The sequence below is a fragment of the Hemicordylus capensis genome, chromosome 7 (assembly GCF_027244095.1).
Source record: "Hemicordylus capensis ecotype Gifberg chromosome 7, rHemCap1.1.pri, whole genome shotgun sequence".
NCBI lineage: Eukaryota > Metazoa > Chordata > Lepidosauria > Squamata > Cordylidae > Hemicordylus > Hemicordylus capensis.
This window is the reverse complement of record NC_069663.1, coordinates 28,278,515-28,386,629: the sequence shown is the minus strand read 5'-3', so window position 1 is coordinate 28,386,629 and position 108,115 is coordinate 28,278,515. Positions and strand designations below refer to the sequence as shown.

Below are 108,115 nucleotides of genomic sequence, written 5' to 3'. Positions count from 1 at the left end.
TCCAGGTGCATTGAAGAACAGCCCTGCTGGCTCAGGCCCAGGGAGGAGGCCTACCCTAACCCTACCTGTTTCGCACAGAGGCCCACCCGATGCCCAGGGAAGAATCTGCCTTCAGCTCCCCCCCACCCCCTGCATTGCCCCCCCAGCCCTGCCATTCAGATCTACCCCACTTCATTTCCCCTTCAAAACTATTGGCCCCAATCCTGCCTTGGAGCAAGTGTGGGTGGGCTGGCCAAACATCTCTTCCTTCAGCTTAAAAAAAACAAGAAGTCAGAATGATTGATCACTTCCCAACCTTTATTTGTTTTTCCTGGCAAATAAATTTTAATGGCATTTTTGTACTCAATAAGAATTTTGGCATCAATAGCTTCTCATCTGTCCGTTATTCATATGTCAATGTGATCTGTTGCGGCTGAAAGGAAAAAGGGGGAGCGTCAATAGACCCTGGGGCCGATACATTTACTGGTAGAGCTTGGGTGGGTTTTTTTGCGCTTGCAGAGAAATTTACAGCTGTTCTCTTCTTCCGCTGTACTGGAAGTCTGTAGATTTACTGGAGGCTGGGCAGGTAGCAGACAGAGTGATGTCCTACTCCTGGAAGGGAAGCAGATGGGTGGGTGGGAAGGAGGGAGGGAGCGAAGGCATCAAGGGGCACAATCCACCAATCTCCTCCTTGGGCCCTCTTGAAATGCAGGGGAGCAGCTCCTCAAGGGTGCATAGCAGGCGTTCCTTGTGGGGTGAGCTTTGTGGCTCTGGACGCCACAAAGAGGTATCAACGCCCTGATTCATTGTGCCCAAACCCCCACAGGTACGGAGACTTCTCTGTGTGTCTTGAGCTCGGACATCTGGCAGCAGGTCTCTGGGGTCTTCTCTCCTGCACCATCATGATGGGCCCTTAGAAGCCAGGCAGGTCAGCCCCCAGCCCCCATGAAGCAAGGGCGCCCTCTAGGGGCAAAGCTGGGCCAGGCACTGTCAGCTGACCCCTTCGTCCAATGAGGAGGCATCACACCCTATAAAAACCCTCCTCCAAGCCCTCTGTTCCTATTTGCCTGAGCTGGGACCTAGCTCTGGTCCATCCTTAGCTGCATCTCCAGTCCGCTGCTCCTTCTCATCTGCCCAGATTGGACCGCCCCACTGCAGCCTTGGCCAAGGTAGGACATCTGCTTATCCTGACCCCAAAGCCATGTGGAGAGGATGGTGCTGATTGCCTTCCTGGTCCTCCACCGATTCAGCAAGCAGACCAGGGGCTCTGAATGGGTGGCCTGGTCCAAACCAGGATTCCTGAGGGATTTGAGAAATTTCCCCAAAGCAGAAATCCTTGCTGAATTTCAGGGTTCCTCCGAAGGAGAAGTTTTGGAGATGGTTTCTCCGGGTTCTGTTAATCGCCAGAGTGTGGCCAAGTTAAGTGTGTTGCTGGGAGCAAAAACAAAGAAAGAAGTCCCAGGACACCTTAAAGGCTAGCTAATTTATGGGCTACTGGCCCATTGACCACAATTCTGCCTGTCCCCTTCTCTGCTGAGGCCCTTCCTACCAGCAGCTCTCTGTCCCTTGGCCTTGTGTCCTAACCGTGTGTGTGTATAATGAGGTCATTCACACAATCACAAACTGTGTTCCTGGGTAGCTTTTCCTTCCACACAATCTCTTCTAAACTGGTTTTCCTCCAGCCTTGCTTCCACACAACTGAAAATTGGGAGCACACACAGCTCTCAATTTGGTCTGATCTGGAGGGACACTTCGGATGTGGCCAGGCAAGACGGCCACTGAGGCATGGCTGCTTCCTCCGCCCACACCTCTCACCTGTGCGTGTAGGTTCCATCAGCCTGTTCAGAGTCTGCCATGGCGGCGGGGTGGGGGTGGGGGGCCTTTTGCCAAAGCTAACACCACACACATCGCACACGCGGCATCTCTCCACCAGGACCTGAAAAGTGCCCAGAAACCAGAGCAGATGACGGAAGGCCTCACTTGGGGGCTGCCCGGCCTGCCATTAGCGCAGCCCCCCGGGGGGCTCTCTGTTGGGGCGGCTGGCCACGCTCCGCTGCTCCCACCTCCTCTCGCCTTCTGAGTGGAGCTTTCAAGTCTGAGGGGAACCGTACAGCGGCCTGAATAATTGTGGCAGCAGCCACGTTAAGCGGCTTTTTCTGTTCTGAAGAATGCCTCCCCTGATGGGGAAAGACGGAGCAGGCCAGCAGCTGCAGCAGCGTGGCGTACACAGCACAGCTCCTCGCTTGCAGCGTTGACCTCGCTTGGTCCCCAGGCCCAGAGCTGCAGACTCCCCCCCTACCACCAGAGAATCTATGCTTATGCACCCCCACAGCCCTTGTTTCACAAGTGTTGGTTTATTTATAAAAGGCGTATAAGTTTGAACCAGTGTGCATCCAGGCAGAGACCTACAAACTAGAAAAACAGGCCCAATGCATCTCGCTGTATCTGTTTGCAAAGTCACAACATCTGCTTGGGGTAATAAAAGCTTCCAAAGAGCCCGGCTGAGTCAGATCAAAGATCCGTCTAGCTCAGGGCTTCTCAGCCTTGGTCCTCAGGTGTTGTTAACCACAACTCCCATCATCCATAGCTTTGGGCACAGTGGCTAGGTATGATGGGAGTTGTAGTCCTACAACAGCTGGTCTTGTGGTAGCAGGGAAACCTGTCCCCTTATCTAAGTAGGGTCCACCCTGGTTGCATATGAATGGGAGACTTGATGTGTGAGCACATCCCTCCCTGGCAGCATCTCCAAGAGAGGGCTGAGAGAGACTCCTGCCTGCCACCTTGGAGACGCCGCTGCCAGTCTGTGAAGACAATACTGAGCTAGATGGACCAAGGGTCTGACTCAGTATCTGGCAGCTTCCTATGCTCCTAATGCTGGGCCTCCAATTGACCCCTGGCTGGCCTTTCTTTCTCTGATTTTCCCACCCCCAGCCCTCCAACTCTGTTAGATGCCCCTCACCCCCCCCCCCAAAAAAAAAACAAAGAGAGAGAGGGAGGGAGGGAGAGAAAGCGCAATGTCATAGAAGATGTGAGCCATGGTTGCCATGGAGATCCTGATAAAAATATCTATTAAGTTGGCTGACACACTCGCGGCTTGCGAAGAGGAAATGTGCCTGGCTGCTGGATCCAGCCCACAACATGGTTCCTGGCCTGGGAAAGCTCAGCCTTGCTCTGATTCCTGGGGGGAAAGGCACTCTGTACATGCTCACAGGCACTGGCTCCCTTTCCAAGGATCGTTTCCCCTTATTCTGGGGCTGGCCCTGGAAATGGATTGCAAATGGACCATCGTCTTGGCCAATACAAAGGGCTGCTCAGTTGGGGTGCAGTAGCAATTTTCTAAAGGGGGTGGGGGTGGGGAGGGCCACCGCCTGCCTGCCTGCCTGGAAAGCCAGTCCTCCTAACCTGGGATGTGAGTGCTCATGGGTGGGCTGGGAAGCAGGGGACGGAAAAGGCACTCTGCATATGCCCAGAGGCCCAATGTCCATGTTTGCCCCCTTGAGGGTGGCCGTTCTGCAGGGGGGCGGCCAAAGAAGCCCCAAAGGGAGCTGGCTCATTCCTGAAGTCCTCTGCCTGCCCAACAGTGGGCTGGCCCCACCCTGGCAGCAGCAGCAGCAGCAGCAGCAGGCAGCCCTCCCGTGATTCCCTCCGCCTCGGGGTTTGGGGTGTTGCAAGCACAGAGGCGTGGGCTGGGCCCCGTCCCCGTCTTTGCACCTCAAACTTGGGTGGACTTGTGTGGAGAGGGAGAGCAGACACCAGGCGCCCAGCGGCCTTGGGGAGCAGGGAGACGGCAGGTTCGCCAGCCTTCTCTCCGCTGGGACTGCAAGGTGAGGGAAAGGGGCTGGAGCGCATGACCGGGGTGGGGGGCGCGGGGGGGCCTCCGCTTTGCCATCGCCGCCTGATGTCCCAGGCCGGCCGTCTCTTTTGGCCAGACGACGCCCCGCTGGCCAGGGGCTGTTAGCCGAGGGATCTGTGGTGGTGTGGCAGGTGCCGGCCGATGGAGATGGAGGATGAAGCATCTTCATTAGGCCGCTATCGATCGCAGGCTGAGCGGAGCGGCTGGCACTCGGGAGAGCTGCACGCCGACCGGACCGCTGATTGATGGGTGTCCATCAGAAACTCCACGTCCCGGGGGCCTCAGGGCTGCCTCGTTTCATTGGGGTCCGGCCGTGAATGGCAGCCACGTGTGAGGGGGATCTGCCAGCCAGCCAGCCACCCTGGACGATGCCTTTTAGTGCCTGCTGTCTCCGCTTCGTGAATGAGGAGTGAGCACTGAGGCCTAGAGACTTGAATGGCATTGGCACCACCGAGCACGGCCAGCTGGAACCGCTGCCCTGAAGCCGTGGCCTGCTGGAGTTGCCCATCTGGCAGCAGGCGGGGCTCATCCTAAGGAGCTGGGTGGGGGGAGCGGGCGCAAATGAGCAACTCTGGTTGCTCATCCCTCTCTCATACCCCCCCCCCCCGCTTTAAGGAGAGCTGTGCTGGCTGCAGCAGGCTGGCCATTTGTCAGGTAGAGCTGCAGAGGAGGCGCTTGCCTTCACGCCCCCACCTGGAAGCATCCGGCTGCTGATGAATTCCTTGCTCTGATCCAGCAGGAGAGCTTTTCCGGCCTCGCAGCGACTGGGTAATATTTCTCTGGCCGCCGTGGGGCTGGAGCTGGCCTTGGGGTTTGCTGCCACTGGCTGCGACATGCCTTGGGCCGCGCGCCTCCCTCCCTCCCCCTCTCTAGGTGGAGATGCCTGGCTGGAACATGGCGTGTGGCTCTGGCGACGGGGTGCCAGGAAGCAGATCTGAAATCTCTTCCGTGGTGGCTGGTCCTAAGGAACTGAGTGGGGGCCAGCGGAGGAGGCACAGAACGGCCTCTGCTTCCAGGCAGTTCAGGTGGCTCCTCCCTTCCCTCTCTCTCTCAGCCACACTGCCTGCCATTCGTCAGGTAGAGCTTCGTGGTGAACCGCGCAGCTCTACCTGACAAATGGGCAGGCAACGCAGCTCTTGGGTGGAGGGGGTGGGGAGCGGCTTCCTTTGACAGCCCCCTGGATCCTTAGGAGAAGCTGCTACTGAATCTATTCTGCTGTCCAGTCACTGTAGCTCTTTGGTTGTTTTTATACTTACCTCTATTTATAAAAAGTGTGTAGTTCTTTCATTCACTGACTTGTGAAACTTAGCATAAAAAATGGAGCACCAAATTATATGTCCAGTGCACAAAATGCCAAACCAGATTTAGATGTCTGATCCTGGGTGTGTCTGTGTCTGTGTGTGGGGGGGTATGTGTATGTGATTGTGGGCACCCAGTGGTGAGGGGAGAGCACTCTGCACATGCTCAAAGGCCCTGTCTCCCTTACACTTTGCCAAGAGTGGTGCAAACAAAATCCTTTCCATAGCTGGCCCTGATTAGTTATAGCTCCAGATTTTTCTCAGGGTTACCATCCTGGCTTGGTGGGGGGGGAAATTCAGGGTGGAGAGAAATAAGATGAATGGGGCTTGGTAGCCCAAATGGCTATCAAGTTCTGACTTGGTTTTACAAAACTGTCTTCTAATTTGTCAAGTGTGCAAAAATTGTGCAAAATGGAATTCTACATGAGGAAACACTGCCCTCTAGTGGAGAAGGGAGGGGAAAGAGTTGATGATGTATGTGCAACTACAGGTTTTTTTTTAAAAAAGGAACACGCAGAGAGCATTGGGGCCAAATTTGCTGCCGTGGCCCTCAACCTCTCTCTGCATTCATGTTTGCACAGGAGCGCATATGCACTTGAGCATGCATGTGAGACATATCCTGAAAGAGCAGAGCGCATGGATTGTGCATATGACTTTGCATGCAGCAAGGAGGTTGAGAGCAGTGCCAGCAGGGGCAAGTTCGACCGTGCAGCCATTCTGAGTACCTCAACGGGAGTTGATTACATGGGCCAAGCCATAGGACAGGGCTTTCCTGGGGATGCTAAATTCCCGCCCTCCCCCACCCCCAGCCCTGCACGTGTGCCTGTAATAGACGCCTGGTGCACAAAAAACAAACCTATGAAACCTTCCACATCACTTTGTCTCCATGCAGAAGCCTTGTAAGCTTCTCTGTGTCAGGCTTCTGTTCAAGTCCGAGGAGCAGAGCAAGGGAAAATGTGGCAACCCTCAGGGCCGGCCCCCTCCTGTAGTTTAACACCCTTTGCAGAAAGACAGATATGTTTGAAAACTTTTCTCTTTGATTTGAGCTGGAATGCCTAAGGAGATGTTTTAATATTTCTGAAGTTATTCCTTTTCTGAAGAGGCAATAATTCTTTATTGAATGAGCTCATAAATTTCTCTCTCTGATTTAAGAGGGAGTTGGCAAAAAGCGCCTCGTTGAGACAGCAGATTTTTTTTTTTTTTTTAAAAAACAATGTACATAAACCCCTGGAGGAAAACATAACTCTCTCCTTTCCTATTTATTCTCTTCTCTTTTCTCTCTTTTATCTTCTCTCTAGGGTCCTATAGGGAGTTTGGGGGAAAGGTTAAAAAATTGTTGAAAATTGCCCACTTGCCCATTTCTTTTGTGGGTTCGGTGATAGGTAGTACCCAACATGCCCTACCACACAACCCACTTTGGTGCCCATAAGAGCTACCCATGGGGAACAATGGGGTGTTTTGAGTTTCCCCATTGTTCCCTTATGGCTGGAACAAGCTGCACTCACAGAGTGCACACAATTTGCAATGCATTTTGCAACTCTGCCTTGAAAAACACAGTAAAAGCACACAATATAACACAGATTTCAAACATTTTATACTGTAGCTGCTTCCCTCATAGACACAAGGGAATCTTAAGCAGATTTAACTAAAGGTTTATTCAGCTACAACTCCATTTTTTCCTCCTTTTCCTCCCTTTTTCTTTTTGACTTGTTCCCCACACTCTCTACAGGACCCTCCTTGGGACAAATGTACAGACAAACTGCAAAAGATTACTGAATAGAATACAACAAAACAGTCCAAAAACAACCCAAAAAGAATCACTGACCCAGAATCCACTGCCAGTCACAGTGTCTGTGCTGTAGTAACATCATTGGCACAAGTTGCTCTCTCACACACAATTATGACTTACTTCCTAGCATTGCAACAGCTGCTACAGCAGCACCCTTAGCAGCAAGCAGAGCCATACGCTCAACTAGAGGAACTTCAGCCACATTTTGACTGAGTACGCCTTGCAATGCAGATTGCAGAGCAGGCCAGAGCAGTGAGTGAAGCATAAGTTAGTCTCAAGGCCTGACATGGAGATCATCACAGCAATCACCAAGAAATATCACACACACACCCCCTCTCTACCTGCCACTGTCCATTTCTCTCCACAACACTATCTCACAAACAAAACAAACCACAATTCAAGGAAGGCAGGCAGGCACCCAAGTTTTGCCTTAGTCAGTCTGAGATCCAACAAAACCAGATAGTTATAGCAGCGATTGCACAGCATACTCAGAGCTGAGAAAACAACAACAAAAAACCCAAGCCTTCCTTGATTCCTTTCTCCTGATGTATCCTCTTCTTCAAGAGAGGTACACAAGGGCTCTCTCTTCCTCCCAGTCCCTTTGAATACATTTGGAACCCCTCTACTTTTGTGTCCCCCTCCCTCCCCCCCAGCTAATGGGGGCACAGTTGCTCAGGTCAACACTTAATTTGTATTTATTTGTTTGTTTGTTTGTTTGTTTGTTTGATTTATATACCACCTGACTCCAGAGGCTCCAGGCAGTTCACAAAGATAAACAAGACCAGCTATTAAAAAAACTAACACATTCAGAAATTACAGCAATTAAAAAATCTAAACAGCAATAAAAAAATTAAAACTCAGAAATTACTAAAAGCCTGGCTTTAAAAAAATGTGTCTTAAGGGCTCTTTTAAAGGCTGGTAAAGATGTTAAACCATGGACGTCTATAGGGAGCTCATTCCATAGCCTAGGAGCGACTACAGAAAAGGCCCGGCTCTCCTGAATTTGTATCATATTTGAATGATAACAAGCCAATAATTAAACAAGAGGTTCGTAAGCCAGTCAGAAACCAGTGCCAGAAAACCAATCAGCTAGGGGAAGACAGGCCTCCAAAATGGTGCTCAGAACCTTTTGAATTGACAAGGGGTTGTTTTGTTCCAAGCTCCAAACAGCCCTTTATGTAAAGGGTATTTTGTTTTTGAGCCCTACTCCTGACACACTTGAAACAGCCCGTTTCAAGTCGAAACATTATGCACATTCCTACTTCTCTCTTTTTTTGTCCACCTAGCCTGTTAGATATTACAGTAAGAAAATGTAGGCGGACCACAGGAAACACTCCAAAGCGCAACAGAGATCCTAACGGCAGAAACTTAGGCATGCCTACTCAGAAACAAGCCCTGCTGAGTTCAGTGAGGCTTAATCCCAGGACCGTGTACATGGGATTGCAGCTTAGTTATAGTCCTACTCACACATTATATTCAACATCTTTTGCAGGGGGTAATTCAGGGTGAGATTCCAGTGCTTGACACCAGAGGGCACTGTGGGCTAAGATTTCACCCGGCCAATTTTATTTTGGGGATGTGGGGGAGCAGTGGGGCAGGAGGCCCTACCTGCCTTCTCCATTTCTCTGCATCTGTAATTAAAATATTAATGCTGACTTGCTGAAAATGCATTCTGCTTCTAAAAAACCTCCTTTCCCCTTCAAGTCTTCTCATGAATAATGTGCACTGTCGATTATTAATAATCTCTTGACCCTGATTCAGGACTCAACCCTGGAATTCTTGGTGCAGAAAGAGGTCCCTTGAGCATGAGCAGAGTGCCGACAGCCTACACACACGAGATTTAAGGATCGAAACTTCCCAGACAGAAGGGAAGACCTCCCAGTGATTTAGGTCTCAGCAGCTTTGTTCTAGAAATCAAAGTCTTTGCGCAACTCTTCTGCTTGGCCCTGCACATTACAAGCCCCCACTCCACACACACCCCCGCCCACCATCCTGCCCTTTCAAGCCTTCCCTTCCAGGATCTTAAAGAAAGCCTTCCTTCAAATTAAACCAAGCCCCATATGAATTTCTCCCTCCATTAATGTCACGGGTTAATTAATTTTTTTTTTTTTTTTTTAATTACAAATTATGGCTTTTAATTCTGAAGCGTTGGTTCCTCCCGAGTTGCTAGCCATCCTCTGCATGGTCCAGGGCTGCGAGAGAAATGGGCTAGTTTAGAAAGCTGGAGTCTTTCTAATAAGCAGCTGGGCTCCAGGGAGAACTGCAGATAACAAAGCTCTCAGCAGGGCCCAGTCAGAAAGGCAGGAGAAAATTGCCTTGGATATTATTTCGTGGTTGAAGTTGAGTAGAAATCAGTTCAGCTCCTGGGGAGTTCTCTCTGCTGAACACGGGGAGGAAAATAGAGGCTAGTGGTTAGTGTGGAAGGGGCAACAGAGAGGAAGATCCTGGCTCCCTTTCTTTTCTTCCGCTCAGGAAAGTATTTTGAAGTGAAGAGTTTGGGGGAAAGCAAGTTTAAGGACTGGGCATTCGGCATTACCGAATGTTGAGGGATCTGGGTGAAAGTTGGTGGGTGGAACACAGGAGGCTGCTGTATACTGAGTCAGGCCATTGGTCCATCTAGCTCAGTCTTGTCTTCACAAACTGGCAGCGGCTTCTCCAAGGTGGCAGGCAGGAATCTCTCTCAGCCCTCTCTTGGAGATGCTGCCAGGGAGGGGACTTGGGACCTTTTTCTGCTCTTCCCAGAGTGGCCCCATCATCCCCTGAGGGGAATATCTTCCAGTGCTGCTCACACTTCTAGTCTCCCCTTCATTTGCAACCAGGGTGGACCCTGCTTAGCTCAGGGAACAAGTCCTGCTTGCTACCACAAGGCCAGTGAGAGAACGGGAGAGAGCGCGAGCACTTTTTGCTCACATTTGGGCAATTCTAGCCCATGGCTTCCCAGCCTCTGTCCCCAGATGTTGTTGGACTACAACTCCCATCATCCCCGGCCACAGTGGCCTTTGGCCATCATGCTTGCGGATGATGGGAGTTGTAGTCCCACAACATCTGGGGAGCCCAACAATAGGCTCCCAAGGGGAAGTTTCCCTTGCTCCATCATTGCTGCATTTTCAGCATTCATTGGCGACAATTAATGGGCATTTTCTTGGGGCCTCTTGCAAATATTTTAACATGGCTGCTGCAGGTTTTTGTTTCACCACATTAAAAAGTGCTTCTTTGCCCAGTGAGCTGCAGGGGTACTTATGGAGAGCAAGGCCGGATAATGCTCTCCATATAAATCAGTGAGACACAGGAAGCATCGGCCACACCCCACACATGGCCAGTTTCAGAATCAGGATGTTTCCAGCGTTCTGTGTTTCTCAAAGGTTGGGTTTAAGCCAGACTTGGCAGTGAGTTTCCTGCAGCAAAGTCATCCTGGCTGAGGTGAGATCGGAGTCCAGGCCTTTCCCAGCCACTTGTCCTCATGCTGGTTCACACCTGCAGCACGTAGGATTAGGGCACATCCTCTGAATGGTCCTTATTTTAGGAAATTGTAGGCCACGGTCCGGTCTGTGCCCTGTGCATGGTGATGTGGGCCCCAGTCTTGTGTGACCCTCGCCCTGGTGAGGGGAGTGGGCTTGGCATAGGAGGTGCAAAGAGGAACTTGGGAGGCTGCCATATACCGAGTCAGACCCTTGGTCCCTCTAGCTCAGTACTGTCTACACTGACCGGCAGCGGCTTCTCCAACGCTGCAGGCAGGAGTCTCTCCCAGCCCTGCCTGGAGAAGTTGCTAGATGAGAATAATTGAGTGAGAAAATCCCGAGTTTGCATCTAAGCTCGGCCATGAATTTGCTGGGTGGCCCTAGAGAAGCTGCTGCCCCCCCCCCATGTTGATCTATAGGAGGGGGAGAGTAATAGATCTTGCAGGGCTGTTGTAAGAATTATGGAGGTGATGTATGCGACGCACCTAGTGCCCTGTGTAAATACTGCTATTAATTAATGCTCTTAACTGCCACCTCGGGAGGTGGGGGGGGGGCGGCGGCGGCGGCTGTTGAATTAAATCCAGAGAGGCCCGTGGTGGGAATGCGGAGACACGGAGCTAAGGGAGCCCGGCGGATCCTGGAGATGGGCGATTAACCCGCCCCCTTGCACAAAGCAGACAGAGTGGGTCTGATTTTCCTTGTTATTTTTGTAACACCTTGGCCAGAGAGAGAGAAGGAAAAGGAAGTTTAAATCCTTTGATTTCCCTCTTCTCACTCAATCGATCTGCCGGCTATTTTAGCTGGAACAAATCAATAATTAATTAGCCCCAGTGATGGTGATGATTGGAGGAGGGCGCTGTTAGCTGGGCGGGGGAGAGAATGCGGCAGGGAGGCTGTTTCGCATTTGTGGTGCTGTCCGGAGAAAGCCCGGCCTGCTGCCACCCTCCAATGGATGAGAATATGAGCCCCAGGAGGCGTCGGAGGTCTGAGGAGGTCATGCCACGTCAAGATCACTTTGTGCCCAGGCGGGGCTACAGAGGGCACTCTGCACATGCTCAGATGCACTCTCGTCTTCTGACCATGCAGGTCCCAAGACTCATTAAGATGCAATGAGCCTGCTGGGCACAGCGAGTGATTGCTCTGGGAGTCGCCGGCAGGGGAAGGCTGGTTGGAAACGGCACCCTTGTTTGCGGCCTCCACTTGGGCAGCGATTATCCTGCAGGAAGGCAGCCCCCGTGGCTGGGAGGCAGAAGGGTCCCCAGAGGTTGTTGCTGGACGACCACCTCTCCCATGGTCCTCAGTAGCTGGGGATGATGGGAGTTGTAGTCCCGCAAGATCTGGGGTCCCGGACCGAGGGCCCTGCCCTGCCTTGGGGGTCCCAGCTTCTCTTGGGGAGCAGTGGTGTGCAGCCCCGCCTCTGCCTTGGGCGCTCAGCTGCCTGCGCAGGGCTTGCCTGTTGGGCTGCAGCCCCGGCAGCGGCGGCGCCTGGGGACAGAGGCCCTGCCTGCGTGCCTTGCCTGCCTGTGGCGTGACCGGCCGCCTGGCCCAGCTGGGCGGGGGAAACTGGAAGGGATGAGGCGCCAGAGACCTCCTCCTCCTCCTCCTCCTCCGTGTGCTGAGCAAACGCCCGCACGCAGAAGGAGCTGCGGCGGGAGCGCGCCAGCCTCTGCGGCGGAGCAGTGGAGCAGAGCCGGCCGGGAGGCTGCCAAAGCAAACACCGGCTCCTCAGCGCAGCCGGCGCCATCCGTCAGGCGAGAGGTGACAGCCGCGGCGGCTCCCAAGCTCCGCATTAAGCGCCTGGGGGGGAGAAGAGGGGCTCCCCGACCCCCTGCGCTGGGCTCCGATTCCAGCTCCCAGGCACTTGCAAGGCAATCGGATTGTGGGGAAGGAACCCAAGAGGCCCTCTAGTCTGACCCCCATTCCTTAGGCCTGAACTCTCTGTCTCATGCCCGTGGCTGGCCTTCCACTGGTGGGTCGTGAGGAACAGTCAGGCTGTGTCCAGGACGAAACGGTGTCGCTCCGTTTTTTGGTTTTGGAGGAGGGAGACGCGGAGAGAGAAATGCACAGGAAACAAAGGAATCAATGGGACGCGTGAACTCCGTGTGGCAGAGTCATTGCATTTGACCCCCCCCGCCCCCCCCCGTCTGAGGCTGTTGTAGGGCCAAGCGCAGCGCCCATCGCAACAGAGGAAATCGGGATGTCGGGAAGAAGAAGAAGCGCGCCTCTGGTCCTGCCCTTCTCTCAGATAAATATCCCCCCACCCTCCGACCTCTGGCCCAGGGTCTGAGAGCTGATCCTACTTGGTGTGAGACAGGCTTTTCCTCTCCAGGCAAGACTGGCTAGGCACCCCGCCCTCCCCCCTTCCTTTGCTGGCTCACCTTCCCACCTGATGCTTTAGCATTTCCTCCCATCTGTGCTGCTTTTTAAAAAAGAACCTCCGGATCAAGCCCACAGACTGGCCACAGCAGGCCCCTCTGAAGCCCACTCAGGGACAAGTTGGAGAGCTGGTCTGGTGGAAGCAAGCATGACTTAGCTAAGCAGGGTCCGCCCTGGTTGCATTTGAAGGGGAGACTCAAAGTGTGAGCATTGCAGGAGATTCCCCTCAGGGGAGGGAGCCACTTTGGGAAGAACATGGACGTTCCATGTTCCCTCCCTGGCAGCAGCATCTCCAGGACAGGGCTGAGAGAGATTCCTGCCGGCAACCTTGGAGAAGCCGCTGCCAGTCTGTGAAGATTATACTGACCAAGGGTCTGACTCAGTCTATGGCAGCTGCCTATGTTCCTAAGGCGGACTGGCAGTTTTGTGGGCCTTTTTAAAAAAGAAGCAGAAGAAAAGGCCAGGTCTGTGTGTGGCGCTAGGGCAGGCAGAGCTGGAAGAGTTGCTGGGAGTGTCCTGTCCTTCCAGATGCACCAGTCCCGGCTATGAGCAGAAGACAGTTTTCCTGCCCAGGCCCGGGCACTGGGATGGCTGGCAACCCTGTAGAGACTCTGGCTTCCACATTTGCTGCTCTTCCGGAAGCCCCCTCCCAATGAGTGTTTGCTCTTCTCTTGCATTGGCAATTCACAGGGAGGGAACTCACCTCTTTGTATTAGCCGGGAGGCGAGGTCCCAAACGTGCAGTAATTGAGTAGCTGAGCGTGCTGGAGAGGCAATTCTGGATCCCCCCGGGAAGGAGCAAGCAGGAGCTGTCAGACTGCGCCAGGCTGTTCCCCAGGAGCTGCTGGTGGTGTTCGGAGGTGGGGGCCCCCTCCCTGCTCCCCGCCAGGCCCACTTCTGTGGCTCCCCCCAGTCCCCCCCCCGGAGCGAGCCCCTTTCCCTCCCCATAATTCCCGGTGCCCTGGGAATGGTTCAGGGTTCGGAGTGTGTTGACACTGGAGTAATTTTTAAATAGAGTGTTAAGAGACACGGAGTGATTCAGCCGTCCCTGGAGCTCCGTGCTGGGAGGAAGCTTGTTGGAATTAATGAGAGGAAAAGAGAAAGAGAGAGTGAGTGGTGGTGGGAGGTGGGTTGCTTTGAGGGGAGGCCTACACACCGCAGCATAGCAGCAGCAGATCTCCGGCGGCCTCCCGTTCACGCATCAGGTTCTTTAGATCCGGGACAAACATTTTTGCGAGGGGAGAATCTAGTTAAACCCAATTCTACTTTTTGAAATGTATATCCTCCTTAGTTGGCACAAAGAATATCTTTACTGCTCTTCTCTTTTGTGCACACAGTGCTTAACAAAGAATGTGCCACATTCCATGCATTATGGGATGCTGCCGTTTGTTTATAGGTTTTAGGGAAAGAAGAGGTGAGGTCTTCAAGCAGGCAGATTCATACCAAACCTTCTTGCCTTACCAGAGGGAGGTGCTGGCTGTGGGATGCCAGCCTGCCAGCACTGATAGCCCACACTGCTGGAACTCTCCCGGCACGCAGGCCGAAGTGAGCAGGCAAAGTGCCTCTGAAGGAGAGAACTCTGCCCAGGCCTCGACTGCTGCTCCCGGGATGGACAGAGCCCTTTGCCCGCCTTTGGGCTGGCAGTTTCCCCCGGCTGAAGGGCCAGTTTGGATCCTGGGACCGTTCACCTTAGACCTGGTGTCTTGGTCTCTCCAAAATCCAGGGCTGCAAAGGTGTGTCCATGTCTAAAGTACGGGCCCCAGCTCAGCATGCCCTGGCTAAATGGCCTCTGAATATGCCGTTTCCATTTGGCTGTTGTGGTGGGTAATTTTCACAATAGCCAGCAACAACAAATACTTGTATATACTGGTTTCCAACAAAAGTTTCTAAAGTGGTTCACATGGAGAAATAATAAATAAATACATAAATAAGATGGCTCCCTGTCCCCAAAGGGTTCACAGTCTAAAAAGCAACCTAAGATAGACACCAGCAATAGTCACTGCAGGGGTGCTGTGCTGGGTTCGGGTTCGGGGGGAGAGGGGGCCAGTTGCTCTCTCCCTACTTACTCACTCAAGAGAATCCCCACTTTCAAAAGGTGCCTCTTGGCCCAGTTAGCAGGATGGGTTAATCTTCCTCCCCTTGAATGTCTCTAACCCTCTTTTAATAAGAGCATAAGAAAAGGATTCCTCTGGTTCAGCTTCCTGCTCCCCAGGTGGCCACCCTAGTATCCCCCAGATACTCCCAAAGGGGGATGAAGGGGGATGGCCTTCCCGTGCTCTATATCCCAACCATCCGGGATCTACAGGTAGACTGCTTCTGTCCTTGGTGCTTTCATGGCCAACAGCCATGGCAAGACCTGCTGGGAATGATCGAATCCTTTTTTGAAGCCCACCCCTGGAGTGGCTCCTTTCCTGGATTCGACTAAGGAGGGAGAATCTGGGGAGGAGAAATCCCATCTTGTGGTACAAATATATACCATATATGTACCAGCAGCAACTGTGAAAATGGCCAATTCCATGCTAGGGATCATTAGGAAGGGGATTGAAAATAAGAATGCTAATATTATTATGCCCTTAAACAAATCTATGGTGTGGCCACATTTTGGAGTACTGGGTACAGTTCTGGTCACCATATCTGAAGAAGGACAACACTGTAACTGGAGAAGGTGCAGAAGAGGGCAGCCGAGATGATCAGGGGGCAGGAGCACCTACCTTACGAGGCAAGGCTGCAAGCCCTGGGGCTCTTTAGAAAAGAGGCGACTATCGGGAGACATGATCGAGGTGTCTAAAATTATGCATGGAGTAGAGAGAGTGGACAGGGAGAAATTTCTCTCCCTCTCTCACAAGACTAGAACCAGGGGTCATCCCATGAAACTGAAGGTTGGGAAATTTAGGACCGACAAGAGGAAGTACTTTAAAGACCCTCTTTGCTTGATTTCCCTTGGCAGCTGCTGAAAGGTGACCTCTTTTTTTCAGAAAAAGAAAGTGGGGGATTAAAAAAACCCACCCCCACCCCACCCCCAAGCATCCATCTCACCCTGAGAATATTATTCAGATGGCATGGGGCAAATGACCTGCGTTCCGCAACATGCTCCATTGCTTTGATTTCCAGCACACTCCGTGAGGCGCCACGGACGTCTCTTTCCTGGTGCCTCCCTTTGGAAGCCCACTTCTGCCTCCCCCTTGCCGGCTGCTGCCTCTCTTCCAGGGTGCCCGGCATCTCCCCCCCTTGCAGCCCCCTCTGATCCTGATCTGACTGGATGGCTCCTCTTCTCCAGGGACGCGGAGGTGGCCCAGCTCCACCCCACAGGGCAAGCGAGGCTCCTGCCAGCGCGGAGTCCCTTGGTCTGGGCTGCCTCTGCTAAGATCTGATTCGATCACATTCACTGGAGCCAGTTCCTTAAAGAGCCCCCAGTCTGAGCTGCGAGGCGCTGCGGGGTCTCCCGGGCAAATGGGTGTCACTTCCCATTAGGGCGGAGTGGGGCTGGAGTCGTCCGAGTGTGTGATTGATTCTGCCAGGGGCTTTCTCCGTGGCTGCTCTGGGACAGAAGCTTCGTCAAGAACAATTACAGATGATGGTTGTTGCGGGAGAAGTGCGGGGAGGATCTGAGGGTGTCTCCGTCCAGACCCGGGAGACTGTGGGGTGGTGGTGGTGGTGGTGGAGAGAACCTACAAAGGGCCCTGTGGGTCAGCCCCAAGGTCCATCTAGACCAGCATCCTGTGTCCAACAGGGGTCAGCCAGAGGTCTCTGGGGAGCCCACAAGCAAGACATGAAGGGAATACTCTCCTACACGCTAGATGGGCCCATCTTGAGCAGGTCCCCTCTTTGTTGTCCCTCTTGAACATGTTCACATTCATTTCCTGCCACTGCAGGAACACACCAGGCGCAGAATAGCTTTGGAAAGTATCTCCAGGGCACCTGCAGCTCGCAACTTCAGCGATTTTTAACTTCCGGTTAAAAGGGATCCCTGCCAGGTAATCGGAACATCTCCTTGGATCTATTGACAGTTGGACCAAAGAGAGTGAGGGGGAGGGGCTCCCCTCTCCACGCCACAGACGGGTTGCAGGTGTGGACACCGACTTTCGGGGCAGCCCCAGGAACCGAGCGCCTGAGGTGAGGTGTCCAATGCAGTCTTGCTCCCAAGCCCTGGTGGGGCCAGCCCCCTTTAGAAGGAGTGCCGGGTCACGCAGCCTCCTCTGCTCTCCTGGTGCTTCTTGCACATTCTGGGGAGAGTGTGAGGAGACGGGCTGCTTCCGGCCAAGCCTGCCAGGGTCAGGCCAGGCCCAAAGAGCTGCTCCAATGGGGAGGGGGGGAGGCATCTTGCCACCCGGTTGCCCCCCCCCGCAATCTGCTGCCTGAGGCAATGGCCTCACCTGGCCTCATGGAAGGGCCACCCTGCTGGCTTCCCCAGGTGGGGGGACACCAACAAGGATTGTGTCCAGTGCTGGCCCGTGGTCTTTGCTTGCCTGAAGGGCAGGACTACCTGCCTCCCCACCCTACAGGCAGATTCCTCCTTGGGTTCTGTTAGGGAACCCATTTCCAAGAATCGGCACCAGTCAGTGCCAGATTCCTCAGCCAGGCCTACCTGGAGATGCTGCCCAGGATCGAACTTGGGACCTTCTGCATGCAAAGCAGATGCTCTGACCCTGGAAGCCTCATCCCAAGAGGAAAGACAGGAGATGCCCACTGAAATAATTCATCATGGCGAGGAGAATGGCTGATAAACTAATAAATAAACTTTATTTGTTAGCCGCTCCATAACAAATGGTTCTCTGGGCAGCTCACAACACAACATTAAAACAAAACAACACACACAAAAATTAAAGATATTTTTTTTAAAAAATAAAAACCCATTTTAAAAAGCCGGGGTGAACAGAAAGGGCTTCACCTGGCATCTAAAAGGGCAAAGTGATGGTGCCAGGCGGGTCTCACTGGAGAGGCTGCTCCCTAAAATGCACTGGTGGTTCCTCCCCAGTGGCCATCGGAAGGCACGGAATTTCTGAATGGCCACCGGCCATTAGCTTCAGCTCGGTCAGTCTTGGCTGCACTGACCTGCAGCGGCTTCTCCAAGATTCCAGGCAGGGGTCTTTCCCAGCCCTGCCTGCAGAGGCTCCTCCACTGAGCCAGCCCCTTGCTTGGTCTCTGGAATCCTCCTGCCGAACCCAAAGGGGATTTGTGCTCACTGAGCCCTGTCCCTTGATGCACGGCTGGCAGAGGAGGGGTGAACACAAATCCCCTTTGGGTTCGGCAGGAGGATTCCAGAGACCAAGCAAGGGGTTGGCACAGTCATGGGCCAGAAAACCTGGCGTGCCTTCATTTGTGTCTGACAGATAATACCAATTTACCCCTGCTCACTGGGCAAAGAGGCACCTTTTTAACGTGGCGATCCTCTTTACTTAGAATGGCCCCATCCACCCCTCCAGTGGCTGTTGCTGGGGTCTATCTTATATTTCTTTTTAGAATGTGAGCCCTTCGGGGGCAGGGATCCATCTTATTTATTTATTATTTCTCTCTGTCAACTGCTGTGGAAACCTTTGTTGAAAAGCGGTATATAAATATTTGATGTTGTTGTTTTGTAAAACAGAAACCTATTTTGCAAATCTCTGGAACGATTGTGTTTACTGAGATTTGATTCAGTGTCAATGCACACAGTTGTTTCCAAGTTTTGTAATATTATAAGGCTATGCCCATGACCGCCGTGCGGGCGGTGGGAGGGAGCCTGTGCCAAACGTACCTTTCCCCCGCCCCCAGACGATCCATCCTTGATGGTGGGAAGCGCGGATTGTGCTCCCACACAATCTGCTTGGGTCTGCGCATTGCCCCGGCCTCTGGATATCCCACCATGCTCTGCATGAGGAGTGCAGGGCATTGGGGGAATCCCCAGGAGTCAGGCACTAGGCAGCCAGAGAATTGCAGACTGAGCACCCACACGGCCCCGGGGTGGGAAGGAGGGTGGGGCAGGTGGGCAGCGCCGGGAGCCGTGTGGATCGGGCGCTGCTGCACACGAGCAGCCTAGCTCAGCCTGGGCTGCCCCCCTAGCTGGGAATAGGCTGCTCGTGTGAAGAGCCCTCATCATTTATTCTCAGGTTGGTTTGTGTGTGTTTGCGTAACAAAGATGAATGTTTGTTCTCTGTGTTCAGTTTTAATAGCATTATATATTTCTAAGATTTAAAAAAGTGGGTGGTGGTGGTGAGGGGCCTGTAGGAAGTGCTGGAGTGATCTTTTCTGGCAGAATATTTCCTTTCTAGGAGTACATTGGAGCTTAAGCATCATCCCCCCCCCCCCCGCCGGCTCCTTTTATAATGAAAAGCTGTTGGAGGTTTCCTGGCGGGAGAGAGGGCTGTGCAGAGTCCAGAGTTTGGGGCTGGAAAACGGAGACGTTCTGCTTAACCCATTCTGGTGCAAGGGTGGCCCACCTGGTGTTGGACTACAACTCCCATCACCCCCATGTCTGGGCATGATGGGAGTTGTAGTCCAAGAGCTGGCGAGCCTCAGGTTGGTCACTCTTGCCTGGGATCTCTGAAGCTTGTGGGCCTCGCTGCAGGAAAGGGTTGGACAAGGAGCCTGTGGTGCTGAAACGCCAAAGGACCGCCCGGGGGGCTGGGGGCGGGGCGGGGGTGGGGGGGTCTCCATGATCACAGGGGGCTCATGCGGCAATCCCCGTCCTCACAGGATGTTCTCTGTGTGAATCTAGCCTCTGGCAGGCAGAGCGCAATCAGGGATCTTGCCTCTCTTGCTCAGCCTTTTTGTATGCTAATTTTGACAGGCCATTGTATCTCTTCTGTGGGTTTATGAATGGAAATGCCGATAGGATGATGCTATAAATCCTCCCTGCTTTCCTTTGCTTCCTTCCTTTGAAATCAGGGCGGCAGCTCTGGAGGCAGCAGGAGATCCTGACTGGAGGGGACCTTCGCCCGACTTTGACCCCGAGGTCAAATCAGCCAGACGTTGACCCTTCACGTCAAGCAGGGGTTCTCGACCTGCCCCCCCCCCAGATTTGCTGGACTACAACTCCCATCATTCCCAGCCACAATAGCCAAAGGCCATTGCATCTGGGGATGACGGGAGTTGTCGTCCAACCGCAGCTGGGGCCCCCAGGCCAAGAACACCTGGCCGAACGATGGAGTGATGCTGTTCTGTTTTGCCAAGGGTCTCTCTCTGGGGGCTGCCCTGATCGGTGGCCATGGCCATTTCAGATCACCTTGGTACAAAGAGCATGCTTCTGACAGGGAACCAGCTGCCTTTTCCGCTACTCCCTCCCTTGTGGCTGCGTTTCGGGATCAGGGCCTAACGACCTGGTTGACTTCAAAACCACCGTGTGCCCGATCTGCCCCAAACCTCAACCATTTTGCCCAGGGCTGTCTGGAGGGAATCTCTGCCTTTTCCTCCACCCTGCCCCTGCGTCGCCCTGCCAGCACATGATATAGATGTGGAGTGACTCCGTCAGAGCTGGCAGCTTGGCTGTGCTTTTGCAGTGCCCTGTCTGCCTGCCTGCCTGCCAGTGGTGCGCCTAAATCCACCCCGTTTCACTCCCAGCAACGGTGGCTTTTCTCGACACCTGCGGCGCCACTGCTTCTCTCTCTGTCTCTGCTTAGACTGTTACCTTCAAGGTATTTACACCCTGGCTCCACATCCCCCAGGAGATTCCTTCCTCTGCCTCCATCTGGCAGGCTGAGCATCTCCTCCTCCTCGCCACTCATCCCAGTCTCCATAATGCCTGCTGGTTCCCGCCCCACCCCCTTCTCCGTGTGTTCTCCGTCGTGGGTTGCACCGAGCCCTTCTCAAGGCCAGCAGCTCAGCCTGGGACATTTTAGCTCAGAATGGAGGGGGTGCGTTTGCAGCACAGCAGCTGGATTCGTGAGGTGTTGGGGAGCAGGGCGCACAGGATTTGGGCCTTTCAGTACACATTCGAGCCTAGCCTGATTTATGTCTGGGGTAAACAGATCCACTTTTTGTGTTGGGTGTTTTGGACAAATTCGAACTCTCAGTCAAGCCATGCAGTAAACCCGTGGCATCGCCTGCTGTCTGGGAAAGCGGGTGCATGGAGACAAAAAGCCACATCCGGCACATTGGGTGGAGTTTGGGTGTGAAGGGCACGGAAGCCTCCAGGTCTTGGGTTTGGTTCAGGTCAGCATTTGTTAACTTCCCAGTTCAGACACCAGTTTCGAAAAATGGTCCGGTAACTGGTTCAGAGAGGACACTTTGAAAGGGTTCCAAAGTGCTTGGGATACATTTAATGCCGGCTGGTGGTGATATAAATGTGAATTTGCATATGCCAAGAAGTACCTGAAGTGGCGCAGCGGGGAAATGCTGGACTAAAGGCATCCTCTCATACTGCGTGGGAGGAGGCAATGGCAAACCCCTCCTGTATTCTACCAAAGATAACCACAAGGCTCTGTGGGCACCAGGAGTCGGAATCGACTTGACGGCACACACACACCATGCCACTTGTAGAGAAACAGACAGCAGCACTCAGATAGGAATGGAAAGGATTCCAAGAAGGTTTAACATAACAGTAGCTTTCGTGGGTGACAACCCATTTCAGGAGAGGCTGAGATGCTACTGGAGAAACCCAGGAAAGGGGGCAGCTGAAATCAGCATGGAAACAGTCTACGAGTCTTACAGGGAAAGGGGTTAAAATACATTGCGTGTGACCGGAAACCATAGCCTCTTTTTAATCCCTGTCCAATACAACCAAACTTCCTGATAAATTCTTGCTCTGCTCTTTCCCGGAAGTGTCAGTTGGTCCAGAATACGGCAGCCCCCCTGCTTATGGGCACTAGGAGATGTGATCGTGTGACACCTCTCTTGCGGCTGCTGCATTGACTATATAGCACTTTTCAACAAAGGTCCCCAAAGCGGTTTACATAGATATCAATCAATAAACGAAATGACTCCCTGGCCCCAAAGGGCACACAGTCTAAAAAAGAAATGTAAGATAGACACCAGCAATAGCCACTGGAGGGATGCTGTGCTGGGGACGGATAGGGCCAGTTGCTCTCCCCCTGCTAAATAAAGAGAATCTCCACTTTTAAAGGGGGGCCTTTTTGCTCAGTTAGCATTCTGGACCATGAGGCTTTTGAGGAACGAGGGGCTGTGACCTTCCAGGTGGTTGTTGAGACTGCTGAGTGAATCTCTGCAAAGTGGCTTGAGGCGGGAGAGAAGAGCAAAGAGTATCACCAGAGAGGATCACGCTCGGCAGCCTTGAGCCCCAGGACCTTCCTTTTCCGAGTTCATCCCTGCTCTCCTGGCCTCCCTGCTCGGGCAGGGACCCCTGGCTAGTCCTGTGAGCCCTCCAGTCAGGCTGCTGCTTGCCATCCTGCTGAGTGAGCGAGAGAGAGAAGCAAGCGGGTGGAGGCAGGAATGCCGTCTTTCCAGGGCGAATCTGTGACTACTCCTTCAGGGTTCTCTGTTGCCTTTTGGATAATGCAAACAGGACAGGGAGAGGGATGCAGACTCTACTGATCATCGCCAAAGCCTTAGCTGGGGAAGCAAAAAGATTTCTCGTTTTCACCTGACCCGGCTAATAACTGTATTTAAGAAAGCTGACAGTGAGCACAAGGACTCAATGAGACAGGAAAATGAGCTGTAATAATTTCGAAATTATAGGCTTTCAGGGTCCGTGCCAAAAAAGGCTCCTTGGATTCTTGTAATGTGCTCCCTGCATAAATACCATGACTTGGCACACCTGTCGGCATCGGCGGAGGGTGGATTTCAGCAGGGGAAGGTGGTGGGCTGTCTGTCTGGGCTGGTGGTATCCTCAAAAGAAGAGCCCTTATTCGAAAGCGAGAGGAAGCGCGCAGGACCGCGCCTTTGCTGAGCAGCAGCCGGCGAGGGAGGAGCCGAGGGGAGGGGGCAGCAGCCGGCCCGCCGGACCCAAAGGCTGCCTGGAGGGCTGCAGGTGGTGCCCCCGGCCAAATGGCCCTGGGGGCGCTTGGGCGAAAGACACGTCAGAGGACAAGGCTGTGCACTGAACGTTGGTGGGGAATCCTGGAGAAATGCTGGGCCCGGCAGAACCCAGACAACCTCTCCCAGCAGCTTCACGTACATAAGAACCTACGAACAGCCCTGCTGGGTCAGGCCCAAGGAGGCTCATCTAGTCCAGCCTCCTGTTTCGCACGGTGGCCCACCAGGGTCAGCTTGGTCAGACCACCACCTATCTAGACCAGCCTCCTGTTTCCAAAGCTGGCTAGCCAGTTGCTTCCAGGAAGGTTCTACACAGCTACCTTGCAGAGCAGGCACAGCAACAGCCCCAAATCCTTCCCAGGCATCCATGCGGAATCACGGAGCCTATTTGCAGTCTCTGACACTCAGGAAAGGAGCCCGTCCGCCAGTGGTAAATTTAATCCACATGCTTTGTTTGGATTCTCTCTCTCTCTCTCTCTCTCTCTCTCTCTCTCTCTCTCTCTCTCTCTTTTCTGCAGAACAAGCTTGGGAACTCCCTTGAGGGATGGTGATTGGGTTTTTTTTTTTAAATGTTAGTTTTTAAAATTAAAGTCAGGATGCATTTTTATTTTATTTTATTTTCCAGATCACCTTCCCCTCCTCCCCACGCCCTCCCCTGGGCTGCCTTCCTGAGCAGCTCCGAAAAGCTGTTTCCAAATACGCCCTCATAGATGATTAAGGAAGCCTAAGAAATTAATCTCGTGAAAAAGAGCCATTTGCTGGATTCCAAAGGCCACCGCTTGTATATATAATTCTTCTCCCCACAATGTCTCCCCTTCCCCCACCCCATCCTCAGCTGCATTTTTAAAATCCTGAAACGAAGATCTTTATTGAATAAGTGTGTGGGGGCGGGGGCAAGGCAGGAGACAAGGAAGATTAATTATTTTGCCAGGCCGTTAAGAAGCAGGAGTCATCTGCAGGCCTCTTGTTTTATGGCTGATGCTCTTATGGTGTCCCCGTTGGGAACGTCCTCAATGGCCCTCTGCCGGGGCCAGGAGTGGGATGGAGCTTGAAGAAGCACTTGCTGAAGAAAGGAGCAGAGGAGAGGACTGAATGGGGACGTTTGTGTATTCACCAGTTGCATTTATAGATGGCTTGGTCTACGTGGGGTGGCGCTCTCTCTAGGAACAGAAGAACAGCCCTGCTGGATCAGGCCCAAGAAGGCCCATCTAGTCCAGCCTCTCGCGTCCCACAGTGGCCCACCAGATGCCCCTAAGAAGCCCACAGGCATGCCCTCTCTCCGGCTGTGGCTCCCCTGCCGCTGGTATTTAGCAGTATCTGGCCTCTGAGGCTGGAGGTGGCCAATAGCCCTCGGACTAGCAGCAGCCATGGAGAGCCATTGTCCTCCGTGAATTTGTCTAAGCCCCTTTAAAGCCTTCCGAGCTAGTGGCCATCCCCACAGCCCATGGCAAAGATTTCCATAGATGAGTTTCGCGCGGTGTGAAGAAGTACTTCCTTTTGCCGGTCCTAAATCTCCTGGTCTTCAGTTCAGGCGTGGAGCCTGACCCCCAGCTGCCCATGTGTGGCGGTGGGAACAGCTCTGCTCACCCTGCCCCCTGCATCTGACATCAGATGCGGGGGGACTCAGTTGGAGTCCGGCCAGCGCTGCGTTCCCAGCACTGGCCATTTAACTCCCGAAGGGGCCGTGCAGCCACTTCAGGAGCTAGATTTGGGTTGGTGCTGCATTCAAAGCGTGGCCAGAAGCAGCTTTCCCCTGCCTTAAAGGTAGGGAAGAGCTGCTCCTGGCCACGCCGTGAAAGTAGCAGCCATTTAACTCCTGGAAGGGGGCCGCGCGGCCCCCGCTTGGGAGCTAAACCAGCACCCCAGTGTCTGACAGTGTTGGGGCTGTGAGGTGCGGCCCCTGATTGAGCGCGGCCTGGGTTCTTTGAACCCGTTGGCCCAATGGTGGCTCCGCCCCTGCTTCAGTTTCATGGGATGACCCCTTGTCCTAGTGTTGTGAGAGCAGGGAAAAAAGAGCGGGGGGGGGGCAAAGGGGGCACCAGCTGCCTCTGCTTCCTGGAACTCCCTTTGCTCCTCTCTGTCCCTCCCTGCACTGCCCACAGGCTGGCCATTCGTCCGGTAGAGCTGTGTGGTTAACCGTACAGCTCTACCTGATGGATGGCCAGCCTGCAGGCAGCACGTGGGCTGGGGAGGAGAGGAGCAGTCAGCGGTCTGGGAAACAGAGGCAGCTGGGCACCCGGCCCGCTCCCAGCTCATTAGGAGGAGCCACTCCTGCATCTTCATGGTGAAAATGAGTCTGGGAATCTGGCCAATCTAAGTGTGACATGAGCAGCTGTGTAGAGTGCCTGGCATCTTTTTCTTCCGTGTCAAGGCATACAGCAAATGGATGGAACCACAGTGCAGGGCAGGGTGGGGGTGGGTTTTTTTCCTAACATGCACCCCCCCATGCCATGGCTCCAATCCAAATCATCCCCTGAAGTTGTGATTTTCTGTGGAGGATAAAACTGTCCTGGGCACTGTTGTACCTTCACGTTGTCTTCTCTGCAGCCAAGAGGAGTTTCCAGGGAGGGGGAGATTTAAGGTGGGGAATGGGGTGGGGGCGGCAAAGGGTCAAGCCCCCTGCCTGAGCACAGTCTCCCCCTCCCACCCCAGTGCTTGCTCTGTGTGAAAGAAAAAGTCACCGGGAGCAACTGCTCTGCATTCCTGGAAGCTTTTCACTCCCGGCTTTTAGCACTTCACACACAATTCGGGGTTTTCCACTGTGCGCTCGAATGTAGTTCAATTTATATCCGGGGTTTTAAAAAGTCCACTTTTGTGTCGGTTTTCTGGGGCAACTTTGAACTCGCGGTGAAGCCTTGCAGAAAACCCTTGGTAAAGCCAGCTGTCTGAGAAAGCTCCCGGTCCTCTCCCACCTGGCCTTCCCCCAAGAACAGAAACCTGGTTCCACTGCCTCCAAGGAAGGAAGAATTTATGGGAGAAGCAGGGTGGGGTGCTCTTTGAAAGCCCTTCCCCCTTTCCAACAGCCTCCTTCTCTTCCTCGCCCTTTTTGCTCTGAATACCCAACCAGGACCCTCCGCCCTCCGGATTCCTCCTCTCCCCCTGCGGCCCGACTCCGTGTTGAGTGTGGCTGTAAATTTATTGACTTAGTTCTTCATAAGTGCTTCTCTCCCCCGCCCCACCCGCCCCCTGCACACCCTGCTTCTTGTTTTTCTTCCTCTTCCCTGACACCATCCGCTGAGTCAAAATTGAAATCCGTTCAAGCCTAGGATAATTTGCAATAAATCCTCCAACTCCTGCAAGGTTCCAGGGAGGAGGCATTGGGGGGACGGGATTTGAAGTGGGGGGAGCTCTGCATTTTAATTGTGTCTTGGCCCAGCCAACACCTCCCCTGGGCCAGCTCCAGACCTTTTGCTGCCTGAGGCGGATCATCTGAACGGCCACCTCCTCTACTGCTTACAGACATGGGGCATGGTCCACCAGGACTCGCCAGTGTGAGCCCCACTGAGCCCCACCGGAGCTGATCTACCCATTTCCTGCTCTGCCGTGCTCAGAAATTGCCAGCTGAGGAGGCGGCCCCACTCTGGGCCCCACAGCAAGGCTGCTTCAGTGCCGCCCATGGAGTCATCCACCTCTTCAGACCGCCATAGCATCAAGCTTTTACCCCCACCCCCAAAGTAGAATGCAGCTGGAGAGAATGGACCTGACCCCCAACTCCTGCCTCAGGGGTGGGGGGTGGGGGTTAGGCGCAAGGGAGCTGCAGCTCCACCTTCTTAAATACCAGTCTGAGGCTTGTGGGCGGGAGGAGTGAAGGTCCTATTTGTGGCAGGGATCATGGTTCAGGACCCACAGAAAGGGGTGGCGGTTTCAGGAGGGGACACACACACTACCTTTCTTCTTTCCCACCCTGTTGCAACGTCCTCCTGCTGTGCTATCTAGTGCCAAACAGCCCACTTGTGGGGCTGGCTGCCAACCCTGAGTCGGAACCTGCCCATAGCCCAGTTCAGACATTGTGCTGCTGCAGAGTGTACTGACGTCTGTACACCGGCATTCCCTCTAATCCCCCCCCCCACACACACACACACCCCGCCACCATCTGTGTGCAGAATGAGTTTTGTTCTGGGCAGCAGTATCAAGGCGGTGATACAATCCTCCAGAGTGGGGACTTCCTGATTCAACATGAGCGGAATCTAAAATTAACTGCAGATCAAAATCCTTGTGGGCACATGCGCACGCCTTAGAGGAAACAGTGCTGTACACTCATACACATGTTTGTGCGGATGACTGCACCTGTGTTTGTGTATTAACAGTGAACCTCGATACAGGGCCTTAAACTGCATAGTACAGATAGGAAGTGTACTTCTGTACCTGCATTCAGCATAACATGTGCATGGCCAGACCTGTGTATTCTGTGCACTCGTCGTATGAGTGCTGAAGATGATATGTGTGAATGATGGGCCTCTAGTTGAGCTGCATTTGGGGTTTTTATTTAATCTACAGACTTCTGTTTTCCTGCATACCTAGAGGTATGCTTGAGTCCCCCAAGTGTGGAAACCCACATTATTTTAGGGTCCTATTTTGGTTTCCAAACTGATAGGCATGGGACCACCCAAGTCTCTTATTAGAGGGGCTTGTTTTATATGTATAATTTTCAAAATCTGTTTCCTCCCATCACACAACAAAGACACAAACTATTTCCTAGGGGAAACTGAGGCCTTGAACAACCGGATCAATTTGACCACAATACTATACTAGGAGCATATGTGATGTCACTGCCTGTGAAAGTTCCCACTCACCTCCTTCACCACACTGGTCCTTCCTTGCAACCATGCTCCTTTGAACCCAAAGCACGACCTGGAAATAGTACACAGGCAGCTGCCTTTTAACCGAGACCACTGGCCCATCTCGCTCAGTCTGGTCTATCCAAACTGGCAGCAGCTTCTCCAAGCTTACAGGCAGGAGTCTCTCTCAGCCCTCCCTGGAGATGCTGCCAGGGATTGAACCTGAGAGACCTCCTGAATGCAAGCATGCAGATCGTCTTCCAATGAGCTATGGCCCCATCCCCTCAGGGGAATATCTTGCAGCGCACACAGGCAGTTTCCCATTTAAATGCAAACCAGGACAGACCGTGCTTAGCAAAGAGAACAATTCATGCTCGCTACTGCAAGACCAGCTCTCCTCTGCTAGGCTCAGCTAATCCATTTAGGGGCAAACTTGCACAAGCCATCCTGACCCAACCCAAAGGCAGGCCCCTTCGTAGGGTGGCGTTCTACTTTGCCATCTGGACCCATGGCAAGATAAGTTTGGAATAATCTAAGAAGTATGTCAACATGGTCCATCCGGCAGTCAGATCCACTTCTGATGGAGCACCCACAGATTCTTTTTCTGCCTAGTGGGCATCAAGCCAACCAAGGTCCCCGTTGTCTTGGGCTGGGCTCTCTGCCTCCCAGGGCACATCAGAGGACTCATCCCTTCAGCAGCCTGGAGAAGACTCAATGGGGGGGGGGCCTTGGGGCATGATGGCATATGGGGGGGTAGGGATTGGGGACAGAGACTTCGGGGGCGTGGGTGTCTGAGTGAGCGCCCTTCCCCCGGCTGTGCCACTCCAGTATTAGTGGTGCGTCTGCCCCCCCCCCCGCTATGGCCTTTTCCAGAAAGAAGAAAACGGGGAGGGGGTGAGGGCTGGAATGGGAAAGCCGACAGTTGCTAAGGAGACGACTTTCATGCTGTGTGTGCACCCCCAGCCCTGAAACCAGAGTATGTTGGAGGACAGAGCGGAGAGATGTTGGGAAGGACAAGTGGTGGTGGGGCGGGGGGGGGGCTGAAGGAGCTGGGAGGAGAGATGGCCAGCCCCAGGGGTGCCGTCAGAACCCCCCTTTACCACCACCACGACCCCCTACGCTAGGAAGAGGGGGGGGGAAGGCAGCCCAGGAAGAGGAATAATTGTCCTTGTTTGCAAAAAAATAGGTCTGCTTGTGAGAAGAGTTGCCACCTTTTCTCCCCTGTCAGGGCTCCTATGCACTTAACAGCTGCAGGACAGACTAAAAATGATAGGCACAGTGATAGAGAAGAGCTGTGCCTGTTGAATTGTCACCAGGAAGGTGCTTGTTAAGAAGCACAGGAGTCTTGCCAGAAAAGAGGTGGCGACGACCCTATGTATGGGCACACACACACAAGCCTTGTGTTACAAGAGCATATGAACCTTAACCCACAATTGGTGGTTACTTTCTAAAGGGAAATCTAAAGATGCTGGGACTCAAAGATGACCAGAAGCCCTCCCCGCTAGCCCTGTGAGATGAGCCAATGCTTATGCAGTGGTGTTGCACAGAAGGCACTCTGCCCATGTTCAGAAACTCTAGTTACACCATAGATTCTCCTGGGGCTCAGGTCGATCTTCTTTTATCCCCCCCACTGAAGCTGCCGCACCCAGATTAATTTATGAGCTTCCCAATGGTGGGGGTGGGGTAGGGGGTGGGAAATGGGGTATAATTAGTAATAATAATAGACATAATAAAAAGCTTGTTAGCATAATGAGTTAATTACCACACTGCATCATTAGCATAATAACGAGCCTCTTGCCACAACAAGCTAATTGCCATAACAAGGGACTCCTTTTTGCCTGCTCATTAGCATAACAATAAGTAAATTGCCACCACAATGAGCTCATTATGAGGCCTCATTAGCATACCAATTAGCTAATTTGCATGCCAAAGTGCAAGTTGATCCTCACTGTCTTCTCACCCAAAATTTTAATTTTTCTTTTGACAAAGATTGCCACCCTCTTTGAACTCCAAGATCTGGGATGAGAAGCAGAGCCGCCCCCCCCCCCCGCCATTATGCCTGTCTTGTGACTTCATATTCCTACTGGGAAAAGGGTTTTCTTAAGAACACCATTTTCCTGCTGTGTTCCCCTTTCTTGGCACTTCTTAATATTTCTTTTTGCAGCATCAGAGGGAGGGAGGGAGGGAGGGAGCTGCTAGAGATACTATTTCCTGTGGACAGCTGCCAGGATTTCTCTGGCCAAGTTCTGAAAATGAGAGGAAACAATCTCATAATTATGAAATTTCTCAGCCCAGCCCCATTCCTCCCCACCCCCAACATCAAAGAAGACCCAGTCCGAGCCTCAACTCTGCCGCCGGCCTGCCATAGGGCCCATGGGAAGGCCATTCACTCTGTGCCTCAGTTCTCCCATCTGTAAAATGGGAAGAATGCTGACCCCAATACTAGGGCCACATACTACTGGGTTGACAGCCCTAAAAGGATCAGCCCGGAGCTGTCTTCAGAGACATATGGAGCTGCCCTAGACTGGGCCATCTCCCGCATAGCCCCGGTCACTCCTTTCGTTGCCAGCTCTGTCTGGAGCTATTCCAGGAGATCTCTCTCCCCTCAGCCCCACGCAATAGCCAGCCATTCAGATCTGCAGGTTTGCTTGCATGTGAAGATGGAGGCAGCTGACCCTGCCGCCTTCTGCATGCAAAGCAGGCCCCCTGCTGCCCCCCATGCTCTGGGGAAGGAACCAGCACGGATCAGGTGAGCTCGTGAGCTGGACTGCAGATGGCAGGTCATTATCCGACCCAGCGAAATCCTGCTCTGGGTATGTGGTTTACAGAAGCATTGCACAGAACCAGGAGACAGGAGACAGGAGAGGAAAATGGTCAGCGGCGGGAGGGACATCCGATTACTGCTCGCTCCGCTCTGCCTGATCTGGATTGGCTTCTGAATGGGGCACAAGTGCTCTGGAGAGAGAGAGAGAGAGAGAGAGCACGATTGGCAAAAGGTCAGGTCAGTGTGTGAACATCCGCTCAGTACGCGTTGAGGATCAGAAAGGGCAAAGAGGATGTTGGGAACTATTCTGAAGGAGATTGAAAATAAGAATAACATCACTTTAGAAGATGAGAACGGTCTCGCTGTATCCAGCCAAGACACCTGGTCCACTTTTCTTTGCAAGAACCCCATCAACCATCAGGTCCTAGGCGGCCCCCTATAAATTGGTCTCATCCTGCTTCCCACAGTAGCAATAGCGAACAGACAACAAGATGCCCCTGAGAAGCAGATCTCGGAGGCAATGGCAACTGATATTCAGAGGCAGACTGCCTCTGGCCATGGAGGCTCCACATGGCCCTCTTGTTTAATATCTACTGATAGGCCTGTTTTGCAAATGCTGGGAAGATGGTCTTGGGACCTGGCTAGTTCTTCCAGAGTCTTTGTTGTGAAGGAGGGCCACCATATCTCACCCCTCGCCATGCAACTCTAAGCTGCCCAGAGGTGGGCCTGGCTGATGAAAGGGGAGCTAAGAGGTGAGCCTAAATTAAGCAAGCAGTTCTAGAAGGCCAGGACTATTTAGTCTGTTCTTTAAAATCATCATCATCAGGATCAGGATTTGGCTAGGGGACAACACTTCTCTGACTGGTCACTTGGAGGCTGCCATTATTCGCCATAGGCGAACAAGGGAGCCATGACTGTAAACGGGGCTCTCAAGCCTGCTTCTCCTGATGGCTGAAGAGGCACACAAGCTTGGCTTTCCCTTGGACTCCTTTGCTGGCCATGGTTCGCCTGTCTGTCGCCCGCTTCTGCCTTTGCAGTCGCACAAAATGTGGCCCTTCCTCTCAGCCCCCCCCCCGGGCAGAAACCGCCTTCATGCCCTGCTAGCATCTTGCCTTGACTGCGGCAGCTTCTCCTCTTGGGGCTTCCATTGCCTCCCCTCATCTCGCTCTGGCTGCAAACACCATCCGCTCCTCTCACCTCGCAGTTCACGCCGCCACAGCCTCCTTCCATCCCTGTCCTGCCTTCCCGGCCAGTCCCAGAGACAGCACAAGCCTCTTGCCCTGACCTTCAGAGCCCTCTGTGGCCTGGCCTGGCCTGGCCTCTCCTCCTTCCTTCGTGTGCAGATCCTCATATATGTCTCCAGCTCTGCCACCCTCAGCTGTCTGTCCCAAGGTCTCTTGCCTTCTTTCTCAGAAGACTCTGTCCTGGAACCACCTCCCAGAGCCCCAAAGGTCCATCTCAAATGACCCTGTCCTTTCTCCACTGTTGTCCCTTAAGTCTGAAACCCCCTCCCAGAGCCACACAGACCCCCCACTCCTTCAGATGACCACACCCTTCCTCCCTTGCTGCCCCTTATGCCTGGAGCCCCCTCCTGGAGTCCTGTAACTCTTGCCCTCTCTCAGAAGACTCTGTCCTTCCTCCCTTGCTGCCCCTCATACCTGCAGCCCCCTCCCAGAGCCCCACAGATCTCCCATCCCTCCCACTCCTTTAAAAGACCAGGCTCTTTCTCCCTTGCTGCCCTTCTTGTGCCTGGGAGATTCCCTCCCATAACACCTGCGTGAAGCCTCCTCTCTTCCTGCCAGGCCCTTTCCTGCAAACCCTTTTAGTCTCCAGCTCCTTCTGTGACCCAGCCATAAGGGGAACGGATGCTTCTCCCCTCCCCTTTCTTGCCTGGGAGCCAGAGCTTAGCTCCGAAGCTCCTCGAGGCAGGGACATCATCTCCACTCCTACCTGGACATCGGTGGCGCTAGTCAGACCGGGCCAGTTCCGGGAGCGCAGAGCCCGGCGGTAACCTCGAGCCCTCCGCTCTCTTTCTGAAGAACAAAATCTACGGCTGGCCATGGCTCCAGAGGGGCACGAACTCACCCGCTCGCTCCTCTCGACTCCTGCGGCTGATGCTTCAGACCTTAGTGGTCCTCTACGTGCGTCCAGACTGCGCCTTCCCTTGAACTCGGAGTGAGCTAAAACCAGAAAGCAGACCCGGCCCACCCAGCGACACCCACAGAACAAGGACCCCGCCAGCCGCTGCTGCCCACAACACTCCTTTCCGAGGACGGATGCGCTCTCAGCAGCTGGCCCTTCTTCTGGTAATGCACCAACCCCTTTGGAAGGGAAATGGCCGATCATTAGCCGCTTACATGCCAGCGATGGCCAGCAGCTGCTCTGTGCAAGGAGGGGGCGCTGCAGCAAGAGGGTGGGCCCCTGGGCTGGGGGGAGGCAGGGAGGGGCCCGCCTCTCCCCTCGCAGATCACTTTTGGTAGCTGCCCTCATGCCGCACACAGACTTCCCAGCAGGCCTGGACTGGCTTCTCCCCTTTCAGGCAGCCCCCCTGCCCTGCTCCCATTTCACAGACACAGAGAACTGAGGCCCCAAGAGGGCAGTGCTCCTGCTAAGGACACGTGGCGATCCTTTTTGCCTGCCGCCCCATCAGTTTTTTTCTTTCTGTTTCTTAAATAGTTCGAAGCCACCTTGATCCAATTTTGAGATGGGATAGAAATAGATGAAATGAGTCAACGGACAAAGCTGACCTCCTAGCCTGTGTTTCCTGTGACAGGGATTCCCAGCTGTGGCTGACGGCAACGCCCATAAACCCCCAGGCAAAAGTCACTGCAGCTGGGGATGATGGCAGTTGTAGTCAGCAATAGCGGGGAATGCCGCGAACAGGGAACACCGCTCCCCTCTTGTCAACCCCTGCTAAGAAATATCCCCACAACTGTCCTCCCACCAAAACAGAGAATGAAAGCTCTCCCCCGTGGAATGCCTCCTCCTCTGGTGGAATGCCTCCCCGTGGAATGCCTCCTCCTCCTCCTCCTCCCTTTCACTTCCGCACACCCTGCCCTCAAATTTACCGGATTAACCAGGGGCACCTTTTTAGTTGGAATTTTTAAATAAAAAGTTAATTTGAGCCAGTGTGGTGTAGTGATTAGAGAGCAGCTTTGTACCATACAAGAGCCTGTTTTTCTGAGTGAATTCTCCAGAAGTCGTAGGGGTGGTTGCTGGCGGAAAGACTGGACTCTTGAGGAACATGCGGAGTGGTAGCATTTTGCAAAGACCGTTCTCCACTTGGAAAAAGACCTACAGCGAAATGGAGGCCAGCAGGTCACCCTTGCGGATGTCTGGACTCATTTGTTGTGTATCACATCACGCTCCACACTATGGACTTTCCCGGCCTTCCAGTGCAACTGATTTAGTTTCATTGATATGTTTTCCAAACAGTTCTGTTTGGGCTTATCTTCGACTGTAAATATTTTGAATTGGAGCACGACACCAGATCAAGTAGTCGGTTACTTTTCATTACATGGTTATTGTGCAGTTTGGTGGGGATCTTACTGATTCTTGCTGGATAAAAAGGGCTCAGCCAGGGGTCCTCAAATGTGGATGCCCAGATGTTGTTGGACTACAACACCCATCATCCCCGGCCACAATGGCCTTCGGCCTTTATATACAACATCTCAGAGCAGAAATCCCACCCTCCAAAAGGTTAAAGGCCATGAATTGGATTTGGCCATTGTGGCTGGGGATAATGGGCATCGTAGTCTAACAACATCTGGGGACCCAAGTTTGAGAACCCCTGGTAAGCAAGTCCAAGACGAAAGACGAATGCTCAGGAAATGAGTCGCCTTCAGCTTACTTTCCTTCCTCTCCTCCTGCTGCTGCGACTATGGCGTTTTTTCCTCCAGCAAAGCCCTCCCTGCAGTCCAGGGCTGTGTCATTGATTACTAGCAATGCTCACAGCATCCGTCTTTGCTGGAGTCCAACCCGGATTTCAAGGTTCCGCTATATCAGGCTTCCCAAGGCAGAACTCAAAATGTCGGAATCCATTACTGTGCCAGAAGCACACATCTGGATTATTATTATTATTGCAGACAGTGTATGTGTGTGTGTGTGGCTTCCTTTTCCATCTTTTTTTGCTATGAAAACACACCAACAGTAAAATATGAAATGAACTCCCCCTCCTTTAAGAATATTTTAATTTGCACAATTGTGTAATGGTGCAGTGATTATTTCCCCCCAATGTACTTTTAAAATCTGGGAGAGATATTTCCTTCATCCCCCCCCCCCTTTTTTTGCATTTCTTCATTTCACCCTGGTTAAGGATGCATGCACAAAACCTATTTTGACTTTCTGAAATCTTGAAGTCCTGCCAGAACTCAGTTGGCATGTGTAGTGATCAGCCATGTTCCCCCTAAAGAGTTAACCGGACGTGAACCCTGTCCTGACTGACAGGCTGATGAACTCCATGGCTCAGCTATTCAGCACACCAGGTGGGTGGGACCTAGACAGCAGGCTGGGAATGCAGAGAGGAGGACATGTGGCCATGAGAACTGGCTGCAGGAGAATGTCGCTTCTGCAGGTCCTGGGAAGCCAGGAGGGCAGGTAGTTTGAATTCTCATCCAGGATTTGGTGAGTTCAAGACAAAGGAAGCCAGGATTTTGGCTTCAGGAAGTTTAGTACAGGGAAAGTTGTATAAGTCAGATTTTGCATTAGACTTTCTGTTTCTTTTGTGTGCCCTTTATACATTCCTGATACTGGTCTATTATTGTTTATCTGCAACGTAATGTAGCTAATAAAGATTAACCTATGCCTATCCAGCCAGGGCGTTGCGAAAGACTCTGCAAGCTTCTAAAGGTGCTTTTGTATTTTCCTACATACCTGTTCCATGCAACTGGGTAACCATGATTTTAAAAGTGTGCCACCCCAACATCATTTGTGGTGCTTTTGAAGTATTCTTGTAACCTACTGAACATTTTTACCTGTAACTAAAAGCTGAGAGAGCCTCAGTCGGAAGCAGTCTGTAGCATTTGAATAAAACTGTTTTTGTTCTTTTCTTTTACAAGCCTCTCTGAGTGGGCCTTTTAACTCAGGAGAAGTGGGGGGGCTGGAAGGGGGGGTCTTACTCTGGTGCAAGCACAGCAACTACCAGTTTTCTCACCACGTGTAGGCTTGCATGTGGAGGATTTTCGTGTACTTTTCCAATAGCAAAAGAGAATTTCCACTGGGAATTCCACCCTAAGCCTAGGGAGATTGAAGCTCTGTAATAGAGAGTGGGGGTGGCAGGAGCCATTTTTGAACCTACCAGAAATTAGGAGAGCCTTTCCAAGAAAGCTCAGCAGGGATGATTCAGCATTTCCCCTTCCCCTCACATGAGCTTGCTCTAAGACAAAGGCTATAATCCCCTACAGAGTGGAATCAAAGTGCTGTCAGAATCTTGGAACAATTGCAGAATGAAACCAAGGGGCCCCTCTCAAAACCACCAGAAATCAGTACAAAGGAGTTACCTTTCATCAGTAGATTGACTAAAACTTTTGTCGATTTAGCAATGGGGAGGACCAGTTTTAATCAAAGGTGCTGCAGCTTAAGGGCATGGGAGGCTATTTTAGGTTCTCTGATGTGTGAAGAGGAAATGAAATCTATCTTACACATGGCCTTAGCATGAGCACTTATTTTTACTAACTACAATGTGAGCTTTCTCACGCTTCCTCCTGCATCCTTTCAAAAGGCACCAGCACTGTGGTTCTTCTGGTAGTATGCGAATTTATTTAAATTGATGAATCCGTTAAAAGGCAGAGGATTAAGCCACTGAAATCATCTGATTGACAGACACTCTTCAATATTTATTATTAATCATCATCATCCTCCTCCTCCTCCTTCAAAATGGTGTGTAGCTTTTTTGGGGGGTGGGATTTCTGCTGTGAAATTTTGTACGTAACTTTGATCCTCAGATGGCACTGAAGATAGGGCTTGTAGTATCTGATAAATATACCAATTACTTCTAATAAAACAAAAGGCGAATGAAGGATTCCCCCTGCGTCCTTGGCAGCTCTGTGGGCACCTCCCATGTGCCAGGCCTGCTTACAGCCCCTCCGCCCACCCCCAGCATCAGCTCTCCCTCCACACGCATGGAATTCTCCCCCTTCCTGAAATCCACCTCGGCTCCCCACCAGCCCCACCTGTAAAGAAAAACATAAGCCAGACCTGGCTGCGATTCACACACAAAAGATTTAATCACCTCCTGAAAGCAGCCGCACCCTGTTATGGAGGAAGAGGATCTGGGTGGGACTGGTAAGAACTGGGAGAGAAACGGGTGATGGGGAGATGCTAGAGCAATGGGTGGGCGCGGCAGGCACAGGTTTTTAATGTAAAAACTTGTGTTCAACACTCAAACATTGGGGTGGGGGTGGGGGCTGACCTGGAAAATGTCATGACTGAGACATGAAACTGGAAGTGCAGTGTTGGCGGGGAGAAATCGGGGTAAAGCCAGGGCAGGGTGGAAGGAGGAGAGGGAAGGAAGAGCAGGTGTGGGGGGAGAGAGCGGGGCTCTATAGGGCCGTTTGGGGGCTATGGGGAAAAGAAGAGGCAGGGAATGAGCATGTATCCCATCTGTTCATGGAGAGGTCTGGTGCTGTCAGTGTGGGGAGGCACTGACTGCTGAGAAGGTATGGCTGGGAGAGAAAGGGGTGGGGTGGGTGGGCAGCACAAAGGGAAATGGGGGGGGGATCCAGGGGTTCAAATGACTTTTCTGATAATGAACACACCAAACACAGAAATCTTTTTATCTAGACCAGCCAGATACAATAAATATAGTCACCAAATAGTCTTCTTGGGTCCCAGGGTGGGGTGGGAAAGGCGCAAGGAGGGGGCCCTTTCGCCCACTGGGCCCCCCACCCCAGTTCCACCTGGCATTCTTGCTCAGTTTCGCTCCGGAAATAAATGCACACCCATCTCCTTGTTTATTGGAACAGTTATTAATGCATAAAGAGAAAAAGGATCTTTTGTTTAATTTTGTCATCTGTGCATATGTCTCTCTTCTCGGCCGCCCCACCCTCCGTCCACTCCCCCGCCCGCAATGCCAGTGCCATGGGGCACGGCCTCCCTACCCCCTCCCCTTGTCAGTGTCCCACCCCCACCCTCGTTGGAGAAGCCAGTTTTCTGTCTGCTTCCAGAAAACCGATCCATCCTCTCTCTCACTCTCTTTGTGTGGGGTTTTCTTTTGTTTTGTTGTGGCTTGGCTAAGGCACCGCTGCAGACATTTCTGGAAACAAGCGGTTGTTTTGGGAAGAGAGTCGGGGACGTGCTGGATCCATCCCCGTCCTCTCGGACATTTTGCACAGCACACAGCCCGTTTCCTCTCCTTTCTCCCTTCCTTCCTTCCCTGGTTGCTGTGGTTGGTTGTGCACCCGGCAGTCCCTTGGTCCTCCGCGACCCCCCCTCCCCGCCCCCCGCCCCTCACACTGTGCTTTCCAGCATCCATTCTGTGCTGCTAAACGTGACCCGCCTCTCACTCAAGGGGCACTCTTCCGAGTTCAACTGGGAGGTGGACATGTGTCTTTTTGTCCGTGCCCGGCGGGGATAGCTATGACTCTGGAAGAGGGAGTAATCCCCGTCGAAGGAGTGGCGGTGGTGGTGAGTCCTTGACAGCTCACGGGGTAAGACCCCCGCCCCACTGCTGCCCAACTTGGTGCGGAGCTGCGGCCCCACGCCGGTGTCCTTGGTGAGGCACAAGGAAACCGATGAGCCGGTCATGCTGTTCTCCAAGGGCCCTTCCTCAGCAGACAAGATGGCCACAGTCTGGAGGTCCACAGCCATCCTGACTGCTCTCTTGTCCACCTCAGTCAAGGCCATGTCTTGGCAGGTGGGGCTGTCCTCCTTGATGTCTCCGCTGAGCAGGGCCTCCTTGGGGGCCACCTCCTGGAGAGTTTCATATTTGTCCTCCCCAAGCTTGGAGGCTGAGTGGGGCAGGGCGGTGGCGGCAGGGGCGGGCGGCTGGCTCCCGTTGGTCTGCGAGTAGACGTTGCTGACTTTGGCTTTCTTGTGCTCCTCTTGGCCACTGTAGACCTTGTAGCGGATCATGAGGATGATGATGAAGACGAGGACGGAGGCCACGATGATGCCCCCGATGATGATGATCATGGTGCCCCCCAGGAACTGGGTGTGGAGCGAATGGCACTGGGCGCCCTCCCCCTCGGTGGTGAACTGCACGCAGCCCACCACCCGGGTGGCTGTGAGGGACGTCACCCCGTCGTCGTAGACCGCCAAGACGCACAGGTCGTAGTCTCGGCCTGCCGCTAAGTCATTCACTAGGAAGGTCTTGCTGGAGGATGGGATCATTCTAGCAGGGAGGAGGGAAACGGGAATCAAATGAAACACTGGTTTGAAAATGCACACACGCACCATCGGATAGTGCGGCTTCTCCCTCTCTTTCGGGGACCATGGCCACATGACTTTTGACCCAATAAAACTGGCCCCTCCCTCTTGCATTTTTTTAAACAGGCTCCCTCTAGTGGCAACTGCTAGTATCAACCCCATCAAAAGCCTGGCAGTTTGTCCTGCCTTTCTCCTGATGTGCCAGATACCTGCTGCTGCCACTGGGGGGTGCTCTTGGTAGAAAGGCACCCTGCGTGAAATAAAGGGGGTGAACAATCCTCTTGGGGTCAGCTACAACAGCAGCCACACCGGGGCAGCTCATAGAATGACTGACCTAATAACCTTGCTGCTCCATAGAACTACCCTGATAACTGTGGGAAGGGCAGCTACAGCTTGACAGCCCAGCCGGATCAGCTGATCCGAGGAGACGCGAGAGACCCTGTGGCCAAATGACGGGCAGGACGGGAGCTGTAGTCCGTCCAACCACTAGCTGGGGGACCCCTGAACGAGAGAGGCTATGCACAGAGCTGGTCTGGGGGCCTTTTGCCCTCCTTCTTAGAGGAGCTGCGGTGAGGACACGCTCCGGCGGCGGCTCTTGAGGCTGTGCAGCACGCAGCGAGGAGGACGCCCGAGTGGCGGTATTGAAGGAGCTGAGGAGGGCCCATCTCAACTGGGGCCCGGGGGGGGGGGACAGCTGCCAGCAGCCGAGGCTTGAAGGAGGATGCCCCCCCCCTCCCAGGGCAACCAGGGCAGCTGCCCGAGGGAGCCCGGCCGGCCTGCTGCCTTCTCTGCTCCGCGGCCCATTGGAGCAGCTCCCCGAGCGCCTTCCTTCCTCACCCCGCCCCGCCTCTGCTGCTCAGCAGGCACCTTCCGCCCTCTTCCTGCCTTCAAGCCGCTTCTCCTGCAACCTGGGAGGACACAGCTCAGCTTTTGCACCCAGAGCCAGGCGCCAGCTGCTGCCATCCTCTCTGGCCACGCCAGTCTGGAGCATATTGGCAGCTCTACCTGATGAATAGCCAGCCTGCAGGCAGCGTGGCTCTTGGGTGCGGCAGGAGAGAGGCGCCCCCCAGCTGCTGCCAGGAAGAAAGGGCAGCGGTGCCTACTTTGCACCCCCCCCCCCGGCCCAGGCTCATTAGGACAAGCCCCTGCTGGTCACCAGTAGGGGCCAAGGGGCCGATTCAGAATCTGAGGAAGGGTCACAGAGGAATGTTTTTATGGTATGATTTTAAATGTGTGTAGTTGTTCTATGTCGAACTTGTAAATTATATTAATATACCCATTTTCAGGTACATTCTGAATTTTGGGCAGCCGTTATTACATTAGTTTCTTGTTCTGGGTTTTTGGTTGGGTTTTTTGGGGGAGGGGGCAACTACATTATTTTTTTGGAGCAGCAATACACCCTATTTTGTGTTGTGCGGATTCTGAATGGACCATGCGCCAGAGGGACCAAGGGGGTTGATTCAGCAGAAGGCATCTTCCTTCCTCTGTTCTTGTATGCTCCCCACCAGCCGTAATGATGGATTTATTTTAAAGTTGTTGTGCTGCCTTTTCATCACAACCAGTGCCCAAGGCAGTACACTACAATGTTAAAGATGATCAACAGCCAACATAATTATTATTAAGACAACCTAGCTGCTCCCTCCTGCTAAATATTAGAGAATCCACACTTTAAAAGATGCTTCTTGGCCTAGTTAGCAGGGGCAACCAGGCTTAGAGGTCCTAACCAGTGCCTTGACTCCTGCTCAGAAACCCACCAGCAACTGCCTGGTGGAAGAAATATGCTTTCTGCACCTTGTTCCTTAAGCCAGGGATTCCCAACCTCAGGTCCTCAGATGTGGTTAGATTACAGATGTCCCAACATCCCCAGCCACAATAGCCTTTGGCCTGCCCTTTGAGAGAGGTGATAACTTTCCAATAAGACCTGGAAAGTTGTTTCCGCATGCTCAGAGACACCACTGATGCCTCACACAGTGTGGGGCATCTCTGCCCTCAAGTCTGAGATGCCCTGACATAACCAAGCCTATTCTCTGGAGCGGCACCATCCTGGATACACACAGCACAACACAGCATAGCAAGCACACCTGTGCCAAGAATCCCAACCCACTGCGCTCACCTGTAAACCAGGGAGTCGTCGAGGGAACTGTTGTACTGGATCTGGTACATCCGGATGCCGGGGATGTGTCTCTCAGAGGGCCAGTGGATGATCACCGAGGTGGACGTCAGATCGGCTGCCACGATCTTCTTGTCCAGGTGGTTTTTGGTGTCATTGGCACCGGATTTGGTGGAGGTGGTGATGTCGGAGGACCCAGGATCGGGTTCTTTCATGTGGCCAGTGTTGTTGACGAGTAAGGGGAGGGGCACAATGCAGATCTCCACGGGGGCGGTGTCCTCTCCAGCGGCATTGGAGGCAATACAGGTGAAGATGCCATTGTCCTTCAAGGTGGTGATGAGGACCTCCAGGGTGCCATTGTCATAGATGGTCGTGCGGGTCGTGTTATGGATCAGCTTGCCGTCGGGTGCAATCCAATGAATGGAAGGTTCCGGGTCACCCACTGCTTTGCACTTGAGGACGACCCCTTGGCCCTCCATGATGAATGCCTTGGTAGAATATTGGCGAGTGATAAGGGGAGGTTCGCAGATGAACTCCTCCTCGGGGATTGACCAGAAATACTTATCCATCAAGTGCTCCGGGGAGGCACAAGTCTCCAGGTCATCCTCTCTCGTGAGCCTCCGGAGCCAGAGAAGCTCACAATTGCAGTGCAAGGGGTTGCCTCCAAAGCTGATCGTCAAGGTGGAAGGGTGAGTCCCTCGGACGTTGGCCAACACTTGCGCCCTCAAGAAGAGGTTGTCCGGGGGCAGCTTCTGTAGCCGGTTGGACGTCATGTCCAACCTCACCAGCTTGTGGAGCTGGGAGAAGGTGCCCTCGGCGATGTTGTCAATGAGGTTGTGATCCAGGGTAAGGGTGTTGAGGCTCACCATCTGGCCGATGGCCTCCCACGGCAGCGTCTCCAGGTTGTTGTAGGAGAGGTCGAGGTCTTCCACCGTGGAGAGGAACTCGTCAAAGGAGGAAGGCTCGATGTGGCTGATCTGGTTGTTCCCCAGGATGAGGTGCCGGAGGTTGCCCACCCCTCGAAAGTGCTCGTTCTTCAGGATGGCCAAGCGGTTGCTGTTCATGTGCAAGGCCCGTAAGGCACGCAGGTCGGCAAAGGCGAAGGGCAGGATCTGGCTGATGGTGTTGCGGGAGAGGGTGAGGTGCACCAGGTTGGTCATGTTGGAGAAGTCCTTCCGGCGGATGACGGTGATGAAGTTGTCGGTCAGGCGCAGCTCCACCGTGCGCCGGTCGATGGAGGGCGGCACGAAGAGGAGGCCCGTCTTGGCGCACAGCATGGTCAGCGTCGGGGAGATGTTCTGGCAGATGCAGCGGCCAGGGCAATGTTGAGCCTCCGCCATGGTGCCAAGCATCAGGAGGGGCAGGAAGAGCTTTTCCATGGTATTGGCACACACTGTGCCCGCCGAGGCCCTGCAGCAAGAAGGGGAGGGGGCGGTGAGCAACGTGTCCGCCAAGCAGGCCCTCTGCCCACCCCACCACCTCTAGTGCACCGTCTGAGAACCTCTCCACATTTCCCTCCTCTTCGTGTTTGATTAGTGACTATTCATGGGGTTCTTCTTGCAGACTTGTTTGTCTGGTTTCCTAAAACAAAGAGGAGAGGTTGGAACTGGAAAAGGAACTGAGTTCTCTAAAGTGGCTTCCCAGAGGACATTCGACTACAACTCCCATCACTGCCAGCCACCGGGGGGTGATGGGAGTTGTAGTCCAACAACATCTGGAGCTCCACATTTAAGAACCCCTCCTGTAAGGTAAGCACACTTCTTTTATCTCCACAAAGCCCCCTAAGAAGTTCACAGCCGAGGTGAGTTCCAGCCCAGCCCAGAGAAGTCCTGGTTTGCAGCTTGGTCTCTCTGAACCGGCTCTCACATCGAAACATCCTCTCCTGAAACAAGGGAACTTAGAAGGCTCTCCTGCATTTACCAGTACCCCAATTATGGTAATATCAGAGGGCCAGTGTTCCCTGCAATGGGGATCCCCAGATGTTACTGACACCTCCATAAATCCCCAACCAAAGGCCAGAGCAGCAGGGGGTGCTGAGAGTTGTAGTCAACAACTTCTGGGAATCCCGGTTGCATGGAGCACTGCAGGGAAGCTCCACACCTCTGACTCTATTGGCGAGAGCAGGTCAGCCGGTCCCGCCTGACCCTTCTCAGTGCTCGGGGGTGAGGTTTGCTCCACCTTCATCTTCCCTGCTCACATGGGCAGCCTCAGGCCACATGGCTAGGGTGCTCCAACTAGCCAGCACAGATTCCGTTGGTTTGCTTTGCTTCTGCCTTTCTGTGCCATACAAAGGAGGCCCCCCAGTAGGAAACGGGCTTGAAAGAGTGAATCAACAACCCAAAATGGAAACAGCCAGCCACACCAAGGAGCCCAACAGTATGAGATGTATTATGCATGCTATTTATTCTTCTAAAAAACACCTATAGACAGCTATTCATCAAAGATAGCACTGTGGGTTTAATTTAATTTAAAGCCAACAAAGAGCCACATAAATACGATAAGGTGGGGGGGGGCGGATGAAACTATAGTGCAAATAAGAAATGGAAAGCAGAAACACAAGATCTACTCCAGGGATTCTCAAACATGAGTCCCCAGATGTTGTTGGACTACAACTCCCATCATCATCAAGCCACTGGGACTGGGAATGGTGGGAGTTGTAGTCCAAGACCACCTGGGGACCCAAGTTTGAGAACCCCTGTCATACCCCAGATCTCTGGAAAACTTCCCATAGAAGTTTCATGCAGATGTTGGACAACAAGTGCAGCCAGAGGGTACGCTGAAGGACCCATAAGCCAATAGCCAGGGAGGAGAGCTGGTCTAGTGGCCGCAAGCAGGAGTTGTCCCCTTTGCTAAGCAGGGTCCACCCTGGTTTGCATTTGAAGGGGTGGCTACATGCTTGAGCACTGTAAGATATCCCCCTTAGGGGATGTGGCCACTCTGGGAAGAGCATCTCGGTTCCAAGTCCCCTCCCTGGCAGCATCTCCAAGACAGGGCTGAGACTGAGAGAGATTCCTGCCTGCCACCTTGGAGAAGCCGCTGCCAGTCTGGGTAGACAATGCAGAGCTAGATGGACCAAGGGTCTGACTCTGTCTAAGGCAGCTTCCTATGTTCCTTGACCCCCCGCCACCTGCCTGCAAAGCAGTCCCCCAAAGCTTTGCCAACCTTGAGTTCCCAGACAGCTCAGCTCCAAGGACTGCAGCCTGCATTGTGGCCTCCGAGCGGAAGAAAAGTCCCCTTCTCCGCCTGGGCAGACGCTCGGCTTTGTCTGCCTCCTTGAGAGGGTGCCGTGAGAAGCAGCGCTGGTGGCAGAGGCGTCGCCAGAGAGCCCAGACAAGGCAGGCGCGGCCTCTTTGCCTCCTACCACCCTGGCTATTCATAGGCCTCCTATTGTGCCTGTGGACGGCGGCGTTGCCTCTTGGTGCCGAGGGAGCCGCAGCGGCTGCCTCTGCAACAATGCCAGCTTGCCTTGAGCGCCATCAAGAGCCCTTCACTCACCCGCCATTACCTTGGGTGCCTTGCACAGTGCGCAGGAGGGAGCATCGTGAGGCAGGAGCTGGCGGGGGGGGCAATACAGGGGGAGGGAGGACAGCAGCCTCAGTCGCACCCAGCACCCTCCCTTGCCGCTCGGCTCCGGTCCGGGGCCCAACCAAGGCGCCCGCTTCCCAGGCTGGGCAGCTTTGTGGGCATTTCTCGGAACCACCGGGACCGTCCTGCCCCTTATGCCGGGAACCTGCTCCCAGGACACCTCCCAAAAGACCAGCTCTCCCGTCCTCCGGTTCCTAGGAAAAGAGGACGCTGCTTTCTACGGAGCTAGACGGGCCAATGGCCTGACTCGGTGGATCTCCTCGTCTTCCAAAGGGAGCAGGTGGCTGGGGTATGAGCCCGTTGGCTGGGCACCTTTCTGCCCTCTGCTTTTGAAAAGAAAGCACATGAAGAAGAGGGTGAGGATGCACATGGCGGTGCGGTGGGGGGGGCAGCATTTGGCCCCCGGGGGCCTTGAGACACCAATGCTCCTGCCTGCAGAGCAGGGGCTGTGCCACTGAGCGTGGGCCCCTCCCCACTTCTGCACCCAGCGGCTCAGAAGAACAGATGAAATGCTCACACTCTGGCTGCTGCAGAGGATGCACACGGGCTTCCACCGCACACACCCCATTTTCTGGGCACAGCCATTGCCTTGCAAAGCACCGAGGAGAATTATCCTCTGCGGAGCCATGAAAGCGAGGGAAAGCAGAGGCCAGGATTCCCCACTTGGGGCACAAAGGCAGGCCCTGCTGCGGATGAAGCGCCTCTGGGCAGAGTTGCAGCGCCAGGATTGCTGACGCAGCTGCCGTTCCAGCAGCGAGGCCTGGACGGAGCCCAGCGCCTGCCAAGACCTCCGTCCATGCTTGCGCCAGCTAGAGAGAACGCCTACCAAGCCCACCTTGAGGCTGGCGTGGGCAGCTCCGTTCTGCAGATGGCGTGCTTTAGGTAAATATCCTGATCAATCCACTGCTGGTTCTCAACCGTGGGCCCCCAGATGTTGCTGGACTACAACTCCCATTATCCCCTTTGCCCATCGGGGCAGGGGGTGATGGGAGTTGTAGTCCAACAACACCTAATCAGTGCCATGCTTTCTGGAGTGATTTGACCCTCCTGACTTTCCCTTTCAGCTTCCTTTTAACCAGTCCCCTCATTTTTGAGAAATTTCCTCTTCTGAAGTCCAACGCATCTGTCTCGGACTTCCTTGGCAGTGCTCCACTCACATGTAAGCTGTATTGGATCACACTACGGTCACTGTTCCCCAATGGTGGTTTTACAACTCTGACATTTCACACCAGAACTGGGGATCACTCAGGAGTAAGTCCAAGGCCGCCTTCTCGCTGGTTGGTTCTGTGACTAACTGTTCTAAGGCACAGTCATTTAGCATGTCTAGAAATCTGATTTCTCTTTCAGTACCTGAAGGCGAATTTACCCAGTCGATGTGTGAGTAGCTGAAGTCACCCATTATTACTGCCCTGTCTCTCTTTGACGCCTCTCTTAGTTGTTTCTCCAACTCCAGGTCTCTCTCAGCGCTTTGATCCGGCGGGCGATAGCATGTCCCTAGTAACACATTTCCTTTCAGTCCTCGCATTGTTACCCATAATGGTTCTGTGGAGGATTCTGGTCCACTTAGGTTTTCTCGCTTGTTGGATTCTATCCCTTCTTTGATATAAAGTGCTATCCCTCCCCCAACCCTCTCCTCCTTGTCCCTGCTGTAGAGTTTATATCCCGGAATAGTAGTGCCCCACTGGTTCTCACCGTTCCACCAGGTTTCTGTTATGCCCACTATATCTATGTTTTCATTAGTAACCAAGCACTCCAGCTCACCCATCTCTGCTCAGAGGCTTCTGGCACTGGTATACACTGAATCCTGGTGTGGGCATATATCATACCATACCTTTACTATAATCTGACCTTTGGGGCCAGCTGACCTGTGTTTCCTTCTGCCCAGCTCTTGGTTCTCCCCTGCCTCCTTCTGGTTTATCCGAAACGTGTGCACCCTCACACCTTAGGGGATTTTGCTTGCCGAACCAGATACCACCCAGTTCCCGTCGTCGACCCCCCAGGCATCATTTTAAAAGCTGCTCTGCGACCTTCTTGATTTTAAGTGCCAGCAGTCTGGTTCCATCTTGGTCCAGGTCCAGGTACCACTGTCTCATCCACACATTGAAACCACTCAGCTCCGCTCTGCCGCACTGGCCCTGCACATAGAAAAGGTAGCACTTCCGAGAACGCTACCCTGGGGGTCCAAAACTTCACTAGGCTACCTAGCAGCCAGCAACTGGCTCCCAGGACCTCGCAATTGCATCTCCCCACATCCTTGGTGCCGACGTGCACCACAACTGCTGACTCCTCCCAGCACCTTCCTATCTAAATGCCACGTGAAGTCTGCAACCCTCGCACCAGACAGGCGCGCGATCTACACATGGGTCACCGACCCACCTCTCTTTGCCCCAAATAGGAGGAAGGAGGCCAGGTGGTCTGCATTTCATACCATGCTCCAAAGCCGGGGCAAAGGTAGCTCGTAGCTCAGCAGTAGAGTCTGTAGTTGGCACTCAGGGTCACCCCCTGGCGGCATCTCCAGGGAGGGCCGGGAAAGACTCCTGCCTGGAACTTTGGAGAGCTGCTGCCAGTCAGTGCAGACAATACTAAGCCAGGCAGACCAAGGGCCTGACTCAGCCGAAGGCAGCTTTCTGTGTTCACCAGCCAAATATCTCAGTGATGTGTTTTATCCCTGAAAGGGAGCGGGGTGCAGAAATGAAGGAAAAGACAATGACTGCAACCCCCCCCAACATCCTTTTGCTCCCAGACTCTGTCGCAAACAAGGGCTCCGTGAGCTGACCTTCAAGTGGCCGCCAGAAATCGCGCCCCTCCCACGGCTATTGCGAGTGGCAGCCTTCTGAATGCGGATTCAGCTCTCTGGGGAGGCCGAGAGACGGAGCTGCAGGAGGGAGCAGCAGTTCGCCTCTTAGCCGCCTCCCCCCACCCAACACACAGTGGTGGTGGTGGTGGGGCATTTGGCAAAGGGGGGACTGGCCGAAGCCACCGGGGGTGGGGGGGGCACGCCAAGCCTGCATGCCGGGCCCATGGCTGGCAGGGCATGGCCAGGCACCCACCCGGGAAGTGGCAGAGGGCTTCCTCCTGGAGCCAAGAAGTGGGCTTAGCTGTCACCACGCATGAGAGGGTCTCGGAAGATCCACCGCTGAAGGGAATAAGGGTGACAGCTGTGAGGCGACTTTTCTCCCATGCAGCGGAGTGTGACATTATTTTGACCATGTCTGGGCCACTGGGTGGCAGGAGAGGAAGGGCTGGCTCTCACGCACACTCCCTGCACGCGCCCCCCCCCGCGCGCACACACACACACACACACACACACACACACGGCAGCGCTCCCCTTCTTAGCGCCAAGGCTCTAGTCCCTGAGGCAAAGGTTGGTCTGCTTGCTCTCTCCCTTTACTCTGCATAAGGAGGAGAGGTGGTCTAGCAGCAGCAAGCATGAATTGTCCCCTTTGCCAAGCAGGCTCTGCCCTGGTGTGCTTTTGAATGGGAGACTACATCTGTGAGCTGTAAGACGTGTGCTGTTCTGGGAAGAGCATCTGCCTACTTGCATGCCAAAGGTCCCAAGTTCCCTCCCTGGCAGCGTCTCCAAGATAGGGCTGAGAGAGACTCCTGCCTGCAACCTGGGAGAAGCCGCTGCCAGTCTGGGTAGACAACACTGAGCTAGATGGACCCAGCGTCTGACTCAGTATATGGCAGCTGCCTCTGTCCCTGTGCATCCCTCCCTCACCGCTCTTCCATTCTTGCAGGGGGGGGTAATCGGCAGGTTGGGTGTGCGAGAAGATTTCAAGCAACCCCCTTGCTCGGTTCTGCTTGCAGCAGCTTGCATTTCTCTCCTTGCAGCAGGCCTTTCCACAACGTCCCCCAGTCGGGATGATGGAGAAGGCAGGAGTGGGAGGGGGCCACGATTGTCTGGAACCCTGGCGAGAGGCTGCCGGTCAGAGTCCTGCGCTGGAGGGACCAAGGGGCTGACTCAGTAGGAGGCAGCTTCCTATGTACCCTAACAGGTGCTCTGCCAGTGAGCCCTGCCCCAAATCTCCAGGCGGGCAGCGGAACCTCTTGGCACCAGTGGCCAAGATCCCGCTCTGTGACCCCCTGTCCACAAAGGTGGAAGAGTGACTGGTCCTCTGATGAGTGACTATTTACGAGTCTAGGATCAAGTCCTGAATCTGCAGGATTCATCCTGAACAAAGCTGCCTCCTGGTTTATCCAAAGGACTGAAGACAGAGTTTGCTGAAGAAGCAGCCATCAAACGGGTCCAGCTGGAATCTGGAGTCGGCCTTTTGAGATGGTCCGACAGTTGTCCACAGTCCAGTGGCCCACAGAGAATGACCCACAACTGCCGGCATGGAGACCCCCCCACTCCACTTTGCCCTGACACAGGAACCAGCCACTGGGTGGTTGTGCCTCCCAGACAAGGGTGGGATGCTGCATTCTTCTTCGCAACTGGTTGGAGATCTGTGGTGCAATTACGCCCTTCCTGAAGCCGGCAGGGGAAAAGAACCTGGGAGAATTCCTTGCACTCCTTTTAAAAAGCTCACAAAACCTTGCAAGGAGGTCGTGTTTGCAGGGGTTGTGAATCAGCGGTGCTTGCTGCCACGGCCTTGCACGGAGGGGAAAAAGGGGGTTTTATGAAGATCTCTCTCTTTTCATAGCGGATCATTAGCAGCAGCTGCTTGAGTGAGTGACAGCAATTACCGGGCAGAAGGGGTTTTTTTTGGGGGGGGGGATAACAACAACAACAATAAAAAACCCACAGTGGGGAGGAAGCAAAAGAGCAGGAGTTAAACATGGCAACGGGCTCCAAACAGAAACGACATCAGGAGTGAAACCTGTGGAGGGAAACGGGCATTGCAGCACTGAGGGCCTCCCCCAGCCTTGAAGGGCTTGCAGCCCCCCCACCCCCACCCCCACCCCCACCCCCACCCCACCCCGGGCGGATTGGTGCAGTCAAGGCAGACAGCAGCAATGCCTCTCGGTCGGCTCCCCTAAAAGAGCCGCAGGAACTCACAGCAGCCTCCCAGATCAGGAGTCCCAAACTCACCTCCCCCCACATTGCTGGACGAAAACACCCATCAACCCCCTGCTACAGTGGCCTTCGGGGTGATGGGAGCTGTAGTCCAAAATCATCTGGAGACCCATCTGCGGGATCTCTCGACACACACACACACAAATACAGACACACCCATTTCCGTAGCACGAATATCATCACCATTGTAAAGACAACATTGATAATGGCTCCTCGGCCAAGGGCAGGCGGCCTGGCCTCGTCAGGAGGAAAGCTGGTCTTGTGGCGGCAAGCATGCACAACCCCCTTTGCTAAGCAGGGTCTGCCTTGGCTTGCTTTTGAATGGGAGCACGGTCAGAGATTCTCCTGGAGCGGCTCTGGGAAGAGCACCTGCCGACCGGCATGCAGAGGGTTCCAAGTTCCCTCCTTGGGAGAGACTCCTGCCTGCACCCTTGGAGAAGCTGCTGCCAGTCTGGGTAGACAATAATGAGTTAGATGGGCCAAGGGTCTGACTCAGTCTATGGCCGCTGCCTCGGTTCAACTACAACCCCCACCATGCTCGGGCACAATTTATGCTCTGCATTCAGGAACACATAAGGCTTTGGGATGCTCTCCCTGGTGAAGTGAGAGCTTCTCCATCTCTCATAACATTTAAAAAGGCGGTTAAGACACATTTGTCCACCTAGGCTTTTAATTAGATCCATGAAATTTAACATTGTTTTAAATATTAAATCATTTTAGTGTTTTAAGTTTGTTTTAAATTGTGTTGTTTCATTGCAAGCTGCCCAGAGGTGTGAGTTTTGGCCGGTATATAAATAAGTTAAATAAATAAACGAGTGCCAGATTCAAGCCCCGGCAGCAGCGTCTCCAAGCAGAACTGGGGAAGCCGCTGCCAGTCAGTGCACATTAATACTGAGCTAGCTGGACCAAGGGTCAGACTCAGCAGGAAGCAGCTTCCTGTGTTCACGTGAAGAGTGGGAGACATGAAAGAGGTCTATGCCATCATACATGGTGTGGAGAGAGTGAAGAGAGAGAAGGTTTTCTCTCTCCGCATAACGCTAGAACCAGGGGTCATCCCGTGAAACTGATTGCCAAGAAATTTAGGACTGACTAAAGGAAGTATTTTTTCACACAATGCATAATTAACCTGTGGAATTCTCTGTCACAAGATGTGATGATGGCCACCAGCTTGGTTGGCTTTAAGAGGGGCTGAGACAGATTCAAGCAGGACGGGTCTATCCATGATTACTCGTCTGGTGGCTATAGGCCACCTCCAGCCTCAGAGGAAAGGGGAGCCACAGCAGGAGAGAGGGCATGCACACACCTCTTCCCTGTGGGCTTCTCAGGGGCGTCTGGTGGGCCACTGTGGGAAACAGGATGCTGGACTAGACAGGCTTCCTTGGGCCCGATCCAGCACTGCAGGACTGTTCTTGTGACCCGAAAATATCCCGAGGCCAGAGGTAGCAATGATTCTCTGCAAGGAATCCACACAAAGCAAGGATTCGAACACAGGGCTTCCAAGCCTCTATGTTCTGGACAAAGCTGCCCACCACAATAATAAAAGGGCACTGTAAATATGCCCAGAGTGAATAAAGGGGAGGGGGATAATTCTACCCCTTTTGTGACAAATTTCTGCTTTTGATCACCGGTTTAATGGTTGATGGGATTCCAACCAAGCCATTCAAAACAGCAAGTTTCTTATTCTTTTATTCTTTTCTCTCGTTAAGCAATGGGAAAAAAATCAAAAGAGAAGAGGTTTAAGAGGTTTATTAACTGGGAAAAATCAAAATTGCCTGAAGGCAGCCACGGTTGCCATTAATTGCAAACGTGCACTGTAGTCAAATGCAGGAGATGGACCAGCGTCCCTAGAGCTTAACAAAGTGGGCGGGGTAGGGGTGGGGAGCACTGGTGCATTATTCGTGCAAATGGCAGGAACTGCGTGAGAATCGTGCCATGCCATGCCGTGCTGTGCTGTGCATCCTTTGAAAAGTATAGATCCTGCATTGCATTATGTGCTGCGGACCAGACAAGTTCATGGAGCACTCACTGGACAACTTACAAAGGGTTGTTAGCCATGAGAGCTCCCTGTACACAGGCAGTCTACCAGAAACTGAGGACTAGCAACTGGGGAAGCCGTCACACCTTGCTGACTGGCTGCTGTTAAAAAGCAAAGGACAGACATTTGGGCTGCTGCAGCAATTCTTATATTTGGAAATCAATAGCAGATGACGTGAAGGTTCGGGCTACGATGGGGATTTCTCAAACTGGGGCCCTCAGATGTTACTGGACAAAGCTGGGAAGCCTTGTTCTACAGGAGCAGCGCATCCTAACGAGATTGCGGAGGGCGGGGGTGGGGTGGGGGCAGGACTAAAGGAGGCCCAGCTGCCTCTGCTTCCCGGAACTCCATTTGCTCCTCTGCATGCTGTCTGCAGGCTGGCCATTTGTCAGGCAGAGCTGTGCCTGATGCTCTACCTGATGAATGGCCAGCCTGCAGGCAGCATGGCTTTTGTTAAGGGGGTAGGATGGGAGAGAGCAGCAAACTGAGCTTCCTCTCCCTGTCTGTTGCTATGGCAGAGAACACACAGCTCAAATTAAAAAGTGGCACCTTGCTTGGCTGTGAGGGGCGTTTGCTCCCAGAAGGCCCCAGTTGCTGAATCAGGATCCATAACGCTAGAGACACGGAGGGGGTGACAGACGGGCCCCAGACTAGACTTGTGGCAGAACAGCAGCCAGGAAAACTCATCAGGGTTCATTTGCACATTTAGAATCTATTTATATTGAACCTTCAAGGGCTCTGTAGGGCTGTTCTTGGGAAACCTGGCATCAGCCTTGCAAGGCAGGCAGGCAGGCGTTATCCACGCCACGGTGGGGAAGTAGAAGGCTAAGAAAACTACTGACCCAGTGCAGATGCAACAACGCCCCACCAGGGTCTGGTGCTACATGAGCAAGCAAGGATTTGCAGGCCGCTGTGGCAGGGGCTGATGGGAGTCGTAGTCCAGCAACATCTGGGGATGCAAAGTGACAACCCCTGCCCCACACCACACTAGTTCTCACCGCTGTTCAGATTGGAAGCATCCCTACCCCAATACCAGCATGAGTGCAAATATTAAAATATCCATCCCATATTAAATTCTGAAGTTAAGGGTGTAAGGATACATTTATTTATTTATCATATTTTAATACTGCCTGATATGTAAATCTCCCAACATTAAAATCACAGGTTAAAATGCACAAAACATGATAAAAACAATATAAAACAAATGATTAAAATTATTAAAATTCTAATTAAAAGCTTGCAAGAACAGGAAAGTCTTGAGGGTCTTCCTGAAAACAAACAGAGAAGGAGATGGTGCGTGTGCATGCATGTGTGGCCTAGTGCTTAGGACCTCGAACTAGCACTGGGGAGACCCGAGTCCAAATCCCCATTCAGCCACAAAACTCACTGGGTGACTCGGGGCCAGCCACATCTCTCTCAGCCTAAACTACCTCACAGAGTTGTTGTGAGGACAACCATGACCCTGTACACTGCTCTGGGCTCCCTGGAGGAAGAGCAGGGCATTAATGCACAAACAAACAAACAATGCCAAAAGCAAAACACAGAGACAAATTGTCTAATAGGTTTGCATTAATATTGTTTAAGTTATTCAGTCATTTGAATGGTAAAAGAATTCAGTTGAAACAACATTTAATAAGAAGCATCCAAGTGCTTGTCAATCCATTCGGGGATTTGCACTCACTGGACAAGATGCCGGAAGGTGGGAGGCGTTGCCTACCTGCGCATGTGAAGCTCTGAGCATTCTAAAGCCCCCCACCACCACACCCCCCTGCCCCAGAGGCTTATTCCTACACTGAGCCAGGAACATTTTTACATTTCTATAAGTGGCGCAGCAGGGAAATGCTTGACGAACAAGCAGAAGGTGGCCGGTTCGAATCCCCACTGGTACTGTATGGGGCAGCAGTGATATAGGAAGATGCTGAAAGGCATCATCTCATACTGTGCGGGAGGAGGCAATGGAAAACCCCTCCTGGATTCTACCAAAGAAAACCACAGGGCTCTGTGTGCGCCAGGAGTCGAAATCGACCTGACGGCACACTTTACCTTTATCCTGCTCTTCCTCCGAGGAGTCCAGAGCAGTGTAGATGTTTATTTTTATCCTCACAACAACCCTGTGAGGTAGGTTAGGCTGAGAGTTAAATGACTGGCCCAGAGTCACCCAATGAGTTTCAGGGGCCTGAATGGGGACTTGAACTCTGGTCTCTCCGGTCCTAGTCTGGCACTCTCTAACCACTACACCACCACACTGGCCCTCCCCGCACTAACATGCTTGGATTCTGTCGGCTGTATTCCTTACTGAGCAGCTGGGCAAAATGCTGCGGGCAGATTTTTCCATTTGCCTCCATACCTTCAAAGACTAGAGACTTAAAAAACCCCAAAATCCCAGAAGCTGAACCTTCAAGGGAGAGGTCTGGAATATACCTAAAGGGAGCAGCAATGTGGCCTGCAACAGCCTCCCCCTCAGGACGGCAGCCGTGACCACCCTAGAAATGCAGCCCTGCCAAGCCCCCATGGTGTGGGGGGGACCCCACTCTCCGTTTTGGTGGGTGGGACCCTTCACTTGCAGGCTGGAGTGAATGCAGGTGGCCCACGAAGGGGACAGGCTCCCGGTCAGGGAAGAGGGCAAGTCAGGGTCTTCCGGAGCTTCTTTGGGGACCCGGCAGGTGCTGGGACCGAGCAGCCCACGTCAGCCTCATCCAGATGGGTGGGTGGTCTTCCAGAAGGGGCTGCTGTTTCTCCCCATTAGCTTCTCATTTAGCTGCGGGGAGATTGGTTCAGCCTCTCCGGTTCCCCCACAAAAGCAGCAGCAACGATCAACACAGCTTCTCTCTCTCTCTCCTCGTCTGAGACGGATCTGTGTCTTTTTGGAGGGAGGAGAAGGAGGGGTGGAGGGAGAGCAAGCGAGCGAGCTGGAAATCAGCAGAAATTGATGCTAAATTCCTCCAATTGTGAATCTGCCCAGCAACGGGCTCAGGAAGAGAGGAGAGAAAATGCCTTTCTAGCTCACAGAGGCCGCGTTATTTAACAGAACGGAGGAGAGGGCTGGAGACAGGACTCCTGGGTGCTCTTGAAAGGCTGCCTGAAGAAGGCTGGGTAGAGGGCATGCCCAGAGGGGCACCGAGGTCATTTTGGAGCCTGGACCGAAAGGCCTTTGGAGCCCCCCGGCTGCAAGTTAAGCCTCATCTCTTAACATGTCGGTTCTGGAGGGCACCAACCCCCAGGACAGACTGAAGGGCAGGGGTGTGGAGGCCCTGGACTTTGGCCCCGAAGCCCAGGGGTAAGAGTGCCTCTGGGCATACCACGCTTCTATTGTTGAGACTGGGTTTAAAAATATTATCGTGGCTTGGATTTGGCGAAGGGACCGGAAGATGGGAAGAATCTGGCAGGCTCTACAGGGGATGACAGATATTCATTCAGGGGGAGCGGCTGATCAATGGCCGTGAGCCACAGAGTGGAAGCTCCACGTCCAGAAGCCGGGTGCCAGGGGAATAGCCCGCGCTGGCAAATGTCAGCAGCAGCAGCAGCAGAGGGAGAAGGGCTGTTCCTTCCTGCCCTGCTTGCAGACTTTCTTCAGGCAACTGCCTGGCCGTTTTGTGAGGCAGGATGCTGGGCTAGAACAGGGTGGGGGGTCCCCAGATGCTGTTGGACTACAACTCCCAACATCCACAGCCACAACGGCCAGAGGCACACTGTGTTGTGGTCCAACAAGAGCAGGGAACCCAGTCTTGGGAATGCCTGGCCTAGCTGAGCCGGGAGTAGACTCAGCAGAGCTCTCCTTCGGTTCTTGATGAAGGCTGGGATTCCTCTCCTTTTGCTAAGCAGGGTCCACCCTGGTTTGCATTCCAATGGGAGATTACATGTGAGCACGGCAGGACATTCCCCTTAGGGGATGAGGCTGCTCTGGGAAGAGCATCTGCTTGTTTGCATGTAGAAGGTCCCAAGTTCCCTCCCTGGCAGCATCTCCAGGATATGGCTGAGAGAGATTCCTGCCTGCCACCTTGCAGAAGCCGCTGCCAGTCTGGGTAGACAACACTGAGCTAGATGGACCCAGCGTCTGACTCAGTATATGGCAGCTGCCTCTGTCCCTGTGCATCCCTCCCTCACCGCTCTTCCATTCTTGCAGGGGGGTAATCGGCAGGTTGGGTGTGCGAGAAGACTTCAAGCAACCCCCTTGCTCGGTTCTGCTTGCAGCAGCTTGCATTTCTCTCCTTGCAGCAGGCCTTTCCACAACGTCCCCAGTCGGGATGATGGAGAAGGCAGGAGTGGGAGGGGGGCCACGATTGTCTGGAACCCTGGCGAGAGGCTGCCGGTCAGAGTCCTGCACTGGAGGGACCAAGGGGCTGACTCAGTAGGAGGCAGCTTCCTATGTACCCTAACAGGTGCTCTGCCAGTGAGCCCTGCCCCAAATCTCCAGGCGGGCAGCGGAACCTCTTGGCACCAGTTGAAGCCGCTTCCTCTGTTAATGTGTCCCTGGATGGAGCTCATTATCCAGTTTGGGCTGCAAACAGGACTCTGTTGGGGTGCAGAAGTGCAGAGGCCGGGCCAGAGGTCAGTGGGGATCAAGCAGTTTCTTGGGCCCAGTCTAATGATGGGGCCTCCATGCCCTGAGCTCTCCTGCTGCTTTCTCAACCAGGCTGAAAGCCTTTCTCAGCATCCTGACTCTGCCACGTCTCCGCCCCGCCTCCCTGAGGGGCAGTCACCCCCTTCCAGCCCAGTTATCTCAGGTCAAAGCTGCGACTGGACGGGACGGAAGCAGGAGGAGGCCTGGAGCAGGACTCCTGGGTTCTCTTGGCAGGGGGCTGGGGCAGGGGAGAGGAGGCAGCAGCAGCCGCCGCCGCCTCGGAAACAGGCCGCTGCGAGGTTTCTGAGCATCAGAGGGGCTTTTCATCCGCTGTGCTGCAAGAGAGGGAGGTTTTTGTATGCCGGTACTTTTCTCCACACACAATGGTTTGGAATCCAAAGTATCTTCTCCTTTTTTCTGAGCAGGGCTGAAATCCAGCCTGTTTTGACGGCGTAATAAGAGTTGCCGGGATCAGCCATCCATCGCTTTCTGTCTCTCTTTCAAAGACGTTTATTGCTTTCCTTTCTGTTAGGTGGAAGGTGGTGGTGGTGGCGGCGGGGGGGGGGGGGGAGAACCCATCTCTTCTATTCCACTTCTCCAGAACTGCTGCTCCACCACCTGCCTATTTTCCATGTCAATCTTGCCGCCAAAGCGCCGAACGGCGACGGCCCAAGATGGCTCCTTAATTGCGTGGTTCAAGGAATCGGCATCCGGGTGGGGGCTCCCACCCCCCTCCCCCCGGCTTCCGCCTGCTGTGCTTTGGCCTCCCCCTCCCTGGCATGCCGAGCACACACGGCCCACCCTTTCCCGAAAGGATTTCTGCCCCTTCCCTCCCAGCCCGAGAGCAAAGTGCCTCCAGTTTTGTCGACCTGTCAATAAGATGCTCTTGGGAAATGGAGAGAGTCATAAATATGCTCCCAGAGAAAGTGGGGCATCTGGCCGGGAAGGTGGCCCACGGCTCGCAGGGGCACACCAGGCTGGCTCGTCCGAGGGAGTCCACGGCAGGGCACGGCTGCCTCTGCTTTCCGGAGCTCCGCTTCTTCGGCCCTTTCTCCTCTCTCTCCCATTCTGCCCTGCCACACTGCCTGCAGGCTGGCCATTCATCAGGTAGAGCTGCATGGTTCACCGCCCAGCTCTACCTGACGAATGGCTGACCTGCAGGCAGCACAGCTCTCATTAATACTGGGCTGAGGCAGGGCGGGATGGGAGAGGAGCCAACGGAGCTCCGGGAAACAGAGGCAGCTGTGCCTCCCACCCCGCGCGCCCCCCCCCCCCCCGGCTCCTTAGGGCTAGGGCACGGATCTGCAGGGCCACAGCCCCGCCCTCCCTTGAGCCACACCTCTCGGAGCACCACACGGAGCCAAAACAAGTGGCAGAACCACACAGGGACAGCGCAGGGTGGCCACCCCGAGGCTCTGCAGCTGCTGCTGGATTACAACTTTCCACACACACACACACACACACACACCTCGCCACAATTTATTCAGCACACAATGCAGAATCTGCCGGTGAGACTGACTGCCACAAGACGTGGCGACGGCCACTAGCTTAGATCGCTTTAAAAGGAGCACAGATAAATTAATGGAAGCAGGCAACGTCTAGTTGTGGCTACGAATCACGATCTAACTATGCGGAGCCTCCATGTTCAGAGGCAGCCTACCCTTCCATTTGCATGCACGGGCCAAATCAGAGTCCAAATTCCCAGCGGGGTCCTCGCACCCCTCAGCAGACCCTGCCAAGGTGGTGCCCCCCCCGGAGAGGCCACAAGGGGCTCAGAGGGTGGCACTCCGGCCTGGGCACACCCCGGGGCAGCAGCACCACTCCTGGATGCCCCTTCTGTGCTCTCCAAGGGGGAACTGGAGGGAAGCCAGCCGCTCTGGGGGTGGCTTGCTTCAGACTCCCCCTCACACAAAAGCTCTGCCTCCTCACGCCTGCCCCGAATGCCACATCTAGGACAATTAATTTTTCATCAGGGCCTAACAAGATGGGAATGGGTTGGCGGTTCTCCTCCGCAGAGCCGACACTAATCCTGTAAGCCACTTAAAGCCATAATTTAAAATGCCAGCCAGTGCTGGGATGACATCAGGGTGGTGGTGGGCACAGGAGAGGGAGCAGGAGCTGGGCCGGGGCGAGACAGACACCGTGGCCTGCACGGCCCCCATCACAACACAGACGCCGCCGCCGTGCTGCAGTATCTCTTCCATACTCGCGGGATTTGGGATGCGGCGCTTTAAAAAGCTGCCCCTAGTGGCGGCCACTGGACAGAGCGTTTTGGAGTCCCCGGCCCCATCGGAAGCCCCACACTTGCACCCCTTCTGCGGAGCAGGCTTAGCACCTCAGGCTTAACAGAGGCCTTCAGAATTGCTGTCCGGTTTGCCCCCCGCCCCCGGGTAGGAAAGAGACCCAGCCAAGTTCTCGGGAAGGCAGCCGGGCCCGCAGGAGGAGCGCTCTCCAGGGGCAGCAGAGCGCAGCGGGGTCTTGCTCCAGCAACGGTCAGCAGGGGCTGAGCAGATCCATGGGGGCCCTGCAGCCCTGCCCCCTTTGAGGAGCCTCGGCAGGGTTCCGACCCAGCAGAAGGGGCTCGCCTGGCCTTCCTCCTCCTCCTCCTCCTCCTCCCAGGCAGGGCTCCAGGTGAGGCTGCAGCACAGATTTGGGAAGAGTGTCCTGATCTCTCTCAAGCGGAGACTCTGGCATGGCCCCCTTTGCTAAGCAGGGTCTGCCTTGGTCTGCGTTTGAATGGGAAATGACCTGCGGACATACTGTCAGAGATTCCCCTCAGGGGGTGGGGCCATAGCTCTGGGAGGAGCAGAAGGTTCCCAGTCCCCTCCCTGGCAGCATCTCCAGGTTGGGCTCGGAGAGAGACTCCTGCTGCCTGCAACCTGGGAGAAGCCGCTGCCGGTCTGGGTAGACGATGCTGAGCTAGAATCTGACTCAGTAGAAGGCAGCTGCCTCCGTCCCACAATAAACTGCAGCTGGGGGTGATGGGAGTTGTAGTCCAACCAGAGCTGGGGAGCCTCAGCTGGGCTACAGACAGCTCTGCCCCTGGGCCCTGCCCCGCTGCCCGCGTTTCCTGTTCAAGGCCAGCTCCAGAGAGGCCCCTCGCAGCAGCCCTGAGGACGGCTCCATCCCTTGAGCTTGCAGAAAGGAGGGAGCGAAGCAAGCGCTGCTGCTGCCCCGCTCTCCGCTGGCCTCCCTCTGCCCTTTGAGACTCACTCCGTATTTTTAGCTCTCTCCCTCCCCTCACTGTCCGCCCCGGTTGCTTTCACACCTTCACACGGAGCCAAGAGACAGAGACTCCATGGAGATGGGGGGCACAGCGGTGGCAGGCAGCAGGCGGGAGGGCGGGCGGTGCCTTGTGCTCGGGGAGGAGCGGGGAGGAGGGGACGAGCTTGGTCTACAGGACCCCCCCCCCCGTTGTTAGCTTGGGTCCTCGGCCCCTGCAGTGGGTGCACCAGCTGGGGGATACGCTGCTGAGTAGGGAGGGGGCTACAGAACTGCAATGGGTACCTTGAAACCCAATGAATGCTGGGCCACACCACAGCTGGCCTTGCCACTAGGAGGCGCACTTGGCAGCGGACAGCTCCTTAGCTGTACCTGAAAGGGGACAAGGCTGGAATCCTGACGGGCTAGCTTTCCGTGTGCAGGGAGTCTGTACCGTACTCACCCAAACCGAAGAGGACTCAGAATTTAGGAGGATCGCCTTAAAAACTGAGGTTAACGGCAGGTTATACCTGTAATTAATACCTGTAATTACACCTGTAATTAATAAGGGAATGGGATGCTGAATTTAAGATGACACCCCCCCCCCTCATTTCTTAAATCAAATAACTTGGGGAAAGCCTAGTCTTGGATTCCAGTAAATACAGTGCAGTATTTAATCTGGGAAAGCATCATGCGGAGGTTTGAAGGATCAGGATGTCTTTTTACCCATGAAAGGCCCTGACGGGTTCTCTCCCTCACTCAAGAGCATCTAGACTGTTTGATGAAGCCTGGGAACTAAGCATTTAAGCAAGGAGGGAAACACGGAGCGGTTAGAGCACCACCATCTTCCCACCTGAGCAATCTGTCCTACATGTCTGAGAATCTGTCTGCTTTCTCAAGTCACATGGGCAGCAAGCTGTGAAAAGCTGAGGGGGAGGTAGCAGACAACGCTTGAGGAAACAGGGCTGCATCGGAAAAAGGGCAGTTTAGCCCTCCCCTCCTCTCAGCCCTATTTGCATTTGCTTGTATTCCAGCAACTAACACACCATGACAAGAAGGAAAGGAGCAAAACTTGGCAGGCCTGGCAACGACAGATGAAGCAACAGAAAAGAGACAAGGGTCCCAAGGAACTAGGAGAGAGGGGAACGAGTGGGAAAAGGGAGTCGGGGCGGGAGGAGAGGCTGGACAAAGCCGTCTGGGAGGGGAAGACTGAGCTGGCACCCACCCCCACCCTATCTTTCTGGCCACATTTCCACATATATTCCCACCATCTGGTGGGCATTTCACTAGTCAGTCATAAAAGCCAACCACATTACATTTCTTATTAAAGCACATCGATGTCCTGGCATTACACACTTCATCCAGTTCCAGGGAGAAAAGATTTCAGCTGTGCGTAGTGTCTGAATGAGTTCGTCACAAAAGCAAAATACTAATATGACAAATATTATTTATATACCACTTTCCGGCAAACATTCCCAAAGCAGTTTACATAGATATAGATAAACAAACAAACAAAATGGCTCCCGGTCACCAAGGGGCTCACAATCTAAAAAAGAAACACAAGAGAGACACACCAGCCACAGCCACTGGAGGGATGCTGTGCTGGGGATGGGCAGGGCCAGTTGCTCTCCCCCTGCTACAGAACGAGAACCACCACTTTAAAAAGGCGCCTCTGCTCAGTTAGCAAAACAAGCCCCCCCCCCCGCCATGGTCTCTGTGTTTCCTCAGGGAGAGGAGAACAAAACCTTCAGCATCCCAACGGGGCAAGCGCTCAGCAGAACGCCCCACATGCCAAACAGCAGTCAGTCGGGACTCCCCAGATCTCTCCCTTGAGACAAAGAACATTCCGGAATGGCCCAGCCTCCCACGGTAGAAGGACCGAGGCACACCCAACAGAACAAGGCTGCAGAATGGACTCCAACCCTGCAAGCCGCAGGTGGAAGGGGAGGAAAATTGCAGCCCTGAATGCTCCAGTACATGAGCAACTCCCTGCAAAAGCTTTAAAAAGACCCCAACAACAAACCAAGAAGCAGCCCCAAAGGCTGCTTTGGCCCCAAAGGCTGCTTTGGGTGACTGATCTGCTAGCCTTCTCTGTGCAGGGAGGTCCCCCCCACTTCCCGCCCATGGGGAGAAGGAACCCAAAGTGGCATGCCCCTCCCAGCGTCTGGAGTGGTATTGTCTGTTCTACCACCGCATTCTGCAGCTGCATATTTAGACCCAGCCTAAGGCTACACAGGCAAGATGAGAAAATCCCCTTCACCTGTTGCCGCCTGGGGTGCTGCCTTCTCCTTCCCTTGGCCTTTCCGTTGTCTGTAGGATCGGAGCACCTCAGCCAATGGTAATGGGGGAATCCTCTGATGGCTCCATCCCTCCGCCAATCAGAAGCCAAATCCTTGTCACCCCCCCACCCCCACCCCACAATTCCTTTAGTTAGTGCATTATGAGCCAAGGACCACCTTTATTGCACTTTACAGCTTCTCCACAAGAGGGAGACAAAGTGCTATTGTCTTTCTACCCACCACATTCCAACCAGCACAATCCCTAAATAATCTGCAGGATCTCTTCCCTCCCCACTAAAAAGGGTTTCTTTTTAAAGGAAGAAAAAAAATTGTAAACACACACACACACACACACACACGCAAAACCAAGAAGATTTTTTCACCTCTTAAAAAAACCCACCAAAAAGAGCTGTTAAAAACAGCTATATATAGCTCTTCCCCTCTGAGATATGCAAGATGGGAACGGAGCCATGCTGGAAATCTCCGAACGGGAACTAGCAGTAAAACAAACGCCACAAGTGGTGCTGGGACCAGGAAGAGTGGCACCATCTGCTCACTTGCAGAAGATTCCTGCTCGCCACAAATGGTCAGGCAGGTTTCCTAGGGCTGGGGGAAGTCTAGAAATCAGTCCTCCGATCCAAATCTTTTCAGAGGGACAGTTCTGTGGGCGACTGACCTCGGGTTTCTTCGAGTAAGTCTTTGCTCTGCACTCCAAATGTTGAGCTTAAATAATCCTATAGCACTAACCCTGTGAGGTAGGCCACGGCTACTCCCCTTTTACACTGATTCGTCCCAGGCTTGCCAGGGAGTCTGGAGTACTGGCAGGGTGTGAAAAGCGACCTCCAAGTTCGTAAGCAACACACTCTCCTCTGTTCTGCACCACCCAGTGGTTCAGTCCTGAGAGGGCCCTGGTGGCAAACTCCCAACAACAGCACACAAGGGACTGCAGGGTGCTGCCAACTCACTCTCTTGCTATGCGTTGTAAACCTGTAGGAGGAGGATCCCGAGGCTCCTCTGCATGGCAAACAGAAAGGAAGTGCGGGGAGGGAACTCCACTCCACTTCCAATGAAGGCTGCTGCCCGCTTTCCACCAAAGGTCCTTGGTCGCAATGGATCAGCATTCATTGAGAGGAGAGCTGGTCTGGTGGTCGCAAGCATGACATGTCCCCTGAGCTAAGCAGGGTCTGCCCTGGTTGCATCTGAATGGGAGACTAGAAGTGTGAGCTCTGGAAGATCTTCCCCTCTTAGGGGATGGAGCCGCTCTGGGAAGAGCAGAAAGAAGGTTCCAAGTCCCCTCCCTGGTGGCATCTCCAAGATGGGGCTGAGAGAGACTCCTGCCTGCAACCTGGGAGGAGAAGCCGCTGCCAGTCTGTGCAGACAATATTGAGCTAGTTGGACCAAGGGTCTGACTCAGCATATGGCAGCTTTCTATGGTCCTATGTTCCCCGGGCACCAGGAAGGTTCCCCCTCTGCCTCCCGCCAGCCCTCCCTCCCCCCCCCCGCTGCCTGCCTGGATGGCAAGTCTAACAGGGACCGGGGCGTGCTATCGATCGCGGCTTTGCTCCATCGGCTCCTGGATGAAGCTGCTGCTGCTGCAGGCGCTGAGCCAAGGAACAGGCCGTGATAATGCGGGTGTCTGGCGGGCGCACCCATCCCCCACCTTGCTGCACGCAGTCTGGGCAAGGAGATCGCAGAGCAGGAGGCGGGGGGGAGGGGAGCAGGCAGGCGGCGCGAGGTGGGTCCTGGCTAGGGCCTACAAGTGCAGGCCCCACAGAAAGAGTCCAGTGCACACAGGCCCCACAGGCAGTGCCCACCTAAGCCAGTAACAGGAAAGGCGGAGGAAGGCGAGCAAAGCACCCAAAGCCCACCGGGAACCCAAGAGCGGGTGTCGGATCTCCTCTACCGTCAAGGCACGCCAAGGCCCGGAACACCCCGCAGAGGGTCAAGTGCTGTCAGAGAGCAAGGCGCGGACGGCAACTCCCATCAAACCCTGCCAACGGCCAAGGAATGGGCACCCAACACAAGACGGTTCCAAGTGTCAAAATGTCAGCATTGGAAGCCGCCTTCGGCAGAGTCTGACCCTTGGTCCATCTAGCTCAGTTTGTTCTACCCAGACTCGCAGCAGCTTCTCCCAGGTTGCAGGCAGGAGTCTCTCTCAGCCCTCTCTTGGAGATGCCGCCAGGGAGGGGACTGGGAACCTTCCGTAGGCAAATGCTCTTCCCAGAGCGGCCTCATCCCCTAAGAGGAATATCTTACAGTGCTCACACATGGAGTCTCCCATTCAAATGCAAACCTGCTAAGCGGACCCTGCTTAGCAAAGGGGATAGTTCATGCTTGCTGCCACAAGACCAGCTCTCCTCCCATATTCCTAGGCATTCAACAGTCAGATCTGCAGAAGGCATTCCCAAGGAAGATTTAGCTGTTTAAAGTAGTCTACAACCCAGCATCTCTGCAAACGCAAGCAAAGCAGGTAGGAGAAATCTTGGCCAATTCCCATTTTTGTGTCGCTTTGTAAAGGGTTAGCTAAGCCAGTGGGAGAATACAGGTCTGTCAACAGCTATTAACCGTGATTGTGTAGTGAAACCTCCAGGTCCAGAGGCAGTCTATCTTTGTGCAACAGATGCTGGGAAGCAGAAGTACAGGAGGGCCTATGTGCCCTGCTTTTAAACTGCTCATGGGCATCTCAGTGGCCATGGGGGGGAAGCAGGAGCCTGGATCAGGCAGACGTTTGGTCTCTTCCAGAAGGGCAGTTTCTTAGGTTCTTGCTGGGCCTATTACCTAAATGGAACCTCAGCATTCAAAGGCAGTGTACCTTTGAATATGAATTGCTCGAGGCCAAGCGGGAGAGGGCTGTTGCCTTCAAGTCCTGCTCAAGGCCTCCCCAGAAGCATCTGGGTGGCCACTGTGAGAAGCAGGAGGCCCGACTCAACCAATCATCTGTCCATCCAGCAGGACTCTTCTAAGGTACTTTTGCATGCAAAGCAACCACTGAGCAGAGGTTCTCCTCCTCCTTCCAAGGGGGAAGCAGGACACCCACGCAGTGGTCCCTCTAATTTTCTTCATCTCTGTGCGGAATGAGTTTTGTTCTGGGCGGGACTATCAAGGCAGTGTGTGCGCACCTGCAACCAGAGTGGGGCCTTCCTGATTCAACCTGAGCGGGATCGAAAATGAACTGAGCAGACATCAGAAAACTTGTGAGCATGTGCACGCCTTAGAGGGAACAGTGCACCCCAGTCTACTCCAACCTCAACACTTTGGGCCAAGAGTGAGAGGGGCAGGCTACAAGTCCCGGGTTCAAACCTTGCCTCTACCACAAGCTCAGAGTTGGAGGCTTTATGCAAAACAGCCCAAAAGTGCCAATGCTGGTTTAAACACCCATTTTTAGTAGTTTAATAGCACCCTGGCTATGCAACGACCTTTCTGATTGTACTTGAAGAATAGTAGTTCAGTGCAACTTGAAAGCTTGCACACACACACACACACACACAGGTTATTATCATTTGCTCGGTGGGATGGACGCAGCTGCTAAGGGACACTTTAAACACAAGATCTCTCTTGTATGAAAAATACTCCTGTGCCAGAAACTGCACACCACCTCAGGCATATTGAAAGGAGAGTCTGCCTGCCGCAGACGCGATTCATTTTCTGCGGGTACACAGTGTCCATGCACAAAACCACAGGAGCAGATTGCAGGTGTGTGCAGCTCGACAGAGCTACAGTTGGTGCCTCGATGCTGCCTGTGTGTGTGTGTGTGCAGAGGAGAGACGTGCCTGCCAGCCTGCCCCATGCGGACAGCCACACTTGGGCGGCAGCTTACAAGGATGGGCTTCCCGGGGGCGAGAACAGCCCCCTCTGGCCACTTGTCCTTAATGCTGCTTTGCAGCCCGAGCAACGGCTGCCGTCTCAGGGTCCAGGCCGGGCCGCCTTTCTCCTGCTCAGCTCCCGTTTGCACTGCCTCCCCCTCCTTGCCCAAACCGCAGCTATCTTGCTGCCCGCAGGACTCCTGGCCCAGGAGGGGCTCTTGCCTGCCAGCGCCCCGAAGATGGATGGGGGGGCCTGTCGCTTGGCGGCTGCCTTATCAGCACCGCTCACTCCCCGGCTGTGTCACGCTGGAGTGGAGATTTACTCAGTTGCCACTTGGCCCGAGACGAGACACAGGGCTTGGAGCCGGGGAGGGGTCCAAAGGGCCCCTTCCCACACTCGGCTGCCCTGCTCACAGGCTGCAAAGAGGCCCCCCACCCACTTCAGGAGGGCCTGCAGGCAGGAGCCAAGGGTCCATCCATCTCACCCGTACCAGCCGCAGCAGTAGGGATAACTCTGGGTCCCTTTCCGGTGCTGCTCAGCCCCAGTTGGCTGCACGACACCCTGATGTGGATAGGAAACGCTGCCCTCCTCACCCTGGTTTGCCTTCCTGACTACATCGCAAGGGGAGAGAGCTGGTCTTGTGGCAGCATGCATTGTCCCCCTCTGCTAAGCAGGGTCCCCCCTGGTTTGCATTTGAATGGGAGACTACATGTGTGAGCATGGCAAGATATCCCCCTCAGGGGATGGGGCCGCTCTGGGAAGAGCACCTGCCTGCTTGCATGTAGAAGGTTCCAGGTTCCCTCCCTGGCATCTCCAGCATAGGGCTGAGAGAGGCTCCTGCCGGCAGCCACTGCCAGTCTGTGTAGACAATACTGAGCTAGATGGACCAGTGGGCTGACTCAGTATACGGCAGCTTCCTATGTTCCACACAGGCAATCAGATTTAGCTAGGTTACATCACCAAGCCAATTCAGAGTGAGGGCAGGAAATATCATCTGTGCTCGGCCCATCCAAAATAGCTCAGACCTGAACAAACAGGAAGTTAGATCGGCTTCCAGAGCTAGAGGGAAGATGAGGAGTGGGCCTTTGTTTTGGAGCAGGTGAAACACGGACCCAACAGGGGCCCTTTTAGCTCAGAGTTCCCTAATTCCGAAAGGCATGTCCACGCAGGAGGGGCGTGAGAAATGAGCCCCAAGGAGGCTTGCTCATCACCTCTGTTTGCTTTTGTAACCAGTACCTCTGTGTGTGTGTGTGGGGGGGGTCTTACCTTCCAGCACAGCAGAATTTTTTTGCTTTTTCAACACCCATCCCCAAAACAGAAAGCAAGAGGCTGAGGCACCATTTCCCCGCCCCACAATGCCCTGGACTGATGCAATGGCCAGGAAAAGGAGGGAAGCCAGGGAGAGCAGGAAGGATCGCCTTCTCTCTGAGCCAGCTTTGTGATGCCATCACGTAGCCAAATCTGATGGCTCCGCTGTGTTACCACAAAGCACGAATTGGGCGTTCGTCCCTTCCATCCTTATTTCCTAGCAAGGTCATTCCAACAACCTGCCGAAGACCAAAGTAGAATGTGTGAAAGCTTGGAAACTTATTTGCAAGTGAAGTAGGAGAAATTCACTCCAAAATCAGAGGCATGAGATAGCTCAGATCTAAGGTCTTGCTAATGGATCTCCCAAGACCTTAGAACTGAGCTATTTAGCTGCTCAGGTTTTGCATTCTTCAAACTCCCTAGTTAGAAGCTCTGCTAGCAAGTTATGCAGGACATCCCTAAATTAGAGTTGACAAGTGGAGCAGGAGGATGCTGGAGTTAGCTGCTCAGCCTTAAAATGAGACAGTACAAAGAATCAGGGAATCTGGGACGGGAAGATAAAAAGAGTGATGGTGACAATGGCAGTGGCAGCAAGAGCCAAGGAAATCTGGAGGCAGGGACAGCGGCCTGCTGGTAGTTCACAGGATTTATTCATGACCCACCAGTTGCCAAGGCCTAAGGCACCTCAGCACTCTCCTGGATTCCTGCACTGCACCCCAATGAGGCACCAAACACTTGCCCCATTAAACAGGGAAAATGGGTTGAATTTGGTTCTAGAAAAGGACAAAACACACACACTCCCGCCCGGGAATGAGAGGAGAGCTGGTCTTGTGGTAGCTAAGCAGGGTCTGCCCTGGTTGCATTTGAATGGGAGACTTGATGTGTGAGCACTGTAAGATACTCCCCCTCTCAGGGGATGGAGCTGCTCTGGGAAGAGCAGAAGAAGGTTCCCAGTTCCCTCCCTGGCAGCATCTCCAAGAGAGGGCTGGGAGAGATTCCTGCCTGCATCCTTGGAAAAGCCGCTGCCAGTCGGTGTAGACAGTACTGAGCTAGATGGACCAAGGGTCTGATTCAGTCTATGGCAGCTTCCTCTGTTGCGAATGTCCCCTTCCTACCCCCTCTGTCAGTCTCTCTCCCTGCCCCACCACCATCCTCAGTCAGTGCCCCTCCCACCGCCTGCCTCTCCTCCCCATGCCCGGTGATTCTTCTCCCTCCCTCCTTACTACCACACACTCATTGCCAGAACCTCCCTGGGTACCAGCCCCCCCCCCATCCCCGCCATCGCTTCCCTGGCTCAGCTCTGTCCATCTCCATCAGATCGGAGTGACAGGCTAGAAATGAGTCCAGGGCAGAGATAATAAGATGGTGTGTCTTGGCCAGACAGGTGTCAGCAGAAGGACTTCCTCCCAAGCACTGTGCGGCAGGAGCAGGCAGGAGGAGTCCCACAGCTTCCTGACACGCATGCCCCCTCGAGTTCCCCAAACAGAGCCCTTTAGCCCCAATGACAACTTTGCACATGCCCCGAGGCACTCTAGCCAAGTGCCTCCCCTTCAGCTCGGTGGCACCACCTCAGCCAGCAGCCACACATCTGGGAGGAAGGGCAGGACTACAACTCCAGAGGAACAGAGGAAGCTGCCATATACTGAGTCAGACCCTTGGTCCATCTAGCTCAGTATTGTCTACACAGACTGGCAGTGGCTTCTCCAAGGTGGCAGGCAGGAGTCTCTCTCTCAGCCCTCTCTTGGAGATGCCGCCAGGGAGGAGGGAACTTGGGACCTGGATGCTCTTCCCAGAGCGGCTCCATTATCCCCTGAGGGGAATCTCTTCCAGTGCTGCTCACACTTCTGGTCTCCCCTTCATATGCAACCAGGGCAGACCCTGCTTAGCTAAGGGACAAGTCATGCTGGCTGCCACAAGCCCACCTCTCCTCCCACCGTCTTCAACCACAACGGCCAATTGTCAGGGGTGAGGGGAGCTGAGAAGGGCTCCCAGTCTTGAGATCACGGCGGTGTCGTCCTGGGCTCCAGCGCCTCTCTCGCTTCCGCAGTGGGGCCCTGGCCACCCAGCCACTGGAAACAGCCTGCCATCGGCCAGGGCAGCCCAGCTCATGTCTATGGGGGGTGGGGGGAGAGGCCACACTTCCTCCCCAGCACCCAGGCTCAGCTCCCAAGGGGAAGAAGCAGATTAACCCAGTGGGAGGCAGCCTGCAAGAAGGGACTACAAAGGGGCTTCCAGCCCCATGCCCGCCCCCCCCAGCCCATAGATGGCAGTGAGGCTGGGGGCCGGGAGGAGGAGGCTGCCACTCCAGAGGCCAGCTAGCCCCTGCCCTGCCAAAAGGCACAGTGGCCATTCATCACCCCCTGGCACCGATCGAGACAACGCAGACCATGCTGTGCCCCCAAAGGGCAGCAGAACCACCAGAGGCATTTGCAGAGCAGACTTCAAGGGCAGCTTGCTGCCTGCCCCTCTCCCCCAGGCTTTGCTCCCAAGCCTTGGACAGTGGTTACTTATCACTGAACCGGTGGTGGGGGTGGGAGCTCAGTCCAGAGAACAAGGCATCCTGGGAGATTGAGGCTGCTGACCTTTGCCCCTCACCAGGCTTCCCATGGCTCCATGCAAAGCTTGACCAGCGACTCAAAGGTGAAAGCAGACGCCAGTTCTAAGTTGCAGGTGACCTCTGACAAAGCTCATCTTGCTCACTGCAAGTTCCCTCCTCCTCTCCTCCCCTTGTGTTTACACTTCTTTTGTGATGCCACCGGAAGCAAACGCTGCCGCTCTTTCTCCCAGATCTATCCTGACTCTGTCACACTGCCCCAACGGCAGAACTCCCTGTAATCTAAGGGGTGTGCTTCATTTGCTCTGACTACTAAATGCTCTAACCACTAAACTGCATTCCCCACTCAGAGGTGAAAGAAGAACCCAACACATTCCAATTCCTGTCATTAATTTGTTCTGCCATTTGTCTGGAGGCTCTAGTCTTAACTTGCAGGTGACCTCTGGTGAAGTTTATCCTGCTGACAGTAACCTGTCACTTGCTGTCTGGCTCACACACTTTCAGCCAGGCTTACAGCCCACATACATATACACTCTTCTGCCTTCCCAGGGCTGGGGAGGTCAGGCGTTCTATTTTGCCACAGCCTCTAGCTAGAACTTCCTCCTGGGAGCTGAAAAGAGACCCCGGGTCCCCCCTCCACATTAGCGGAAGACAGGAGAACCCAGCCCCCCTGCCCCCCTCCCTTTCTATCCCTGGCCAATCTGTCTTCCTTTTCTCACCTAGGGACAAAACAGAAAAATACCGAGCATTCTCCCTGCCTTTTGGAGAGAAACTCCCCCTCCCTTTGCCCTGGTTCTGAGTGCCTTTGAAGATTTCCCCCATCGGTGGATGATGCTTGTCTTTTCCCCAGGCGGCTGGTTGCTCCAGATGCATGCTCTATCCATGTCTTGGGCAGGATCAGGGCCCTAGGCCCTCAAGCACATACCTGCTCCCCACAAAAACCTGCTTTTCAAGTGCGAAAAGCTGTTGGGAGAAGGCACAGTCTGCTTGAAGGCCCCGGCAGCGATGACCTTGACAGAGCCACCGGAACAAAATGCTCTTTCTAGAATGCTGCTGCACAAGCCGGGCCCCACACAAAAGCCCCACGGACCTTCCCCGGCCTGGCCACCCTGGGACAAGGTGATTGGGGTGCCTCCTCCATCCCAGAATTCCCAGCTCCTTGGCACACATCCTTCTCCCCCATCACACTGACAAACCAAGAAAACTGACACAGTCAAGCATTTGCATACCTTTTCCATTCCTCCCCAATGCACATTAAAAGCAGAAACGTGACATTAAAAACACAACTGTTTCATAATGCAGCCTTATTCCCCACCCCCAGCTGCAAAGGTTTGAAGGTGACCCCTTGCAGAGTTTCATCTCGCTTCCTGCAGCTCACGGGAAGGGAAAGAGCTGCTGCAGAGGGCCGCTCTGGCCAGACCGGGCAGCTCAGCTCTTGCAAAGCCTGTCTTGCTTAGCCAACGATCACGCTGCTTTGCTCCCCTTCAGATCAGGAAAGGCACTCTGCACATGCTCAAAAACATCACCGGACGAATAAATCCTGAAGCTGAGCAGGCTCTCAGAGGGAGCCCAGGTTTGTGCCAAGCCCTGCAGAAGCCAGAGGCCCTCAAGCCCATCCCACCCACCCCTCTCACAACAAAGAAAGCCCCTCTCCTCAATCTCTGCTGCACTATGTGTGTCCTTGCGTCGATGCCTGTGGAACTGGGCAGGGGCGGGCTGCCAACCATGGTTTTGTGGTTAGGTCAGGTTTTGGCTCGACGACAACCATGTTCCTCTTGCTGTCGGGCAAGGAGCCACCCTGGCATCAAGGGCCAAAAGCCCCAAAGAATCAAGATGCCCTCTGCAAAAGGCCCCTTTGGCCCAGGAAGCGGGGAAGGGGGTGGGTGCTGAATCTCCTCCCTCCCTCCCCGTAGAGCAGGGGGTCTCAACCATGAGTCCCCAGAGATTTCTGGACTACAACACCCATCACCCCCAACTACAGTGGCCTACGGTGGGGAGTGATGGGAATTGTAGTCCAGCAACATCTGGGGACTCCCGGTGGGGAACTCCTGGTTCAAAGGAATGCCAGGTTTGTCCTGCAGTGGAAGGCAGGTTCTCCATCGACCTGCAGCACAGGACTTTTAAACCGTGCCTGGCTTTAAAGGCCAGAGGAGGGTGGTGCGACAGTCCAGGGCCAAAAGGAGAGCTCCAAAAGAGAGGGGCCGAACGGAAGGCTGCCTCTCCGCTGGCAGGCTCTGCCACGCCATCCCTTCATAGGAACATTGGAAGCTGCCATAGACTGAGTCAGACCACTGGTCTACCTAGCTCAGTATTGTCTTCACAGACCGGCAGCGGCTTCTCCAGGGTTGTGGCTAGGAATCTCTCTCAGCCCTATCTTGGAGATGCTGCCAGGGAGAGGGAACTGGGAACCTCGATGCTCTTCCCAGAGCGCCTCCATCCCCTGAGCGGAAGATCTTGCAGTGCTCACACTGCGTTGCAGTCTCCCTTTCATATGCAACCAGGGTGGACCCTGCTTAGCCCAGGGGACAAGTCCTGCTTGCTGCCACCAGACCAGCTCAGCTCTCCTCTCAGTGGGCCATAGTTAGGCAACAGCGAAAGAGCTCTGTGTGCACTCAGAGGCACACTGCATTTTCAAAAAACCCCAACCCTTCCATGTGCTCCAAATCAAGTCTTGGTGCCCTTCAAACAAGGCCGGCGCTGAACTCTGGCTGGAACGGACACCCATAGAGAGGCTCAGCTCCACCGGCATGTGATCTGGGGAGGGAAGCTCCAGCCATTAACTGTGGAGAAAGGAAGAGGGTTTAATAGGCCTAATCCATCCTCCTCAGCATCTCAGCTCTCGCTTCTCCCTGGCAAGTGAGGAGAAAGAGCTTCAAAACCTCAGCAGCAGCGTAATGTACTTTTTATTCTCTTCCAGCACTAAACCTGCAAGGCAGGGAGGCAGAGGGACGGACACGGACACGGACACACACACACAAGCATCCTCTCTAGTTTGGGGTGTATTCTCTCTCTTCTACTCATGTTCTCTGGATTTAGAATCTCCTCATCTCGAATCATCCACTGCCAAAGGCTGGCAGAAACTGGCCAGGCCGGGGGGGGGGGGGGGCTGGAGGGGATGCTCAGGGCTGGGGCTGGGGGGTCCTGCAGACAAGAAGTGCAACACCCTCCAACCAGCTGGAAATGCGGCTCCAGCAACTCAGGAGGAGGAGGTTTGCAGCTGTGGGCAGTGCTCTGTCCGTCCCCCAAATTGGTTTGTGAAGCAACAGCTGCCCAATAGAGAGCTCAAGGCAGAGGGTCCCCAGACCCTCTTAGAAGAAAGGAGGATGCCCGGCACAGGAAGCACACTGTGCCCAACGGAGGCATGCCAGGAACTGCCCTTTGCAATATCACGATTGATCTGCAGAATACACCACGGTTGATCCGCCTGCACTTTCAGGGATGAACCAAGGCCCCAGACCTCTTCCCCTGGGCAGACAGAGAAAACTGGGAACAGAGAAGAACACACACAAGACTCACATTTTACAGAAGGAAGACTGAGGCAGAGAGGCTGGCTGGCTCGGGACAAATCACTGCAAACGCCACAGCTGAGCAGAGATTGCCGCCCAGATCTGCCTCTCACCCCGTTCTGTCTTGTGCTCATCGCTCTGACTTTTCATCTTGTGAAAAATTTATTATTTACACACAGTCCAAAAGAAAATCAATGGGAGAAACATGAAAACAAAACACAAAAATCTATTTGCCAATTTGTTAAATGTGGCTTTAAAAAAAGAAATGGATTTTGCTTTCATGCTAAACCTGTGAGCTTGTTCTAGGGGCAAAGAGGCCAGAGGAGTCCGTGCTGTGGGCCAGAATTGGGGCATCCGTCTTGAGTGACAGCTGGCAGCCTCTGACTTGGCCAGAGCGGCTCCTGAAAGAGCCCGGGCAGAGGCTGCATTTCAGCCATTAGCACCTAGCCATTCTGCGGGATCCAATAAAGGTGACGTCAAAAGCTGAGCAAATGCTTTGTACCCTTGCGCCGTGATTATGAGTGATCTGCTCCAGCAACCTTCGCTTACAATTGGCAGAGAGCTGATATTAGCTACCATACCCGTTATTTTCCTGTTAGAGGTAATTATAGTGCTGAACTGGGCTGATACCCTGCCTTTGGAGCATTCCCGGGAAGGTTTTCCTTTGATTAACAGCGTGCTGAAGAGAAGTCCAAATGAGACAGAAAGTCTCTCTTTGTCAGGTTGGAAGTTGTCACACTAGACTCCAAGGTCTGAGCCTCTGTGGGATCACCTTCTCATTATCATCTTCTTCTTCATCGTCATCTATTCATATATATAGAGAGAGAGCTGCAAGTTTATTTGCAGCTCTACCTGATGAATGGCCAGCCTGTAGGCAGCACGGCTCTTGGGCGGGGCCGGAGAGACAGGAGTCACCCGAGCCGGTGCTAGGAAGCAGAGGCAGCTGCGCCTCCTTTAGTGCTGATAATGTGGTCATCCACTCACACTCATTTCGGTTCAGTTTGCTAGTTTTGCCATGGTCCCCATCCTTCCTGGGGGGCAGATCTCTGAAGCTGGTGCTGGTCACCTGTTGGGCACCATGGCCTTTGATCCATGACGTCCCACAGGGTTTGGCCTCATCCCCCCCCCAAGGCATGCACATGGATGCCCCGGGAGAGACCGTCGAGGGCAGGGGGTGGGCATTCCGAGGCTCTCCAGCTGCTCAGCAATTCCTGCCACCCCCAGCTGCAACTTCCCCATCAGCTGTGCCTGAATACCGATGGCAGGAGCGGGGCCTGCCTTCCCCTCTTGCCTGCGGGCTTCCCAGAGGCAGCCAGTGGGGGCCACTGTCGGAAACAGGAGGCTGGACTCAATGGGCCTTCTTGGGCTTGCTCCAGCAGGGCCTGTTTGTTTGGAGCACGTGACTCCATTACTGTTCAGACTGCACGGGCTTCTGGTCCATTTCCAAATGCGATTCAAAGTGCTGGTTCTTGACGCTGAAGCCCTGGATTGCTGGGGGCCACTGCGGCGTAAGGACTGCCTTGCTTGGGACGAGGCTGCCCATCCACTAGGATCCATGGTGGGGCAGGGCCTCCAGTGCGTCCCGTCACCCTCAGATGTGTGGTTGGTGGGGCACATGAGGGGTTGTCTCTATTGTGGTGCCCAACATATGGAACTCCCTGCCCCAGTAGGCTGATTGAGCCCCGGTCCGTCAGCTTTCTATTGGCTGTTTATTGATTTATGTACTGCCATATATACATCTCAGGGCGGTGTACAGACCCGCAGTTGTGCCCGAGTGTGAGGGTTTCCCACCTCTCTGCTGCACTGAATTGTATTATGCTGCTTCAGTCTACCACGTCCTTGCAGTGTGCTGCCTCGAGCGTTCTTTTTAGAACGGAAAGATGGGATAGAAATTGCTTAAATACATACATAGTCCGCAAAGGAGTTTGAAGTCCTGCAAGCTGCTTCGTATGGAGCGAAGAGCTGTTGAGCGTCTTTTCCCCTTGACATTGTACAACTTAGAAAGCCAGAAGGAAGGGGCTTTCTGCCGTGGGCCCTCAAACGCTGGACTACAACGCCCACCACCTCCGGCCTTTGGCCACTGTCACTGGGGATGATGGGAGTTGTCATCCAACAATACCGGAGGACCCAAGGCTGAGAACCATTGCCATAAAGGAAGAAATAACCCCCTCTCAAGGTGTGTGTGGGTGGGCACTCCGGGGTCCTGCAGAACCCCTTCCCCTCTCCATGGCTGACCTGCGCGATGCAACATAAGCAAATCTATGCAAAGGAACAGCCGGCAAAAGGGTCTCAGGCCGCAGAGAACGTGGCTTTCCTTGGGGCGGGGTTCAGGCTCCTAGACACGCGATCTGGAAGTGTGGGATGCAGAGAACACCCAACCCTGACAATACCAAGTGAATATAAGTCTCTGCTAATTAACACAGATCCATCATTTATTGCCGGGACAATCACCTTGAACAAAACAGGGACCAACGCCAATGGCTGACGGCAAGGCCACCCGCGTGCAGCCCCCCTCTGCTCAGGAGGCAGCCAAGATTAAAAACCCCATTTTAAAACTGCATCTTTTAATCTTCGATTAATTCATTACACTGATTGAGCTGCTGATTAATCCTATTAAAGCTCCCAATCCCGATTCCAGGAGATGCTTCTGAGGGCAGGAGGAAAGATTCCCTGATTCCACCCCAAAGGCCTGGCAAGGATCCAATTGCCCAGGAGAGCCCCCCCCCCCGCCCCAGAACCTCCAAGCCAGTCGCACATCCCTGCCTGTGGAAAGCAGCAAATGGGGCCCTTCCTTTGGGGCATGTCTTAATTGGCACATATGGCATCTAGTTAGGATAGCCAAAGTGGCAAGATCTTTTGCTGGACTTGCTGGGAGGTGGAAAGGAGAAAGGGTGTGTGTGTGTGTGTGTGTGTGTGTGTGTGTGTGTGTGTGTGTGCGCGCGCACGCGCATGTGTGCATACGCGGGTGCGGGTGGACGCGCGCGCACACACACACACACACACACACACACACAGGCAGAAGGAAATCTTGCATGCATCTCCCTTTCTGGCATGTGCGCAAGCGTGATTTTTTAATTTATTTCTGTTCCCCGTATCTGGGCAGATCTGCACAAAAAGCAAGAATGGAAATACTCTGGCACTAATCATGCCCACAGGGATCTGATCTGGCCACCCGGTCAACGCCAGTTCCCTTTCACTCTCACGGGATGGCAGAGTGAAGTTGGCTAGATTCACAGCCCCGTCCATCTCCCCTCTTTGCTTCACTTGAGGGCAGAAGAGCCCAAGGAGAGGTAGCCACACCCGGCTAGTGGGAGCATCGAGAAAACGAGTCTCGCCCCCCACAGAAGCCCGCAGGAAGGCAGGGGCCTCCCCCTCCATTGCTGCCCAGCAACTGGCACTCAGAGGTTCCATTGGATAAGAGCATGCCCAACTGATGGGTGGTACCTTGCCATTCAAGGCATTCCCATCAACTTTACGGCAAAGGGGGAAACGGAGACTGGGTTGTGAGCTCAACAACAGAAGAGCCCGGTCAAGGCCCATCTGGTCTGGCCTCCAGCTTCCCACAGTCGCCAGCCAGAAGCCTCCTGAGAGCCCCAGCCAGAGCAGGAAGGCAACTAACCTTTCGCAAAATGTATTCCCAGCATCTGCTCTGCAGAGGGACGCTGCCTCTGAACAAGGAGATGTTATAACCAGCCTGGCTCAGAGTCACTGGCAGACCTCCTTGAATTTTCTAATCTCCTTTTAAAGCCATTGAAGCTAGCGACCATCACCACACCTTGTGGCAGGGAGTTCCACTGTGTGAAGGAGGACTTCCTGCTGTCTGCCCCAACTCTCTCACCAATCAATGTCAGTGGGTGACTCAGAGATCTAGGTTATGAGAGGGAAGACACACTCTCTGCTCCCCACCACCCCCGTTCTTCACACAGGCACCCACCTCCTAATGGGACTGAAATCCCATTGTCTCTCCCCAACAAGAGGTGCTGCTGGCAGATGCAGAGCCTCTCTGCCCGCCCAAGGTGATAAATCACACACCCCTTTCCATTCCAGCTGCCTCCCGGCTGCTGCTCCAGCGTTTGCCTTGGCCTCACTCAACCTGCTGGCACTCGCCTCCGTGGGCTAATTAGGAGCAGCCTGGGCCAATCAAACCAGCCAGAGTTTCCAACAAAAACACACCACAGCCCTTATAAGCCTGCGGGGCTCTTCTTCGGCCACCAGCCTCCATTGCTCCCGATGCTGGCGCGCAGAACCCGAGGGGGCCACAGGGAAGGCCTGCTCACTCCCGTGTGAAGGAGCAAGAGGGTCCCAATCCACAAGGGGCTTTGTGAGTCCGCCGGAGATGGAGGGGGGCCGGAGCCTGCTGCAGGTGGCGGGGGGGGGGACGCAGCCTTCAGCACAGTCCTGGGCAGAGGACGGGAGCCAGGCTGCCCTTGCAACCTGTCAGGACCAGCCCTGGATGAGACCCACCACTGCCCCCAGCATCTACTCCTGGGGTGCACAACTCAAATGCCCCCGGGTGGTGCAGGGGCCAAAGTCCATCCCCAGCACATTATGACATTAACAATATTAATGAAAGAATATTCACAACCTTACTGAAAGCAATTATTAGCTGCTTAAAGATCGTCTCCTGTCAAGGGACCCATAATTTTAACCAGGGCTAGTGGCCAGAAGATTGGCCCTGCCGCTGGTTGGGTGCCAGCTCCACACAAAGGCCAAGTCCTTTCCTCTCCACCGGGCACCCTGAGCGTGCCACCTCCACATCCATCCCACCCAGAGGGGATGGCAAGGCAGGGAACTCGAAGGCCCCCGACGGGCCACCTCCTTCCGCTCCTCCCCGCCCCAAAGCTGAAGCCCCGATGAGAAGGCGCAGCCGTGTCTGGATCTCGGACCTTGCCCGTCAGAGTCGGCAGGACTGCGTTGAATGGACCGGAGCTCTGGCTGAGGAGGAGGAGGAGGAGGGAGCTTCATGGATGAGGAGGAGCACACCGGATGAGGACGTGCTTTGGGTGCAGATCCAGGGTAGAGAGCCAGCGTGGCGTAGTGGTTAGAGTGCTGGACTAGGACCGGGGAGACCTGAGTTCAAATCCCCATTCAGCCATGAAACTAGCTGGGTGACTCTGGGCCAGTCACTTCTCTCTCAGCCTAGCCTACTTCACAGGGCTGTTGTGAAAGAGAAACTCAAGTCTGTAGTACTCTGGGCTCCTTGGAGGAAGAGTGGGATATAAATGTAATAATAATAATAATAATAATAATATCCCGTCCTTAGCTTCTCTGGTTAAAAGCCTCTCAGGAAGCAGGGCTGGAAAGGACCTTGAGATTTGAGAGAGACGCTGCCAGTCAGAGAGCAGGCCATAGTGGGCCAGATGGATAGACTCAGTATGAGGCAGTTTCCTCTCGGGGAGGGGCCCTCGCTTAGTGGTAGACTGCCTGTTTAGAAAGAAGGAGGTCTGAGGTTCGGTTCCCCACATCTCCCGGCAGAACTGGGAAGGCATCCTGCCTGGAGAACTGCTGCCAGTCAGTGCAGACAAGGCGGAGCGAGAGGGACCAAGGGCCCCACTCAGCTTTGTGTGGACTCCTCTGGGTCTAAATAGGGCAAAGCAAACAGAAGGTTGGGCCTGACTGCAGAGGGAGATAGGAAGGCACCAAGAGGAGTCAGGCTGGTGTTCAAAATCTTTCGAAAACCACCAAAACAAAGCCAGCGCCAAGCTGGAGCTGAAAAGCAAGCCAGGAAAACCTGATTAAGATGAAAACCCAAACCCCATTAGGAGGATCGGGTCTCTCTGAAGCCGTCTGCAATTGTATTAATAATGAGGGGAAGGGAAGGGAGCAGGAGAGCCAGCAGAGTCCCCCTTTCCTCGTCAATCCCGCGTTTGTTGCTGGGGTCGCATCCCTCTCTTTTGCCATGAAGGTCAGAATCAGGCAGAAATCCAATTAAAAAATGAGAATTAAAAATAGCCCCAGAGCAGAGGAAAGAATTTTAATGAGTGTGTGTTTACAAATACAATGGTCCATAGAGGAAGCAGAGAAGACCAACATTTGGCGTGATGCTAATGAGCAGATTGGGGATGGATTTTGAGGGTTCATAGCACTCTGCAGCCACTGCAACAACCACCCTGTAAGGTGGGCCAGCATTCCTCCCATATTCCAGAGGGCCATGGCTGAGAAAGTTGTCCCAAAGCGAGGGTCTCACAGCAAAGATCACCCGATCTCCAGCCTGCACCCGCCTCAGTTCCTGGGAGCACCCACCTAAGGCCTCCTCAGATGACCACAGCAGATTCAAAAAGGAGGAGGCAGACCATGAAATCCCTGGTGCTGAGTCACGCGGGGGCTTTATCAGTCATCACCGAGGAAGGGTAGGATACAAATAACAATTCTAAAGCATTTTGCCATATGTAGAAGTGCATAGGAATGATCAGCAGGAGCTCCTGGGATGCAATGAAGTCCCAGAAACAGGCCAGTTTGCATTTAGAAACAGGGTCAGGCTGGATGACCTCCAATTGTCCCTTCCCAATTCCCCGATTGCATGAGGGTGCTTGGAGCTTCTGCTTCCAAGCCTCACTTACAAATGTGAGGAGGGGCAGGCCCTTCAACCGCAGGAGTTAACTCCTAATGGCTAAGAGTTAACTCAGCCACATAAAGGGGAAACGCAAGAGCCTTGTCGTAGCATTATGGCTTGCTTAAAACAAGGAACATTAAGCAAGAAATAATGACTGCAGAGTGGAGAGCCCTCATGCAAGGTAAATGCTCTGCTCAAGTAGTTTCCACTCATACTGGCGCTGCCTTGTTTTAATATTTATTGGCTACGTCTCTAGAAGGGCCCCCGTACAGAAGACGAGCTGTGAAGGAACGCAAGTTTTGCTCCTTCCATCACCTGATAACCATATTTCACTCCAGCTCCTCGACGCCTTGTTTGCCAACAACGAGATAAGGAGATCTTTGCAAGAAGACGGCATCCTTTCAGTTTCTTGCTTATTTTGTGAAACCTTCTTGGGGCCAAGGGAGCATGCCTGCAGCAGGCGGCCAAGGCACCGCCATGGCCAATCTGGGCCCACAGACAGAGCATCATGGGTATGGGGAGTCCGGGCTGGCTGATCGGGGGGAAGGTTTTCAGAAGCCTGGACTTCCCCATCAGTGCTGGAGAGGGGGCAGGGTAGGCCTGGCTGGGCCAGTGCGGCTCATGGCCAAGGCCAGGAGGAGGTGACGACACCAACCCCAGCTGATTGGGCAAAGATGAACTTCTTCCAGTGGGGTCTCTCTTCTGTTCAGCAGGGATGGGGCGGGGGCGAGATTGACTGGCCCCATTCAACCTCAGCACAGCATCCCTCCAGTGGCTGTTGCTGGCGTCCTCTCCCTGGTGTTTGGTTTGCTTTTAAGATGGTGAGTCCCTTTGGGAAGGGGAAACAATTCATGCCTTTATGATACAAACTGGTTTGAGACTTTTTGTGGAAGAATGGTATATATGTTTTCCATATAATCATCATTATCATCACCATCATCAGGTTGGCTATAACCACCGAGCTGAGAAAAAGATCAGTGGGACACAGACTGATGGTGCACGGAAAACCCACACAGTGTCAGGACCAGCCTGTACCCCAAACCAGAGCACCACACTGCCAGACCCAGCAAACCTGGCACCAAAGGAAGTTAGCATACCCGCAAGGGCACCAGAAGGCTGCTGCCTTGGAAGATGCCATCTATGGGGAGGGGAGCCCTGCAGAGTCAGGGGGGGCCCCTGTGCCCCCTGACTGGATGCTCCACACACCCCTCCATCACCCTAAGGATCCCCAGAGCAGAAATCGTGACACACCTGAGCAGGAGTCCAGTCCAGAAGCACTGAGTGCATCTGGCGGCATGAGGTCTTCCGCCACCAAACCCTACTCAGCAGGAGGAAGCAAGAGCTCAGCCATGACCTCAGTCAGGGCCCTAGTGCTGTGCCAAGAAGTCAGAAGGCCGCAAAAAACCCCGCTCACTTGCTGCCGGGTAGTGCTTAGTGCAACTCCTCTGCCTCCTGGCCAGCTGGACAGCTCCCTGCTGATTCAGCACCCTTTCCCATGGGCCAACTGAACGGCTCCCCAGCCTTTCTGGTAGGGCAGAGAACCCAAGCCACACCACATTGCCAAGGACGGGACACTTGGGCATGAGAATACTCCAGGCACCCAAACCTCTCTCCAGATATCCATGGCAGAGGCTCTGTTTGTCAGGTGCTGTCCATTGGAGTATAACTACCTTCCGATTAATAGCAGAGATGTCAATCAGGACTGGATTGGGACCGGGACCCCGTTTGGCCCCCCTTCCTCTAAGTTCACCACCCATCAAGCACTTGGGACTTCCCAGCTCTCCTGGCTGTAAACAGTGCGATGGGTTTCCACCTTGGCTTCTGCTGCAAATGCTATCATTTTGCCCCAACTTAAAGTTTAGGGTTTTCTTTCACAAAAGTGGGGCTGCCTGGAATTTGGGGCCTTCCACAATCCCAAGCCCTCCCCCACTGGTTACAGGTAGCAGTGCATCTCTTTCCACACATGCCACTGGTATCCGTGGAAGGCTCTTGCCTCAGAACTCGCAAAATGTAGCTGCAACAGAAAAGGACCTACGAGGCAAGGGCTGAGACTCTAGGAGGCCACCAAGCATTTGTGAGCATTCTGAAGGTGTCAGCAACAGAATAGAGACAAGTGACACAACTTCCGTGAGAAAAGTGAAAGGTCAGTTTGTACAGAAGGAAGAAAACCCATATGGGGCTGAGGGACAGGGGGAGATTTGTGTCGTCGATGAGTGGAAAGGCAGAGACAGGAGCACCAGGCAGGCAGGGAACCAGAGGGGGAGATGACCGAGGGATCCTCGGGACTGAGAGCAAAAGGGCAAGGGGGAGACTGAAGGAAGCAAGAGAGAGGCAAGTAATGCAGGGGCCTGAAGGAAGGATGGGAGGCTGAGGCTGGAGGGGGGAACAGTGAGGCGAGGTGAGGCATGGGGGAAAGGAGAGGCCAAGGGGGCTGTGGGGAAAGCCTCACGCTCTGCCTAGGGACAGGAATATGGTGCTTATTGGGAGGGAGGAGGCACGGGGGCAGTGAGCCAAGGCAGCAGCAAAATCAAGCCAGCGTGGAGATGAAATTCCACATATTGATTTGAGCTAAACTAGCCAAATTCCTCAAGGGGCTTCCACTCATCCTTAACCTTGACTGCTCCGGCAGCACAGTTAGCGTGAACATTTACAGTCGCCCCATACGGCCCATGGCAAGAACCCCCCCCCCAATTGCACCCCAGGCACCTGTAGCGCCTCTGGAGCCTCGCGATGAAGCATGTTGTCCAGCCCAAGGTGGAAATCATTGTGGAGGGTGGGGAGGGTGGGGGAGAGGAAAGGCCGCCCAGCCCAGCCCCAGAGCGTGCCTCGCCCGGCCCCGTTCTTCTTCCGGCTGCCTTGGTCCAGCCCTTCCACCTGTTCTCCCCAGCTACAACTGCCGGCCCCCACACGGCTGCGCCTTGGCCCTGCCCCCAGCCCACCTCAGGGGCTGCCATTTGGCAGAGACGTGCGGGACCCCTGCTGAACGGACCAACTGTCCACCTTGCTCATCCAGAATGCAAAATAGCGGCTGCATCCATATTAAGGGAGGGTGGCAATGCTCAGAGCAGCGTGCGTGAGGCCATCCCTGGGATATCAAGTGCAGCAGCTTCTCCGACGGATTGTCATCCCTCCACAGCCATTCTTCTGACTTGTGCAAAGGAGACACTCCCTCTTAATGGGACGGGCTTCTACTCAGACTCCTCACTCACATTAGAAATGCTTTTGGACAGAGGAGGATAAAGGTTAGCTGTTGCCTGCCTGCGAGCAATCTCCGCCCCCCCCCATCCGCTCCAAGCTTTTGGCCGAGCTTTTATGGCGTTGATGAAATGCTCACAAACCTTCTTACTGCTCAAGCAATCGGATGCTGACAAGAAGGCAGACCCTGCACGTAAGCCACAAAAATGCCCTATTGCTTCAGCACAAGATTTCCTGGCCTGGAGCAGAACCGTACCGATCACCGTTGCGTGCCCTGGGCACTGAGTCATATCGGGCTCCCATAGATTTCAGCCGTTTGCCAGGCATCGGCTGCATCACGTGCTGGTTTCAAGGCAGAAAAGCATGGCATCCACGCACCACAGATCACACCCAGTTTCTGCACCGCGTCAACGTTCTATCACTGACACCTTCCCCTGAGCAGCCAGAAGCGAAAGATCCACTAGGGTGGAGGGGAAAGAGCCCCCAGGGGGCTCAGAAGCAGGTGAGAAGCGCGTGGGTGCTCTTGGAGAGGGAAACGTTCTCCTGCCAGCTGATTTGCATGCCCCAAAGCTGACTAGCCAATACCATTCCAAGGGAGTGAAGGAGGAAGGCTGAATGTGGCCGGCAGGGAACTCATGGCTGCTCAGCTAGTGGTGTGTACAGAACTGGTCTGGCCAGTTGGTTTTGAATCTGGACCAGATTCGTACTGACCCGGCCCTGTGTCCACCTGAACCGGATCCAGTCTGGTTCAATCATCGAACCGGGCCGAACCAGTTCGGGGGATATACTTGTAAAGGGGAATCCGGTGAGGATCCCCCTTTACAAGGACAGGGGGTGGGGGACCCTTTCAGGGGTAAGGGGCAGCCACGCAGGGGCAGCAAACGAGTAAATAAGCTGCTTACCTGGCTGGTGCAGCTGCTCGCCCTCCCAGTGGCCTCAGACAGCGCACTCCCCCCTATTTCAACGGAGACCTGGTAAAAGATAGGGAAGCGTGCCGCTTGGGGCCACCAGAAGGGTGAGTGGAGCATCCAGCATCTGTGCTGGCCAGGTAAGCAGCTTACTTACTCACTCGCCACCACCACCTGGCCCCCTTATCATGCCAAACTGCTTCACCCGAAATCAGGCCTGGTTCCGGCCTGAACCACCGATAGTACAGTCCACGATCAAACCAGCCCCAGATCGAGGCGAACCGGTTCGGCGTGAACCATTTGTGCACACGCCTACTTGGAGGCAGGGCCCAGCCAATGCCAGCAAAGTTGTGCAAGGCATCCCAGGCTTTCTTTATAGGAATATAGGCAGCTGCCTTCTGCCGAGTCAGACCCTTGGTCCATCTAGCTCAGCATTGCCTACACAGACTGGCAGTAGCTTCTCCCAGGCTGCAGGCAGGAGTCTCTCTCAGAGCTATCTTAGAGATGCTGCCAGGGAGTGAACTCACAACCTTCTGCGTGCAAGCAGGCAGGTGATCTTCCCAGAGCAGCCCCATCCCCCAAGGAGAATGTCTTCCAGTGCTCACACATGGAGTCTCCCCTTCAAATGCAAACCAGGACAGACCCTGCTTAGCAAAGGGGACAGTTCATACTGGCTACCACAAGACCAGCTCTCCGCCCCACAAGCTGCAGATAGGAACATCGGAAGCTGCTTCCTACCGAGTCTGACTCTTGGTCCAGCTAGCTCAGTATTGCCTACACTGACCGGCAGTGGCTTCTCCAAAGGATCAGGCAAGAGTCCCGCCCAGCCCTACCTGGAGAAGCCAGAAATTGAACCCGGGACCTTCTGCATGGAAAGCAGATGCTCTACCATGGGACCATGCCCCCCGCCCCCGTTTTTTGCAAAACAGCAGCTGAAGGGCGTTGCAAGCCAAAGGAGCACAAGGGCTCTCAGTGGGTTCAAGGGCTTGGTCACAAGGGATTCCTCCACTGAGCTGGGAGGCCTCCGGCAAGCTACAGCCGAGGACAGGATGCCAGCCTAGATGCCGCTCGTGGCCTAATCCAGCAGGGCCCTTTTTCGGGGATGGGAGGAGGAACAGCTGTTTGGAGCTGCAGCAGATGGATTTTGACGGCTCAGATCTGCGGTAAGTGCTGGATCTAGGCTGCAAGACAGCGACACCCTCCCCACAGCCCCCTCCATCCACACTCAGAAAGACTCTTCCTGTAGCAGCCTCACGGGTGTGTGTGTGTGTGTGTGTGTGTGTGTGTGTGTGTGTGTTTCGTGGACAGAGTGGGAAGGAAGTGCTGGAAGCCAGAGGCACAGCCCCAGGCCTTCCCATGACCCCAATGCTGGGCTGGATATGTTGCGTCTCACCCCTTTGGTGGGGATGTGGGGAGCAGAGGGACTCAAGGTCCTAGAGCCAGCAGCCCCCTCCCCTTCTGCCTGCTGAGTTTTTGCTTCCTGAACAGCCAACACAAACGGACTGTGACATTTCACACTGGGGATCACCCACACACATGCCTGGCAGTCACACACTAGACTATAAATTCACTCTCCTAAGGAGGCACATGAGCACAGAGCGAAATTCACACTGGCACCCACCCACCCGCCCCTCGCTTTCTCCCTCCCCCCCCGTGTCTCTCCACTCATGTCACCCATCTCAAGTGGACTTCAAAGCTGGACCACCGACTACTTCTCAGCCTCACTGGGGCGAGAGGCCGTGTGAAACCAGAGATGCGGTTGGCCAGCTGGCCCAGGAGGTCGTGCCCCACGGCCAGAATGTGCCTCTTGGAAGCTACTGGATGCTTATCCCACTCTTCATCTGAGGAGCTCTGGCAGCATACATGTTACCCTCCCTTTGATCCTCACATCAACCCTGCGAGGGTTATGAGAGAGAGGGAGAGTGGCTCCAGCTCCCCCAGAAAGCGTTGTAACCAAGAATCCTGTACCACCCCAGTCAGAGACCAAAACCTCAACCACTATACCACACTGCTGTTCATCAGAGGCTAATTCGCCTTTCATAGCAGCCAGAGCTCAGAAGCCTCCGTGAGAAGCCTCAGGGGGCGGGGGGCGCTGGTGATCCTGTTCCCATGGCCAGCCACTGAGCATTCATAAACACAAATGGAGAACGTCAGTCCAGATCCAAATAAATCTGACCAAGTGTTGTGTGTAGCAGGTTGTGAAACACACATTGCTGTTCTGAGCACTCCTGTGCATGCACGCGCGCACACACACACACACACACACACACATCAGCAGCGTGCACGCACAGATAGACACAGAGGATAGTATCAAATGAATGAATGCAACACCCACACGCCCTGGCTAACGGCACTACAGTACCAGCACGGTACTGAAATAGACAAAACAAGGCTCTGACCCACGCAAGCTGGCACAGCGGAGGGCTTAGGAGAGCATGGCACGGGCAGCAAGCCTCTGGTTCAAATCTCGCCCCTGCCACGTGCTGTGCAGATGGCCTTAGACAAGCCACCTTCCTCTCAGCCACAAGTATAGCAATCACACCAGCCTACCTAGCAGGGTCATTGTAATCACTCTGAAGCACTTGAAGAAAAGGGATATTGTTGCAAACCGCCCAGCGATGTGAGTTTTAGAAGTGTGTAAAATAAATAAATAAGAACAGAACCCACACCAGCAGGACTGTGGGTGAAAAATATGACGATGTGCCCACAAGTGCCCGTGGCTTGTACCGGCGAGGAAACCCCATGGAATTCAGGCAGACTGCTTTTGAATACACAAACATCCTTCTGATCACATTGCATGAAAATGTGGTCATGTATGCCAGAGAGTCTGTGTTACAAGAAGAGTCCTGGAGGGATCACGCCCAAGTGGGCCTGTCTAGCTTACATCCTGTTTCCCAACAGTGGCTACGCAAACCCCTCCAGCAACCTTAACATGAATGTAACACACCTCCTGTGCTCTTGCCCCCTCCTGGCCACCAGCAGCTGGCATTCAGAGATATACTGCCCCTAAAGATGGAGGCTCTGTATAGTCATCGTGACTAATAGCTGGTGTCTAGATCTCTCCTCTTCCAGGAATTTGTTTAATCCTTTTCTTAAAAAACAATGGGTACACAGGCAATGAGTTTGGCTATGTGTAAGGATGTTCATGAATAAGTGTGGGAGTGGCAAAATGCCTACCTCTCTGTTGTCAGAGATTATTTCCTGGAAGTCAGAGAGCAACAGATGTGCCTCCCTTTCAATCAGATCACGGAAGGAATTTAAACTTGAGGCCTGTTTGTGTGTGGCTGGAGCAGAGAGATTAGGCAGGTCTTGGGGTATTTATCCCCTCCTTTAGCCTAGAGAGCGCAATTTACACCAAAGTTTACACACAATTTACACACCAAAACCACAGCATTCAACCTGTAACTTTTACTTCTACCTTCCCTTCTGCCAACATTTAGTTTGTAAGCAGAGACGTGTGTGTGCATGTGCATGGAGGCTTTTCTGTTGTTATTATTATTATTATTATTATTATTATTATTATTAACATACCACTTTTCAACAAAAACGTGCCTTTTGCTCACGCTCCCTCCGCGAAATGCCTCAGATGCTGCTGGTGCTCCACACATAATAACAGCAATAACGCACCTCTTTGTTGTGCATGCTTCTGGGCACATTGCTAAATGCAAGCGGGCGTGTCATTAAGGGTGCACGTTTTAATGCCTGCATACTTAAGAGTGTATCTCTCGCTGGCAGTGAGTCAAGCCGCGGAGTGTGCCTGCATTTCCATGGCTGAGCATGGAGGGAGAGCGGGAGAGCAGCCACTGCGTGTTCCATTCGGGGCTCCGTGCGCACCGTGTGCATTTGCCAGTGTGAATGTCAGTGAGCGAATGAACATCTGTCTGTCCAGGAGCATCTTTACACAGAAGCGATGAGGCGGTCAGGCGTTCAAGGAAACGAGCAAAGCTCCATTTGATGCTCTCTCTGAAAGCTGAGCATCCATCCTTCATCCCAGTTTCAAAAAAGCAGCATACATCAACCTTGAGGGCAGGAAACAGACCAACACGGAGGAGTGGAGGGAGAGAGAGAGAGAGAGGAGGCAAAACGAGGGAGAAAAACGTCACCCGTGGCTCAGTCCAGCAGCCCAGGGACCCAGGAGGCAACCGAGTCTGAAGGGCGGGGGGGGGGGGCTTGGGAGAACAACTGATGCAAGGTGTGTGGGGGGTGTGCGTAAATCACCCAGTACAGACCCACCCGGTGAGCACAATTGCCCATCCAAGCCACAGCGCTCAATCCGAGAGCCCAGAAGCGGGCATTCTTGGGCAGCTGTTGCCATGTTCTCATTTGGAAGGAGCTTAGAGCCTCTTCCAAAAATGTTAAGGAGGGGAACTGGAGGGGTTTTTTCCTGGCACTGCTCAGCTCCATAAAGGGGGCTTCCCTCGGTGTGCGTGTTTCCAGCCTCTCTGTTCTTCCTCTCCCCCGCCCCCCCATCCAGCAGAGGCGCTTTGCGATTCAGCACCAGGGACAGCAGCGCGCGGCGGCGGGCGGGGGGGGCGGCGGCTGCCGGGTTGCCTGCCAAAGGCAGAGGAGGGCACCTCTTTCCCCTGGCAGAGCTCCCCCACTTTCAAACCAGCTGCCACCCCCATAGTCTGGCAGAGGCGAGGCACAGCGTTGGGAAGCCCTCCGAGACACAGTCGGCAGCGCCAGCCCAGAGAGAGAGAGAGAGAGAGAGAGAGAGACTAGCCGAGCTGGAGCCACGGAAGCAACCTTCATGGGGAGAAACGCCCCCCCCGCGCGCATTCCAGCCCCCAGCCTCCAAGGCCAGATCTTCCTCCAAAACAAAACACAAAAAACAAAACCCCTCAGTACCCCGGATCTTTTCCACAAGGGCATGCAACGCAATGCAATCCAATTCGCGTCCCCCGCCCCGCAAACAGCTTGCAGCAAAGAGATCTATGCCGCGCCCCCCCCCACGCCCGCCACCTGCCTGCTGCCCACAGATCGCCCGACCCCATCTCTGGCACCGACTGCCATCACAGCAGCATCTTCCAAGACTGGCCCCTGCCTCCAGCACAGAAAGACCCCCGCCGGGGCAAAATGGAGCATCCAAGCGGTTCTCCCCAAACATCACCAGAAACGCCTCCCCCCACCCCGCACACTGCCAATTGCATCGACCCCGACCACGTCAGTTTCGAAAAGCCAAGCCGGCTCTGAGCCGCTGGACATGCCCCCACCTCACACACCGCTCGGACACAAGCACACACACACACACACCCCCACTTCGCCATCACAGACCTCCAATGACTGGCAAAGCTGCTCCCCCGCCTCTCCCCCAACCAGTCCAGTCACCAGAAAAGCCAAGGTCCCAGCGGTGGGACATCCCCCCCCTCCTGGCTCCAGCAACCCCCCGGAGCCCCTCCGCCAGCCGCCCCCCTCAACCTCGGACAAAGCCCTCAGCTACCATCTGGGGCATCGCACCCCCTCCCGCCCTGAGCAGGTGTCGCCCCGGCGGCGCCCTCCCCGCCTCCCCCCGGGGAAAGGGGGCAGGGCCGGGCCGCTTACCTTCGGGGGTGCTGCTGAGTCTCACCCGATGGGAGGGGTCATCCTTTCGGCGGGCTTCTCGGCGGGGTGGCTGGCTGCATCCAGGGGGCTGCGTGCGCCCTGCCCCCAGGAGCCCGGGCGGCTCGGCAGGCTTGCGGGGGCCCTCAGGGCTCCCCTCCAGGCCGGCTCCCTGCAGGCTCCATCGGCGGAATCCACAACAAAGGCGAGTCTGGCGGCGAGATCCGCAAGGAGCGGGGGGGGGGGCGGCGGGCTGTGGCCCCCGGAGCGCGCCTCCTTAGCTGGGCTCCTGCGCCATGGCCGCGCAGCGCGGGGAGCGGTCGCCGGGCGCGGAGGAGGGGGGCTGGCTGAGCTCGCCGCCGAGCCAGAGCCAGAGAGGGGCCGAGCCTCGCTCCTGCCTCGGCTTTTCCCAGCCCCGCAGAACGGAGCCGGGGCTGGGCTGGGGCTGGGGCGGGGCGGGGCGGGGGGGAATGGGAGGCGGAGCGCTCGTCGGAAGCGCCTCCCCGGAGCGGCGCGGAGAGGCCGGGAGGAGCGCGCCGGCGAGGGGCAACCTTCCTCCGGCCAGCGCGCGGGGGGAGGGGGCCGGCGAGCGGGGGCGGGGGGCTGTGGGTGGGTGGGTGGGGGGAGGGGAAGGGCCGGCCCCCTCTCTGCAGATGGGGAGGGCGGGAACAAGCCGCGGGAGGCGGAGTCAAGGAGCTCGCGCTGGAAAATCTTTAGCGTTGCAGCTGCTGCACCGGGCGGGGAGGGGCGAGGAGGAGGGAGGGAGGGAGGGAAGGAAGGAAGGAAGGAAGGGTGGAGGTGAAGGCGGTGGACGGAGAAGCTCAGCAGTCCCCCGGCGGCCGGCAGAAGGCAGGCGGGCAGGGAGGGAGGGAGGGAGGGAGGGAGGCCGGCCAGTCAGCCGTCCCTTGCGAACCTGACAGCAGCGAAGAGGGAGGAAGCTAGGAAAGATGGAAGAAATGGCCTTAGAAAACGGGGCGGGGGGGAGCAGAAGAAATGAATGGAGAAGAGACGCAAGCAAGCAAGGGTGAGAGGACAGGAGGTGGCCCCAGAGAAGCGCGCGGGGCGGGGCCCCAAACTCCAGGCAGGGTCAGGCACAGGGACTACCTGGCAGCAGCGCGTCGCCTCCTTGTCTGCCCCTTTCCCACACCAGGTTGGGCTCACCGCAGCTCACCACACTGCTGGGCATAACAGCGCATAAATACCGTTTCCGTTGATATAAAAGTCAAGTTGCCAACTGACCAGGAAAAAAAACAGCCTGGCCTGCTCCTGTGCCTTCAGCTGGATATTCTGGGAAGAGCATCTAGGTTCCAAGCTCCCTCCCTGGCAGCATCTCCAAGAGAGGGCTGAGAGAGACTCCTGCCTGCAACCTGGGAGAAGCCACTGCCAGTCTGTGAAGGCAATACTGAACTAGATAGACCAGTGGTCTGACTCAGTATGTGGCAGCTTCCTATGTTCCTTGGTTGTCAGCCTGGGCAGCTTCCTAGTTCGCCTAGTCATGGATGGGCTGCCCCGAGTTGCAGAAGCCAGATGCAAAACTGGCCGCTTTAAGCAGAAGTTGGCCAGGCAACAGCTAGTGTCTCCCCCAGTGTGACTGGGTTCTAATGGCTGGATTCCAAACCTTCAAGCAGGGGCCTGCCAGGTTATTATTGTGTTGAATGATCAGTGTGCTAGAACATGAGGGCCACTCCGCTAGAACACTCACCCATTGGACGAAGTGGGGCTTCTTTCCGAGTCCTCCATGTGCCATTGGCGTGTAGAGGGACCATGTAAGAGAGAGACAATGGCAGCATTAGCAAGCAAGCCATTGCTAGGGAAAGTCCAGCTAATGGCCAGATTCAATTGCCAGCACTGGGAGGGAAGTGAGGTATAGTGGTTAGAGGAAGAGGACTCGGGAGGCAACGGCATCATGTCAGTCTAGGGCAGGGCTGCTCAACTTCCGCCCATCTGCAGTTGCTGGCCTACAATTCCCATAATCCTGGGCTGTTGGCCACTGTGACTGGGGATGATGGAAGTTGTAGTCCAAAAACAGCTGGAGGGCCGAAGCTGAGCAGGCCTTGTCCAGGAGTTCCCCACCTTGGGTCTGCAGATGTGGTTGGCCTACAACTCCCATCATTCCCAGCCACAAAATGGTCAAATGATGGGGATGATGGGAGTTGTAGTCAAACATCATCTGCAGTCCGAAGACTGGGAAATAACAACAATAATAATAATAATTCCAAATCCAGTCCATAACATCTGGTAGACTGTGTGTAAATATCATCAATCATCATCATTATCAATAATAATAATAATAAACAAAAACTTTTTATTTGTTAGCTGCCTCGTAACAAATTGTTCTCTGAGCTGCTCACATGGAAGTCAGCTAATTGGGCTAATGACCCTTCTGCCACCAGCACGGAAGCGTCTCTGGCAAAGAGAGGCCTTCCCCATGGCTTGCCACCTGTGCTGGAAAGAAGCTGCCTGGAGACACGGCCCAGGATCATCCTTTGTATGCAAAGCACACGCCGCCCTGCCACAGATTGAGGGCCCCTCCTGACATTGGTCCGTCTGCCCAGTGCTGTGTCCACCCGGGCTGGCTGCTGCGCTCACAGTCTCAGGCAGAACAAGGCCTTTCCCACCACCCGGCTGCTCCCCGAGCCGTTTGACGGAAGAAGCCAGGGCCTGAGCCTAAGACCCCCTCTGCAGCAGCATGCAAGGGGCAACTTCTGCCTTCTGGGGGGGGCGGGTCTCCAGGGTGGCTCAAGCCCCCCAGGGGGCTTGTGCCACCCTGCTTCACACAGACATCCAGACTACTCACGCTCTCGGCAAAACAGGCTCCCTTCAGCCAGTTTCAGACAGTGTGCCAGGACACCCTGGTGTTCCCTGGAAGCGTCTCAGGGTTTCTCCATGAGAAGATCAACACAAGCAGGCAAACTTCCCTGGAAGAGAGCTTGCCCACCCCAATGGGCCTTCCCCAGAATCTCCACAGCCACGGGAGGTTCTCGGATGCATGCAGAGGGGAGGACACGATGCAGGCTCCATGCATCAGGCCTGGTGGCAAGGACCTTGCATGAAACGGGCCTGCCCTGGCCTGGAACACTTCCCAGACTCCTCTGCAGTTGGCAGGAATTCCTTGAGGGAGGGGTCCATCTGGAAAGGCTTCTCCAAAAGCAGCAAGTTTGAAAATAGCAGCAACAAAGCCAGGACACCTTCGAGATAAGGCATACGGGACAGAAGCAGATATAACCAGACCCACTCTCTCCACCCAAGACCTCATGGAACTCCTCCTGGATCTCAATGAACCTCCTAAAATAGGAATTCTCAAACTCGAGTCTCCAGATGTTGTCAGACTACAATGCCCACCATCCCCAGCCAAAGGCCATTGGGGCTGTGGATGATGGGAGTAGGAGTCTGACAACATCTAGGGACCCAGCTTGGGAACTGTCCAAAATACCTGTTAGGAGTTGGCCAATCCTAGGGATGGTAGCCCACCAAAAGCGCTTTGCTCCCCATAGCTCTCAGCTCAGGAGTGACACCCCCCACCCCAAGATGAAGTAAAGTGGGCCAGATGGTGGGAAGGGGACACCCCAGACTGCAGGGCTACACAGCTCCAGCCCTCCTGCAGATGCTGGCCTGCAACTCCCACCATCCCTGACTATTGGACATGGGGGGTGATGTGAGTTGTAGTCCACCAACAGCTGGCAGGCCCGAATTGTGCAGCCCTGTGATAGAGGGTTTATAAACTAAGGCATGGTGCAGCAAAAGTGTTTTATATTATGATTATTGTTGTTGCACAGTCAGACAGGAGTTATTGACTGGTTTATTTTATCCAGACATCGAGTCCTTCCCAAGGACCTGGGATGGCTGAATTTTATTATCAGCATTGTTGCTGTTGTTATTATTATAGGTATCATCGCAGAATATAGGCTGTTCCCAGTAAAGTTGCTTTTTGTAATTGGCTGGTGGTGATTTCTGTGGCCCCGATGGTGTTGAGGTGCTCTTCAAGGTCTTTTGGAACTGCACCCAGGGCGCCAACTACGACTAGGATTATTTTGGTTTTCTTCTGCCACAGCCTTTCAATTTCAATTTGTAGATCTTTGTATTTTGTTATTTTTTCTATTTCTTTTTCTTCTGTTCTGCATATGCAGTCACCTGGTATTGCTATGTCGATTATTTTGACTTATTTTTCTTTCTTTTCGACTACAGTTACATCTGGTGTATTGTGTGGCTGATGTTTGTCTGTATTAATTATCATCATCATCAACATCATCATCCTATTTGCACACAATCTACCAGATGTTATTGACTGGATTTGGTACTTTTGATTATCGGGCCCTTTCCAAGGGTCTAGGATAACTAAAGAAAAATTAAAGATATCTTTGTAGTATTTGTGCTGTCCCGAGTAGTTTGGCCTTCTGTACTTGATGTGTTTTAATGATGCCCAAGGTGTCAAGATGGTGCTCAAGTTCTTTGGGTCCTGCTCCACCAAGGGCACCCACAACAATTGGCACCACTATTGTTTTCTTTTTCCAGAGCCACTCAGTTTCAATCTGAAGGTCCTTGTATTTGGTTATTTTCTCCAATTGTTTTTCGTTGACTCGTCTATCCCCTGGGATTGCAATATCAATTATCAGAACCCAATTTTTCTTGATGACTGTCAGATGATGATGATGATTTTGAAAATATTTATACTCCACCCCTCCAGTGCTCTGCTGCTCAGGGCGGCTCACAACATTAATAAAATAGACACCATGCAAAGTAAAAGATGTACTTTTACTGTTGGGCCACTGTGTGGAATAGGACATAGGAACATAGGAAGCTGCCATATACTGAGTCAGACCCTTGGTCCATTCAGCTCAGTATTTTCTTCACAGACTGGCAGCGGCTTCTCCAAGGTTGTAAGCAGGAACCTCTCTAAGCCCTCTCTTAGAGATGCCGCCAGGGAGGGAACTGGGAACCTAGATGCTTTTCCCAGAGGGGCTCCATTCCCTCAGGGGACTACTGGTGCTCACACATCAAGTCTCCCATTCATATGCAGCCAGGGCGGACCCTGCTGAGCTAAGGGGACACATGCTTGCTACCACAAGACCAGCTCTCCTCTCAAGACAAGATAGGCCTTGGGCCTGAGACCAGCAGGGCTGTTCTTATGTTCTTCTTCATAAAATTAAACAGGTTAAGAGGCCAAAACTACATTTAAAATTACAAACTTTAAAAAATTTCAAATTTAAAGTTATTAATAGAAACCTAAAAATGGAGAACTAAAGAACGACGAAAGTTTAAAAAAAAAAAAGCAGCCCACCCCAAACCCCACTATTTATTGCCCTCTCAATACTAGAATGGGGTCGGAGGGCAGGGGAGGTGGAACATGAACAAAATAAAGTATTTCTTCAAACTGTGCAGAATTAGTTCATGGAATTCCCTGCCACAGGATGTGGTGCTTGCTTACTGGTTTAGTTGTCTTTAGAAAAGGACAGATTCATGGAGGAGGAAAGGCCTAAACAGCTACTGATGGTGATGGCTGTAAGAAACCTCAATGGACAGAGGCAGTATACCTCAGAATATGGGGTGCTTGGCATAAACAATATGGGTTAAGGCTCTTGCCTTCAGGCCTGCTTGTGGGGCTTTCTCAAAGCTTGTGGTGGGCCAGGGTGGGATACAGGGTGCCAGCCTGGATGGCCCTGGCCTTTGGCCTGACCCAACATGCTGCTTCTTCTGTTTGTACAGTCACCTCTGGAGAGGCAGCTTTTGTGAGCTTTTAAAAGCAGCAGAGTGGGAGAGAGATCATACCCAGAGGGGATTAAGCTCCAGACACTTCCTGTGTGGGATTGGAAAGGTATATGCCTGATGGGTTTCCTCCCAGAAAGAATGCTGTGTGATGCAAAGGCTAGCTGCCCTATTCACACACACCCCTCCCTCCTGAAGAGAAGTAGAAGAAACGTATAGATTAGTGTCTGCCAAAGTCAGAGACGAAGCGCCTTGGAATGCCACCATGCCCTCCTCGACGCCTGGGGAAAGGTGCTGCACGCCCCAATTCATAAGCCCACTAAAATAGAAGAATAGCAATCAAGCAAATGAATAATTGGGATTAATAATACAATGGGATAAGAAAACACTTGTGAGAGATTAGTAAGCAGAGCTCTCGTCAGCACAGAAGCTGTTGCCGCCAGTTTGCTTTGGGCTGGCTTGGGGTGTGTGTGTGGTGGGGGGGGTGGCTTTCCTCCCCAGAGGTTCTAGGCTGACCTCTGCTGTGTGGGGGGCACTTTGCCAGCTCTTCTTCAGCTTGGCCCATCTGTGAAAGGACCCCACGTGTGGCACCCAGGGACGTGAGGTGCACTGCCCACAGCTCAGCAGGTTGCTGCATGTGCTGCATGCTTTGGGAGGCCCCCATGGGGCAGGGGGTGCCCATACCCTGGCAGTGGTGCTCTTACCCCTGGACTTTGGGGCCAAATTCCACAACCCCTGGGGCCCCCCAAATGCTCCTGGGTGGTGTGGCTGCCGCAGGCCCGCACTGTGTCGGGCGGCTGAGTGTGAGTATGACCTGTGCTGGGTGCTTTAAAGACCGAGGAGGGAGTGGGGAGAGAAATATGTGAGATGGGAATATGTTAAGTTGTGTGTTGAAATGTTTCTGCTAAGGCAGATTTGCATGGGTATACTAATGGTGCAGCGGGGCAGTAACTTGCCTGGAGAGCAAGAGGATGCTGGTTCAAATCCCCGCCGGAATGTTTCCCCGACTATGGGGAACATCTCTGTCGAGCAGCAGCAATATAGGCAGATGCTGAAAGGCATCATCATCTCATACTGCGCAGCAGGAGGCAATGGTCAACCCCTCCTGTATGCTACCAAAGACGACCACAAGGCTCTGTGGGCACCAGCAGTCAACAGCCATCTCGACAGCACAGCTTTACCTTACCTGTTCTATATTCTTACATGCTTGTGAGTTCAGTTGCTGTTTGTGCCCTCAATAACTCACATGTTAAAAACACTGGGTTTGTCATGGGGTGTGTGTGTGCGGGGGGGGGGGGATGATGCTTAACTGGCAATGGTGGGAATGCTGGCAGGCCCCTCATTCTGATCTTCTGGAGTCGTCTTGGGTTTTCAGAGTTGCCAGCAGGATCTTGGCTGGTTGTGATCTGAGCTTAGACGAGTGGGGAGGGATTGGGAGCAGGGGGGTAGTGAGGGAGCCTCAGCCAGGAGACAGCTGGACCGAGAAGAGTTTGCCGCTGGAGCCGGAGCCAGGAAGGTCTCGGCTTCACCTCCCTTTGCCACCCCCTCTGGGGCTGCCCTCCCCTCCTCTGCCTCCCTCTGGGTCAATGCACTCACGTGCCCTGGACTAAGGAGAGACAGGCAGGGCATCTGCCAGCCACACGCAATGCTGGGGCAGGAGGAGGAATTGAAACACCCCAGCCAAGGCAAAGGAAACCACAATAGCCAAAGGATGTGAAGGAGAAGGAGGCGGAAGGAAGGATGGAGAGAGACCCCTGGGCCCCCCAGCTCCTGGACATTGCTCCTAAAACCTCACGGAGGAGAGCTGGTCTCAAGGGAGCAAGCATGAATGGTCCCTTTTCCTAGGCAGGGTCCACCCGGGTTTGCCTTTGAGTGGGGGACCACATGTGAGCGCTGGCTGCTATAAGATATCCTCTTCAGGGGATGGGGCCGTAACTCCGTGGCAGAGTGTCTGCTTGGCATGCAAAAGGTCCCAGGTTCAATCCCTGGCAGCATCTCCCGGCAGGGCTGGGAAAGATTCCTGCCTGAAACCCTGAGGGAGCCGCTGCCAGCTCGTGCAGTAGACAATACTGAGCAAGAGGGACCAAGGGTCTGACTTGGTAGAAGGCAGCTTCCTCTGTTCCTAACAGAAGGATGGTCTTGCTGGATCAGACCAAGCCCAGCCTCCTGTTTCCAAGATGCTTCCAGGAGGCCCACAAGCTGAGCATGGGGCAGCACAACCCGAGAAGCAAAGCGATGAACCCCAAGAGCAAGAAGGGCCTTCAGATGGCCTCTCCCCCCACCCCACAAGAGATGGGGCCAGCCCCCAACTGTCACATCACATGTACATTTGGCTGAGAAAGGAGGGCATTGACTGACTAAGGGGAGAGGTGAGCAGACACGCAAAAAGAATGCATGGGGGACCCATAGAGACATCCAGCCCACCCTCTTCAACCACATATCCCACTCTATTTAAGTCAGGGCTTCTTGACCTTGGTCCCCAGATGCTGCTGGATGACAGCAGGCATGCACAATGTAAGGTCTGGGGGCCGGATCCAGCCCACAGACTTTTTTGCTGACCCACAGGTAGGAATACCCTACCGTGGGAGCCATGAAAAGCTCTTGGCCTGCTTTGCTGATGGGCAGCTGCAGTTCAATGCAGTTGGTGGTTTGAGACCAGACGCCCCTGCCTCTGGGCTGGGACCCTCACCCCTCTTCCTCCTCACCGTTCCCTCCTGACTCCAATGGGGGGCTGGCATCATGCACTCAAGTGTCCCCCTAACTGAGCAGGGCCAGGGCCTATTTTCTGACCATGGTTCTTGGTTTGGGCCCCTTGATGCAAAGAAGAGACCCACAAGGAACGAATCACAGCTTCCATTAATATTTTGAATAATTGTAATGTTAATCCATGCACTGAAAATTGACCTCGGGCGAGTGCGCCAGAGTTCTTCTTCAGACTGGTTGTTAAGCAGCAAGAGTAGGGGAGAGAAAGATGTTTCAGGACATATTAGTGAGAAAGCCCTATGGTCTGAACTTTGTCAGGCGGAGAGGAGAAAGGGGTCTGCAGATGTAATTAGGTGAGGCCAGGGGTTCTCAAACATGTGTCCCCGGGTGTTGCTGAACTACAACTCCTATCACCCCCAGCCATGATCATTGTGGCCAGTGGTGATGGGCTTTGTAGTCCAACAATGTCTGGGGACCCCAGTTTGAAACCCCATGGGTCAGGCTGTAGAGGAAGAAAAGAGGAAGACACATTCCCAAGCCAGCAATGATCAGTGGTTCCCAACCTGGGAGCGGGGGGAGCTCCAGACGTTGCTGAACAACAACTCCCATCAGCCCCAACTGCAATTTACTGTGGCTGGGCATGATGGGAGTTGTAGTTCAGCATCATCTGGAGGCCCCCAGTTTGGGAACCACTGATCTAGATCTGTCTCTAGAGGTAAGCTGAAGCCCAATGGTCTGATCAGCACCACGGACAAGTCCCAAGATGTGCTGGCTTCGTCCTCTCAGTGGATTTTGGTGCTGCTTAAGGAATAATTGTCATGTTACCGTGGAGCGACATGAATGAAAGTCCCAGTGTCAGGTCCCTCTTGGGAAAATAAAAGCTGTCATTGGGGTAGGGAATCCAGAGTGAGGCACAGGGTGGAGGAAGGAGGGATGAACTCTTGTGTTCCAAAACTGATTCCCCAACTTAAAATCCTCACTGTGAATTGGGAAGGAGGAGAGAAGGAGAGCTGGTCTGATGCTAGCAAGCATGAATTGTCCTCTGTATTAAGCAAGGCCTACCCTTCCTCTATGGCCAACAGAGGTTTCAGCGGGGATCTGACTGGGGAGAAGGGCTGGATCCACGCCATGCCATGGCAGAGATCCAAATGAGGTGGAGCTAGCATTTAGTTTGATCCACAGATCTGTTTTGCACTGGTACTGTCCAACAGCCTAGTAAATTTAAACCTGCTATCCTCTGCGCACTCACTAGAGAGTAAGTCCCATTGATTTACTTCTGAGTAAACAAGCAGAGGATTGCACTGTAAATCTGCCTAACTGCTCCTGCTGCACTCCATCTTGCAAAATGCAGAGCTGGGTTTTTTCTACACTGCTCCCAAACAGTATTTTTCTTCCTCTTTCCTGAGGCTCCCTATTTTGTTTGTTTTTGCTTCACTTCCAGCCAGAAGAAAAGTTCTGGAGAACTCAAACACTGGCTCACTCCTCTGTGATGTTTTAGTTGGTCCTAATGTAAGGCATTACTTGATTGCTGCCTTTTGATCTTTAATCACTGTTTTGAAGAGGCAGTGTAGTTGATACATTTATTTATCGCCTTTCTGCCAAAGCACTCAAGACAGTTTTACAGTTTAAAATAACGGCTTGCAGCCGAAGAGGCAAAAAAGATACAAAAGGAATGGAGAGGAAAGAGGAAAATCGACAACATTCAGAAACTAAAACTTTTGGTCTGTTACGTAATGAAGTTACATAATGGCCAGGTGGAATAGCTGCTGATGAAGGCAGTCCTGAGAGGGGAGGAACCAAATGGAAATTGCTGCCAGCTGGGCTGAGGGAAGGTGCCTCTCCACTCAGATGCCACCACATGGAATACCAGAGGCACCCAAGCACTGTTTTCCAAACTGGGGCTCTGCCCCTTCAAGAGCAGTTCTGTTCAGCTGCTGAGGATGCAACTTGACAGTCATCAGGCCTGCTATGCTGCTTATGGGCTCAGTTGAGAGTCGGCCATAGCAACATCTCTGCCCTCCCTGGAGCTCTCCTTGGTGCTGAAGACTTAGTGCTGACTCTTCCTGCTCCCCATAGCTGCTTTCAGTGTATCACCCCAGGACTCACCCTGCTTCTCTTCAGGCCACAAGTAGTTTGCTACAGAATGCAGAAGCTTTACAGAGCAATTTGAAGCCACACAGCAACCATAACATGGGTGTTGGCCCTAAAAGAGAAGCAAGGTCGTCTCTACGTGGCTGAATGGGATTTGGACTCAGGTTCCCTATGTCGAAGACTTTATTCGATGGCCCATACTAATTCAACATGCCATACGCCCATCTGCCATTCTATATTCCATGTATTTCTATATATTCTATCTCCCATCAGCTCTCCCCCCTGCTCTCTCCCCTGATTCACCCATCCATATAACAGAAGCACGTTATCCATTCAATCGAAAGCACTCATTCTATCCATGCATCTTCACCCACTGACATTTATCTTCTCAACAACTTCATTAATGTCCCGGAGAAAATAATGGATGAATAAATTTGTTAAATGAGAGCTGGTGGTGTGCAGTGGTTAAGAGTGTGAGCTAGGAAGGTCCTGGTTCAAATCTCAGTCCACCCTCAAACTTATGGACTATCAGCTGCCATTTCAACGACAGCGCTCTCATCTGTAACGGGGGTGACACCACTCGACTACTTTACAGGGGTGCTGAATGGAGGATTATGGAGATAGTCTATATAGAGCCCATGAGCGAGTGGCTAACTATCGATTAAGCACTGCCTCTCTTAAATGCACAGACAGAACAAGCTGGGGAGGGTGCAAAGCGCAAGGTCAGAGGCCATGCTCTCTGTGCACAGAGACTCGGCTTCAGTTCCTGGGATCTCCAGTTAAAGGACAACAGCTGGATGGGAAACCTCTTGAGACCCTGGAGAGCTACTGCCAGAGTAGACCATACTGGACAGATGGACCAAAGGTCTAATTTGGCACAAGATGGCTTAATGTGGACACAAATCTCACATGGATTTCAAATAATTTAGAGGAGGGAAATGAGTGTTTGGAGTGGGACTAGCAAGACCAGTGTGCTTGTTCCTGCACCCCTACAAATACCAGCTCAGGCCAAGCATTTGTAAATAGGGGATTAGCACCCTCCTTCAGCAGAGGGTGCTCTCTCCTCCAAAGGAAACAGCCTCTGCTGAGGCTTTGTGCCATTCAGGGGACAGGGAACATGAAAGCCATCTATCTATCAATCTATCCATCCATCAATCTGCGTACATTCACCATCTGTACCAATCCATCTCAGTGTCTGATCTAGGCCAGTGGAGCAGGGAAAAGGGACGTGCTGGCCATATTTCTCTCCCCCAGGATCTGAAGGCACATGATGCAGAACCCTTGCTGAAACTAAGCAGGTCTGGGTCTGGTCAGTGCCTGGATGGGAGACCACCTGAGGAGCCCTCTCAGTACAGCCCTTTGATTTTCTTGAGAAGAGCAAGGCATAGGAAACTGCCTTCTACCGAGTCAGACCCTTGGTCCATCTGGCTCTGTGTTGCCTACTCTGACTGGCAGTAGCTTTCTGGGGTTTCAGGCAGGCGTCTTTCCCAGCCCTACCTGGAGTTGCTGCCAGGGACTGAACTGAGGACTGTCTGCATGCCAGCCACTGAGCGAAAGCCCCACAAAGCTACCATTGTGGCTGGGAATGATGGGAGTTGAATTATGAGGAGCTGGAATCAGTGGTGCACCTAGGCATTTTGGGACAGCCCCCCCCCACCGTGATCCCCCCTCCCACTTTAGGGAAAGCTGGGGGCAATTTTTTTGTGGAGCGGGGCGGGGGGGGGAGGAAGAAAGAAAGCTGCATTTCCCATGGCATGCACGTGCCACTTTCCTGTCCCCGGAGGCCTCCAGCTGCCCTGGGGGGGCTCTCCAGCAGCCCCCCACCATGCCCCCGGCCACTGTGCCAATCTTTCCTGGTTTTGCCACCATGTGCTAGGCCAGAGGGTGGGGGGTGAGAGCCGAGCGGGCCTCCCCCATGGTGGTGGTGGTGGCCCTGTCTGGGTCTGACTGAGCACAGGAGAAATGCTCCCGTGCGCATGCGCAGTCCGAGTCTTGAGCGTTGCCAACCCATGACTCCATGGACTTGCGGCGCTTGAGACTCACACTGTGCAGGTGCACAGGAGCATCTCTACTGTGCTCAGTCAGACCCAGACAAGCCCACCACCGCCAAGGGGGAGGCCCGCTCGGCTCTCACCCCCCACCCTCCGGCCTAGCACATGGCAGCAAAACCAGCGTGGTGGCACGGCAGGGGCGGAGGCAGCAGGGGGGCTTCTGGGGAGGCCCTGTCCCAGTGCTGCGGACCGGACTTTGTCCCGCTTGTAATACGCAACGCGGGGCCCGGTCTTGCAGGAAGGTGTCCGACAGCAGCCTCGCAGAAGGAAATGCGCAGGATCGTGCTCCATCTCAGTTCTCGCCCATTTCAATGGATGTTACTTGTGGTGAGTTTCTGGCTTCTCGCCAGACTGGGTCCCCTGAGGCAAGCCAGGCTCCCGCCCTGTCCTCTGTCCTTAAGGGTGTCCAGAGTCACCCGAGGCAGCCCCCTTGCCCACGTGGAAAAGAGGCCTCTGTTGGCCTCATTAATACTGCAGATTTATGAATGATGCAAGGCCGGCTGCATCCTGAGCAAAGCGGAAGGCTGCCTCCCCCCCCCCCCGGGCATCCTCCCCCTTCGCCAGCCATTAGTGTCTGATTTGTGAGGCCGTGCGTCTGGCACTTCTGTTTTAAAGGCTGTTCCTCCAGCCCCCCCAGTACCCATGAAAATCTGTTTTACGGCTCAAGAGCAGGCATCGGGCTCTTTAAAAGGGAAAGGAGCGTCCTGGATAACCAGGCAGGCTCCCCCAGATGGGACGGCTGGTGGGCCACCCTTTTCTGCCCTCACCCCCCGAGGGTGGCTCCGTTTTGGCAGGGCCTTGTGCCTCGCTGGTCCAAAAGGCTCCATGCCAGCAAGGAAGGGTATGTAAAATACCAAAAAATAAACACAAAAACAAACCCCAGCTGACTGCAATTCCACATACAAGTGCAGCAGAACCAATGTGAAGAGTTTGCCCCGCCTGGCTAGCTTAGCGCCAGGGTCAAAGAACAAAAGAGCAGCCCTGTTGGATCAGACCAGAGGCGGCCCATCTGCCCAGCCTCTTGCTTCCCACGGTGGCCATCAAGGCAAGGAGGCAAGAGACCCCTCCCCCTGCTGCCCCCAGAGCAACTGGTATTTAGGGGTAGACTGCATCTGGATGAGGAGGTTTCAAATAGCCATTATGACAAATAGCCACTGCCACTGGATGTGAGGATGGCCACTAGCTTAGATGGCTTTCAAAGGAGGTTGGTTGGGCATGTACATGGAGATGGAGGAGAGGTGACTCTCATAGGCCTAACTAGGCCTGGAGTCTGATTTAGAAGGCCTCTTCTTATGTTCTCTGCATGAATCACCTGGAGGGAGGGGGAGTAACTGCTCCCTTCCCCACCTTTCCAATAAAAACTCACCACAAGTAACTGGTGGGGGGGGGGTGGCATGCCTACTGCAGATACAAAAATGCTGAGGGAGGGAAAGTAACTGCTATCCTTATCTTCATTTGTGAATTGCATTTAGACTCATAAAAGAATATTCTCTGACAAACGTAATAGAATGGGTAGAATAATTCTCTGAAATATTCTCTCCTATGCTAAATAATACAGAAGAATATTATTTTACAAGTCTGGTTGTATCCTGACTTTCCTTCCCAAAGGAAGCCCAGATTGGTGAAAAACAATGAAAAAGAAACAATACCAGATACCAAAGCAAAATTATCACAAGCCATCATTACAGGGACAATCTGCCCGCCGCTACAATTCTGTATGATCCCCATCACACACCGAGGTCATCTGGAGAGGTCCATCTCCAGTTACTACCAGTACGTCGGGTGGCAACTCGGAACCGGGCCTTCTCTGTAGCTGCTCCTGCCTATAGAATGCACTCCCGGCAGATATCCACAGTTTAGGCTCGCGGTTGGTCTTTAAGACAACCCTAAAGACTTACTTGTTCGGCCTGGCCATTGTTTTTAAGTATTTTTAATTGTTTTTAAATTGTGTTTAAATTGTGTTCAAATTGTTTTAAGTAGTATGTTTCAAATGATGTTTGTTTTTATGTTTTTTAAACTAGTTATGCACCACCCAGAGCCTCTGGATAGGGCTGTTTATAAATGTAATAAATGAATAAATAATAAATAAATCCATTGCATTAAAACAGCATTATAAGAGCAACATTAAACAACAACAGTCACATTCATGACAAGATACACAACAGCAAATGAATAACTAGCAGTAATCCATCCAACAATGCAATTTATTTCTACTACTAATACCCCACCACCAATTTTTGCATCACAGCAATGTCTGTGCTTTGAAGGGGTGTGGGAAAGAGTCAGATCCCTACGCAGAGCTGCTGGATCTCATGTGTCCATTGCTCGGCGCTAATCACTGCCTCTTATTCTATCAGCAATTATCGATCCACTGCAGATTCCTAATTAACTGCTCCAGATAAACTGTCGGATTTGCTCATCTGGCCTGAAGACTTCCAGATTTATCTTCCATCTCATGGAATGGAAACAAGCCAACGGGCTGTCCTATTAAGCAGACTCACCCCCCAAATATCATGTATTAGCACAGCTAGTAAACACAGTTCCCGGCGGTACGAAGGTTATAATAGCAGCTGTCGCAAATCAAACACAATGAGCAAACAGGAGATGTGGTGTGTGCTTGCACAATCCAGAAAGGATTACCGACAGGAAGGCGGGGGGCGGGGACCGGAAACACGGAGAATGGAAACTGCTGCAAAAAGATGCAGAAAACACACACACACTGCAGTGGCGGCAGCAGTGATGTTCCTGCCTGACTACACAGACCTGCCTCAGAGGCCCTTTGGGGAGCTGATTGCCTTCAGAGGTAACAGGGACTGCTCAGTGGTGGCACCCTATCTCTGGAATGCACTTCCTACAGAGGTTTGACTCGCATCAGCTGGTGCAAGGCACACCTCAGTGGGGAGTGCATTCCATCGCCTCCACATCTTTCCAGTGCTAGGCAAAGACCTTTTTATTTGCTTTTTAGGTGTTTGGTTATCCTGCATTGTTTTATGTTTTATGTGGCTGTAAGTTCCTCCATCTGCCTCCCCCCCACCTCCACCCATCATAAGAACTGATTGTTGTATTTTATTAGTTTTATTGAAATCTTACATTTGCTACTCTGGGAGGCAGCCACCTGAAGAGCGAGATATAAATCCACTAAGTAGATAATGCAAGAAAAGACAATATCTTTTTATTCTTGACAAGACTGAAAGTCAAACTAAATGAAAAGTTAATGCATGCTTTTAAATTGCATCCCTTGGGTTTTTTCCTCTCTCTCTCTACATAACGGCCACATTCACACGTAACGTGGAACTGCGGGTCCAATGGATCAGTGGTTCCGGCCCCCGCCACTCTCCTGTACGAATTCGGCCGTCACAGACAGCAATCTAACTGCAGTCAGCGAGATTGCGGAGAGGAGGGGAACTGGCTGTGCAGGCTTCCTTCTGGCATGAAGGACAGCCCACACAGCCAATCACAGCCAGAGGGAGAGAGGAGCTTCTCCCCTCATCTCCAGCTACAATTAACACAGCCTGCGGCACCAAATTCAGACGACATGCAGGCTGTGTGGAACTTTGGGTTGCGGAGACGAAACTCACTACAACCCGAGGGTTCAAACTGGAGTTACAAAATTGAAACCGAAGGTGGATCGCCATGTGGATCCAGAGTTGTATGCACTTGGATGACACAGTGAGGAAACCTCTGCCCCTTAAAACTCCGGTTTCACGTTATGTGTGAATGTGGCCATTGAGGAAGCTGACCTGGATCAGACCACAATGTGGGGAAAGGTCTGATCCAGTTCAGCTTCCCAGAAATTTAATCCTTGGCCTTGGCCATGGCATGGTCCCAGCCTGGATCAGGGCCCCTGATGCTGCCATTTGATCTGGGATGGAAGGCTCCCATGGACCAGTAGGAGCTTCCTTTCCAGGGCATCTAGAGCAGGACTGAGGGAAGGACCACCGGTTGAAGCCCTCTCCCCATGCTCTGGTCCTCAACCAAACTAGACTCCCTGTGTGGCTGCTGTTTAAAGATAAAGAAAGAGACATCTAGCTGTCTCGTGTAGTCTCAGGAACAATCTTTAAAGGAAATTGTCTTTACAAAGCAGTAATTGATTTTGGCAGTCATATTATATACCATTAACTTAATCTACTGGAACAATCCAAACACTTTGCGTATGCATATGGGTTTGCTAATACCCCAGATCCTTGAAAATTAGATGGTTCTGTGACGTACAAACTATTACACTTTAAAAAACACACCAAACAACTATTCAAAACGTTAAAGTTAACACCTGCCACACAAATCTCTTTCTGTATGTGGTCTTTTTTTTTTTTTTTAAGGCAAGCTGTATTTTAAAAGGGGGCTCAAGGCCCATCCCACGGGACCCCAGGCCCTTTCGGAGTTGCTCTGCAGCTCTGCAGGGCGGACTGGGGGCACTGAGAGGGCAGTGGGATGTATGTGGGGAGGGCGCCGGGTTGTGAGCAGAATGGGTCGTTAAGGGGCGCACCGGGAAAATGCCCTGTTGCCCTGTGGGCCAGTCCAAGCCTGTCGCTCTGAAACATAATCTTCTGTCTGGAATGCACTAACGAGCCAGTGGCTGGTGCCTCACCTCTCTCCTGCCTGCTGTGTGTGCCTGCGTGTTTGTGCGCATGCGTTCATGCTCAAAAGCAAGGGGGAGCTGACAGCTCAGGAGGGCTCCGAGTCTGTCAGGCTGCCCTCGCCCTTTAACAGCAGCCTGATACACACACTGTCCTCGTGTGATGCTTTTACAGTCACTTTACCTCCCGGCCAGGTAAAGTGTCACAGCATTTCTATGCACAGTCCAGGAGCAGCTGGTTCTAAGGAGCTAGCGGTGTGTGTGTGTGGGGGGTGTGTGTGTCCTGCTGCCTCTCCTTCCTGGAGCTCCGTTTGCTCCTCTCTCACACACCCAGCCCACCCCAATGTTAATGAGAGCCGTGCTGTCTGTGTGGCAGCTCTACCTGATGAATGGCCAGCCTGCAGTCAGCATGCAGGGTGAAAGACAGGGGAGCAAGCAGAGCTCCAGGAAGGAGAAGCCGCTGTGCCTTCTTTGGTGCCACTGTGAAAAAGCACAGGAGGTAAGACAACAGCAGCAGGGCAGGAAGGGATTGTCTTCCCCTTTCTGTCCCTCCCTTGCATCAGGAACTTTTCCAAGGGTGGCTTCCTCCTGCTTCATGCTTTGCTCATGGTAGTGAGGAGTTCAGACGAGCAGCTTCAAGACTCTCAACGCAAAGCGCTGTTCATACAGCCAACGGCCTTTTTCATATGAAACCAGCACTGCAGGCTGCTCTGGCCTTTTTGCGGCACCATAGGGAGAGACCCCTGAGCTGAAGCCTGAGATGGAGGTGTGGCTGCCTGTCTGGGAGTGACTCGGCCCACTGCGCCTGAATACTGAGGTGCCATTTAGAGAGACCACTTCTCCTGCTGGTCTTCCCAGTCCTCCAAAGCAGTGGCCGTGGCCTTGCCACACTTGGAGACAGAGAACCCCATATGTCCATGGGGTGGCGGCTGCACCCCTGCTCCCAAGTATCCCCCGCTTTCCCTGGCAGGCGCTGTGCCACTTTGATTTCCTCCGAGGGAGCCCCATGCCCAGAAAAGCCACACACAGCTCCCACCACGAGGAACGGCACACAGGAGTCTCTGCACAGGAGGAGACTGGCTCGGGCCCAGCCATCTGATGCTCAGCCTCCCCTCTGGGCACCCAGGGCCATCTGCTGCCGGAGCTGCCGCCCAGCCGGTCTCTCCCTTCCCGGTTCCACCAGGCAGGGCGCCAGTCTGGAAGGGAACTGGTGCCTCTTCCTGCAACAGGGCCAGTCGGGGTGTGTGTGGCGGGGAGGGAGGGAGGGGATGCTTAGAGCACCAACCGCTCAGCTGCACCTGCCCCTGCCCTGCCCAAGTGGGCAGCCTCTTTTCTTAGTTATGATTCAACAAGTTGCCTGTTACTTAAAAAATAATCTCCCTGCAGAGCATGGCAAAACTGCACAGTAAACCAAGCCCCAGAAGGAAGCAGGAAGGATCTGCAGGGAAGGCGGAAGAGCAGAGCAGGAGGGGAAGAAGGAAGAGGGTCTGTGCTGGTTAGGATGGGGAAGCCAGCTTCACGCTCAGTTATTTTGTGCAGCATGTTCTGGTTACAGGGGGCTTCAGGGACCTGCATCCATCTCATGACTGACAAGTGGGGAACTGATCATCTGCAGCTCATCTTAATGAGCGGGGTCAGGTGTGTGTGTGTGGGGGGATGAGGCACAGCTGCCTCTGGTTCAGGCAACCCAAATGCTCCTGTTTCTGCCCGGCCCCTGTGTTAACGAGAGCTTCACTGCCTACAGGCTGGCCAGCCTGCACAGCTCTACCTGATGAATGGTCAGCCTGCAGGCAGCATGTCTCTCATTAATGCCAGGGCAGGCTGAACAGCCCTGCTGGATCAGGCCCAAGGCCGATCTAGTCCAGCATCCTGTTTCCCACAGTGGCCCGCCATCAAGAGGTGAGCTGATAATCTTGCATGCCCCCTTCTGCACCTTTCCCAGTTCTAAGAACATAAGAGCAGCCCTGCTGGATTGGGTCCAAGGAGGGCCATCTAGCCCAGCATCCTGTTTCACACAGCGGCCCACCAGATGCCTCCAAAAAGCCCACAGGCAGGGGATAAGGGCAGGCCATCTCTTCTGCTGCTGCTTCCCTGCAACTGGTACTCAGAGGGCCTATAGCCCTCCAACTAGTAGCCAATGCTAGACCTCTCCTCAAGGATAGGTCTCAGCTGAAATGGTCAGCTATTTAACTGTCCAAACAGCCTTTCTCAAGAATACGAGGGAGGGATTTGTACTTACGTGCTCTTCTCCACCGGGCTCCTTGTGATTG

General features: G+C 53.8%; 1 protein-coding gene across 3 annotated transcripts; it reads right to left on the bottom strand.

Annotated features, from left to right (window-relative positions):
* Nucleotides 1-37,322: 37,322 nt before the first annotated feature.
* LRFN1 (leucine rich repeat and fibronectin type III domain containing 1) lies at nt 37,323-89,185 on the bottom strand. Of its 3 annotated transcripts, XM_053268774.1 has the most exons (4): nt 88,725-89,185; nt 86,715-87,202; nt 40,678-42,084; nt 37,323-38,529 (listed from the first exon to the last, which is right to left on the bottom strand). In XM_053268774.1, the coding sequence occupies exons 2-4, from the start codon at nt 86,837-86,839 to the stop codon at nt 37,647-37,649; spliced, it is 2,415 nt and encodes an 804-aa protein (XP_053124749.1). In that variant the 5' UTR covers nt 86,840-87,202; nt 88,725-89,185; the 3' UTR covers nt 37,323-37,646. The 3 variants fall into 3 exon arrangements, with proteins under 3 accessions (XP_053124749.1, XP_053124750.1, XP_053124751.1); XM_053268775.1 differs by lacking the exon at nt 86,715-87,202 and having other exon boundaries at nt 88,725-89,184; XM_053268776.1 differs by lacking the exons at nt 86,715-87,202; nt 88,725-89,185 and adding an exon at nt 61,337-61,434.
* Between the last annotated feature and the right edge of the window lie 18,930 nt (nt 89,186-108,115).

Bases quoted from the DNA above. Each gene is read 5' to 3' on its own strand.
- LRFN1 (XM_053268774.1), bottom strand. From the start codon at position 86,839: ATGTGCCCAGAAGCATGCACAACAAAGAGGTGCGTTATTGCTGTTATT. The intron at 42,085-86,714 runs GTATGTTAATAA...TTCTTGCTGCAG, and splicing joins CACGTTTTTGTTGAAAAGTG to GGCCTCGGCGGGCACAGTGT. The intron at 38,530-40,677 runs GTGAGCGCAGTG...CCTCCCTGCTAG, and splicing joins GACGACTCCCTGGTTTACAG to AATGATCCCATCCTCCAGCA.